Source organism: Xenopus tropicalis, chromosome 3 (assembly GCF_000004195.4).
Source record: "Xenopus tropicalis strain Nigerian chromosome 3, UCB_Xtro_10.0, whole genome shotgun sequence".
NCBI lineage: Eukaryota > Metazoa > Chordata > Amphibia > Anura > Pipidae > Xenopus > Xenopus tropicalis.
In genome coordinates this window covers 37,626,251-37,730,758 of record NC_030679.2, presented here as the reverse complement: position 1 = coordinate 37,730,758, position 104,508 = coordinate 37,626,251, and the positions used below count along the sequence as shown (strand labels likewise).

Genomic DNA, 104,508 nt, shown 5'->3' with positions numbered 1-104,508 from the left:
AAAAAGTAGCCGAAGTTGTTCCTCTGTGGCAGCATTTCACCAGACTATTATCGAGGCCAATGAACATCTGTGAGAGGCCCAGATGTGCATAACAGATTCTGAGCCAACTCTCAGGTCTCAAAACCGATTCCTACACTTTACCTGGGTCCCGAGAAAAATGGAAGAAAACCTGGCATTGGATCAAGTGAAGTTGGAGGGGCCAATATCACATGCTTTGCTAGCAATACAGAAAGAACTAAGCTAATGATAAATCTGACATTTAGGTAATGGAACACACGTTCTTGCTGGAAGAAAGATAATTGCAGCCAAAGAGCCATGGCACAGAAAGGTTGGCTCATAGCCTAAAGGCAAGATAGAAGGAGAGGATCAGCAAAGAGTACTGGGAAAGTCCACAGAGCACCAGGCCATGCAAGCTGGGAAGCACTTCCTATTCTCTGCCTTGCACTGGGCTGGGGAAAGCCGACTTAGCCCTGTTATGCACATTCCTTGGGGCAGATCATGAACAGAGACACTCCAGAATAAATCACATAGATCTCTCAAAGACACCAACCATTTGTACATGATCAACTACAACTACATATGTAAAAATTCACTTTGGCAAAATAAATCTGTATAAAATCAAAAGGTGTCCCGGTAATCAATTCTAAAAATAGAATCTGCTATGTAAGATAATTCAGCTACTAATATGCATATTAAAGTGAGCTCAGCTTTACCTTTAGGGTGGGGGGTTGGGCTATACAGGTAGGGGAACTCTCCTTTAACACTATGCAAGTGAGCAGCTAATTCATATTTTGGCACAACTTCCTTTGATGATAAGACAATAAGCACGCTGACACTGGGATACATTGGTTTGGAATCTCTGTGTGTATATAGATATGCATAGACAATAACAAGTAAACTGATTTATGTTATCAGGGAGTGGATCTATGTACAGTATTTCTTTGGGAAAACCAGAAACATTTGCTGTTCTGTCATCTCCTTGACTGCGAGATCCACCACCAACCAGGGATCGGTCTCTTCTCCAGTTGGCAGTCAGTTGGCCTCTAGACAGAGCTGCCTGGCAGTCAGCTGGAAAAATGCTACATCTGTCACATGTAAAATTTTCCTGATTGGTAAATAAAACCAAGGTATAGCAGTAAGCAATATAAATAAATGACACTGAGTAGCACTGCTTTACTGGACTAACAAGAATCTGGAGATAATACAGTACATTTGCAGTTGATAATAATTTTATACCTTTAACTAAAGTGTGTTTGCGGGTGGGCAGCTGAATGGTGATTAGAGAAAACACAATCTGTGCTACTATCAATAAAACAGCATTACCCAGTCAGAAGGCAATGGTCTACAAACAATATGCCCCAGCCCAGCAAAGCAGATACATGCCACATATGGATAAGGCACTGCAGGCAAGGTAATATAAGCCAATGTGGGAGAAACTTCCTTTGTATATGAACCCTTGCCCAGCAAGTTATTTATTTATACTGCAAGTGTTCTAGAATTTTCCTCATAGAAATGTAAACAGCTAATACTGAATCATTCTAACTGAAGGAATTACGGTTATTGTAAATTACAGAGTGAAGAACGTCTGTGACTGCAAAGCTTGAGGAAAAAACACATTTCCAGCCAGAAAGCAAAGGATTCAGCACTGTGTACTATTATGTGACATCACATTTTTCAGCCACTTGTGCAAATTCTTGTCAATCTCCTGCAAGTGTTAGGCCAAGGGCATACAGCATAACTCAGGGTGTTTTGCTGCCCAAGCAATTAATAGCTCTTAAAGTGTCAGCAAAATGCCCTGACTCAGGTAAGGTAGCACTGCCATTAAAATGCCAGCAATACTGTGATAGCAATTGTAGGCCAAGAGATACTCACAGTGGTTTCCATTGCTATTGGTGGGTAGTGACCCACAGGAATCCATCACACATTCTGTGTGGCGCACAGGCCATGGCCCTTACAGTAAGTATTAGAAAGCAAATCCTAGTAGAAGCACACAGTTTTTGCTTCACAAACACACAATAGCATCCTGTTAAAGAAGGACTAAACCCTAAAAATGAATATGGCTAAAAATGCAATTTTACATACCAAACTTACTGCAACAGCCAAAGGTTCAGCATCTCTATAGCAGTAATGATCCAGGCCTTGAAAGCTGTCACAGTAGCTCCCCATGTTGGATTTTGTTAGGAGTGTCAGTGACACTGCACATGCTCAGTGCGCTCTGGGCAGCTGTTGGGAAGCAAAGCTTAGGGGATGGTCACAAAATATCAAGCAGAATATGAGGCTGGCTTGTCATAGAAGCTGATGCTACAGGGCTGATTATTACATTCTAATGCTAACTGCACTCGTTTCTGAGCTGCCATGTAATTATTATTTGTGATAATTACTAATCAGCCTTATACTGTGACATTTATATTATGTATATACAGCATATTGAGAGTCAGTCCCTAAGCTCAGGTTAGTGACAGCAGCACAGAGCATGTGCATTGAATGAGCAGATCTTCCCTGCTAAAGGGCTGTGGTTGCCTTGGGCTGGTACAGAAGCCCAAAACATAATGTGCAGCATTTATACCTTACTTCTTTAGTCAAGCTTTAGTTCTCCTTTAAAACACAGTCTCATGTCATTTTAAATATATATATATTTTAATAAAAATGAGATAGACGATGAGATAGACGATAGATTAATCAATCATAGACATGATTCTGTGAACATCTTAAAACCCAGCCTCTTATATAAGGTATACAACTGTGAGAAACATTACTGGATTACTATCCAAGTGATTTTAATCCTTCCCTTCTTACAAAAACCCAGACGTAATATCAAACACATCCGTGTACACCAAATCCCCATAAACGTAGTGAATTTGATAATTTAAGATCATCCTTATCCCTTATCTCCATGGCTCCATACACTGTATTAACAGACACCATAAAACTAGAATTTGATAAAATATTAAACTAAGCCTGATATTATATATATTTTTTAGCATAATAAATGGCTTATCACAATGGTGCACTTTCAGGGGAAAGTATCACTGGAAGTGTTGTATCCAGGGTGAGGAAATAGGGCAACGAAGGAGCCAACTGGAATACTGCAGTGAAATTTAACAGCCATTGGACAAATCAATTAGCACAGTAAATAAAGAAGCAGCACTGGTAGAATACTATTTAGGGTGCTTGGGAGATTCACTTCCTTCCAGAAAGATGTGTTTTCTTCCCCCCTCTATAATGTGAAATGATATGGCCTCTTCATGCTTCAGTGATACTTTCTCTATAAGTGCTATAGAGCTTTGCCGTGCAGTGGCTAGGTTTGTATGTAATAATACTTCTGCATGGAATCTTCAGGAACAAACAATGCAGATAACAAAGTAAGGTTCCAAACATCCCAAGTATTTCATAATTACCACACATCTCTGATTCCAAACCAGCATACTTAGAAGCCGGTAAATTCTCTCCTACCCTTATGCACAATACTACTTTCTAGAAAACAGAATGTGCTGTCACCCGCAAACTGGCTCTATTTCTACAGCACTGGATCTGATATTCTCTTGCTTAGAAATCTTCTCTCTCTGTGAGACAACAACACTATAATCTATGTTTCCTTCTAATCATGTTAATATGGAGGCCATAAATAACATTTCTGCAGTCTAGAAGTAGTTTAAAAACAAAAAAAAAAAAAAAAACACATTTAAAGACATACCCTGTTCAACCCAAACATGTTTAGCATTTCATGCAAACTATGTATTCTAATGATTGTTAAATAGTGTTTCTTTTTTTTTTCTTTTAAATGTTCACGTGGTCTGAATTGCCCTGAATACCCTCGTCATAACACTTATATAGTTTCCATTTTATATAATTTGTATAATAACCTCTGTCATAGGATTTATTTAATATGTAGAAGAATACTTAATGGTTGTTCTGATTTTCTACTGAAAGAATTAAAGAATGCTGTTGTCCTGTGACAACACAGACTTTGAATGTTAGGTATACCAATGTTACCTACTGCTATGGGTTAAAAAGCACTGAGCTTTATACTCTAAGACGATAAAACTGAACAACAGAACGACCATAAACTATTAAAACAAGAAATGCATAAGTTGCTTCATAAAAGTACTTGGAAGTTTAAATCATTAGGAAACACCTTTAACAAAAAAAAAAAAAAAAAATTTAAAACGTAACCCCTTTCCCCCCTTGGGATGAGAGAAGTTACTGCTTACACATTAAGGTTGTGCAATCCTATGACTTGCATCAGCAATGGGAAAATGTACCGCCAGTCAGTGCATCGTTCGTTGCAGATCGAGATGCACCCAAGTACACCCCCCTGCATTGCTTAAGGTAATAATGAGTTCATTAAAATCTGCTTTGCGCTTCATAAAATAAATACGTTTTTAAAGATTTCTCATGCTTGATATCAGGAAAAGAATCCTTCTCTAGAGTGATGGAGAAAAATCATCTTCCATAATGCTGATGTGAAAATTCATTTTAAATAATCGTTTTAAATTAAAAAAATAAGAAAAAAAAAAGTGAAGATCGATGATGTCTTTTTGCAACACGTTTAAGGTTTCATTAAAAATAAAACAAAAAAGTGGATATGACCGAAATAAAGATGTTCCGGGCTCAGTGCCCTCGGTGATAGCCGGATTGGAGGGTTATGGCAGTCTTCTTCCTTCCTTCCCAACAGAACACAGTGTTGTGGAAAATATAAGAGGCAGCAAGAGAATGTTATGGTTCCAATTTATTCACCTTCCTAATGTTTCAATTTGGCATCCAGGCGTAACCAGTGCAGGCCTTGACGTGTGTAACGTACCAGTTCTGTCATAGTGCTTGAGTTAAAGATGAGAGGGCCCATTACTTTATCTAGCTCTGTAAAAAAATCTGCAAAAAAGAAATACACTGATTGGTTAGCTTTATTTATGGGAATAACTAAAAATAAGAGAACCCATTAACATGGATGTGTACTGGAAAACAGACAGGGTATGACACTTATTTAGCATTTCAGTGCACTAAGCAAAATCCCTTCAAATAATGATTAGCTAAATTTCCTCCTGGTTAGTGTGCCCTAGGAACAAGACTGGTGTACTCACCTACAAGCACTGAAAAAACATATATGAGAAACTAGAAAACATCTTACCATTTTGCTCTTTGCAGAGTTGTTCAGCTTGGTCCCAGATTTCGGTTGCATACAGAAAATTGGATGTAACTTGGACATAACTGGCTGCCATCTGGTGTATTCTCTGCGGGATAGTCACTGAAGACGTACTGCCTGAGGAACTGGACACACTGGAGGAGTAGTTGTTAGAATTTCCAGGAGACAGCTTTGGAGACACTGGGGAAGGCATACTCACAGATTTGCTGAGAAAATTATTAGAAAAAAAAACAATGAATACCCACCACTAAGCAGAGTATATATCTGCCCAAAAAGCAAAAGACAACCCTTTCCAATAATGACAATTTTGCAACTAGGTCCTCTACATAGCAGGGACTTATGTGTTTTCTTTTGTGTTTACAAAATAATTTTAAATAAAAAATTATTTATGCTGTGAAGCTGAACCCCTTAATGTGCTTCCTCCTAGAAAAGCTGTCATTATCCATGGCAATGTAGAGATACATGAATATAAATTACAGGAAGTTGTGGAGGTCTGATTCACACCAACATTTCTGCATACTAGAATTCCTTTCCGCTTAATCACAGCTTAACCTGCATTGGTAAACCTTTTAACACAAGGCATAAATAAAGACACAGTATGGTTGGTTTACAAAGGACAGCTTTTGTATGGCATTTCCCTGTCTAAGTGAATGTGAAAGCTACCAACCCCCCAGCACCCTTAGAATGAGCGCAGCTTTTTACAGATCTCCATCACTTACCTTCCCATTCCAGGAGATGGCGCTTGAGAATTACTATAGGAATTCTAGAAATAAAATAAACGCAGGATAAAGTGACATTTCAAAGAAACAGAAAAGGTAGATTTGTTCTGTTAAAATGATACGCCGCACAAAATCCTTCCTATTTCTGGCAAACAAATATGCAATTCATATGGACAAAACACCCAATGCCTAATAATACATTAATACTAAGTACTCTTAATATATATCTGTCATTTTGTGGTGTCACTATCATTTTAAACAAAGTATGGAATATTTTACAGCAACAAGGCCCCCGGAAACATCGCTAGAGGTGCAGATTTACTCTTTAAAAATCAGAAATTCAGGTTTGAAAGTTACCAGGTGACTTTTCATTGACACTTACTGCCGCTGCTGCCAAACTCATGTTACTTTTAAATCACTGAACAGATTTTTTTTTCTGCTTTAAAAACAATTTGATGCAAACTATGGTTCGGATTTAGTCTGGTATTTGGCTGAATTTTTGAGACTTGAGAGTAAGCAGTTCTGTTTGTGAGATTTCATATGCCATAGTATACACTGCATTTAAATGCTGCATTGCTCTTAGGAAGAACTGTGGCCACCAAAATGCCATGTCAAAGATGTTAAAGATCATGGGCACTTATGTATATTACTTCACCGCAGTACTGTAATCTTTTATACCTTTTATTTGTTACCATTCTTTCTTTTGTTTTTTTTTATGTATGTTATTTAAAAACAATAAAACATTACCTATTAAAAAAAAAAAAATAAAAAAGATCATGAGCACTGCTCCTCCTGAGGCAGACTCTAGGGTTGTATATGACAGGCATCTCTAAAAAGCATGATTCAGTGATTTACCAGTTAAAGTGGTGGTTTACCTTTAAGTTAACTTTTAGTATGTTATAGAATGGTCAATTCTGGTCTTTACTATTTATTTGTTAAAGTTTTTGAATTATTTGCCTTCTTCCAACTCTTTGCAGTTTATAAATGGGGGTCACTGACCCCTGAGCCAAAAAAACAGTAGAACTTACCTTTAGATGCTCAGTTAATGTCTTGGAATACTTCAGTGCACTCTCTTTCTTCAGTTTAAACAGTCTGAGGTACAAAAGAGACTGACAGCGAAGACTATAATGGAAAAAGAATAATAACATGTTAAACTGTAAAAAAATACTATTTTTTTGAAAACTCAGATTTAGGGATGCACCAAAACCACTTTTTTGGGTTCGGCCAAACCCCCAAACTCACTCCGACGGATTCAGCCGAATCCAAATTATGAAATGCTAATTAGGAAACGGAAGGGTTAAAAATTACAGCGCGAGATGCAAATTCAGTTCGGCCGGGACTGTGAATTTGGCCTAAACCGAATCCTTCAAAAAAAAAAAAAAAAAAAAGGCTGGATTCGTCCCGACTCCTCGGTGCAGATTCAGATTATTATATAGAGTAGAGTGGGAAAATTATCAAAATGCTAATCGTGCTCAGCCAGACGGAAACCAGAGTTCAAAGAACGCAGTTAAGTATATGCCCATGGTACAATAAGCAAATGACGCTGGAAATAACATACTGCAAGATATGTATATCTTAATGCAATAAAAGAATTGTTAAAAAAAAAAAAAAAAAAAGTATATGCCCATGGCACAGAAAAAAAATCTGTTAACAGGACCACTTATATCCCCCTCTCATCTACACAACAAATCAGTGCTTACCAGAGAACACCAAGTCTTTTATCAGCTGCAGTTGCATCTGGTGCAGCAGAGCTCTTTAATTTCATGGTATACCTGTAAAAGTAAATCCAGTGTGTCAATCAAGCAGATTTTCCAATGGCATGCTGGTACTTCATAATTATTAGAAACATTAAAAAACTACAACGAGTTAGGAGACTGAATAAATTCTGCATCAAACATCACAAATGGAATGTCCAGTAATAAAGGGATTCTGGCGAGAGGTGCTTAGTTATGCTGAGTCGGCACTGGCATTTCCCAATATATTGTCACCTAGTCTATGCTTATTAGGTATACTGGACACCCTCTACAATTGAGACCTCCAGCCAAATTGTGCTACTTACAATTGCTATACTATGCCAAAAAGGCATTGTTATTACACTGGAAATCCACAGGACCACCCTCGCTGAACTTCTGGAAAAAGCTCATTAATGACTCCTTACCAAAACAGAAGCTAGTGTATCAAGCCCGCGGATGCCCGGACAAATTTGAGGCCATATGGGGGGCATGGCTCCTGGCAAACGCACCACCTTAGCCGACTTTGAACACCCAGCAGAAAAGACACAAGGTCTCCTTCTTGGCTTTATACAAATGTAAACCTTAGATTTTACACCCCACCCCCAGCTCATTTCCCCATTTCTTCTTCTTCTCCTCCTGACTCTTCTTGATCTTCTTTCTTCTCTTCTTATTTTCATTAAAGGGATTGTTCCCTTATGTTGTTTAAATTTAAAAATGCAAAATAAAATCTTTAAAAAACAAACAAACAAAAAAAACCCATCACAAATGGAAGTAAAATAATAAAAAACAAACACACAGTACGTACTTAATCAATTCCACAGTTTCTGAATACATGGGAAATGGAGATTTGGACTCTTGCACACTCTTTTCTAATGCATTCCCACACTCGATGAAAGAGACCACAGCATCAAGGTAATAGACTGCTTTTTCAAACCGGTCAGACTGGAGAAAACAAAATGCATTAAATGCCTTGGAAAAATTATCCACAACACATCTTGAATCACAGTAAACAATGAATACAAATATATTATAGAACTATAGATATTAGAGGGGTCCACAATAATGTTTATATTGATCCTTTGTATTGTATTTAAAACACCCCTTTTTAAAGTTTCTATCTCTCCTTACAAGATGTCTCTTATTCTGGCAGAGTATGTCTTTTATTAAAGGACAAGACTATTCCTTATGATGGCCATACACGCACCAATTATATCGTACAAAACCCTGGTTGGTACGATATTCGGTGGGTGTATGGTGGATCGACGAGACAACCGTTATCGCAAAGGTTGTCTTGTCGATCAGCCGGGTTAAAAGATTTTGATTGGGCGCCATTGAAGGAATCAGCAGGTGGAGGTAGAATTCCTATTGTTTCTACCTCCACATCTGACGATTCAGCCATGAATGTCAGTGGGGAAAACCAACACTCTTTCCTGCGACCATCAGAATTGCTATGTGTATGGTCACCTTTAATCTCATGACACACACTTTTCCAATCTGCCCAATTCTCTCAAAACCCTGCTGTCTATTCACAGTCACTTCCTATGTACCAAATATGTTCTTAATGCAGACACTGCTGCTGGAAATATATGGGGGTACAGCAAGTCTAAGCTGAAGTAAGCACTAAGGCACATCTGCAGATAAAGAATATTCACAGCAGACAATACGATACATCATCCGCCTGAAAACAAATGGAATATTTGCTTCTGTATAAAAAATAAATAAAATCCTACCAAAGCATCTGCGTTGTGCTTTAGTTTCTTTGCTTCTTGCAGGTAATGATCAGCAGAATGGATTCTGAAAAAACATTTACAATAAAGAATCATTTGTAAAAGAGAACACTTTAAAAATTGGTTTATACACAAATAACACAGTTCTAACAGGGACCAATCAACAGGGCAAAATATGGACTCTCAGGTCTATAAGAGACTTCAAAGCTTAAAAATCATCCTGTCTTTATATTTATGTTTTACATACCCAGAACAGGCAGGATTACTTCACACATGTCAACCTGACCTATGGCTTACAACAGTCAAGACTGTTACACTTCTCCGTGTTATATCTGAGCACAAAGGGAGCTGCATAGAACAGGCCCTTTTATAAGGCAGGTACCATATTTTACGTTCATCAGGAGTCGACCAAGCATGCATTTCTAATTTTAAAAATATTCTTCTATTTCAGTAATCCCTCACCATCCCTGTTAATTATCAAATTAAAGATTAACCCTTAAAAAGAACGTTTAAGTGCAAATCTTACCTGTCCTCGAAAACCAGTTTTGCCCGTTGGGATTTGTTATCTATAGGTGGTATGAATGCAACAGCTGCTGTACTGTTTGCAGATTTCTCCTAAGGTGAAATAAACATAAGGATTTACATAAAGCATTCAAGGTAAACTTACCACTGTACAGTCACTTCATTAAACCTTAATCTCATTAGGAGAAAGTATGTGACACAAACAAAATTCATTATGGTAAAATGTGGATCACATAAACCCAGGGCCTGCTCCATGGAAGCTTTTTGGATTAAGAAATATCTCCAAATATAAATTACATTTATCTACCCATAAAAAGTCAAGGAAATCACTTGACATTTATTTGCAGTGTACATTTTTTTAGCACCCACAATAGTGGCCCTGAGGCATTTTAGTTTTCCTCCGGAAATATTGAAGGGTTACCATTCCAGGTCACCAGATATCTATACATTTAGAGAGTTACAGTGCCCTCCAACATGCTTGGGACAAAGACATGTTTTGTTTTTTATTTACCCTTCTGTAACATTTTAAACCAATTCAGATGTAATTAAAGTGCACATTCCATTTTGTATGCATTTCAGTTTCACCATGCAGAAATTACAACACATTTTATACTGCACAGCAGAGGGGTTAATAAAGGAAAAATGTGTCTTTGTCAGAAAATTATGGAGGGCACTGTACATGTGGGTAAATGGAAAAGCACAACTCAGTTATACAAAGGGATGACCTAAAGTACCATATGTGGGGTTTTTATAAAAACAATAGACTAAAGGTGGCCATACAAGCGCAGATTTAAGCTGCCAATTCAGGTCCCTCAGACTGATTTGGCAGCTTATCTGCTCGTGTATAGGGCCCTCCGACAGGCCTCCCTGACCAATATCTTGCCAAATATCAACCAGATGTCAATCGGACAGGCTTGATTTTCCAGTCAGATAGAGCAGTGTTTTTCAACCTTTTTTGGGCAAAGGCACACTTGTTTCATGAAAAAAATCACAAGGCACACCACCATTAGAAAATGTTAAAAAATTTAACTCTGTGCCCAGCAGCAGTGCCCCCCTAGTACATTGGTGCCCAGCAGCAGTGCCCCCTAGTACATTGGTGCCAAGAGCAGTGCCCCCCTAGTACATTGGTGCCCAGCAGCAGTGCCCCCCTAGTACATTGGTGCCAAGAGCAGTGCCCCCCTAGTACATTGGTGCCCTGCCTACGGCACACCAGGCAACATGAACAGTGGTTGAAAAACGCTGAGATAGAGGACCGCATTGGCTCAGTAATGCGGTCCTCGCTCCAACTTTTCGTATCCCCTTTATTGTAATGTGACTGTTTGGCCCTATTAACACAATTTCACCCACCCAAGGAGGGCATATTGGGGAAAGATTAGCTTGTTTGCCTTACTTTGCCAAAGAGCAAATCTTACAGTGTATGGTCACCTTAAGTTACTGGGCACAGAACCTTATAATGCAAAAGTTTATTTAATATAGGCAGCATCAGTAAATACTATTAGAAATACCTTTATTATGAGAAGGATTTAAAAGTAATAATAAATGGCCCAAAATAGCCTTTTCATTTTGTTTAAGAGCTTTAGTTTGTTTCCCTGATGGAATTATGAAAATAAGAGTTTTCATGTCTGTACCATGAGAGCCTTGTGCTATAGAAATAAAGGGGCAATACTGGTAAGCAGTTCAGGGTCAGATGAGCTGTGCTGCATTTGAATAGCCTTGCACATGCAGCATGCAAGGGGCTAATACACAACATTATTACCCAAGCATATTCTGTAAAGACAGTCTGCAATCTAACATCATAAGACAACAATCTCCAGATGAGTTTAATGATAGAATAAGAACAAATCAACTCCTGACATTGATGGATGTAAAGTCATCTTAACCAAGCCATAAAAATACTATCAAAGCACTATGTGTGGGATGCAGTTTTTCTGTTTGTTTTTTTTTAAACTCTGACACTAGGACCCACACTGCATATGTCTGGGGTTCCCAGCTGTTGTTGGTACCTGCAGGCTCTGTGATCCCCACAGATTTCTAAGTGACATACTCAAACTACACATTATTTGTTTAAAGGATTGTTTTGTTGGCTAGCTTAAAGTGCCACTATAACTTTTTAAAGAGCTTGCTTTAGAACAGGGGTCTCAAACTCGCGGCCCTCGGTACAATATTTTGTGGCCCGCACCAACGCCTTCTCAAAAGCAATGAATGGATCACGATTTTCATTGCGATTCAAGGGATAATGCAAGGCACAGCGGGCGGGAGCTGCTGATTGCGGAAATGACGTTATGCCATCATAACAGTTATTATGGGAAGACGTTCTGTGTGCACAATTAGCTGCTAAGGAGCTAATTGTGCACACAGAACGTCTTCCCATAATAACTGTTATGATGGCATAACGTCATTTCCGCAATCAGCAGCTCCCGCCTGCCGTGCCTTGCATTATCCCTTGAAAGCCAATTTTTTGTGAAATCCCTTATGCGGCCCAGCCTCATCCTGACTTTGCCTCCTGCGGCCCCCAGGTAAATTGAGTTTGAGCCCCCTGCTTTAGAATGATCAGCTTTGCTTACTCTACCTTCCGTAATAGAGTAAATGCCTCAGTCATAACCTTCCTCCCATAGCAGTCCAACAGCGTTAAAGAAGCAAGGAGAAACCATAGCCTGACATCATTTGGTGGTTTGGTGACTGAGTGACCAGTTAAATAAACAGTAACACCAAAAAAAATTAAAATGTATCAAAGCAATTAAAAAATAATGTACTGTTGCCCCTCACTGGTAAAAGTAAAACTTGTGCTTTTGCATCAGAAACCCTACTAAAGTTTATATAAACAAAGCTGCTGCGGGGCTAGTTATTCAAATTGAAATAAGGCCACAGTTACATAGCAGCTGTAAACCACTATTGTATTCTACAGATTTTATTTATTATATAACAAGTGCATATTCTCATTTTTTCAGCTTGAATGGCTTCCTCCTTGGCTACACAGCAGTTTATTTATATAACTACAGTAGTCTAGTGGCAGATATCTCTCTCACAGTGTGGATAGTGGGGAAAAAAGTTCATGTACCTTGGGCTCCTTTGCACTGCTTGTACTCTTGCCTTCAGTCTTCCTTTGTTTGGCTGAAGAGCTACTTTTACTGCTGCTCTCCTTGATGCTGCCACTGCTGCCAGATTTTAACGATGATGACTGACTAACCGTCCTTTTCCGAGGTATGTGGTCAGTCTTTGAATCTTTCTGTTGCACAGGCTGAGCAGGAGAGGGAAGTGGATCTTTTTCCTTTACTGGATTCTGCTTGGAGGACCTGTTAAAATGAAGTAAATACATTTCTTAAAACCCATTTAAATGATCATCATCAATAAGGAGATTTATACTTACCGTTACATCCTTTTCTCTTAGTCCTATAGGGGACATAGGCACCATGGGGTTAAATCCCCTCCCATCAGGAGGCAGGACACTGTATAATTTTGGTTTCTCTCCCCTATATAACCTCTTCCCCCACCCAGGTACCTCAGTTATGTAACAAGACCGAGCAAACAGTGCTCTTAACTTAATAACTATAAGCTATAACACAGCTGAGTGAGAAGGTATGCATGATGCCTAAGTTTCCAGGGAGGGTGGCCTGTGTCCCCTATAGGACTAAGAGAAAAGGATGTAACGGTAAGTATAAATCTCCTTTTCTCTTGCGTCCTGGGGGACACAGGCACCATGGGGACATACCAAAGCCGTCACCACTGGGAGGGAGGAAACTGAACTAGAATTTATTGCAGTCTAGCTTTGAACTACCGACTGCAGAACTTTACGCCCGAAGGCTGCCTCGGCCGAGGCAAAGGTATCGAATCGATAGAATTTTGCAAAGGTGTGCGCGGAAGACCAGGTTGCCGCTTTGCACAGCTGCTCCGCAGAAGCCCGGTTCCTGCATGCCCAGGATGCCCCTAGTGCTCTGGTGGAATGTGCTTTTATCCCGAAGGGGGGTGTTTTTCCCAGGGATATGTACACCCGGCGAACGGTTTCCCTGATCCAGCGAGCAATTGTGGCTTTAGAAGCTGAACAGCCCTTACGGCTGCCCGACGGAATCACAAAGAGATTCCTGGTTTTGCGGAAGTGAGCTGTCCTGTCTACATAGACTTTCATTGATCTAACTACATCTAGTTTGTGTAGTTTGGCTTCTTTGGGATTTTTGGGCGAGCTACAGAAGGAAGGGAGAACTATCTCCTCGTTTAGGTGAAAGGGTGATACCACTTTCGGCAGGAAGGAAGGAACTGTGCGCAGGACTGCTTTTTCCTCGTGGAAAATTAAGTGAGGAGAGTCGCACAACAGTGCACTTAGTTCCGAAACGCGTCTTGCTGAAGAAATGGCCGTGAGGAATACTACTTTCCAGGTAAGCCAGGGGAGCTCAATGGTGTGGATAGGTTCAAAGGGGGCCTCCAAGAGTGCCGACAAGACGAGATTGAGGTCCCAGGGTGGCACCGGGGGTCTCCAGGCCGGTGCCAGGTGAGCTACTCCCTGTAAGAATGTTCTTACGTCTCCTAGCCTTGCCAGTTTCTTCTGTAGTAAGATGGACAAGGCTGATACCTGGACTTTAAGGGACCCTAGGCTCAAGCCCTTGTCCAGGCCGTCTTGCAGGAATTGGAGGATCAGAGGAACGTTTGCACTCTGATAAACTACTTGCTTTTGTGCGCACCAGTGGATGAAGAGGTTCCAGATTCTATGGTATACCTTGGAGGATACCGCCTTCCTGGCCCTAATCATAGTCTGAGCCACTCCTGTCGAAAACCCTTTCCGGGTCAGAATAGCGGTCTCAAATGCCACGCCATCAAATGGAACATTTGAGGGTTGTGGTGGAGGATTGGGCCTTGGTGAAGCAAGTCTGCCCGAACGGGAAGTGCCATGGGCGGATCGATGGAGAGATTTACCAGGTCTGTGAACCACGACCTCCGTGGCCAATTTGGAGCGATTATGATGAACGTGCCGCTCTCCTTCCTCATCCTCTTGATGAGGCGTGGTAGCATGGCAAGGGGGGGAAAGGCGTAGGCCAGCGGGACCCCCCACGGTGCAGTCAGGGCATCCACCCCTGCTGCTAGATGGTCCCTGGTCTTGGAGATGAATAGTGGAACCTTTTTGTTGTGGCGAGACGCCATTAAGTCTAAGTCTGGTGTGCCCCATTGTTTCGCTATAATGTCGAAAACCTCGGAATTCAGCTCCCATTCCGTCGGGTCTAGTCTGTAGCGACTGAGATAGTCCGCTTCCCAGTTCAGAAGGCCGGGAATGTGGACTGCGGAGATCTGTGGGACGTTGTTCTCTGCCCAGCGAAGGATCTTGCTGATTTCGCCTGCTGCCGCCACACTCTTGGTTCCCCCTTGGCGATTGAGGTACGCCACGGCTGTGGCGTTGTCGGACTGGATTCTGATGGCTAGTCCTGTCAGTCGGGTTTCCCAGTGGGTCAGGGCTTTGAAAATGGCTCTGATCTCTAATATGTTTATCGGCAGTCTGGATTCCGCTGTTGTCCATAGGCCTTGTGCCGAAAGATTCTGGAAGGTGGCTCCCCAGCCCGACAGACTGGCATCGGTTGTGATGATTTGCCAGTCCGGGTCCGCAAAGGGTCTTCCTTGTGTTAGGTGAGGTAGGGTCAGCCACCAATTCAGAGAGTCGATCGTCTGAGTCGGTAGGGAGATCCTCTGGTTGAGAAGGTGATGTCGTCGCCATTCTGAGATAATGGTCCTTTGAAGGGGCCTCAGATGGAATTGTGCAAATGGGACCGCTTCTGTGGAAGCGACCATGACCCCCAAAACCTTCATGCAAAACCTGAGGGATGGTTTGGGGATAGATCTGAGTTGTCGGACCAGCAAGTGTGTCTTGTGGACCTTTTCCTCTGGTAGGAGAATTCTCCCTAGGTGGGTGTCGAGGAGAAGCCCGAGGAACTGAATTCGTTGTGATGGGAAAAGGCATGACTTGGTCATGTTGATCGTCCAGCCGAAGCTCTGAAGGACCCGGATGGACAGGTCCAGGTCCTCTTGTGCCTGGTGCAGTGAGGGCGCCTTGATCAAGAGGTCGTCCAAGTATGGAGTGATATACACCCCACGGACTCGGAGAAAGGCTGCCATGGTGGCCATTATTTTCGTGAAGATACGTGGGGCCGATGATAGGCCGAAGGGGAGGGCCGCAAACTGGTAGTGGTGATTGTGGTAAGCAAATCGCAGGAACCTTTGGTGAAGAGGATGGATTGGGACATGAAGGTATGCGTCCTTCATGTCCAGGGATGTCAGGAACTCCCGGGGTTCTAGTGCCCGGATTACCGATCTCAGTGATTCCATCTTGAATCGTCGGTAGTACACCCATTTGTTGAGAAGTTTGAGGTCCAAGATAGGACGGTATGAGCCGTCTTTCTTGGGGACCACGAAGAGGTTCGAGTAGAACCCTTGGAACCTTTGAGGTGGAGGAACCGGAGTTATTACTCCGGCCTGTGCCAGTTCCTGTACGATGGATAAGAAGGCGGTTTGTTTTTGGGGTTCTATGGGAACCCGAGACATGAAGAACCTCTGTGGAGGTGTTCTGTGGAATTCTATCCTGTAACCGGAAGATATTGTGTCTATGACCCAGGGATCGTCTATGAGTTCGGCCCAGGTGGTGGCGAAGTGTTTGAGACGTCCCCCGACCTGAATGTCTGGCCAAGTGTCGTGTGGCCAGTCATGCTGAGGAGCTCTTCTCGTTAGAGTTCTTGGTAAATGTCTTGCGAGACTGCCAGGTTGTTCTGCCTCTGGAGGTGGGCCCACCTCTGGCAGAAGAGGAGGATCTGGATGGAGGTGATCCTTTGGAGAAACGCGTACCTTGGCCTCGAAAAAAGCGCTGTCTCTTGTAAGATGTAGTAGAGGGTCTGCTCTTGGGTTTTTGCTGGGGCAACAGTGTACTTTTGCCCCCCGTTGCTTGTGAGATCATTTTTTCTAGTTCTTCACCGAAAAGGCGGGAACCTTTGAAGGGAAGAGAGGCAAGTGACTTTTTTGAGCTAAGGTCAGCCGACCATAGTCGAAGCCACAGGGAGCGGCGTGCGGCTACTGAGAGAGCAGATGTGCGGGCCAGCAGCTTCAGGGCGTCCAGTGAAGCCTCACTGAGGAAGGAACTCGCCTCTTGGATGTGTAGTGCGACGGACTCAACGTCCTCGATGGCGGTTTCGTTCTGTAGACCGGTGAGGATGGCGTCGGACCACACTTCCAGAGCCCGACTTACCCATGCCATGGCAAGAATGGGTCTAAAGGCTGTACCTGCAGAGGTACAGATAGCTTTAAGGAAGCCTTTCAGTTTCTTGTCGGTGGCGTCCTTAAAAGCAGATGCGTCTGGAACGGGTAAGGCGGTGGCTTTTGACAAACGCGATACCGGAGCATCCACTAGAGGTGGGGTGCTCCATTTTCCCAGATCCTCCTTTGGAAAGGGATAAAGTTTTGAGAATTTTCGGGTGACTTGGAACTTGTGTTCCGGGAGGTTCCATTCCTCCTGGATGATGGCTTGGAGTTGTTCATGGGCTGGGAAATTTATTTCGTGTGAGGCCGTTCTGCGGAATAGACCCTTAGAGGTCTTAGCCCAATTGTCAGCATCCTCAATGTTAAGGGCCTGAAGGACTGCCACAATCAGGTAATTTGGTGACCTGGCAGAGTCCTGGGCGGTTGAGGCAGAGTCGCCCTCTGATGCGGAGTGGGATAATTCCCCTTCGCTGAGCCCTTCCTGGTCCGAGTGGGACTCAGGTGAGGAGGGTGCAGTAGAGTCATTAGGTAATGGGCACTTGCGTTTAGTTGTGCTCTTAACTACATTAGGTGATGCTAGTTTGTCTAGGATTTTATCCAGAGATGATGCTAATAGTGGGATTCCCTGCAGATTAGCTAGGGAATTAGATAGTGAAACTGCCCAGGCTGGAGCCTCAGGGGCTTCTGTAGCCACATTGCCCGATGTTGCCGATAGTGCTGCCTGTACATTCTCCCCCTGGTCTGTTAATTGTGGCGTGGGTTGCTCTGCATCTGTGGTAGCAGTGGTGCAAGCTTTACAAACTGGGTCTTTTTGTGCCACCTTAAACTTTTCCTTGCATTGGGTACATGCAAAGAAAGTTACTTTGGACGCCTGTTTTCCCCCTCTGAGGAATAGTGCATCCCCTGACCCCTCAGCCATGTTGGCTTAGCGACCCTTTTACCGTATCTGCCTGGTAGAGGGAAGAGGAGAGATGGAGGGCGAGAGACCTGTGGCGTTCTGTCTGCGTTGGGAACAGGACTGCCGTGTAGCGTAGCTGCGAGCGCACGCTCTGTCGGATGCCGGAAGGGGAGGAGCCGAATGAGGGCGCGAATGTGGGGAGGTCACGTGAGCCGCGAGCACTTCCGGCGGTGCAGCCGGAAGTCTCGTTGCGGCTATTGAGGGTGCGGAAGGCGCGTACCATCCATTTACCCGCCGGGCTCACTCTGCCTCACTCTCTCGCCGGCTGCGCCATAGCAGGCGCGCCGTGTGAGAGTGTAGGGGTGGTTGCCGGAGGATACCCTGACCCTCCGCTTGCCAGATGTAGGTATGGGGGAGAGGTTGGGATCTCCCGTGTGTGAGGAGGGGCTGTAAACCCCTGTTCACTCTCACTACCTGTGATCGGTGCGGAGGGTTAGAGGAGACTAGAGGGGACCTCATGCTCCTCTGTATTCCCGGGTTTGTGCCGTGGGCCCCCGTTGTAGGGAGGGCCGTCGGGTACATTGCCTTTTCTAGGCAGCAGGCTCAAGGAGCCGTCCAGCGTATGGGCTGACACAGCGAGTGCAGCCTAGGCTGCCTCAGGTACCACCCCGGGTGTTAGGGCTAAGCCCTGAACCGTAGCAATCTTTTCAAGTTGTGTCTCCTAGAGACTCTTCTGTCCAACCTCCTGTTTGCGAGGACACTAAAAAAACTGAGGTACCTGGGTGGGGGAAGAGGTTATATAGGGGAGAGAAACCAAAATTATACAGTGTCCTGCCTCCTGATGGGAGGGGATTTAACCCCATGGTGCCTGTGTCCCCCAGGACGCAAGAGAAATATAATTATTTACTTTCATAAATTCTTTGTGTGCATGTGGACATATATACCTCTGTTAGAGAATCAGCAGGCACACATGCAAAGCTCTAGTTACAGCATAATATACAATCAGTCAATTAAATAGAATGCTTACTCTTTGTTAGATGATTTGTGACTTGATGCCTTTTCTTCTAGTTTTGGTTTCTTGCTATCATTACCTCTAGATTCATCATCATTCTGCAGATAAAGACAAATAGGAAAATATGACTATCACTAGGTAAGGCTGGCTTTATAAAACACAAGATAATAAAAGACAATAAAAGTTTGCTGACATGCTTTCATGTTTACTATCACTGCTCAGCATGTCTGTAGGTGCTTGGCAAGTCTGGGTTCTTGTTATGAAATATTTCCTATTAGTTGCTAGAACCAGCAGTAGGGCAGTTTATTGGGAAACTGCAGTTAGAAACTACAAGGAGTATGTCATGCTTCCCTGTCCATGAAGACAGAAACATGCTGCTTATAAATGGGCGTGTACCAAACATACATTGGAAGTTGCAAATAAGAGCAGACCTGCCATAGCAGCACAGACCATTATGAACATATGCTGAAAGAAACTCCTCCTTCTTTAACTGCTTGAAAGCTAACCCTTTAAAGCCAAGTAACCATGTGATCATTAGATCTGCATTTTGAGAGATAAATGTATTGCCTCCTGAGGTGTATATGATAAAGGCGACAACCTCTATGTGATTGTGAACCTTGAAAAAAGCTGAAATCACACAGGCTTTGTTTTTCTGTGTATTTTATCCTATTACAAACTATATTTGTTTAAGTTAGATATTAAAGAAAAAAATGGCATTAGAGGGTAAAAACTCCAATGTCTGTATCCAGGTGCTCGACTTTTTAAAGGTCAAACCATCAACACTAATCAGAATCACTAAAGGGAAACAACACTAATTTATTTTTGGCAAACACACTCTACGTTTCGAGGGATCCGCCCCTTTGTCAATAAGATACTTGAAGTAGTGCCATTGTTTTTTCATGCATTACTTCACACCAGTCTTGCTTTCACGTGATGAGGTCTCTTTCTATAAATTAACAATATAGCCCCTAAAAGGACAAAATCCACACAGATTATATGGAATCTGCTAACCAAAGTCCAATTACCAACCTTGTGTTTCCGCTTTCCCTTTGTGGAACTTTTATCAGTCTGTTTCTGGCTTTCTTTTGTGTGCTTTTCTGGAGCACTTTTTTCAACCTTGGGCTGCTCTACTTCTTTATAGGGTCTCCCTGGTATCCGGGACAACAAGCTCAAGTCAATCTTAACAATGAGTGGGTACCTTTCCTCTGGCTCACTGAGGGGTGAAAGAGGTTCCTTCTCTTCCATAGGAGAGAACAAACGCTGACGGAAAAAACTATCCTCCTCCTCAACGGAGGGTTTTGCAGGGGGAGTCCTATTGCTTTCAGAATATTTGGGGGTTTGGGATGAAGGCGGTAGGCTCTCATTTTCATCAGAGTCTGAAGATGAGGTATCTGTTTCAACAAACTCTCTAGATTTTTGAGATGGTTTACTTGGCTTGTATTTTTTCCTCTCCGTTGCAGGCCTAGGAGAGGACTTTGGCTCCTTCTTAATGTTGGGCTTACGGGAGCCTTTTGTGGCTGCTTTATGTCTGTTAGGAGGCAGATTGGTGGTTATTTCTGTAGTTGTAACACTTTCTATTTTAAGCCCTCCCCGAGGTGCCTCAACAGCAGATTTTTCAGTTTTCTTTGGCTGTTTTTTGCCAATTGTTTTTCGTTGCGTTGTGCTCTCACTTTGAGCTGGAGACTTTTGCCTTCCACGACTATTTTCAGAGCCCTTTTGTGCAGCCTTTGAGTCCCTGCCTGGCGTAGAAGTGTTTGACTCTTTTGGCCCACTTGGTTCTGCATAGCCTGTTCCTGCGCCTTGCTCCTGGCTATCCTTTTTGTAGCCTTGAGAAGAAGGGATATTGCTTTCTACCGAAGAAGCAGGAGACACTTTGTGTGGATTCCCTTTATTCAACCAGTTATCCAGCTGCCACTTATTTGATGGAGGTGGTTCAGGCTTATAAAAAAGAAAAAAAGAAAAAGGTGAAAATGTGCTGCACACAGAAGGTTAGACAATAGACATATATAGTTAGCATACTTCCAAAAAGTTTAAAAAAGTTTTAAAACCAATAGGTGACTACAAGACGTATTCTAAGAAAAAACAAAGCTCCAGCTCACCTCAGGGGAGGCACTACGTGATGGTTCATTTGCTTCACTATCGCTAGAACTGCTCTCACTCTCCGAGTCTGATCCTGAGCTACTTTCAGAGCCACTATGGCTGCTTGAGTCATCCCTGGAGTTCTCTGCACCTTCACTGTTGTTCTGCGAGGGTTCAGAACTGAGGAAACAGTAAATGCGACAATATAGATGATTAAATGACATGAACGCCAGTGAGAATGCTCAAGGGACTAAATGTTAAACCTTACATGCATTACATCTAGACCACAGAAAAGGGAAGGCAACAAAACAAAACTCTCTAATGAAATTACATTTTTTAACTGTTAATGAGTAATCAGCTTTTAGTACAAGGTACACAGTGACCAACTGCAGCAGGGAAACTATTTAATAGTTAAAATGTGCTGCTTTTGGTCTTTTCACCATATATATCATTCTAGTAAGATTATTAAACACAATTTACAAAATTATTAAACACTTAAATATTAGTAATCAGTCACTGCATACAGTTATCAGCTGCATAAAGTAAATAAATATTTTATTTGTGTAACTGGCAAACTTCCATCATACCTTCCTGGTGTATTTGTTGGCATTGTTTTATCACACTCCTGTGAAAAAAAGAAAAGCCTCAGTAAATATACTAAAAAAACAAGTGCAAATATTTTACTCTCAAGCACACATCTGCAGATTTCAGGCATTAGCTAGGTATATTTAATTAGCCTCTGAACTGTCACATCTATGGACGTCTGTTCCATGCATCCATCCTCTATTTAAAGTTTAACCAGTTTTGTACTGGGCTAACAAGATCTGCTCACCCTAAGTGTGACGGCACGTGCTTTTGTCAGTGTTTTGTCAGCCCTACTCGATTCCCTCCAGGGTGGGTGACAAAATTGCAGAAAACACTTTTGCACTGATTCGTATCAGTGTTAATCACTTGTTGTAAAGTATTTAAATTGTGTAAGCACTGGGAAATTGCCTTTTTTTAACCTCCAACAAAATATAGCTTGTGTCATCACCCAAATGGTGCAGGCATGCCCCTATCTGTACTTGGGTCCTCACAATAACACTAACAGACATGGCTTATATGTCTTTTACCTGATCTCCATCACTGTCTTCACTGCTGCTGAGTTTCAGGTCCTCTTTAAGGGAGCTGCAAGAAACAAAAGTAAGCTGAAACAAACCATTGAATCAGAAATTTCAGATCACACAAATAAATCTACATAAATAAAATGCAGCAATACCGGTAAAATGGGATTCATGCAAAGCAAAAATCATTTGGCAAAACAATAGTACATTTTACTATGGTCCTCATTAGGGCATGTAAACACAGACATTTGCACTGGTTGTCAACCCCAAAAACAAGTTTTTGCCTAATAAAAGAAAACATAATTCTAAGAAAATGGTTATTAAAACAAATTCTGTGCTTTAAAGGTTATTTGTAAATGTAATTGCTACTGCAAGCAGCATTTTCTGAACTCCTGTTTTTTCTTTTTAAACAATGCTGCAAATGCCAATCTTTTCCTGCAAGACAGGTCTGTCAATCTGCTGGCTTATGTAACATTGGTTCAAGAACAAGGGCCACCAGGGCACAGAATAGAAAAGGACAAACACTGGGTTGACCAGTCCTTAAAGCTTTTTTTTTTTAGCGCCTGCCATTTAAATTTGTTTCTGTTTCTTTGGACAGTTTTGGGGGTAATGTAATCATAAATGTAAACTGCAGGAGCAGATAACTTAAGTGGCGATACAAAGCCAACTTCTGGTTCGGTCCATCATTACAGATGTTTGGGGAGGGTTCATATTTCCCGTTATCGGGAGAAGATTCACCAAGCGAGTTGATTCTACCATGTATGGCCACCTTTACTTCACCTACTGGCCTGTTGGCCAAGTTATTAACCCGGCTAAATTGTCTCACCAACTAGACTGTCAAACAAGGACACCTATACATGTTTACCCAAATTTAGACTGTAGCTATCTGAACAGTAATGCCTGGGCCAATCTAGATACAGAAAAAAACAGCCTACAGTACATACAGACAAAAACAAAAAAGCATTGGTCTTTCCCATGATCTGGACATCTCTAATTTACTTACGATTTTGTTGGATGACCATTAGTGGTTTTAGTTGATGGGTTGTATCTCTCTGCAAATATGAAACAGGTTTAATGTTAAACAATAAGAAGAAAATAGGGAAAAGAAAAAAAAAACAGACACAAGGGCACTAAAGCCTTTAATGAACCTTGTACATTCTCTTGATAAATTAGAGGAAAACATACAAAAACAACTGCTAATTAGAACAAGAGGTAAAGGAGGCACTGCCTAAAAGAGCTTACAGTTTGAAATCTGTTATATGGGTATATAGTCATTTTATAAAGAATAACAATAACTGTATTGCAGCTTTATGCAGAAACTTCATACAACTAAAGCTGCCCATCCTAGCATACAAAGTCTCAGGCAAACCAGACACATCTACTGTAGCATTCTGCTGTTCTCATGTACAGACCAGCTGCCTAGAGGGAGGGGCTAGCACAAAAGGCAAAGGATCTAAAAGGTAAGGAGGTTAGTTGTTGTATACAGGAAAATATTTGCTCACACAAATAAAACCCTTTGCCAGGGACTTCTCCCCTCCTTGCACTTACAGTGGTGTGAAAAACTATTTGTCCCCCTCCTGATTTCTTATTCTTTTGCATGTTTGTCACACAAAATGTTTCTGATCATCAAACACATTTAACTATTAGTCAAAGATAACACAAGTAAACACAAAATGCAGTTTTTAAATGAGGGTTTTTATTATTTAGGGAGAAAAAAAATCCAAACCTACATGGCCCTGTGTGAAAAAGTAATTGCCCCCTGAACCTAATAACTGGTTGGGCCACCCTTAGCAGCAATAACTGCAATCAAGCGTTTGCGATAACTTGCAACGAGTCTTTTACAGCGCTCTGGAGGAATTTTGGCCCACTCATCTTTGCAGAATTGTTGTAATTCAGCTTTATTTGAGGGTTTTCTAGCATGAACCGCCTTTTTAAGGTCATGCCACAACGTCTCAATAGGATTCAGGTCAGGACTTTGACTAGGTCACTCCAAAGTCTTCATTTTGTTTTTCTTCAGCCATTCAGAGGTGGATTTGCTGGTGTGTTTTGGGTCATTGTCCTGCTGCAGCACCCAAGATCGCTTCAGCTTGAGTTGACGAACAGATGGCCGGACATTCTCCTTCAGGATTTTTTGGTAGACAGTAGAATTCATGGTTCCATCTATCACAGCAAAGCAAGCCTTCCAGGTCCTGAAGCAGCAAAACAACCCCAGATCATCACACTACCACCACCATATTTTACTGTTGGTATGATGTTCTTTTTCTGAAATGCTGTGTTACTTTTACGCCAGATGTAACGGGACACGCACCTTCCAAAAAGTTCAACTTTTGTCTCGTCGGTCCACAAGGTACTTTCCCAAAAGTCTTGGCAATCATTGAGATGTTTTTTAGCAAAATTGAGACGAGCCTTAATGTTCTTTTTGCTTAAAAGTGGTTTGCGCCTTGGAAATCTGCCATGCAGGCCGTTTTTGCCCAGTCTCTTTCTTATGGTGGAGTCGTGAACACTGACCTTAATTGAGGCAAGTGAGGTCTTTTGTGGCCTCTCGGATGAGTTGTCTCTGCGCTCTTGGGGTAATTTTGGTCGGCCGGCCACTCCTGGGAAGGTTCACCACTGTTCCATGTTTTTGCCATTTGTGGATAATGGCTCTCACTGTGGTTCGCTGGAGTCCCAAAGCTTTAGAAATGGCTTTATAACCTTTACCAGACTGATAGATCTCAATTACTTTTGTTCTCATTTGTTCCTCAATTTCTTTGGATCTTGGCATGATGTCTAGCTTTTGAGGTGCTTTTGGTCTACTTCTCTGTGTCAGGTAGCTCCCATTTAAGTGATTTCTTGATTGAAACAGGTGTGGCAGTAATCAGGCCTGGGGGTGACTACAGAAATTGAACTCAGGGGTGATAAACCACAGTTAAGTTATTTTTTAACAAGGGGGGCAATCACTTTTTCACACAGGGCCATGTAGATTTGGAGTTATTTTTCTCCCTTAATAACGTAAACCTTCATTTAAAAACTGCATTTTGTATTCAATTATGTTATCTTTGACTAATAGTTAACGGTTTTTGATGAGCAGAAACATTTAAGTGTGACAAACATGCAAAAGAATAAGAAATCAGGAAGGGGGCAAATAGCTTTTCACACCACTGTACATGTAAGGGACAGTTACCTTTAAAGCAAAGCACACATACACACGTGTCTTGGAACACTAGACTCTGAATACTCACTTTGCTCACAGCTGGGAAATGAAGACTGCTGTGTATCCTAAGGGATGACAAAGAAGTGCAATTTTAATAAAATATGCATGTCTGGAGCCCCCCCAAAAAATGCACACAATTCTTAAAAAATGTTTTAAGTAAAAAGTGGGCTTATGAAGCTGAGCTTTGGCTTAAGGGTAACTTAAAGAATAAGTCATCTGAGCAATGGTCCTAATAACGCTTCATACATGCACCCTTTAAAAACTAGATGCTTATTTGTTTGTTGAAACCAGTGAAAATGATCCATTAATTTCTTAATCTCCAAATAAATAATGGCATTTTAGCTTTTATTACATGCATTAGATATAACACCAGAGTAGAATCTGCCACATCACTTGCATTTACTGAACAAACTGCATACTGCATTTAACAAATAAAAAAAACAAAACAAAAAAAAAAACTCTTAGATAGAGGCCCTAAATACTGCTCTGAAGGGCTCAGGAAGCATAAGAAAACCAATACTGAAACTGTGCCTCCCATATTTAATTATAAAGCTTTTTTGCTGGGTGCATTACCCTGACATTTTTTTCCTTAAAAGACACACACTACATCATTACAGAAAGAAGGTAAGTACATCTGATAAACAACAGCTAAGAGGGAAGCAAAGAGAAATAAGTTCCAATCCCCATAAAGAAAGGTGCAAACAAAGGCTACTACTTGTCTTTGATCTTTATTAAAGAAAATTATATTTTGTTATTAGAGAACACATAAAAAAAAACTAAACTACAAACCTTTGTTGGGAAAGGGAATTTTGAAGGCTCAGTTTTGCATGGGGTGTGAATAGCAGTCAGTGGGGGAGGCCATGAGTGGGTCATCTCCTGCAAAACAGATAAGGAAAATGTCAAGGCACACACTGCATTAAATCATACATATCTTTAAAAAACAAGAATTTCCTGTCAATAATATAATGGCTATGGCACCAGGGGTTGCCTGAGAGGTAGATCAGTGAGCTGCCCACACACATGAAGATGCACTTGTTTCACAAGGCCACCAAATAAGCAGATCCTTGTCCGATATGCCCACCTTGTCCTGGGCAATTTCACCCTGATCCACTGATCCTTCACAGGCCGATAATTGGACTGCATTAATGAGCTGATACGGTCCTCACCCTGATGGGATTTTTAAATCTCTCGGATAGATTTCTACTGGCTAGCTTTAAATGTAGAATATGACTATGACTTCAAATAATTTCTCTTCCTTATGTACCAAGGAGTAAATCATGCTCCATTGCACACTTTGTTTATTGTTTCAAAGCACCTTATAACTAACCTCATTTATAAAAGCAGGGTAACAAGCTTACCCCAGTCTGACGCTTTCCCTAGAGTGAGTGCCACATAATGATCTATATACAGGCTGAACCTATTCACAAACTTAGTTGATCAAATACTGAAAAGGTGTGAATAGAAGGTCAGGTGGCAAGCAACATATACCCTACCACGTCTAGGCCCCGTGCAAACATGACTTCTGTATCCTTGTATCATAGTTTGTTATTTTACTGCAGGAGCTGGCAATGTGCATGAGAAGTATGTACTATAGTGTGCTGAGAGGGTGTGTATGCAAGATGTGTGTGGCAACGTCAACGCGTGGTGTCCTAATGCAATATTCAGGGGTGTGTAAAAAATATAATACAGGCTATTTTATTTCTCCTGTTCTGCCAGATTTTGTTTTCCCTTGGGCATTCTCTGTTCTGCCTGTGGTACCCACTGCTGTCTCCTGTTTGCCCACTGTTGCCCAGCACATCCTTTGTAAACTGTTACCACTGCTCTGCCCCAACTCTTGATAAACAAACAGTCGCTTATCTCCAACAATGTACTATGCTTTGGGCTGTTTGAAAACCCTTTAATCTTATACAGGTGCAAAATTAAACACTTTCACTAACCCAAAATTACCCAGTAATTTATATTCATTATGCTAACTGCACTAGACCAGTAAATGGTAGCCACTGAATTAATAAACCTGGCAGAGGCTTTGCACTGGGCTCTTTTTTTTTATACATGGGTGCAACTAAAAATTGTACAGTCAAGTACCAGTAACGCAACAGACATCACTTAGCATCACCTGTTCAAGTTCAACCCTTCCAAGTGAACCCAACAACACAAACCTATTCTGACCATTCACATACATAAACCTATTCTATACACTCACATACATAAACAATATATACCAACATCAATACTAACTGTAGATTTTAGTATCACAATAGCCTTGGATACTATGCTTGTTCAAGAACTCATCCAGGCCCCTCTTAAAGGCATTAACAGAATCTGCCATTACAACATCACTAGAAAGGTTATTCCCCAACCTCACTGCCCTCACCATGAAAAACCATCAACGTTGCTTCAAATGGAAGTTCCGTCCCTCTAATCTAATCTAAAGGGGGGGGCCCTCTGGTGCACTGATCGTTTTTATGGGAAAAAAAGAACATCCCCTATCTGCCTATAATCCTCTCTAATGTACTTGTACAGAGTAAAGTCCCCTCGCAAACGCCTTTTTTCCCCAGAGAAAACAACCCCAACCTCGACAGTCTAACCTCATAGCTTAAATCTTCCATCCCCTTTACCAGTTTAGTTGCAGTCTCTGCACTCTCTCCAGCTCTTTAATATCCTTCTTAAAGGAGAAGGAAAGCCCAAGTCACTTGGGGGTGCCAAAATATTAGGCACCCCCAAGTGACTTTAATCGCTTACCTTGTACCCCGGGCTGGTGCCCCTGTTAAGAGAGAACAGCACCAGCCCGGTGTAGCAGCGAGCGCTTTCTTCTTCCGCATTGGCGCGCTTGCGCTTTAGAGTGAAAAGTCGAACTTTAACAACACAGTCAGGTTTTCATTCTAATGCGCACGTGCTGGCCCAGGGATTTTGCCGGCAGAAGAAACGCGGAAGAAGGAAGCGCTTGCTACAGGTACCCCAGGCTGGTGCAGTTTTCTCCTAACAGGGGCAGCCCGGGGTACAAGGTACGCGATTAAAGTCACTTGGGGGTGCCTGACATTTTGGCACCCCCAAGTGACTTTGCCTTTCCTTCTCCTTTAACAACTGGAGCCCAAGACTGCACCGCATACTCAAGGTGAGGACTTCTCTTGAGTCAATGCCCTTTTTTATACAAGCCAGCACTTTATTTGCTTTAGTAGCCACAGAATGACACTGCCTGGAATTAGACAACTTGTTATCTACAAAAATCCCCAGATCCTTCTCAATTAAGGATCCCCCCAACACACTGCTGTTTAGTTTATAACTCACATTTATATTATTTATACCAAAATGCATAACTTTGCACTTTTCAACATTGAACCTCATTTTCCAGTTTGCTGCCCAGTTTTCAAATTTTGTCAAATAGCTCCGCAAAGTGTCAGCATCATGCATGGAACTTATAGTTTTGCACAATTTAGTATCATCAGCAAAAAGTGAAAAAGGTACTTTCCCCTCAAGGGCATTAATAAACAAGTTAAAAATCGAATGACCAAAGACTGACCCTTGCGGTACTCCACTAATAAGTCATTTAGGAGTTCCATGACCATACAAAGGTACAAGACAGAGTAGCTTTTATACAGCTTTTGGAACTCCAAGGTAACTTCCAACAGAAATGACATCACTAAGCAATATAATAATCAATGACATCACTCTGTTTTAAAGGGATAGTGTCATGATTTTTATGCTATACGTATTTCTAAATTACACTGTTTACATAGCAAATAATTCACTCTACCATTTACAATTTTATTCTTGAACCAACAAATGTATTTTATTTCTTATCTGTAATGTTGGTGTGTAGGCGCAATCTTAGTGCATTGTGCCTGAGTCTGAGCTTTCAGAAGCTACACATTAGAACTGCTTTTAGATAAACTATTGTTTCTCCTACACCCATGTAACATAATGAGTCCCAAGCCAGTCTTGGATTTCTTACTATTGAGTGCTATTCTGATATCTACCCGGAGCTGATATCTTGCTACCTTCCCATTGTTCTGCTGATCGGCTGCTGGAGGAAGGGGGGGAGGGGGGGGGGATATCACTCCAACTTGCAACGCAGCAGTAAAGTGTGACTGAAGTTTATCAGAGCACAGGTCACATGACTGTGGCACCATGGGAAATGAAGAATATGGCTAGCCCCATGTGAAATTTCAAAATTAAGTATAAAAAAAAAAAAATCTGTGTTTTTGAAAATGGATTTATTTGCAGGATTCGGCTGGAGAAGCTCTATTAACTGATTGGTTCTGAAAATAAACATGACAGTACTCCTTTAAGCTCAGTTTATAAGGATATAATTTACAAGATATTCATAGCTCTCATGTATTATATAAGGATAATGTTACAGGGGATTCTTTGCTGCATCCATGAAAAAAAGCTTCCAGCATGGGCACGAAATTGCTTAAAATATGGCTTTTCATTGTGATCAGTCCAAACAATCAAAGGTAGAACACCTTCAGTTTTACACAGTTTTACACAAAATGCGTAACTATGTCGTAAATAATCAGCTGTTTTGCCACTGGAGGGAGCCATTCACATTATAACATAGTAAATATGCTATTCATGGTGTGATAGAGGACTAAAGAATCAAAATCTCTCATATAAAATAGGACCTTTATGGCCAGGAAATAGTTTATTATTGGTGCTTGATCAACAACACTTCAAAACACTTTTTAAGGTTACTGAGGTTCAAGACTTTGGAATAAATCACTTGACAGTCCTTGTTGTGTGCGGTGTTGTGGTCCTGTAAATTTAATTTCATCTGCACCCAGGCAAGCTGAAACACTTATATTGGGAGTGCTCTTCCTGGTTACAAACAAAGACAAAACACCAGTGACTGCCTGCCATTCGCATCAACTGCATTGGCCTTGTCACAAGTGGTGAGTTATGGCCCAAAAATGCTAAAGTGTGCATTATCGGGTTGAAATTCACCTTGTGTGAGCAAGGACAGGGGGAAGCATTTAAAGCAAGAGACATTAGCAGTATCAGGCAGCCACTGGTGTGGAGAGTTAGCAAAAAGATACTGTTATAGCCAATCCCCTACATTTTTAATCATCTTGTGTATGAAAAAAAAGGTCACCCTTAAAGTAGCAACCATGTACTAATTAATCTACAATAGTCTTACTAAAAAAAAAATCCCATTCACATATGAGTAATGAAATAATCTGTATGTTACTCACTTTTAGAATCTCATCCACACAGCTCACATCACCGGATGCAGATGCCTGAAGAACAGAATCGGGGAACATAATTGGTACAAATTAAAAGATCAATTTAAATGGAACAGTTCAAAGCACTGAACGTGCAACACAAATACATTACAATTTCTTGTTTTAATACAAACTTTACAGCAAACTTTTACAGGTGCATTGGCCGAGTGAAAAAATGCTTTTAACTTTGGCCAGGGAGTAATATTTTTTTAATTTGTTTCTCCTTTAATACCATTGTAGTATTAGTTACAGAATTATCAGTCAGTCACACTAAGGCCAGTGGCATACAGCCATCTTTCTGTCAACGCTCTTGATTTTATACAATAGAAATGCTTTCTGGCTGATGAACAGAAGAGAGGTGACAGAGGGATGTCTGTGTCACCACCCCCTGCGTATCAGCCAGGGACCTTTCCATCATATATTAAGAAGGGTGATGGGCAGACAAAATCATTTTGTACACCACTGGCAGACAGAACACCCTGAATGCCACTAGCCTAAATATTAATTCACCCTACCCTGGCCTACGAGACAGTGGCTCTGATATGGAGCATGACTGAGCATGATATGGCTTCTGCTGCTTGCCACAAAGGAAATAGAAACAGTCATGCGTTCCAGGAAATAGATTCCCCCTTCACAAGCATAAAATTCCACAGCAGGAAAGATACGTATTTTTCACAGAACACTACTACTTTACAATATTACACATGGGGTAACTGTTTTTGCCAATTCTACTCCAACTTTTGACAGAAAAAAAAAAGCCACTGAGGGTGATTTATAAACACTGAACTTTAAATGCCATTTTTGGGCTCTCTCTTTTGTGAATTTCCCCAGAAGTTATGTGGCAGGTTGCAGACATTTTGTTGGTTTGGTTTTCAGGGGCCCTACACAGCTTGCATCAAACTAAGCAGCTGCATATAAAAATGAAATGATTAAAATGTGATGGTGGCAGCCCTATGACGAAAGTAGCTGCAAATGATTTCCAAATTATATCTACTTTAAGAGCTCACAGGATGCATGTCGGCCTACCCCACAGATAAATATCGTACCGCTGATCATGAGCTGCTAAAAAAAAAAAAAAAAAAAAAAAAGCTCTTTCTGTAAATGTTAAAATAACAGCAAAGCAAGCTGCTGGTTCATTCACTTATGATAAGGCACTGCAGGTTGGTTTTGATGTGACTGATAAGTAAGTTTGGAAGTTCCCTAGGCCACTTATAAAAGTCAAAGATCTTCTATAGCAGTGCTGTCCAACTTCTGCGGTGCCGAGGGCCGGAATTTCTCGCGCATACATGGTGGAGGGCCGCTAATGGAAGCCAGTTTTGACTACTCCCCCCTTTTAAACCACACCCACTTCAAACCACGCCCATTTTATCACAATGGTGGTAGTGCAGCAAAACCCCAAATGCTTGGTCCTCACTGCAGGGATATCAACCATCATTCATATGTGAAAGAATTATATTATGTCATATTAAGACATACCCTAAAACCCATATGCCTCCTCCTCCCCTGTGGATAGCACAGCAACCCCCAGCATATAATTACACACCATAGGGATTATTTAATGGCTATTTCCAACTGCTAACAAACTCTCAGAACAAACCCCTGCCAGGTTCACCTCTCACAGGCACCTACTTGTGTGTGCCATACTCTGCCTGCCCTATGATGCCTGTGTCTGCCATATGCTGCCTGTGTGTGTCATACTCTGCCTGCCCTATGATGCCTGTGTCTGCCATATCCTGCCTGTGTCTGCCATATGCTGCCTGTGTGTACCATACTCTGCCTGCCCTATGATGCCTGTGTCTGCCATATGCTGCCTGTGTGCCATACTCTGCCCTACCCTGCCTGTGTGTGCCATACTCTCCCTGCCCTATGCTGCCTGTGTGTTCAATACCCTCCCTGTTCTATGCTGCCTGTTTGTGCAATACCCTCCCTGCCCTATGCTGCCTATATGCCATACTCTGCCTACCCTATGCTGCCTACACAGACAGCATAGTCCAGGCACTACATACAATGTCTGAGGTGTGAATAGACAAACAATGTGGGTGATTACAGCCTGAGCCTGAGGTGTGAACACTGCAGGGGGTGAACAATGCATAGATTAAAAGGTGTGAACAACACAGGGGATTACATTTTTAAACAATACAGGAGGATTACAGCCTGAATCTGAAGTGTGAACCATGCAGGGGGGGCAGTTAATCTCAGTACTGAAACCATTTAAAGTTTACACAAGGGTAAACCATCAAAGCAGCCACACAGGTGGAGGGCCACGCAGAGGGGGGTTGTGGGCCGCATGCGGCCTGCGGGCCGCCAGTTGGACAGCACTGTTCTATAGAGTCTGTGTTACTATGCCAAACAGCTATACAACTCCAGTTTGAAAATAAAAGAGCGCAGAAATCCTCAAGTTTGTGCATGTCTAATTGAGAGATTTGGCCAAATTAATTCAACTACCTTTCCCCTCTACTTTGAAGGATTGAGTAAGAGGCTTTAATATTCCAAAATCCCTTTAAATCACAGTAAATCAAACACTATATGATCTTTGATCACTAAAGCTGACCATTTGATGACCACTGACAATACAGAGGTGTATGTGCCATCAAAACAAATGGATACAGAGAGGCAGGTTTGCAGCATATTTAAAGGCACAGTAACACCAAAAGCATCAGAAAGACACCTATAGTTATATAAATAAGCTGCTGTGTAGCCATGGAAGCAGCAATTTAAGTTGAAATAGGGGCTATGGGAAAGCCCGCCCCATGCCAAAAATGCTTTGGTTGTGCCTACACCCTGAGCCACTGCGTTGGCTTTTTTTTTTTTTTTAAGACAATACGATTAAATGCAAAGGGAGCGATGATTTATGAGAGCCAAAGTTCCATAAAAGAAAATGGTTGCATGCAAAGTCTAGATATAGGACAGACTACTAAGTGGCATAGTTATGGGGAACCTGTTTATTTCAGAAATGGTACATAAATTAACTGATTATATTAAGAAAGGTTTTTTCCATGACACAAAAGTATAATACATTTTTGTTTTCATTATAGTTCCCCTTTAAAGGAAACGACCTTCCTATGCAATCTTGTGCTTTAATAAGCTGCTGCTAAAGAATTATACAGGAAGATCAAAGTTCAAAAGGTACAAAAAAACACTCCATATTTCAAATGACTACTGTAGGATAGAACATAGTGTTCCAGTCACATACACTACATAGCCAGGAGACTGAGCAGTGCGAGACAAAGCAGGATGTGGTGAGGCCTAAATACATCCTAACTACTCAAATTTATCAAGCTTAGGATTTTTTAACATTACAGACTTAAGATGGCCATACATTATAACAGCATGCGGCCCGCGACCCCCCTTTGTGTGGCCCCCCACCTGTCTGGCTGCTTTGATGGCTTACTCTTGTGTAAGCTTTAAATGGTATCAGTACTGTGATTAACTGCCCCCCCTGCATGGTTATCACCTTAGATTCAGGCTGTAATCAGGCTGTATTGTTTAAATATGTAATTCCCTGTGTTATTCACACCTTTTAATCCCTGCATTGTTCACCCCCTGCAGTGTTCACACCTCAGGCTCAGGCTGTAATCACCCATATTGTTCCCCTGTTCACACCTCAGGAGCAGTAGAAACCCACAAATACACCCTGCACACTACAAAAAGAACATATACTGAGGTGGTACTGCAATTAAAAAGTTTTTTAATATATAGTTATTGTGCAGACTGTTGGAGCAGTGCCAGCATTGTGTCACTGTAGGCTGCCTGTGTGTGCCATACACACAGGCATCATAGGGCAAGCAGAGTATGGCACACACAGACAGTGTAGGGAAGGCAGAGTATGGCACACACAGGCCAAGTATGGCACAAACCAGCCAAGAATGGCAAACACAGTGAAAGTATGGCACATGCAGGCAGGGTAGGGAAGGCAGAGTATGGCACACACAGGCAGGGTAGGGAAGGCAGAGTATGGCACACACAGGCAGGGTAGGGAAGGCAGAGTATGGCACACACAGGCAGGGTAGGGAAGGCAGAGTATGGCATACACAGGCAGGGTAGGGAAGGCAGAGTATGGCATACACAGGTAGGATAGGGCAGGCAGAGTATGGCAGGTTTTTGCTGTACTACAACCATTAATATGGGTATGGCCATGTGATAACATGGGTGTGGTTTCAAGTAGGTGCGGTTTCAAAAAGGGGAGTGGTCAAAACTGGCTTCCATTATCGGCCCTCCACCACGTAGGTCGGAAAAATTCCGGCCCTCGGTACAACAGAAGTTGGACAGCACTGCATTATAAGATCCACTCCTGAGGTGAGCAATATCACGCTGATCTGTTTGTTTTGCCATCAGGGAATACAGGCTGTTGGGGCGAGGACTGCTTTAACAAGCAATACCGCCCTCAACCGATGGGGAAATTAAAACCTTGCCAAACAAAATCAGCCTGATTTTCTTCCAGATATTGGTTGGGTAGGGCTGTTGGAGGGCCCATAGACAGGCCGATAAGCTGCCGTTTCAACACGGTCTGAAGGTGCCGTATTGGCAGCTTAAACAAGCCTATATATGGCCGCCTTTAGATATGTTTTACAGTGTGAGGATCAGCGAGATCCAACTGAAATGACATATATAATAATATATAAAGGATGCACGGACTAGATCTTTCTCCAAATGGGCCCAGTCATTTTGGAATACTAAATCACTAAAATCACTGTTACCTATACATTAGCATGGGCACTTTTTTTCAAGAAGAGAGTCCTATTATGGTTTCGAGAAAGGAGCAACCACAAAAAAACAAAAAAAAAATAAGCTTTCACAGAAGCTATTTTGACAACATACAGAGAATGTATAGGTGATCCCGTATCCAGAAACCCATTATCCAGAAAGTTAATCTCCCATAGACTCCATTATAATTTTTAAAAATGATTTCCTTTTTCTTTGTAATAATAAAACAGTACATAGTAATTTATTCCAACTATGATATTAAGTTATGGAGTTCCAAATTACGGTAAGATCCCTTATCTGGAAAACCCCAGGTCCCGAGCATTCTGGATAACAGGTCCCATACCTGTATCACTAATGCTGGTCACAGAAGGGCAGATTCCGGTGTCCTGAAATATAAGAATGGGCCAACTGTGCTGTTCTGATTGGCTTGCCAGAATCCTGTGTGATTCTAAGGTTTGGCTCCTCACTTTACATTACAATGGAATGGAATTAGCTTACATCACCCAAATAAAATATAAAATAAAAATGATCATAAACCAGAAAAATTTGCTTTCCTGTAAATATACAGCCAGCTCAACACATTTGATCTATGAACCAATATGGCATTAAGTCACAAATATATACCGTATAGGCCAGCAAAACCCTCTAATCAATCATTGACACCCAACTGGTACATCAGCAATAGATGTCCTCCATCAATGAGGTATTAAGTGTAGACACAGTATGGCAGCATTTGGTCATAAAACAACAGTAATTCATCCAGTGGTAGGGCAGAGGCTCAGTTAGAAAATATACACAAACCAGACACTGAGAACAGAAGCAGACGTTACACTGGTATGCCAACTAGCTGGGACATAACCAAGGAACTACTTTATCCTTTTGCAACCAAATTACAGTATAAGCTTACTAAGCAAATCTAAAAGTAAGGGTACAAAAGCAAACTAAAATGTTATTACGGAGCACACATTTCTATTTTAAAATTATTTTTATATTCATTCTCCCTGACTGAAAAACTAAATAAATGCTAGGCGCATACAAGCAGACTTAAGTTAGATATCTATGCCTATCCTATTATTTGGTTTCCATTCTGACACATTTATATTTTCCATCCCTGGGGTGGGGGGGGGATACAATTATATACTGCTGTTTCAAAATCTACCAGATTCAAGACTCTATATCCTGTCTAGATGTTCTTCTAAGTCAATCCAGAAAAACATCCAGTAACTGAGGTTGAACTCACCCAGAAGTATGTGATGGTCCAAGTGCCCCAAGTGTCAGCACAGGGAGTGGGCAATCACACATTAACTCGCTAAGGGGGTCATAGTAGTTAAAGCCAGTCTAAGAAATACCTGTAAATAACCTTTTGCATAATAACACCTTTTAATTCCACTTCTCTCACAACTGCTTGTGGGAGAATATTCAACCAGCACCAAAACATACTGTAGTGTAGGTGAAGAAAAAATTCTATTATAGTGGTGACAGAGAATTACATCACGGTTATTGGCCAAGGTGGTGAAATCAGAAAGTTCAGTTATCAAACAATCCAATAGGTGCTTTATTTAGCAGTCTCCTAAAGATCACATGAGCCACATTTTGCTGGCAGCCTAAAAGATTCAAATATTAAATTACTCCGTATTTGCGTCACTACTCCATTAAATACACTGGATGAAAAGACAATGAATGCCAAGCACGAAGAACTGCAATCGGATACACAAAGAGGTAAATAGGGTTTACTTACATCCACAGGTTGTGAAGGTATCTTCAGCTTTGTTAGATGTGCTTTGCTGTTAGGTTTTAGTTCATTCATGCTACTGCCATGAGACTGGCTACTGTAGTGTTCAGAGGAAAGCTTTGGCTCCATAGATTCTGGCCCATCCATAGGCCTCACATAAGCTGTAGGTTTTTGCAGCATTGAATTAGACTTAGACATCAGAGATGGAGGAAATGCTTGGCTGGAGTGTTGCCCACTAGAGAATGAAGGTGCCCGAGATGGAGAGTCCCAGTTAGCATCAGGGTCCCTTGGGGACTTTGCGTGTGGACGTTCCTTGCTGTGATGATCATTACCATGGGCACGAGAGTGGCTAGAGTTTAATGCAGACTGCTTGCCAGGGCTAATCGAGCGAGATTTGGAGTGTTCTGAGCTATGTTGCCCTTTTTTACGACTGCTACTGTAGGAATCTCTGTCATGTCTCTGGCTGCTGCTGTTACTTCCGCTGCTCCTACTGTGCCCACCTTGAGAACTAGATGAGGAGCGCTTCTGGCTCTGTGAAGAAGTGCTGGGTGCTGGGCCAACCGGAGTCCATTTACTGCTCTGATGAGAGCTACCGTGCCTCTGATCTCCAAAGTACCCTTGTCCAGTTTTATCATCTGGTGCTGTTGGTGGAACTGCTGATTTGGGAATCCCAGCTAACTTTGGCAAAGAACGGTCAGTTATCATTTCATTCATTTCATTCATCTCATCATAGTTTCCCAGCATACTCTGTATACGATTGGATAACTTGTCTTCCTTGCTGGTCTAGAAGTGATAACATGAACACAATTTACTATCGAGATATGCATCATCATTCAGATCAATAGAAAAATGCATACATATGATGGTTCTGTATGAATATTAAAGCATTTAAATAGTAAAATACAATGGTGGTAATCTCAAAACAAATTATAAAACAAGGCTGAGTGCTATGGCAAGAAGCAACAAAAGGCAGAGGAACAGTGTTGTTCTTAATTGCAATAGAGCTCCAAGTGACACCTGAAATTGTGGTAAAAATAATGGGGTCAGGGGTCTTTCCCAACTCTTTATTTCATCAAAGAAAACATTCACATGGTAATCATTTGGCAATCAAAATACTTTGAGACTTAAAAGGCTAAACAGGGAAAATGAAGCTATTCCATGTTCCATTCTTTTAGGGTAGATAGTTTACCAGAGCACAGATTACCCCCTGCACAAAGGATTTATAGGACCAACATGGAGCAGTTTTAATTTCCAGGTACAGCTCGAAAAATAAAGAAACCCACAGATTTTTCAAAGCCAAAAATAATAGTCAAAAAGTATTTTCTGCACAAGCCCTATTCAATAAACTTATGCTGAACAAGGGGGGTATATTGGCAGGACAGTTTTAGAAGAAAACAATAATAAGAAATATTAGAATGCTACTATATCAAAGTAGCATGGCCCTAAGACCATTTTATTAGCATTTCTGTTTTGAAGGGCTTTATAAATATACTTCCTTTGAGTTGCTCTTATGAAAACAAAAAATTAAATATATTCCCTTTAAGGGATAAGACTGGGTTCCCATAAGTGGATTCCCATGTTGGTGGGTCAACATGATCCCCTACAAAAAGATTTCTTGCTACAACAGGAAATAGTAATTAAAACGAGGTACATAATAACAGAGGCATAACTGACTGTCAGAGCACTGACAATTTTCATGAATATACTGCACGTGCATTGCCTAATCATACTTCTGTGCATGTGAAAATGCCCAAGCAGAATCTAAACAAAGATACAAGAAGTGACATCCTCTGTCACTTCCTTTTAAAAGTCTTTCAGTAACTTCTGCAGCTAAAATTTTGATGAAGCATTTAAACTTGGTATTTATAGCAAATGGACAGGCTGATATACAAAACTTTTGGAGTTTCTATTCCCTTTAACTTTGTTTCTCCTGAGAAAAAGGCCCTTGCCCTCCTTTTTTTGTTTACTAGCTTTAATTAGAAGGCCAAAGCTGGCCATAAATACTCAGATACAATTGGACCAATTTAGAGAATACTCAGGGTGGCTTTCCTTATAGGGGCTTCACCTCCCAGCTTTATTATTTAATCAACTCCCTCCCTGAAGAACCATTCCCGAAACACGTATATATGCAGTACTGGGAGTTGGTTATAGAAAGAGAATTGACTCATCCCGATTAGACAATATGCAATATGGGAAAACGCATGTAAAATGGTAGTATGCACTCAACAAAAAGAGAGTGCCTACAAAGTCATGATGAGGTGATACCTGACTTCGAATAGACTTTCTAAAATATATCCCCAAAGCATGTGCTGGAGAGGCTGTCAACATAAAGGCCCTTTACATCATATTCTTTGAGCTTGCCCTAAAATTACATAATTCTAGTCAGAGGTTATTAACTTAATAGTAACAATCCTAAAAATACCTCTAACTATAGAAATGTCCCATCTGTTGCTGTCTCTTCCCCTTCCAAAACTTTCGGTAACAATCCAGCCCAAAAGTTAGTTAATCAAATACCTACTGCTGCCCGACTAGCAATATCTTCTAAGTGGAAAACCACAGTTACCCCCACTATATAAGAAGTCACTTCCAGCCCGAATAGGGCACCAACCTGTGACCCCTAGACCAACAACTAACTTTCTCCCAGTGGAATCAGAACTGCCAAAAGCCCTAACTGTTGTTTTTAAGTTCTGGACATGTGCCATATTTCTATTTTGTTTTTGTTCATATATGTTCGCCAAAAAAAAAAACTAAACAAAACTGTGCAACTCATGCAAATAAGTGTATACTGCGATACAAGTACTTTATTGCACAAACCAATAAAATGCAAGTAACAAAAATAAATTTGTTCACCGCCTGTGGCCAAGTTTTGCTTTTTTTGAATAGATTAGATGACTGCCATTAACAATTTCAGGTAAACATTCCCCTTTCTCTTTTTTAATTTTATTCTGCGGTGTTCTTGGTGACCCAAACTAAAATGCATGGGAAAACATTTTCCAACCAAGCACATCTATAGCAATGCCTAGACATAAGTTGGAATGTTACTTAAGGCAGTGATCCCCAACCAGAGGCTTGGGGGCAACTTGCTGCTCACCAACCCCTTGGATGCTGCTCTCAGTGCCCCCAAACCAGGTAGTTATTTTTTAACTCCTCACTTGGTGGCAAGTTTTGGTTGAATAAAAACAAGATTAACTACCAAATAAAGTCAGCATGCTGAGATATATCTAAAAGCTGTGGGTCAGCATGCAATATCTTGACACTGATAAAAGCACACGTATTTTACACAAACAGATTGTTTCTTAGAATGTGCACGTAAATGTGACACTGTGTGAAATAAACATTTTAAAGTTCTATGTAGCTTTGCTTGTGTAGTCATCTTCCTGAGTATTGCAAGTTTGTCCAGCTGAACAGGTTCTGCAGCACCAATTATTAGTCAGATTTAAATACTACACAGTTTCAGTGGATGCTGCACGTGTGAGAGCCACTGATATACCAAGTGATCTGCCATTATGACTACTAGATTCCCCCATCATTTTAAATTCAGTAGAACAGTTCAATAAACAAAATATTAACACATTTTGCATCGATTATAAAAGCAGGTACAATCTGGTGATCAGATTTTTACCTACTACAAGTTTCCAACTGGTTGTTTTGAGCAACTATACTGGTGTAGATTAGCACCTATGTTAGTAAATCTTGATTATAGTGGATTCTCTACGGATGATCTTCAGCTGACAGAGAAGAGGCCAAACCACGTAGCCTATCATTTATTTCAATGGAAAACGGACAATTCATTTTGTCTCAGAAATGCTCATATTTTCTGCCCAAATTTTGCTTCCAATTGCACTGTCACCAAAGTGCAGCCTCTAACCTGAAAAGCTATGGGACACAACAGACCCTTTACACTCTCTTGGGATTGCTAGTAAATATGCACCAGTTCCATAATTTTGGGATTTAGCCAAATACCAAATCATCCACAAAATATTTATTCTAATTAATACAATTAGGCAAAATGTATATTTAGCACAAGCCCTATCCAATGTTGAAAAATGGGGGGTATACTGTCCCTTGAATAACAGCCCTTATTTGCAATTTCAAATTAGAGCAAACTCCAGAAAATTACAATGGGGGGGGGGGGGGGGGGGGGGGGGGGGGATAAAAGGAACTGGGAGTTGCCCAATACTTTAGGGTCATATAAATGGTTGAACACTAAGGAACTACCAGACTCAGAATCCTGAAAAAAGGGGCAGTACTTCTGTCATAAATCTGACCCAAAGACTAGCATCTAGTCAGGCACAACTAAATAAGTGAAAGTTCAAAATCCGGCAATTAAAAAGAAGTCTAGTAGTCAAATTTGTTTTGAGAAAAGTATTTAAGGAGGCAGAGTTGCAATAGTATATAAAGGAATTCCTATCAATCTTAGAAAAGCACACTTACTACTTTATATGGTTCAGCAAAAAGAGGAGAGTCAGATGGAAAGGCTTCTTCGCCCTGTTGGATTTCTTGATTGCGCCTTTCCCTTTCTTTCAAACGCAGCAAGTTCCGTTCTTCACGGTTCATATTGCTAAAAGAGAGAGAAGACTGAAGTCTAACCACAAACAACTCAGAATCAAAGGGCACCACATATACAGAGACCTCAAGCAAAATGTACAGTGCCTTGCAAAAGTATTCAGACCCATTTTCTTACAAAGTCACTTTTTTGTTTGAAATATATTTCTTTTAAAGGAACACTAGCAACAAAAAATAAAAGTGTAAGTAGCAGCAGCTTGTTTATATAAACTACCGTGTTGATTCTGAAGCAAAGAGATCAATTGTTCCAATGCAGGGCAGCAGGGTTTTGTATAACCACCTTTTACCAGCTACAACAGCATTATGTCTCTTGTGGTAAATATTTGCACATTGTTTGGGAGTGATTTTGGCCCACTCTTCCAGGCAAATTTAGTCCAGGTTGTTCAGATCATGCTACAGACTCTTAATTGGATTTAATCAAGGCTTTGACTGGGATGTTAAGGGACATTCACAGTTTAGTTCTTGACCCACTCCAGTGCTGCTTAAAGCTTGTGTTTAGGATCACTGTACTGCTGACAGTGCAGTGACATTTCTCACAATATTCAGTTTATTAATAGCCTTAAACATGTTCTCATGTGGTTTCTCCCTGTATCCTTCACTGCCCATTCTTAACTTTGACTATGTTACCAAGATGCTCTGCCCCGCTGATAAAAAGCTGTCCATGTGCATGACGCTATCACTACCTTATATCACTGTAGGTATCACAGTTTTTAAAGTAAGGTGATGGCGTTTGAACCAAAAAGTTTGGTCTTGGTCCACCTGACCACAAAACCCCTTCTTGAATCACAGCTGGGTCAATCATGAATTTTGGAAAACACCGGATACACTATCACATATAGTGTATTGAGCAATAACTTATATTTTGCCATTGCTCCAGGTTCTGCTGCCAAACTGTAGCTCCTCATATATAGTTTTGAGGGACTTTTTGTAGGTAGCATCTGAATAGTTTGATGTAGTTTCCACATACACATAAATAATACATCAGTGCCCCACTTTATTGCTATTACTTTATTTTTTTTTTTTTTTACTACTTTATAGGAGTCATTTTCATTCCAGGGATGCCCTAGTGCAGTGATCCTCAACCCGTGGCTCGTAAGTAACATGTTGCTCACCAACCCCTTGCATGTTTCTCCCAGTGGCCTCAAAGCAGGTGCTTATTTTTGAATTCTTGGTTTTGAGGAAATTTTTGGTTGCTTAAAAACCAGGTGTACTGCCAAACAGCGCCTCCTGTAGGCTGCCAGTCCATACAGAAAATACCAATTAACCAATAGCAGCCCTAATTTTGCACCCCAGGAACTTTATGTTTGTGTTGCTCTGCAACTCTTTTTACACAAGTGTAACTCACAGGTTAAAAAAAAAAAAGGTTGAGGATCCCTGCCCTAGTGATTCACTATGGGTCACTTGATTGCAATTCACTACAGGCCAGTTGAAAGCAGTGTAAAGACCTCAGGATACCTATAAGCACTGCCATACAATCTCGGGCCTGGGAGTCTTCATACATGATAACAGGTATTAAAAAGATTAAACCTAACAGACTTACATGCTAACTCGCTTCTGTCATAGAAAAAGGCTGTAGAGGTTATATGATTCTCCTACTTCTAAGGGCAATGGCACAAAGGGAGATTTGTTGCCCATGGTAAATCTGTGCTACTGTGTCCCAGATGCCCAGCCCCTCACAGCAAGTAAAAACCTTTTTAGACTTTGAAATAAGGAGCGGCACATTATATAGAGGGCGTTTCTGTGAGCTGGTTATTAATTAAACCAGGAAGTACTGAAGTGAGAGTGATTTATTTAAAGCAAAAAACTAAATATTTCTTAATTATAGCAACAATATAGCATAACTTAAACCTGCAAGGTTTTATCTTTATATCAGTAACCATCCAGACTTGCAAGGAATGGATATCATTCATATGAAACATGTCAAATATGGACAATGTTAAAGAGCAGTCTGTCAGCCAGAAGCGGGACCCCCAAAGTTTCTCTTTCTTGATGATGTAAACAGTACATTATTATCTACTAAGCAGCAATCCATGACTGAATTGCTAGACTGGTTGCTCAGTGAGAAACAGCTAAGCATTACTTCACAACGGAATAATGTCTGAAGCGTATGTTTCGCACAGCATTACACTACTGAAGGGGCTTTGAAAGTTTTTTCTTTTTTGATCCCAAAGTTATTAACCCTTGCACCAAACAATGATGGCAATGATAGACTAGAAGGGTGAATAGAAGAAAGAGTAAATAAAAAGGAACGTAATAAAAAAATAAGTTGTTGTATTAATGAGCAACGGGCTCCCATGGATACTGGTATGATGGAAAGAGCACCCTTAGCTGACCAGCTAGCATTGAGTATGACTTTTGCTTTACACTGTTGAGAAGCCTAGATTTTCAACAGCAGGGAATATTGCTCAGCTGCAGTTTGGGAGGTAAGGCAGCTGGTGTTACGTGGACCATTGGTTACACCATGCAATAAGTTCTTAGGAAGGAGGAGTGGAAGGAGTGATTCGTTAATTGTGTTATGATACCCAATGATCTCTACTCCAACTCAGACTTTACACCTGAAAGCTGAATAGCACTCCTCCATAAGCAAGAATAATAAAAATTAAGGTAGGCTCAGCCTCCCCAAAAACAGATCAACCACTATTTATTCTTATATAATTTGAAGTTCTTTAATTAAAACTATTCCATTAACTGCACCCTGCCCCCGCATTCATCTTCAGTGTATAATCTATGGCTACAGTCATACAGGGCTGTTTCTCGGCCTGTGTATAAAGCCATACATCATTGTCCCGCCCCCTTCATGTCACTGATCTGCCTCCCTCAGGATCCTACCGCTGTTAGTGTGGCCTAGAATTTTCATAACAGAAATTTGGCCTCCTTATTCTCTGCCTCCAATTACAAGAAGGAATGAGAAACAGCCACATGCAAGTGTAGCCATAAAGTGGTTTAAATGCTGCTAAAGTAAATCAGATAGAGGTACTCAGCTCCATTACCACCACATTTCCTTCTGTTGCTAATTATACCTTCATACTTTAGGGTATGAGATGATTTGATTCTGGTTCTAAAGAGCCAAAAGCACACAGAAGGTGGGGGGTTAAAAGTGAAAAATGTTGGAGACAACATATTATGTAGCTAAGAAAACCAGTCACATGGTACTTAATCCACTTGCTAAACAAGTTTATAAGCCACAGATACCCTTCTCCCCCTCACTTGTTCCCACCCCCCCCTTTTTAATAAACATCCAATTCCCATAAAACACAAACATTTTAAATGTACAATAAACTCAGGATTCTTTTAAACAACTCCAAGGGTTTTTACTTCTGCAAAATTGGACCCATTCTGTCCCTCTGCTAAGTCACTATATTAATCTCTACATATACACTGCTATTGTCAACACCGGGGTTAATATTAAAAACAAACAAGGCCATCATTTGGAATTACTGACTTATGTAACTCACAATTGTTTTTAGTCTACTTCAATGGAAAAAAACAGTGTATGAAGGGCCCCTTGATGCAATGAACTAGCAACATGAACAAAATATAAAGAATCTGTATGCATTTCAGTAATGTAAAGACACCCTGCACTGATAAAAATGAGCTTTCAGAGTGTGTGAGAGGAAAAAGTCATTTACAGCTCTCTGCACACTTGCCTGGCAGTGATTACTGGGCGTGGATCAGAATGGATTTCGTGACATAGGCTAAAGTAATAATAAAAATTAGCTGAGGCAGCGTAAATATTAAAATTCTCCATGTGTTATTACGCTAAGGCTATTGCCACATTGGGGCAGATTCTTGGCTGGATAAACGCAGGCCAAACTCTGCCCTATACACTTTAAAAATCTGAAAGTTGTGCCTGTACCTAGAGCATTGCTTCAGCCCTGGTGCAGGCATATGATATATTTAAGCCCGACACTGCATACTCTAGCAGTTTCTAGCTAAAATACACTGTCTCTCTGCACCTGGGCCAAAGCAATGCTTCCAGGTTCAAGCACAACTTTCAGATTATTCAAGCACAGTGGGTGGATTCTCAGTTTATCCACAGGCCGAGAATTCACCCCGTGTGGCAGATCTCACTCCCCGAGGGCAACAAAAGGCAGTAAATTATGCTGTTGTAGTGCTATATTGAATACACAGCACTGCAATCAAGCTTTTGCAAGCTCATGCAGAAAGGAGCATTTTGACATGACAACACAACTGCAATCACAACTATGTGCTGTTTCAAGTGTCTGACTACGGAGATGATTTTTGGGCATATTGTCATGGCACGCAGTAAGATTTGTCGCCCAAGGTTAAAGCTGAGCATCCACAAGTGACAAATCTCCTGAAAATGGCTTGCCATCGTCTAACATTGCAATCACTGCAAGTAAGACATAGTACTTGTGGCCATCTGGCTTAATTACTAGAAATTGCCTCCCTCTGCATTTTCCCACAATTAAGCCACATCGCAGCAAGTTACATGCAATCACAATGTTAGCCAATTTCAAGGCATTTGTGGGAGACTCGTCACCCCTGGTAATTATATCCTGCCACATTGCTGGTCTGGTAGATTAAAATCCCTAGTGACAAAATCAGATTGGTAATACATTCTAAAGAAAACACTAATATAGAGAGAATGAATGTGCTTCATAATCAGTTTAAAATCCTTACCATGTCTAGTCAAAGGGGAAGTTTGAAAAAAAATGGCCACTGAGTAAAAGCTGTTTTTAAAAAAAAAAAAAAAAAAAAAAAACTCGTTATGGCGCTGGAGAACAGATGGCATATATGCAGTACAAACGTTGCGGTTGCAGTGGGGGAGATGTACCCAGCATATATAAATAATTGGAGAATGTAAGGTTAAGGGCTCTGGCACACGGGGAGATTAGTTGCCCGCGACAAAACTCCCTGTTCGTGGGCGACTAATCTCCCCTGATTGCCATCCCACCGGCGAAAATGTAAATCGCCGGTGGGATGGCATACGCGGCGGCGCGATTTCACCAGTGGGATGGCAATCCGGGGAGATTAGTCACCCGCGAACAGGGAGTTTTGTCGCGGGCGACTAATCTCCCCGTGTGCCAGAGCCCTTAAAGTCCTCTGCTTTTCATGTGGGGCAATGCATAAACTCTCTGGAAAGCAGAATAACTCCCAGAATCCATCACATGGAACAAGGGAGGGTAGTTGGTAAATGACTTCGCAAGCGTAAGGGAAAAATGTGGAATAGACAGCAGGGTCTGTGCCTCAGGCACCACATGCCTGAATGCCACCCACTCCTTCAATAGCTCCACGATGACATCTTTGGAATCGGAGTGGATCAAGGGGGGCCACTATGGCACTCTCCGAACTAGAAGAGGTGAATTTTCATTTCTATTTCCACCAGCGATTCCGTTTGTTGCCAGTAGAAAGGCATTTCAGAGAGACTAGCCCGCCGCAGTAGCAGAGAATTTTCATGGGCAACTAATCTCTCCATGAGACATTAGCCTAATAGTTCATGGCTGGGGCCTCTTAATGCCCCTTTTTAAAAAAAAAAAAAAAAAAGTCCTGCAGCCAAAGGATTTAACAAATTGAAAGAAAACAAACAAATGTGTAAAATAATCCCTTGCTGTGAGAACCACCATATATGTATGAATGCCAGCATTTCAAAAACTATTGCAGCACTGCATGAGTTTCCCTAAGTTGTTAATCACAACTACAAACACAGCAGAGCTGTTATGGTTATTATGTATGTATGGGAATCCCACAGTAAATAAATGAAGAAGAGATTGAGAAAGACGTTGGTTGCTATTCACGTTGCTGCATTCCATTCAGTCACATGTAGGAGGATAGGTTATTTGCCTAAGCAGAGTCCCATCCCATTCAATGTTTGCTTGCTTATCCTAGCTGAAGCAGGAAGTCAGTCACATGCTCAGGTCATGCCAACAAAGCTATTATTGCAAGGATCCACACAGAATACACGAGAAAGGGAATGAGAAAAATAGATAGAGGCTCATAAAAATCACTCTTTCGGCCTGGAGCAACTAGTAGCAGCTACTTTTTCACGGCTACTAAACGCCAGAAAACACCCTGCCATAGACAATACTGAGAATTGCCTCTGCTAAAACACATGTAAAGACAAGTACCAGTAACTGATCAGCATTGCCTATTTTAGTAGCCGTGAAAAGTAGCTGCTTCTAGTAAAGCTCTGTGTGTCTTCACCCTAAGGGCTCTGGCACACGGGGAGATTAGTCGCCAGCGAAATCGCCTGCGCAGCGTGTGCCATCCCACCAGCGACTTACATTTTCGCCGGTGGGATGGTAGTTCGGGGAGATTAGTTGCCCGTGACAAGGGAGATTTGTTGCGGGCGACTAATCTCCCCGTGTGCCAGAGCCCTAAGGGCAGTGGTAAGCAGGGGAGATTAGTCGCATCGCGACAAATCTTCGTTGTCACTGGAGACTAATCTCCCCGCAATGCCATCCCACTGGCTAGAATGTAGATCACCAGTGGGATGGCATACACGTCGCTGCTATGTCCCGCAGTTGCCAGAAGTTTTTCTCTGAAGACAACTTTGGGCGACTGCAGGACATCGCAGAGACACGTAAGCCATCCCCCACTGGCAATTTACATTCTAGCCGGTGGGATGGCATTGCGGTGAGATTATTCGCCTGCGACAATGAAGCACTGCTTTGTATATATTACAGTAAATTTGTACCAGATACTTATAGAAAAGTATACATTGCATAGGTCACTAAAACTAAGCAACTTGAAGATCTCCTTTGTATGTATCTGTGCCACTTTCCTGTGCTGATGCAGCCTATGCATCGAAGGACAAGAAAACATATTTATATAAGGCCCCACCATAGGCCTCCCTCGAATTCCAAACCATACCAATACTGCCCCCTATTTGCCATATATGTTTCTAAAAAGCAACACAGCGTGGTAATTGGTCGTTAGTCTTGTCACTGGCCACTTGATCTATTCCACAGCTCTTTGGCAGCAATAAGGAGGCAGCAGTTAAAGCTTGCTGCTGGATGGTGATCCCAGCTAGAGAACTAGGGAAAGTACAGTAACTTTTCCTGCTGTGCTACTTTAGAGACAGGTATTGGGGGTAAACTGTGCTGTATTTTGGGAAGGGGATAGGGAGGCCTCTTGAGTGGGTCTACCTTATTAAATGGGTTTCCTTGCCCCTAAGGATTCATACAGGTTGACATATCAACTATGCACCTAATCAGTCTGGGTCCAACAAAAAACTACAAGGAGTTAACAATGCGGTTATTTTTGAGGGTTACCATAACACAGATGAATTCTGTGTATTAAATGACAGCGCTATTTACACATGTATTATGTCTGTAATATCAAATGGAACTTGTTGAAATTGAAAAAAATCTTGAACCACTGGTGAGTTTTTTTCTGCCAAAAATAGAAAATGCAAATACATACTTCAAATAAAATAAAATGCTCAGTGTTCTTCCACACATTACACTACACAGGAAAGCTGCAATTCATAGACATCAGTGCACTACAGCCTCACCTTTCTTTGCATTATTGCCTGCGGTCAATATGTTGTTCTGGGCAGCTCTAATGTTCAAACTCATTTATCTCTAAAACAGCTTGCAAAGCCAACCCATTAGTGTGTTCAGGTAATACAGGAAATTGTAAAGAAGGCAATAGCTCAGCACTTTCCCCTTTTAAATTCACAAACTTTTCTGGCACACCCAGGTGTGTACAACTGTAATGTTCAAGCTTTTAGATAGATTTTGAAAGGTCAAAAAAGTGAAATGGCCACACGTGATGATGGCAACAACAACTGGAGGTCTGCACATTTTATAATCTAAAGTATACTAAGTCCTATTGTCAATAAAAATGCAAGAAAAAGATTTTGTATCCATGCTATAATATATGGTGAATAATGTACCCCCTACTGTAAAATATAAGGATATAATACAGGTCAGGGAACACTAAGATGATTCCATTTCAACAGTGGTACTTTATTATAATACACAAGTTCCAGTGAGTTCCAAAAACATAAAACTACAGATCAGCATTCCAGCATAAGCAACAATATCATTATATAATTGGCAAAACAACAATTAGCAATCACACTATCACCCAACTTTCCTATGTATTACATGTGTGGGTTGTTGGTATCAAAGTGATTATGTCATCCATGCATATAGCTGGGAGGGCCATATCTGTTTTCTCTGGTGCACTGAAGGGATGTGTCAAAGTATGGGGGGCAGAATACACTGTAGCACACAGTGTAAGAGTGCAGTGCACAATGTTTGTGTACATATTACACACATTGATCAATGCCTGGACCAGCCAATGGTGTCAAGGACAAACAGAAGTGGCTCAAAGGTAAATATAGCCACAGATGCATTCTCATGTAACTAAAACAAATGGACAATCAAAAGCTTCTACAAGTCATTGCATCATAATGGAATCTTTATGAGACAGTCAAATTGTGTATGTACTTTTGACTCGTATAAAACCAGATATGATAAAAAAAAAAGAGCTGAAATAAATGTGCTTAAGCTATTACTTTGTTAAGTGACATTGGGTATCTGCTTCATTTATTTACATTTTACAGACTGTATCGTAACATATGGTAAGAGTGAAATTGAAAAACTTTGAGTTTGAATATATTTAGCATAGGTGTAAATAGATGTAGATACATGTAAATTCAGGTTTCAATAATAAATATTATATTTATATTGTGCTAGTCAATATAAAATACATTATACCCAGGCTAATAAGACTTGGAGATGTACTGCCCCATTTTTTTTTAAAAAAAAATTGCTTTGGAATAGCTGTAATTGACAACACACTTCCCTCATATTCTCACTCTTCCTGACCTTCTCTATTTGCCCCCCCCCTTCACATTACTTTACCTACTCCCCCCCACATCCCATTGTTTCCTTATTCTTCCACTTTCTATTAAAGAAGCATTACAACAACACAGAATAACCAGAACAACAAAACTGTAATGTTTTATTTGTCAACACTGTATTTATGCCTTCCTGATTACTATTGTTTCCTTTCTCTTCGTATTGTTAAAATTCAATACAAATTTACATTTAATAAAAAAACAAAAAAAAATGCTTTGTTTTCCTTCTGCACTATTCAGACTAGAGAAATATGGGTAACCTTCTCCAGCTTGTACATGATCAATTCTGCTTGCTCCGACCACACCCAAAAGAATGTGCAGTTTATAAAATCCAATCTGCACACATAATTACATTGTATAAGCAAAACATATACTACTCATCCATTATATAATAAAAAAAAAAAAAATTATATATATATATATACACACACACACAGGGGGAGGGATACAATTGTGCTTGGGCTGTGAAGTCTTCTTCTGTAAGGGGGCCTGGTTGCATTGCGGAAGTTATGCTAAGCTTTACGTCACTTCTGCAAAAACTGCTTAGAAAATGTAACTTGCCTAGAAACTCAAGTAATTCGTGCATCAAGCAAAAGCCAATGCAGAGAAACTTTGCAGGGACAAACTTCACTAACCCCCAATGAATTAAAAAACTTAGAGTAAATTCCACTGCCTCCAATGAACCGACTGACATTAATTCATGACAAAATCGCATTCCTACAAAATAAATCTGCTAACTTCCAAAAGATCTGGTCTATTTGGGTGTTCAGGGGCTTTGCCAACTAGATGTTCAGCAAAATGTAGAACTACTTCTTTGATTTCGACACACCCTAGCTACAAGCTTCTTTCTACTGGCTAACATGAACCTCTAACACTATCAAGGCTGACAGTTATTGTTTCTTTACCCCAATCAAGCTTTCCAGGTTTTTCATACCTTTCTCAACCAACCTTACTCCTTTCCCTTCCTTTTCTCTCCTTTCCCATCTCCATATCACCCTTACTAAAACCATACTTTTTATTAAAACTCAGACAATGTGCCTAAACATAGAATGCATATCATGTCGACCACGTTCTAACCAATGTTTCAAATGGTTCTCTACCAGAAGGTAGCTTGAATTGTTAACCCTTTTTCCACTTTTTTCCTTTCTGTACCCCCCAAACTCTTTTCTTTCAATAAAATGTTACAAAAAAACCCAAAAACCATTAATTATTCATTTGAACTGCTTATTATAAAATAACATCAACTGTTTATATTGGGATCTATTTATTATTCTACATGAACTTTGCAACATATAAAACTCCACTGACCCCCCCCAGTTAAAATATTGATTTATTACCACATTCATTATTTTTACTGTTTTTATGAACTACTGTTGAATATTTATTGGGCCCCACAGCAATGACTGGGCCCCTATACTTACGCTATTAATGTAACTTATGCAAAAACTCAAATAACTTCTATATCAAGCAATGACAGCACAGAGCAGGTTAAATTTAGGGCAAACTCCGCTGATCCCCAATAAACTGAATGACTTATTAGCACATTAATTAATAGAACTCCTTATATGAATGGCTTACTATAGAGTAATATCAGCTGTTTATATTGCAAGCACAATAAATTTAATTTATTTTTTTATTATTATTTATAAAGCAAATGAAATCATACCAGTTATCACCACCTCTCCAGTTCTTTGCAGAATGGAAACCTCTGCTTCAAACATGCTTCTTTCTGGCAAGTTTAGCCTTACAAGCTTCACCTACTGGGGACAAAAGGAGAACAAAAATCACATTGGTTTCAATATAATAGCAAAACAGCATAAACACACACAAAACTCAGAAATATTGTGACAGCTATCCAGTGGATTGAAGATGGAAGTTCACAAGCATGTTTTCCACCAGTTCAGCTGTATTCAAATTAGGTTCATAAAACACAACCACATTTTCCCCAGTTATGTTCTACTTTTTTTTTTTTTTTTGACGTTTTTTCCAAAAATTTAGAGCAGTTCCTTTCTATCAAGTGTTGGGCGAGGTGCAAGTAGAATTTGCTTTCAGGGGAGCACCCTGCCTAAAAGCACACAAAATCAAAATCTGGCAAGCACACACAACCGATATCTGCCAACAAACGCAAGACTCTGCGTTTGTTGGCAGATATTGGCTGTGTGTGCCTGCACCTGGGTGGATTCAATGCTTCTGGCTGCAGGCACAACGAGAAGAATCCGCCCTGTGTGACCTTGCCTTAGGTTAGGCTCAACACACTGGAACCATTTCTGGTGTTTCTTAGCTGGCAGAGAAGCGATTAAAGCACCCCTGCCCCCTAAAAATGACCGTAGTGCAAACAAATTCAAATTGCTATTCTGATTTTACTTTGCATGAAATATGCCAGTGAAGAAATAAGACTTTAGCAATGGGAGTTAAATTTACATTTATGGAAGATAGTGAAGAAGGCTTAAAAAAAAAAAACTGTATTTATTACTTAGAGGGGCGGTATATCCTTTTTTTTCAAACCTAAAATGTCACATTTTACTTCCTGCTTATTTTTGGCCCTAGCTACACCGAGCAGAGGATGAGTGTGGATCTGCTTTCCTCCACCTTTCTACAATACGCAGGAGAAGAGAATCGGACAGTACACATATAATGGAGGCCTTAAACTTAAAATGAAGGCTTTCACAAGTAATATTGACAACTATATGAGGAAGGGAAAGAGCATTAGTGCAAGAGAAGGAGTCTGTCTGGCACCAGCTTGTGCTGTAAATAGTTGATAACAAAATACAATAGTTTGCTGGAAGGAGATAATAAAGTTACATATAATCTCAAATGTCTAGGCTAACAGTACACAATGTGTTATCTCCAGATCTATCACGTGTATAGTGCCAGGAATGGATGCAATCTGCCCGTCACTGTACACACAGGGGAGACTTTGTAGAGAAAATGCAAACGCAAGTCCATTGGCCGCTAAAATGTAGTGCACAGAGGGCTTACAAAGCATTTTTAAAAGAAACAGTTCAGTTTAAAATGTGTTTTTCTTTTTTAGTCTAAAAGCAATTTGCAATATCTACAGTTGCGCAGATATTTCAATTCTAGGGCTGGAAAAACTAGTGCCACTTTTTATACTTGCATGGCATAGGAGAATGCATTTACGCTAATGCCATGTGGGTAAAAACGCAGGCTGATCATCAGCCCCTGTGCTGGCACCAGCTTGCTACCTTGCCTGCACCTAGAAGCATTGTCTCAGCCCAGCTGTAGGTAGGCGCAGCAAATATTGCATTTTTTCACAGCCAGGTGTGGCACTAGCCTTACCAATATTCCAATTAAGTTAAAATAGTCGGGGTTGGGTGGGAGAGTCAAGAACAACATTACCCAGATAGTCCCTGGCTTGTGGCTTATAATGAAAATCTTGTTCTATTAGCAACTGAACCAACACCAACATTGATATTATACAATGGTTCCTGTGCTAAATACACATACAAAGTAATGATTAAAATTTATGTTGCATGAGTACATATTTATATAGATACAGGGAAGACACATTTAACAATATAACCACCTTGAGGTCAAACAACATTTCAGTTCCTAATTGGAACTTTCGTCAAGGACACCAACACCACACACACACCTATAAACAGGACCAGCACACCATTTCACAGCAATTCTTCATTTCATACATTCAGCACCCATCTATAGATTAATTACTGCAGTACTGAAAATCAGAGTCAGGCAAGCGAAGGATCGGCAACAGAAAGTCGTAAGGTAAATCAGGCAGGCTTAGTTTCCCAGGCAAGGCCGCAGACAACATAGCACAGGAGGAGGCGTTTGATAGCTTTAAATACCCCCCACGCATGCGCAGAACCGGCACCGTCAGCGCCTCACGGACGTGCACGCTTTGACATGTACATGCACTTTGCCGCGCGTGCGCAACGTCCTGCGGACAACGGGACGCGCGCACGAGACCGGGACGCACGGGTGAGTACCCTGACACCCCGGTATTGTGGTATCTGAAAAATGAATATAGTTTTAAAAAAAAAAAATCACCGGTATTCGGTATTAAACGGTATATCGCCCAGCCCTAATATATATAGATTTATTTATTTATTTATTTTTTACTCGTTAGCCAGTAAGTTTGGGATGGGATGGCCAGCTTCCATAGACTCCATTGAAGTGTGGGACAGGTATGGAATCTACTTGGAAAATAGATGAGACATGGGGTTTTCCTGTGGTTTACCGTAGAAAACATTTAAACATTAAAAAGAACAAATTTATTGTTTTTTCCACTAATATGGATTTATGCAGCTCAGTTACCATCAGGAAAGGTTACTGTTTTATTACTAAGGAAAACATTAAAACATATTATCAAAAAAGGCCTTTCTGGATAATGAGTATCCAAATAATATATCCCATACAAGACAATGTCTTGGTCAAAACTACTGACTACAGAACTCCATGGTTCATTTTCCACTGGCAGCAATGGGTAGACATTACAGTAACCCTCATCATTTGCTGCCATGTGCCACCATGTTTTCAAGCCAGAAATGAAAGTTTTTCTCGTGATGAGCAAATTTATAATACTTTCCATGTGCAATATCCCAAAAGGCTTTAAACCAACACCAGTTTTAGTGCTATCCAATCTACTTGACCAAATATTCCTATCAGAAGCAATGACAGATGGACAGGGGTTGTTTTCCGCCTGAGGGCAGCAGTGGGCAAAACACCCCGCGTTCCATAGGATTTTAATCATTAACCAAACCAACAGCCTGCACCTCTATATACTAGGGCACAATACACCAAAAACACTGACTTTCAGCTTTTATTTTAAGCAAAAAGAATTCCAATAAGTATGTTATAGAAAGGCCAATTCTAAGCAACTTATTTCTACTATCAGATCTTCTCCTATTCATATATCAGTCTTACATTCAAACCACACCCTGGCTGCTAAGGTAATTTGAATCCTAGCAACCAAGTAGCTGCTGAAACTCCAAGCTGGAGAGCTGCTGAATAAAAACTGAAATAAAAAAAAAAAAAAAAAAAAAAAACTACAAATACTAAAAAATGAAGACCAATTGTAAGTTATGTCAGAATATTTACTCTCTACATCATACTAAAAGTTAACTCAAAGGTGGACAACTCCAAAAACCAAAATATGTTTTGGTGCATATATTTTGTTCCTATTATTCCAGTAACCAGTTAAATGAGCACAATTTAAAGCTTTAGCCCTCAGTGGCTGTGCAAGATGAGACTTTAGTACATTTTCGAAGGGGGCAGTGCTGGGCAAGCTGCCTAGAATAAGCCTCATGAACATTCCTGGGTTTCCTTCAGCAGACAGGATGGAGTAAGGCCTGCACATCCATTGGCCCATAGCTTGTATCAACACTGACTTCTGAACTCTGCGGAAAAGTTCTTATTTTACCAATTTCCTAGCAGAAAGTGCAAGAATACATTTATTGTTTGATAAGCATATACTTAATAATGGCCTGTAATTAAGAAAATTTTCTAAAACATTATGCAAATATTTTGCCTATAAACAATACTAATAAAGTCTAACTTTACGACTGCGATAAAAAGTGTGTGCACCAAAATACATGCTTGCAGTCACCTTATGTACCATTTCCCTAACATTCACTACAGCCCGGGAAAGCTGAAAAAGTTACAAATGTTGTACAAATTTGTTTGCCTTATCAAAATTGTCATTTATCATTGCTGTTTAACTGTAGGTCTCTAACTAAATGATCCAGTTTCCTTAAAACTGTTCTAAAAATTCATTACAATATTCCTTCACTTTCTCACTCTTTCCTTTACTGTTTCTGGCTGCAGTACAACCCCATTGCAAATTACTGACTTATTATTGGTTGAGGCTGAGCCAGGATCACACAACTGTAAGAAAGTAGACAGGCCCAACATGTAAAAAAAAAAAAAAAAAAAGGAAATATTCTCCCTTTTGCAAGCGGTTTTATTTTATAATTTCCCCAAAATAATATTAATTACCGTAGTAAACATTATGCACTGGTTTCGAATAACAGAGTATGAACAAGCTGAATAAGATTCTTCACCCATTTATAGCTGACCTCTTTAACTTAAAAGTAATTTCAGTTCCAGCATTGGTGCACACACTATGGGGCCTATTCATTAAAGCACGAATTGTTCGCCAATTAAAAGCACGATTGGAAAAAATTTGGAGTAATTAATTTCCGATGTGTGATGTTTTCACATCCGAACGATCATAAACGGTGCAAAAACCTTTCTGGCTTTGAAACTTCAATGCATGATTTTGAAAGCCTTCCATAAGACTCAATGGCGCTCTACAGCTCCAACCTGGCTAAAGCCTGATACTAAAGCCTGAATGAACTCTGAAATTGTCGTAGTCTTTACGAAAAATATGACTTTTTTTGTGAAATTTAACAAAAAACCACGAAAAAATTGTACTATTGTAACAATATTATTGTGGTCAATACAAAAAGTTCCAACAATTAGAAAAAATACAACTTTTTCTCATTCGTGGTCGATCATGCTTTAATGAATGGGACCTATGGTTCATGAACAGATCAGTCTAGCACTTTGCAGCACAGCAAAATACTTCACAAAAGGCCAAACAAAAGACCAATGACAACATCAGAGTAAGAAATTCACATAAGATAACATAACATAAGATAACAGAAAGCCTTCCAAAGTGTGACCGTAGCCTAAGAGCAGGGGTCCCAACCAGCGAGTCCATATGGACTGGCAGACCACAGCAGCCTGTTTGGCATTAAAAAAAGACCACCCCATATTCAACTCCACATTATTCCTTAATCTCCATGTAAACCTACATAAAGCAATTGTGAGGAGTTTGAAATGGGGCAGTTAATTCTGTATTTAATGTGTTTCTATAGGCTGTTTCAGCCAATACGGTTTTACATCAATAGAAGTATGCCATAGGCGTGACATCATCACCAACGACCAGTGATTGTAAGGTAGGTGATTACAATCACTGGGGGTGCCTAATATTTTGGCACCCCCCAGTTATTGTACCTTTCCTTCTCCTTTAAAAATACCACACAATATAGTCCTATTGCTCTCTTGTAGCTGAAAGCATTGGGATATTTGAGTAGGGGTTCACTGCATTGAGGACTGTGGGAGATCCTTCTCATCCCGGAATAGAGAAGAAAGGCATTATTTATTTTTTATCCTGTGATTTTGGATCTATTTGGCAGTAAACATGGTCTTTATACTAGCAAGCCCAAAATGTAAACATGGGCCCTTACATGAGCAACATCAAAGAGGTTGGTGAGCAGCATGTTGATTCTGAGGCACTGACTGGGGATCACTGCCTAAGGGCTCTGGCACACGGGGAGATTAGTCGCCCGCAGCAAAACTCTCTGTTCGCGGGCGACTAATCTCCCCGAGTTGCCTTCCCCTGCTATCCCACCGGCGAACATGTAAGTCGCCGGTGGGATGGCAGACGCGGCGGGGGCGATTTCGGGAAATAGCCGAAAAAAATCGAGAGTCTTTTTCGGCGATTTGTGCGAAATCGCGCCGCTGCGTCTGCCATCCCGCCGGCGACTTACATGTTCGCCGGTGGGATGGCAGGGGGAAGGCAACTCGGGGAGATTAGTCACCCGCGAACAGGGAGTTTTGCCGCAGGCGACTAATCTCCCCGTGTGCCAGAGCCCTAAAAGGACTTGAGTATTATTCTTCATCAGATTACCCAGTTGAAGTGTTTTACCAGGGGTAATTTTTATTGTTCCAGATGCAAAGATATTTTCAGTATAATTAGTCACCAGCAGGTAGCCCAGATTTCCCTAAGGTGATAAACCCCCTGTGCCATGACCCTACAACTAAAGACAACAAAATTCTGACTGATCTGATGGCTCTGGAGTAGTAATACATGACAATTTTGCTCCACTCTAAATTCTCCCTGCAAAAATAAAGAAACCTTAAATTCTGAGGAAATACAAAGGTTGCACTATGCTGAAAAGTGTAAACCAGTAACACCTGGGGAAACAAGGATCAAATTGTTGCATTACAGAATAGCAGTACTTATTCAGAGTGAGAATGTTTTTTAAATCACATTAATTTTCTGTTTGCTGCTTTATCAAGATATTGCCAGTTTTATACTGCTAAAGTCTTGCTTTTTACTCAGCAGTGCTGATCTGTTATGCTGGCAATATGGCCATTAGTGGGTTAAACAAGCGATGAAGGTGGTGTCTTTCATGCTTCTCTGAATAGTTCTCTCCCTCTCTTGTTAAGATTTAAAAGTCAGCTTTAGAACAGGTGCATTTCAGCTGCACCTGCCCTTCAATAAATGAGATCAAGAAATAGCAGAGATGTTTGCCAAGAGGCACTGTAGAATGGTGGGCTAATAACTGGGGATCCTGGGGGGGAGGGTCCCGCTAATTGTATAGTATAGATGCCCCATGGTTACTGATGGTAGTTATTACACAGGGACAGCACATTAACTGCTGTTTGTGCATGGTGTCACAATTACAGGTATTACAGTCCATAAGGACAAGAAATGATAAGCAGATTCCACACAACATTAATGTTTAGAATACACGATAGTCTTAAATATCCTATAAATTATACCTTTATAATACATGTTTAGGGATATCATCAGTTCTATTTAGTTTGTATTGGTGCACACTGGGGGATTTCTACTGTGCATTTAAGGAGGCCACACACATTCAGATTTTAGTTTTTTTCTGACAAAAGTTTGTACCTTAAAATGCAACAATCTAAAATGAACATGAACTTAACATGAAAAAGTTGGCAGGCACTAATCGTACGAAAGTGGCGTCCATTGTGCTCAGATTTTATCATTGTAGACAACGAATGATCACCATGGTACGAAAATTACCAGGACGATAATTCTGAGCCCATGTCCAAAAACCATACGAAACCAGGTTTTGTACGATTTTGTCGGGTGCGTGCACCCAGCTTAACTTGTAGCATGGGAGGGGGACAAAATGCTAGAAACAGACATGAGACAAGAATGCATTGCTCAAAAAAACAAGATCCTACATTTTCAATCAATACACCCACTTGACCGGACAAGGCACATAAAGAAGATTTCAATTAACTTAATTGTTAGTGGTGATTCCATGTGCTCTACCCTCCTCATCGTTGAGTGAATATATATGCTGGGGTAAAAAAAAAACTTTCCAAAGTGCAATTTCCTAAAGGGGTGGTTTACCTTTAAGTTAACTTTTAGTATGTTATAAAATGACCAATTTTAAACAACTTTTCAACTGGTCTTCATTATTTATTATAAGGGATGCACAGAACCCAGTTTTTCGGGTTCGGCTTAACCCCAGAATACATTATAAGTGATTCGGCTGAATACTGAATCCTAATTAGCATATGCTAATTAAGATATGGAAGGGTAAATGTAAATAAAACATTTAACCAGTTTGGCCAGGACTGTGGATTCGGCTGAATCCGAACCCTGCTGAAAAAGGCTAAATCCTGGCCGAATACCGAACTGAATCCTGGATTCGGTGCATCCCTATTTATTATAGATGGTTTTTTTTATTTGCCTTCTTCTGACTCTCTCCAGCTTTCAACTGGGGGTCACTGACACTAGTAGCCACAAAATGATTGCTCTGCGAGGCTACGATTTTATTGTTACTTTTTATAATTTATTTTTCTATTCAGGTCCTCTACTATTCATATGCTTGTCTCATTCAAACCACTCCCTGCTTGCTAAGGTAATTTGAACCCTAGCACCAGATAACTGCTGAAATTCCAAATTGGAAAGTTCCTGAAAAAAAATAGAAAAAAAAAAAATTAAGACCAATTGCAAATTGTCTTAAAATATTACTCTCTACAACATACTAAAAGTTAACTTAAAGGTGAACAACCCTTTCAATTGCTGCCCACCTCTTTCTTTGTTGCAGGCTACTATCACATACATGCTTGCTTATTATATTGTTATGTCTGAGTAGCTCGAGGGTAATAACAATGTGAAGTTACACTTGTGGGCAAAAGACAAGATGAAGAGAAATAACTTTTCACTTACTCTGCTATATCCTGCCAGTGCTTTAGCACTACATATAGTTTAGGTTAAAAAACAAAATGGTATCTTCCAAAGATTCCATTTTAATTAACTAACGCAAAAGTTTCAAACATATTTCCTTTTCCTCTCTAATAACAAAACAGTACCTTGTACTTGATCCTTACTACGATATAATTCATTCTTATTGGAGGCAACAGTCCTATTGGGTTTATTTAATGTTTAAATGATCTTTAGTAGACTTAAAGGAGAAGGAAAGGCAAAAAATAAGTAAGCCTTATCAGAAAGGTCTATGTAAATACAGCCATAAGCACTCACAGAAACGTTGCACTGAGTTCCCTGTCAAAAGATTAGTTGTGTCTGTTTTCTTCTGCCAGAGACACACAGCTCTTTCCTTCTCTCCCCTCCCTCAAGAATAATAAGAACTCACACCCCCCTTAGGAATGTGGATTTGAGCCAATCAGCAGGAAGCTGACTCAAGAGTCTTACACACTGAGCATGTTCACTTGGTCTGCGTGTCTGTGCAGGAGTGAGGCATTATGGGAACTTTCTTTACACAGCTCAGCGTTTTTTCTTCCTGTTTGGCTTCTGATCATCTGAACAGGAGAAATATGGGGAGACTTAATGGCACTATTAAGACAACGGAAGGTATGCCTGCAGCTTGAGATACGCAAAAGTTGTAAACTTCAGAAAAAAGTATGAACTTATTGTAATTGGACCTGTCGTACTTTAAAGGAGAATGCAAGTCAAAATTTAAAAAGCATACTGCCCAATAGTCCTCCTATTATTTAGTAAAAATGCCACTTTTGGCTCACCTAATCAAATATTTACTCAGTCACACTTACTTCACATTATCTGTTTTCTTGAACAGGCAGCCATCTTTAAAAAGGTATTCTCCCTTCCTTTCCCTCCGTCATACTGCACGTGTTTCATTCCCTCACCCCTCTGGCAGATCCGCTTCTGATTGGCATGTGTAGCTCAGAACAGCAGACAGGATCAAGTTACACACATGCTCAGAGATAAGGAAGGCTGCCGCTGGCAGCCTACAGGAAGAACAGAGATTTCAGTGATGTCACTATAGTCTTCACACTGCTGTAGGCTGCCAGCACCATATCTCAGAGAAGCAAGCAGGGATCTGGGAATTTAGATGTGCAGTAAGTACTTAAAAAAAGAATGCCTTTAGACTTACTTTTAATTTATATTAACCTTTCCTTGTCCTTTAATGAATGTGCCCCTTAAGGTATGGTAATCCAAATTAGGAGATGATCCCTTATCCAGAAAACACAAGATACTAAGCATTTTGGATAATAGATCCTATAACTGTACTTAAAATTTAGCAATAAGCAAAGGGAGGGAAAAACACTCTATGAGCCATTAACCTAATACACACTAAAGGCAACTTCAAAGGCAAATTATTACACTAATAAGGGCTATTTGAGCAAAAAGGAGTTGTTGCAGCAACAAAAATGGACTTCTTGTCCATGGCAGAATTTAGCTAAGTCAATAATGCAGGGATCATGAAGAAAATCTGGCCTCAGTCCAACACCATCAAAGAAACTAAGGAAACAATACAACAGGAAACCATTCTAGACTAAACAATACATGTACACAAATATATAAAAAATAAGAAACTGTGTCATGGCTTTTACAAGATTTTTAGGTGATTTCACAGAAGCCAACCTTGGTTCGCCTATTTGACAAAAACAGCATAGCAGTCATTTCCGATATGACTAGATGGACTGAACCTAAGTAGCTGGCAGCTACAATTTCTAATTCACCTATTCCTGATGCATGAAGCCACATACCCATCCAAAGAATTTAAAAGAAGAGTAAGCACCTCCACAACTGTAAGGTCAAATGCAAGAGTTGCGCCTGCGGAACTCAGGGGTGACTTCTAAATAGATTTTAAAACTGAAAAATGTTTAAAATAACATTTATGACAAATGCTTCATTCACTAATGAACTCTTTATGATACCGTACTATAGTGGCTATGTTGTAAAAGCAGAAATATACTTTGCCGATTGACATTTTTTTCATGCTTGTTGCCCTTTTCCTGTAATTTCTCCAAACACTTTCCCTTGGAACAGGGATTGGCAGTACATTACACAAATGTTCATACTTTTACTCCTCCTCTGCCTCTTATAAACGTTTATCTGGCTCCCAATGTCTGCATTCTATTGTCTAGCCCTGCAGAGAGCCTACTTTATTATGAGTTCCAAGAAAGAAAAATACCGTCATTTCTCAGTTTATATAAAAAAATGCAAAAACATAAAAGCCAAGCACAGTGGGGTTCTGTTGCTGAAATAATGCACAAGTACGGTATATCAGACAACTTCTATAAGTGATAAAACCGGCTATGCACAAGCCTAACATTTCACGTCATTCTGTCATGCCTTGCAAAGATTGTGGGTCCTTGGTTTAATTCTGACCTGAAAAGGGTTTAGAGGTTCTTCCTGTGCTTATGTGAGTTTTCTCTCCAAATACAGTGTATGTGTTTAAGATATAGGCACACAGATATGTTTGGCCTTCTACGTGTGAAAGTATAGTGTAAACATTCAACTAACTCTCCTGCAGGTGATCAGTCACATAATCCAAGGGCCAGCCAATGTAGAAGTCACCTATTTTTAAATTGTTTACAATCAGGTTTCAAACTAGTGGCTGGCTGTTAGGGCAGTGACACACAGGGAAATTAGTCGCAGGTGACTAAAGCAATACCATCCCACCGGCTAGGGTTTGCCTAAGTCATATGCCATACCACAGGTACATTCTAGCTGGTGGGATGGCATTGCAGGATGATTAGTCGCCCGAAGCAACGGAGATTTGTCGCGCAGCGACTAATCTCCCGTGTACCCCTGCCCTTAGAAGTTAACAGCCTGAAACAAAATGGAAGATGTAACTGTGACAACGGAAAGGCATTTTCAGCTGTTGGCTGAATAGAAAGGCTAAAAATAAAAGAAAAAAAATTAAAGCGAACTGAAAAGTTGCTTGCAGTAGGTCTTAGACTATTTACTACATTTATTAAAATTCTGATTTTCGTGGATCAAAAATCCAAATTAGGAGAGCAAAAAAAAAAAAAAAAAGGATGTCAAAAAAAACAACAACACTGCTGGGTTTTTTTTCCACGACAAAAATTGGATTTTGGCATAAAAAACCCTAAACTAAAAAAAGATTGAGCATTAGTAATTACCTTCCTAGAAATTAATTTAAAAAAAAATCAAACATTCAAAAGAACTGTAATTAAAGAAAAAAAACTGAATGCTATGTGAACTTCATCTACCACTGCTAGGAAAAAAAACAGAGGGCTCTGCACTGTAACTTATTCTTCCAATAGCTCTGAACATATTGGGAATTTGTGGTGATTAGTTTAAACAAATGGATGGCCTAATATCTGATAAGCACAAGCAGGCACAAGGGGCTTAAAGCATTGTACGTTTCTGGGAAGATTAAACCAACCTGGTTCAACCAATGCCTGCGCATAGACCCAAAACAAGACAATTATGATCATAATTTGTACAGAACAAGACAGAATCCAAACACTAATGAGAGCAAATCTGTTCAAAGATGATAACATCAGCACATGAAAACAGCCATCTGCCAAACATGCTGGCTTGGTGGCACCCTAGTGATAAGGTCTTTCAATGACTGAACCCATTTGTGTGGCAAAAGGGGCAACAGGTTAACATCTCTGGATGAGAACAGTCGCAAACCAGTTTCTGCAGAAGGCTACAAAAATGTTTGTGCCAGTGGGTCTCCCATCTGCTACAGTCACATAGGTGAGTGTCGGTTGAGACATTTTTTATCAGTGATAGGATTAATGGATGCTAATTTCCATTGCTGGTCATGAAGAGGTAACACAGGGTTAACCAGAAACAGAACACCATAAAATGGAACCCTCATTGATACAAACATGCACTGGAACTCAATTGGACACTTAAAAATTAATTAACACAAAGTGGTTTTATTATACTACTGGACAAATTAATGGCTTATTCATGTGCTTACTCAACCTAACCTTTTTTTTCCTATTGCAACAAGTCCAATACCAGCCAGTTAGAGCCAGAGAAATCTGTCAGAACTTGTGCATTGAGCCTTAAGCTGGCCTCCCCAACTGATTTCTGGCCTGATCAGGCAGGTTTGATTTTTCTGTCAGATCAGGGACCGCATCAGCTCATTGATGCAGTCCCCAAACCAACAGCGCCTATGCCTGCTATTTTAATTTGATTGTTTGGCCCTGGGGCCAAATGATCAAATTAGCCGATATCGCCCACCCGTAGGTGGGCATACCGGGAGAAGATCTGCTCACTTGCAACCTCACCAAACAAGCAGATCTTATAGTGTATAGACATTTACCTTTAATATAGGTCATGGGATTGTTCTGGACATTGAGAGCAGTGGGGGTTTTCTTTTTAAAGAAGCCTAAAAACACAGAACAAAAGCACCCCAAAAATGCCCTCCACAGAGGTGTACTTAAACCACTTACACAAGCCATTTGCAAGCCAAGGAAATATATGGGGGTTTAAATGCTTCAGCACCACATTTTTGTTGCCACTAGTTGTATAGTAATTAGCTACACCATTAAAGGGGGTGGTTCACCTTCAAGTTAACTTTTAGTATATTAGAAAATGGCCAGTTCTTAGCAACTTTTCAGTTGGTCTTTCATTTTTGAATTGTTTGCTTTCCTCTTCTCTTTTCAGCTTTCAAAAGGGGGTCACTGACCCTGGCATTCTGAAAAACTATTGCTCTTTGAGGCCAAAATGTTGTGGTATGTCAAACTGGTTGTTGAATATAAAGCTAATTAAATTAAAAAAATACAAGTAAAAAAAATGAAGACTAACTGCAAATTCAGAAGGGCACTGTCTCAAACAAACTAAATGTTCATTTGAAAGGTGAACAAACCCGTTAAAGGTGGCCATACACAGTCTGATTTCAGCTGCCAAAATCAGTCCTTTTAAAATCAGGCAGGTTTGATTTTTCCATGGGATTGGGAACCATGTTGGCTCATTGATGCAATTCCTGAACCAATGGCGCCTATGCCCCCCCTATGTACAGTGTATGGCCACCTTAAGCATCATACTGCAGTCAAATGTTGCCTCGTTAACAGTACCTCTAGCAAATTTTACATGGTAAAGAAAGCTTGCAGCATTCCCTGTTTAGAGTACTGGCACACATGGAGATTAGTTGCCTGTGATAAATCTCTGCTGCTGCGGACTAATCGCCTGTGAATACTTTCCCACCGGCAATAAAGTAAATTGCGGGTAGGAAAACATGTTTCCCACCAGCGATTCACTTTATTGCAGGTAGGAAAGCATTGCGGAGAGATTAATCACCTATGGCAGCAAAGCTTTGTTGCGGTTAATCACCCCATGGGCCAGTATCCTTACTAAGACACTCCCCAAACTGGGAGATACAATGTACAATATACAAAAATGTTGAAAAGGCTTAAAGCTGGCCATACACGTGGCGATCTAACGATGTTTCGTGCGACCATCGGTCGCACGAAACATCGTCAGATCCACCACACACAGTCAGGGCTGAAACAGCCGATTCAGCCCTGATGGCAGATTTTGGTCAGGCGCCTTCTATGGCGCCCAATCAAAATTTTCTAACCTGGCCGATCGGCGAGTCATCCGATATCAGCAGCTTCCTGCGATATCGGTCGACTCGCCAACATGCCATACACGCACCGAATATCGTACGAAACGAGGTTTCATACGATAGTATCGGTGCGTGTATGGCCAGCTTTAGGCTTGATAAAGGGCTGGATTGAAACCCGAAACGTTGCCACTCGAAACGTTGCCACTCGAGTAAAGATTCACATTTTTCAAAACAACCGGAGTGCTGCTGTTTTTCATCATTTTTGGATTTATTTGCCCGGGCAGTGGGTACAGCGTGCACCTGGGGCTACAAGAAGCTTTTTTCACTGTGTAAGCACAGGTTAACTGATTTTATAATGTACAATATACATTATTTATAAAATGCCATCACCCCACAACAGTGCTTTACAGAGAATAGGGACGGTAGACGGGACGGTAGGAAGAGGCCTCCTCAAAAGAGCTTATAGTCTAAAAAGAAAACTATGGGCAAAATACTGAGAACACCATGCCCTAGCCATATCACAAACAGGGACAATGTAGTGACACATTTGGGTGTTTTTAGAGCAGCTGTCAAAACACTGCTGAAATGTTGGGCTTCTAATTGGATTGGATTCCTGCATAGGAAAAGAACCCCTAAACTGCTCTCCTTGCAGTGACTTTTGATCTCTGCAGGAGGTGAAACAGAAAGAGGCCTCTATTTAAAAATGGTTCAGATTTAAAAGAAAAAAAAAAAAAAAAAAAAAGATATTGTAAAGTGCTCAGGGGAGAACTTTCTATATTATGGCTTTAAATTGTTTTCTTCATCTTTTAACTCCCCTTAACATGTGCTTCAAGGGCAGCAGACATTAGGATTATGCTTTACATTGTTCTCATCTGTAACTATTGCATGCATCATAAGAAACACAAAGAGAACAGGTCTGTCAGTCTAATGGCTGTACCAGTGTTTATGCTGCAACTATATGTCACAATGAATAGTATATGCCCCCGTTCTGCAATGCGTGTAAGGCACAATGTAATGCCCCACTGAATGACTGATTTCAAAATGACCATGAGCACAAGCTCATAAACATAGAAAACATTTCATAAAAGACTAAAAAATACACACGCTGAAAGATGCCACTCCACCAGCAACTGATAACCATGCATTCTTTCAGTTCAAAAAATAAATATTCTATAAAAAACAAAGCTCAATAATGAGCAGCTAAATAAACAATACACAACAAGCTATGATACAATTTATATACACATATATAAATAGATGTATTTTTTGCATGTAAATGTGTCTTATTACTCTAGCGTCTCGCCACAGCATCCTCCATCACTGATGTCTCAGACATGCTCACTGGCTTAAAGTGAAGGAACAAAGCCCTGACGTCAATTACTGGAGATTCAGCCTGTGACAAGCCTCTTCATCACAACAGAGACACACGCACTGCCTGGGAGCTTCAGGACCCCACAAAATGACACAAAATAACAGAAATTAAACTACAGGACAGACTTGAACATAATCATAGTAAAACAAAGATTTTCCATTATTTTGGGGAACTAAAGGTTAACCTAAGGGGTCATCTCTTAACAGGGGTTTTAAATTCCAATTCACCAGCTCACAAATATACAGAAGCCTGGGCACCCTGGAAGTACAGGTTTTCAATTAATGTCAGCCATCTGTAGCCATAGGATATCAGTGCATCCTGGGAACTGCAGTTCAACAAATGCTGGAGGGACATATACCCTTGATAAACTCTCCAATGATCCACAACAAAAGCAGGATCACACCTAGATGCCGGAACTAATCATTCAATTTACAAATCACATTAGGAGAAAAAAAAACAAAAAACTTAGTGATTTGAGTCAACTTGCCACTGAGGGATTGGTCAGGTCATGGTCAATGCAATGCGTGCAGTCACCTCCCCCTCAGGCGTGAAACACACTTTAGGCAAGAGGGTAAGAGATTGTTATAAATAGTGGCGTGGGGGAGGTGCACTCACCGCATATCCTGATGGGGCAAAGATAATCCTAACTAAGGATTAAGACTACTGCTCCCAGGCAGACAACCACACATTGATTCTTAATTAGCAAACAATTATAAATTGGATCCCCGAGAAGAGCTTTTATCAGCCTGTACAGATGGGAGTTGTAGGAATGATGGAGGAAGGGACAGATTTACAAGCAGAGGAGTGATTAGGAGGCCATAAACTTTCCCTGACATGACAGATAACAGTGATGTGTATACATATAACACAGTTACATGCGCACCTACGCCAAATGGGCAATTTCTGTACACTGACAGATCATTTACTACAAATCAGGTGAAAAGGAACCAGTGTTTCTGGTTCCTCACAGACAGGGCCATGCTAGGCTCACACACAAGACTGTTGTAAAGCAAAAACCTGATGGTGGAACTTGACCAAACAGTATCAAATCCATTCATGAGCGTAGCAATAAGGCACTACTACTGTGACTGGTCAGATCGGACTCTGATTATAGTGAACTGGAAAACTTTCCGTGTGGCAATTTCCTGTTATGTTACATGTTGGGATTTTGATGGAAGCAAGAATCTGGTGATAGGTGACATGCCAACACAGCCCTAGCACACCCCAGATAGTGCCAAAGTAAGGTGGAAGCATGGAGTGCAAATAAACACTGACTGCCAGTTAGGCACTTCCAGAATTAGACACCCACTGTCTCGAAACAGACAGCTAATGGACAGCCTAACAGCTGGGTATACATAACACGCAGGCATACAAGAGGTTAAAGCTTCTGCTAATGAACCACACAGTTCCCAACACCCCTCTAGCTGCAAAGCATGCTGGTAGATGTAGTTCTTAGGTAGGTTGAAACACCCCGGCACAGACAAGGAGGAGGCGCAGCGAATACCCCGGTCTAGTGGCGGCCTAGACAGGTCTCTACCGTTTCTTACCTCCAGCTCCTCCTCTAAGGCCTGTGGCCCGGACGCCGCTTTCACAAGAAAGACACCTCCTCCCCCACCTTGTGTACAGGGGGATTAAGCCACTGCCTGTCGCCTCAGCACTTCCACTGCTCCTCCGGCGTCCGGCACCCTCGGACCTCCATCATTTACCCAGTTTCTCGCGATGAACCTTAAACGTATTGAGCCCACTTTCGCGTTCTTAGCCTCTACCTCCGGTACTCCACATACCCGGTCCCTCCTCCCACTAGCTCTGTATCCCTCTCCCTCTCGGTCACCGCTGGGAGGGGCCTCTCTATCACCCACGTGACAGTAAAGAGGCGGGGCGCAGGGTGGTTCCGTATGGAAGCCTTGGCGCGATCTCGTACGAAGGCAGCCAATGAGCGCTAGAATGCAGACGACGCATTAGCGTAGATTTCCTAAGACTCTGTCAGCCATGGTATTGGTGGGCTAACATTGTTTGTGTCGGTAACCTATTACACGTCACAGCTCTGGCGTGATGTCGTCAGTCTTACATCCAGCTGGCTGCGTGAGAGCCGCCCGTACGCCGCTTTACAATAGGAGCAACGCTCGTTGCCTGCACTATAACGTAATGTAGAAGTCAGCGAGTGATGAGTTCCATAATCAGGGCCCCCAGAGGCCTAAAAACCAAAACACATATAGGTGGCCAGGAGTACCGTGTAACCAACAAGAGACGTGAAATGACAGCAGTGCTAATGGTTATGGCACAAGGAGAGACTGGGAGAACTCTATGCTACATGGGCACAAATGTCAAGAAAATACCTCTCCCTTCTTACACATTTTTCAGCAATGATGCTGGATTGCTGTAAGTAAAGTGATGTGAATATTAGTGAAGGGAGTGGTACTTTCAAAAGATCTGTCTTCCACCTAGTGCAGATTTTCCATGGGCAACAAATTTCATCAGCCGATTGCCCTTAAAGCTGGCCATACACGTGGTGTTTCGTGCAACCGTCAGATCCGCCACACACCATTCAGGGCTGAATTGGCAGGTAAGGAGGTAGAAACAATAGGATTTCTACCTCCTTCTGCCGATTCAGTGCTGAAGGGAGATTTTGGTCAGGCGCCTTCTATGGCGCCCGATCAAAATTTTCCAACTGGTCCGATCGGCGAGTCGGCCGATATCAGCAGCTTCCTGCGATATCGGTCGACTCGCCGACATACCATACACGCACCGAATATCGTACGAAACGAGGTTTCGTACGATATTATCGGTGCGTGTATGGCCACCTTAAGGCAAGAGACTCAAACTGCTTTTGCTGAAATGCTCTTCCTCCTTCCACATGGCACAATATTGTAAGATGATAAAAAATGTACCCTTATACTGCTGTGCTACCGCTGCCTTGTTGTGTATACAAGTAACATAGGGCTGAGATATAGAATAAATTGTGCAGGTGCAAAATTCTGCTCACTTTCTCTTGTTTTTACTGTTCTCTGATTTCTATTTTCTAATGTTTTCTGTCTTGCTTTTTCCCACTGTCTTTTCTTCTTCCAGCATTTCAGCTCCTATGTACTAGTTTTCTTGTCTCTTAAACCTTCCTTTGTCCATATTTCACCCACACTCTCACCTCTTCCCACCTTTCCTCACTTCTTTGGTTTTCTCTATATACATGGCTCTCCCAGGTTGGGGGCAGGCTGGGCCAATCAGGTTGGTAAAAGGCAGGGACAATTGAGTTGGGGGTGGACTGGGCAAATCTGGCTTGGGGTGGGCTGGGCCACTCAGGAATGGGGCGGCCAGCGCAGTGAGAGTAATGTAAAAGCTCTCAGCTTTAGGTGCTGACACAGGCCCCCCTTAAGACAAAAATCACCAGGCCCTATGGTGGCCCTATTCATATTTTGCAGGTTCATTCAGGGCTTTTTTGTATTAGAAGGATTTAGTTATTTAGTTGATAAGTTATTCATGCAATATAAATTTATTAAAACAAAACAGCAGAGAAAAACGCATTAAACGCAACAAAACCTGCACAAAACAGGCATTTGTTTATTTTCCCCTTCTTGGTAAAATCCCAAAATGTTTATGCACAGGTAGAACATTTTATTCAAGCAGGCAGGTGCAAAAATAAGTTGTAGGTCAGTCGGTCATAACCTGTCAGCAACATCATTCCAGCAAGTGGAATTGTGCTCTAATGTGAATTGGGCTCAGTTGAACTCAAAATTGTCAGAATATGGGTATTTCCAAAATGACCTTTGTTTATTATACTTTAGATCAGGGGTCCCTAACCTTTCTTACTGGTAAGCCACAGTCAAATGTAAAAAGACTTGGAGAGCAACACAGCAACATCAAATGTTAATGGAGGTGACAAATAAGGGCTAAGATTGGCTATTAGGCAGCCTCTATGCACACTATCAGCTTACAGGAGGCTTTATTTGGTAGGAAATCTTGTTTTTATTTAAACAAAACTTGCCACCAAGTCAGGAATTCAAAAATAACTACCTGGTTTGGGGGCACTGAGAGCAACATCCAAGGGGTTGGTGAGCAACATGATGCTCACAAGCCACTGGTTGGGGTTTACTGCTTTAGATGGTAGTGTGCTGTATGTACTGGTTCAGGCCATGGCAGTAGTTCCAGGGTTCCTGTGTCCATAGGCGCACTTGCGCACAATTCATGAAGACTACACTGGTGTAATTGTGCTTGACATAAAAAAGAGGTGTGTTTATATGAAGGTTCATTTAATGGATAGCACTAATGTCCACAATGATTGTATCTGTTCTTGTGCCAGTGCAATTGAACCTGTAGTCAAACATGAGCCCTGTATTAAAGTTGTCGATTAACCCCTGTAGTCTTAAAGAGCTGGACTGGCCTGCCATAGTACCTCTGATACCCAGGCAGGCCCCTGCATAGGGTAATTTTCCTCAGCCCTTCCTAATTCCGGTAGATAATGCACCGTGTGCATTTACTTGTCGTGAGGGTTGGCCCTGGAAGATGCAGTCCAAAACTGTAGCAATGCCAGGTGGGTAGGTATGGTTCTTTAAAGGGCTCTGCCTACTTCGGTTGTCGTGGATGCTGGGTCTGATGCTTAAACACCCGTACCCGTGCCTTAGCACCTGCAGCAGTCTCTCAGTTTTTCTTTTCTGCAGCCACTTCTTTGTGAGGTCAGTGCTTTGGGCCCTTCTTAGAATAGAAGAATTTGGGCTCAACACTGCTAGAGGGTGGAGATTGACCCAGAACGGTGATCTAGATAATCTAGTTGTGAAGAGCTGCTTTAAGCTACCATAGTCCAGTGCGTCATGTTGGGCCTGTATAGGGTTATTATGGCTATGCTGTTTCAGAAATACCCTTGGCTGACCCCAACTGATTAAGACTGTGGGGGAAATGCTGCTGATCCATCTAACCTACTGACTTTTGACATAAACTAACATGTGGGATTGGATAGTCAACAAATAGTGTATCAAATAGTGAAATAAATAGCGTTTTAGCAGAATTCTGCTTTATGGTGCTCTCCTCTATATCTGGAATGTGGGATTGGATATTGAACTGTTATTATTAAATCAGTAATGTGTAGTTGATCCTGATTTGTCTTGTGGGATCTCATTGACAGTGTGTGTAAAAAATGTAAAATCCCCACAATACAGCAAGACAGCACTGGACTGGAAATCCACAAATTATGGAAAATGCCAGAGGAGCTGCTGTAAGATGACATAGACAGTCACTATTTATTGGGGCTGTTAGGGCCTCTTTACTTGAAATGGCAGGGCTTATTTTGTATGTGACAGGACTTAAAAAGAAAAAAAAATGGGTACCAGAAAATTGATTTGCTTTATGTGTGCATAAAAAATCATAATCTCCTTTTATAAGTAAATTTTTTTTTTTTGGGTCAAAAAAAAAAAACTACACCATTTTAGGAAAATAGAAAACACTTTTTTCTGTTTAGTGTATTCCTTAAAGGAGAAAGAAAGGCTAAGTCACTTGGGGGTGCCAAAATGTTAGGCACCCCCAAGTGACTTAGATCGCTTACCTTTTACCCCGGGGTGGTGCCCCTGTTAGGAGAGAACAGCACCAGCCCGGGGTAGCAGCGAGCGCTTCCTACTCGCTTGCGCGCGCATGCGCAGTACAGTGAAAAGCCGAACTTAAACAACAAAGTCGGCTTTTTACTCTACTGTGCATGCGCCAGCCCACGGATTTCGCGCAGGCACCCTGGGCTGGTGCTTTTTTTCTCCTAACAGGGGCACCAGCCCAGGGTACAAGGTAAGCGATCAAAGTCACTTGTGGGTGCCTAACATTTTGGCACCCCCAAGTGACAGCCTTTCCTTCTCCTTTAATGCTGAAAGTATGGTGTTAGGCATTGGACACTGCAAACTATTTTATACTGGAATATGGAAAGTTGTATAGCGTTCAGTAAGATATAAGTAATAACAATATAACACAGGGATGATAGTGGGCTGTGCTATGTTCTGTGGCGATGCTGGGGGCGGTCATGTATATTAGGGTGCTCTTCTGTATACTATAGACTCTATAGTATACAGAAGAGCACCCCACTTTACTACAGGATACAGTAACCACAAAGATATTAAAAGCATATAAGATATATAAGGTAATATTACTGTACAGACACTTATTAGTGGCTCTATACCAAAATATACAATTCTGTATAATAAAAGCAAATTTAATTCCAAGGAGCTTTCCAATATACAGTAAAATCATTGAAAATGATTTAATTAAAGAAAAACGGTTAGTATTTCAAGAAGTATCTGATGACCATTTGCACTGTTGGTTCTAACTACATGTAGCACTGAAGCAATGTAGCAGTAGTCAGCATTCATTACATGCTTATGTAATTGTACTTTAAACATGACAAAAATATTTTAATTATCTTTAGGAAAAAATATAAATCACACACAATTTCCGTTATAGGGCTTTGTAAAGATAAAAGATGATGCAATAGTTTGTCAGATTGCTTAAGTCTGGACCAAAGCTGTAGAATGCTGCAGCTCATTCCTTCTGACCTGTGGATACATGGTGTGACCAGATTTCATATATTTCGTTACACATAATGGGTTAAAATCCTATCCAACCAAACTGGATTCTAATGTATAGTGTGAATAAGACCTTGGAGACTGGAAACTAACATCAAAATTCCTAACCTCAAGCAATCAGAGAATAAATATTACCCTAGGTCAGCTTGTCTAGACTTGTATCTTGACGGTTTCCAGGCACATCCATGCCTTTAAGTTCTCTCTGTACCATTTAAAGTAATGTGGGATGGAAGTATGACATTTTCTGCTGCCCCTCTTGAGCTGAGCCTTGGCCCTTTCTTTACACAAACTCTGAATGTGTTTTGAAAGAACCTGACACAAAATAATTAGACTTGCATACATACATCACCTCTTACACATTTATTAAACAATGGTCTTTGCTTTTTATTGTCTAGAAAGACAATTTTGACACACCAGATAAAATGTTTAAATGTGCCCAAAGGGATAACTAAATACAGCTCACTATAGTAAGTACATTAGTTATCCCTTACATCTAAAATAGCACACACATGTGGAGCTGAAGAGTTGCACCCTGCTACCATTAACAGACTCTCCAACCACAGTTTTAATATTCCTCCCATTTATTATCTAGATCCATTCTGAGCCAACACTACTCACATGAGAGTGAACTCCTCTGATAGTCACACGCATTTTGTACAATTGACCAAAGTTGGCTTAATGTAGAGGTAAATGTTGTCTTCTGGTTAAAGTGTCCATTGTGATACTTTATATACTGGTTCCATACTTTATTCACATTACTCTAGCTTGTTAAAAAAAATAGGATTTCTATACAAATATAAGTATGAATACGCCAGCTGAAATGTCTCTAATGTCTTAAAAAGCTCGTTACAGGATCAAGCTTGTGTGCATCCAATACTTTGCCTACCTGTGCACAAAAGATCTTTTACACGATAATAAAACAAACTGTGGCTAATAATAATAATAATAAACATAGCTTGTTCAGCAGAAACTGCCATTTTGACACCAGGAATTACATGCTTAGTAATATATGTTTTTTTCAGATTGCAGAGGTTTGCCAATAAAAATACAGTATTTATTTCTATGGCATACCTGTTCTTTAGAGACAGTTCACCACCACAAAAATTAGCATGTTAAAAATAGTACCCCACAAATTTATTTTCTTTTATTTAGTTTTAAACTTTTTCTCAATTGTACATTTTAAAAATTCAATTTGTTGTGCACCTCTCATGTTTGCCAGCAGCAGCTCAGTAAGCCAGATTGTGGTTACAATTTGATACATTAGTTAAAACTTTGCTCAGGAGCAGCAGCTAAGTTTTAGCTCATATTGAACATGTTCCGTGAGCTTTAAAAGGAGTGGTTCACCTTTTAGTATGTTATAGTATGGCCAGTTCTTAGCAATTTTTCAACTTGTCTTCATTATTTATATATTTTTAGTTTCTTAAATTTTTTGCCTTTTTTTCTAACTCTTTTTAGCTTAGAAATAGGGGTTACTGACCCCAAAAAAACTATTGCTCTGTGAGGCTATAGTTTTAGTTATTGTTACTTTTTATTAATTATTTTTCTATTCAGGTCCTCTCCTATTCATATATCAGTCTCTCATTCAAACCACTCCCTGGTTGCTAAAGTAATTTGGAACCGAGCAACCACATGGCTGCTGAAACTCCAAAAATGTAGAGCTGCTAAATGAAAGCTGAAATAATTAAAAAAAAAACCAAAAAAAAAATACCTACAAATAAAAAATGATGACCAATTGCACTTTGTCTCAGAATATTACTCTCTACATCATACTAAAGGTTAAGTCAAAGGTAAAAAACTCTATCACACAGAAAATCTTACATTTGTCACTGGCATTATTGAGAGGCCAAAAATGTACAAATGAACAGTTTAGGTTGGCAACCTTGCTTTCAGAACTAATAAGATGAAGGGAAATTAACAAGTTCATTTTTAAACTGCTACAAATGGTAAGCAAATGAAAAAAGGAATTATTTGAGCCATAATTTACTATCTGACAATGATAAGTTTTGTAAAGGTGAACTGCTCTTCCATGTTACCATTGTAGATTGTTGTGTTCAACATTTAAAAATCCCTAACAATCTCAAAGCAGGCTACCTCTGGCATAGCTGTATTATTTCCAGCATCTCAGCTGATATTTGCAGTTCTATAACAGTTGAGCAAACAAAAATATTTCTTTTCCCATAACAGACATTAGTACAGAACCAAAAATAAGGATATTTAAAGAACAATATAAAAAATCAGCTTGTTGCTGTTAGAACTTTAGAATCCAATCATAGAGTCACGTTTGATAACAAACTGAAGAAATCCATACATAGCTTAGAATTTAAGACTAGATTTTTGTCACTTTAAAAAAAATAATAAAAAGGCACACATTGTCAGTAACCCAAAACATAACACAAGGTGACTGTATCAAGTTTCAAACTAGCAGAGTCTGCCACCCAGGGTGTGGTCAAATGACTATGTCTGAAGTCATGGCACCTGGCAGAACACTGAAATGCTATTTACAATCTCGCAGCACAACGAACATAACAAATGAACTTCAACAGTTCAAGTCTGTGGTTTCTTCCTCTCCACAAAATATAACAAGCTGGACTACAATACAGTCCAACACTTACCCTATTATTATTACATATATTTCTCTCTCTCTCTCTCTCTCTCTCTCTCTCTAGTTTAGCCCTCGAAAAATATATTCTCACAGACATTGTCTTCATGAGTACAGTCAGCACTTTCAAGTGAAGGAAAAAATATTTAACATTTGTTCCTAGTTTGCACCCTGTTTATATTTTAAAATGTAAGAGAAGTGGATTGATTGTTTCACAGTTTGTACAAAGAACCTATTTACATACTAAAATAAGCCTCCATAGCTAATACACCAATTTACAGTGGCCCTTTAAATTCTCTGGTGATCTTTGTGTAACTTGGAAGTATCATGGCATTTTTGGTCTTTCAGAGACGGAAGAAACTAGGATCTGCCACTTGAGATCCGGAAAAGCAATCAACCAGAGCTGGGGATTTGTCAAGTAAAACTGTATTAAATGTACGCTAGCCAATTGCTGTAACAAAAGGTTTTTGATAATCGAATAAAGTAGAATCTTTATAAGGACGCCATGAGAAAGCTTTGAAGTAGGTCTCTTCATGAATTCTATTTCTTTCTTTTCTTTCTCAAAGGCTCATCCTCCGAGCTACTGTCTTCTTCACTGCTGGTACTGCTGCTTGCGCTGGTGCTGCTGGCACTTGTGTCAGAGTCACACTCAGATGAGGAGGATGAACTTTGTGAGGACAAGGAAGTTGAAGAGCTTGAGGTGCTCTTGTCACTGTCCTCTGAAGATGATGAAGAACTGGAGGTGTCTTCACTGTCTGAAGAAGAGTCTGTATCAGAGCTGCTGCTGCTGCTCCCACTGCTACTACCGCTGGAGCTTGTGACACTTCTAGACCTGGAGGGGGAAAAATGCATGTTGGCACAACAAAAAAGGCAAAAACTTATATATTTTAAAAACCTGATAATAGTACAGTACACTTCATTCAGAAATGTGCTATATACAGTATTAATAGTGTTCAGATCTGTAGCTCTTTTTATGCTATTTATAAAATATTTATATGTATTTATAAAATATTGTAACATTAACAAATATGCATGTAAAGGATTCAATATTTTTTTCAAACTGAACCTGCATAAAATGCTATACATTTACATTTCCTTGCCAAGAACTTACTATGTGATTGCATAGCAGGAATGCTTTTAATCTAAACAGATTCCCCTAGTCTTTAACAATATATAGAAACTAAAACATATTCCTAAGCAGCTTTTGTTTTAGTGTTACTGTCTCTTAAATGTAATTATGTTAATACCACCAATAAATAAAGATCCCGCTAATGATTTCCTGGTGGTTCACTGTGAATGTCCTAAGTATCTCTAAAAGAGTGCTTTGCTCAATGATTAAAAGGGACACTTTAACAACATTGTCTTTGCATGCTATTTATAATTTTGCCTTAAAATATTTGCTAAATGCTTTTACATTAGCTATGTGATCCCCCATGTTCCTCTTTGAGGGGGGCTGCCATATTTGTGCAGCAGTAGTCCGTTAGCATTAAAAGCTGTAACTGACAGGATAAGCAGAACAGTCAGGTTTAGGAACTTCAAGTAACAGTTACTTACAAAAGAAGCCCAATTAATAAAAAGCAATCATCAACATGGTAGAATTTATCTAGAGAATTCATTCCTCAACTGTGTGGCTGGCCCTCTGTGGGGCAGAGACGGCAGAGGTATGAATGGGGAGTCCAGGCTGAATTGAGATTTTTGGATGATGCCTATTCCTCAATATTTATGGAAGCTCAACTGAAATGTCTTTATGATGATCACCTATTTTTTGTCTTAAATATTCATGCAATAGTGTTTTCAGGTGTCTTTAACCTTGATATACACTAAGGGGGCCCTGACATAATTGTGGTCTCCACCAAAAAAGTTAAACATCTCCTCTTCGGCATCCTATAATGCCATTTTCACCAGAAAGTGTTTCTCCTTCTGTAAAATGGAAGATATGCTGGGAAAGCCACATACATTTCAGTTTTGATATAACTTTTTTTTTTTTTTTTTTAAATAAAAATTCAAAGCATTATGAAACTCAGGGGATGCACTTCTCTTAGTGTACTGGGCTGCTGCACATGGTGTACAGTTTAATAACACAGCTAATATTAGCATCTCTTTAAAGTCCCTGGTGCTATAGAGCTTTAAACAAGTTTAAATTTACCTTTTCTTCTTCATCTTTGTTTCAGCAACACTGTTGCCACTGCTACAAAAAGAAAACACAATTTTACATTAGCTGAACATAAATTTGAATTTGTGCAGGCAAATAAAAGCCAAATATAGGGAAAAATATTGTTTTTATCATTATATCTGCCTACTCTCTCTGCAGACTACCTAAACATTCCCTGACATTTTGAATGTGCCTAGAGCTCTGGTTTATTTAAAGTAGAAGAGGAGGAAAATAGACACTAGTATCCTGACAGTGTCTTGCTAAATTTAGAGCTTCATCTAATGCTGAAAAAGCACTAAAATGCAGGTGAATGGAAAAAGCATAGAACTCAGTTCGGCACTTGGCAGCACACCAACTGCCTTAGCTAGCATATATTCTGGAAATCATAATCAATATCTTTCCAATCACGGTCAGCCTATTCCCAAGCAAACATAACTGTCAATATAATGAAACTGTGCAGCAGTTTTACCAGGAATCAGACATCATAATATTCTCTACCTAACGTACATCACATCATCTGCAGGAAGTTTCTTTTTGCAGGAAACTTTGTGCGACTTTGGAAAAATTAAGAGACGTGTATGCCTTTCCACCGGCAAAACACCTTTTTGCCAATGGAAAAACATTTGAGAGCGGAGAGATTAGTCACCCACTATAATCTCTGCTACCACAAAATGCCTTTCCACTGGCAACAAAGTGAATCGCTGATGGAAAGGGAAACTTTGGTTAACTTCGGAGGACAAAGCGGCGCGCATGCCTTTCCACCGGCGATTCACTTTGTTGCTGCTGAAGATTGGCAAGTCATTTTGGCATTTTACTGCCAATAGATTTGCCACATTAGTGCCACCTAGAACACTATATTTATTCTGCAGAAACCATTACCATACCTGAGTAAACAGCTTTAGAAGTTTTCTCCCCTTGCTTAAGACAGCAGCTGCCATTTTAAGTAGCTTCCTTCCTGCAGTCTAGCTGTTATAGCTCAGATCACACATTCCTAAGGGAGGGGGGAGGGAGTTCTTAGCATTCTAGTGGGAGGGGGAGCGAGAAGAGAACTGAGCAGACTCTGGCCACAGAGTCTTTTGATAGAGGACTCTATTACTGTAAGTGCTTATGGCTGTATTTACATAGACCTTTCTGATAAAGCTTACTTAGTTTTTACCTTTCCTTCTCCTTTAATTAAGTGCCTTTTGTTGGCACAAAAAGCATCAGGTTATATATGTATGTATGTATAACTTTATTTATAAATATGTTTGAGATGCTTTTTCTTTAAATAATAAAATATGTTTTTACTATACCACATTCATTTTCAATAGTCCAGGTCTTTGTGCCAGCCTTTTTCATTATGTAGTGATTTATTTGAAATTATGTCCCTTGAAGCTGAAGGTTTGAGCCATGTGCACCTGGGCCAACAACGTTCAAGTCGTCTTTGCTGGATTATTTTTCATGAAGTTACCTTTTTTTTAAATAAATGACCAAATAAATTGGTGATATAAATGTTTCACCTTATTTACAGAGTTTAATTTTACAACCTCCTAGCATTACCTACACATACAGTTGTTCAGCAACTGACAAACTTGATAAACTTACGTTTGTCCCAGCAATAAACAGGCTTCTTTTTCTTTTAATGCCCTTTTTAGTTCAGTGGTTCTGGTAGGCCTGTATAGATATTTTCTCTTTCCTGTACATTCATAGCTCCAGTGACCCATCTCTAGGCACTTCTGACAACGGACATTTTGCTTATTAGCTTCACTGTTGCAAAACATGGAGAGAAAAAAAAAAAAAAAAAAGAGTGAATGATACCATAAGGTTACAGCATACTAATACTTTTAAAAACTAAAAAGTTTTTATCATTCAAGATCTGTTAGCTGGAAATTCATTATTCAGAAAACTCCGAATTACAGGAGGGCCATGTTGCATAGACTCCATTTTAATCGAATAATTCAAAATTTTAGAACATTTGCCTTTTTTCTCTGGAATTATAAAACAGTATCCTGTAATTGTTCCCTACTAAGTTATAATGAAACCAGTTGGAAGCAAAACATGATATACAGAAACAAGTAGTGATAAGTATAAACCAAAAGGACGTGCTGGGTAATCTTACAATCTCTTCAACATTTCACATAAGCTTTTTCAGTTCAAATGATTGGAAGAGATTTAGCCCAAAAGAAATGGCCTCCTGCATGCCTCTTTTAAAACAATTTCTCTTTTCAGTTAACAAAAGGCAAATTGGTTTCATTTAAAAAGTCTCTCACTTCGATTTGGTGTATATAGAATATTGAGTCTTGTTCTGAGGAGTTACTCCCCATGTTGTGCTATTTGCTTAAAGGGCTTGTTCACCTCTGAGTTAACGTTTAGTACAGAGCATTCTGGATAACAGGTCCCATAACTGTATGATGCAATGATGATGAGTGTAATGATGAGGGTAATATTCTGAGGCTATTTGCATTTGCTCTTCATTTTTTATTAGCTGATTTTTAATTATTTCTGTTTTGTTTTGCAACTCTCCAGTTTGAACCAGCTACCTGGTTGCTAGGGTCAAAATTACCTTAGCAACCAGAAAGTGATTTTAACTAGAATCTGGTATATTAATAGGAGAGGACCTGAATAGACAAATAAATAATAAATTGTAACTATAACAATAAAACTGTAGCCCCACAGAGCAATAGTTTTTTGGTTGCTGGGGTCGGTGACCCCCCCATTTGAAAGCTGCAAAGAGTTAGCCAAAGAAGGCAAATAATTTAAAAACTGTAAAAAATAAATAATGATAACTGAAAAGTTGCTTAGAATTGGCCATTTTAGAACAAACCACCCCTTTAATGAGCGGTTGTTTAACCTCCCCAGTGTATAGATTTGTGCTCTCTTCACTACACTGGACAGCATGTAGCACACTGATTTGGATCTTTGGCTTAGTTAGCTCTCAACCGTTCAGTAAGCAAATGGACCAACATAGGAGGGCTCCTTTGAGGACAACAAGGTCCATTTTTTTAAACCAAGAAAGCAAATGGTTTAAAAAGTGGACAAAGAAGCTATATTTGTCAAGATGGGTCAATCATTCCTAAACAAGATTGCAGTGACACCTCCTGTCAGCAACATACAATGCTGCTTTAAAAGGGTAGTTCATCGTACATATGTATGCAGTCTACATGAGCACTTTTTAAATAGTTTTTGATTGAGTTATTTTTTTTTTTTTTTTAAAAATAAGTCTTTGGAAATTGCATCAAGTAAACTTACTTATGCCCCCCTTCCTTGCAAGCTAGGTCTGTGACCCTGCAAACTGTTAATAAGTGTTTAAGTAGGAAGCCCAGTATGCTGCAAAAGTAAGGGCACTGGCACATTTTATATGCCTCAGATCTTAATGCGCTTGTGCCAAAAATGCCAGCACTTGCTACAAAGATGCCAGTGCATGCGCATTGATGTCTAAGGCATTTTGCAACTGTGCCTTTGTATTTGGCAGCACAGACAGTCATATCGGAGCACCTTTTAACAGATTGTGATGTCCCCAACCTAGCATGGGAGCAACACAATTAAAGTTAACTGGATGCAAATTTTGTTAAAGTAATTTATTTAAAAATCAGCCTAACAAAAAGCTTTAGGGTAAGTGTTCTTATTCATATGCATTGGATTTTTTCTACTATAAGTAAACAACCCATTAAGCAAACTTTACCCTGCTGTTTCACAGCAATGCACACATCTAGTCTGTACCATGAAAAATTAAAACCTGCCTCAATGTGCTTTATGGCACCATTGTAACTGGATCATAATTTAACAACTGAATGAGTTTCAGCTAACGCCTGCCTGAATAAGTTCAATGGAACAATTGTGATTGGATTATGCTGACTGCGTTACCCTTAAGGATTTAAAACGTCAGGGAATTTCCTATCATTCAGATGAACTAAAGAAGCCACTTGGATGAGCAACTATACATTTTTAGGATTTTTCTGCAAGTTCAGTTGCTTTAGACTTATCGCTACTAGATACTGTAACCTTGTTATTGGCTAATAGGGGCCCTAAGGTCAGACCTCAAAAGAGCTAACTAGAACTAGAAACTAAAAGGTCCACTGGTACACAATGATTTTGATCCACACTCATGGTGATCCTTTACTGTTAACAGCCACTTTCTATTCATTTAAATTGCAAATATGCTGTTACAGGGTGTGCCTTAGTGCCCTTAAGGAAGTGTTGCTTAGGAATGCTGACTTCCTGATACTGGTATGTTAATGTGTACCTTGACTATTGCAATTTTGCAAGACTAACTAAAACTTGCTCCTGCAAATTTACACTAAGAAGATGCTTTTCCAACTTAACAAAAATTATTTTAAAGTACCAGAGTAAGGCCTATTGCCCAAGTTTGCTGCCACACAAAGTTGTTTCTCAGTCTGGTTTTAAATGCAGGCAGAGAAACAGTCAATCCTGTAATTCCTGTATCTGCACTGACAGGCATTGCATCAAAATGTGCAGATACATTGAGCGGATTTTAGCGAAAAAATGCACAAAGTCTGCACTTCGGACAATGCAGGTAGAGATACAACCTTCTGTGGCAGTAGCCTAATATACACAGCACACAGGTAATACTTCATCTTGAGAACAAGGCTATAATAGGCTATTAATAGGCTGATTTACGTTAATATGCAAAGTTTTGAGATTTCAGAATGTCAAATTTGTATTCATGTAGCTTAAAAATATTGTCACATCACATACAATGTACAATTTCAGTGCAACAAAGACAGATTCCTATAGTACTAGCTTATTTCCTGAGATTACTTAAATAAAAACCAATTTCATTTAATACTTAAACACCCTAGGGCTTAAAAATATATCTATTCATATAGATATAACGTGGCCCGTTTGTCAGAACAACCTGGTGTATTTATGTGCTGAATAAACACACAATACTAACTATAAGGGTTACCAACCCTGGATCAAACCAGCAAAGATCACGCAATTAAAATAATAAAAGGCAATATTTACTTGCCAGCACTTGAGAGAAACTAACAGCATTAAAATAATTTAAAAACAGGACACCAATTAAAAGGGAGGGGCCCCTCCCTAAAACCTTCCAATCTGCAGATACATAAATCAACTATACTTTTCTGATGTTATGATGCAAAAGCATTCAGTTTGTAAAATTATTAAATAGTAATAATCAAATAAGCACAAGAATCATATCCTAATGACTATAATGCTGAGCCGATACTGAAAAGAAGGGAGAACCATCCTAATGTTCCCAATGAAAACAAATTCCTTATAGAGAAAATGCGAGTCGGTAGGTCCTATACTAAAAGCATCACATATCCATAAAGACAAAAAAAAAAAGTGTCACCATATCTGTGTTGATGAGATGCGGTATATAACAACTGTTCCACTCTCCCAAAGTATGATTGGGAGGTATCTTCAATTTTTGGGTTAATAAAGGTATTCAATATACTATAAGTACAGATGCCAGATGTAATAAAAACAAACAATTATGTCTTCCAAAGCTTTCAGCTGAGCTCCTAAGCTGTGTGAGGGTGACAAAATTCTCTTTAAGGGCCACATCTGACCTAAAGACATCCAGTTGGACAGCCCTGCTCTTAAAATAAGTGGTTGCACTTAGAATTTAAGTGGCCATACACTGCTGGTTGAAGAATCAGATTCAGCCCAGTCAGATTGGTGATTACCATGGGAACCCGAAAAATATAGAGATTTCAGTTGGATGGCTCCTATTACACTGGTATACGAGACAAGGAAAATGACACCCCTAAACCCCCCCTTATAACGCTATTATTCCACCCAAGGAGAAATATTCTGTATTGTTTTCAAATGAACTTCCTGACTTCTTCAACATAATTATTCCGTATCTGAAATGTAATATTTTATACAGATCAGAGGCACAATGACCTTTAGCTGTATTTGCATATTACCATAGCTGAGTCATTTGTTTTATTTGCTTTCTTAATATTGCATAGGCAATGTTTTTCTTCTGTGGAATGACACTCCGGATCAACTTCAATCATTTTGGACCAGTCAGAATCTTCTGGACACTCCCATTAGGTGTACTTTACAGTACACTTTTAAAAGATGTTAAATTGCTAGATATATATGTAGGGATCTCCAAAATTGGGCTCCCTAGGATGGTTCCCCTAGCACAGGCTCCCAAGGGAGGTTTGGGAGGTAATTAGTTAACAGGGAGTATCCCTGCAGTTTCAGTTAGCAGCCACTGGGCGGTGCATTGGACTATATAAGGAAGTGCGGCCATGTGCTGTTAGGTTTTCTAGCCCGGGACCTCCCTCTGTTCAGAGGATTACAACGGGTTAGCCTTTAGGTAGTAGCACGGAGGTAATAGCTCACTCTAGAAGTGGGAGGCAGGTTAATTAGTGGGCAAACATCACCCCTACAGGAGATAGAGGGATTAAGATCCCCCAGCACTCATAGCTGGAGTCAGGGACAACAGTGTTAAATTCAGGAGATTGCCTAATCCAGTGGGTGCTCGGGCGTGAGTACCAGGGTGAGGTCTCAAGGGGGTGTCCGCTTGGCGGGAGTACCAGGGAGAGCCCTATAGAGGGTCTTCTGGCGTGAGTACCGGAGGGAACCCCAAAGGAGGATCACTTGGCGGGAGTACCCGAGTAGCCCCAGGGAGAGAGGGTCTCCAAAGGGAAGTGAGAGTGTAACCTGACATTTAAAAATACTCCTGTGTAACCTGCCTGTCTGCTCTATCTGCAATAAATAAGTTCCACTGGTTAAGCATTCCAGTGTCCTGGTCTCTTCATCCAAAGAGGATCCTCACTGCCTGGTAAGCAGCTACCCCAAAGGGAAGGAGCAAGGTACCGGGAGTGCTGGGAGTCCTGACCAGAGAGTACAGTACAGTATCAAGTTCTCAGGGAGGGGAGTTACGGTCCAATCTGTCCCTACTCTGGGTGGAGGCACGCCGGATAAGGGATCTTTCCATAATTTGGATCTCCATGCCCTATTAAAAAATCATTTAAACCCAGTAGGATTGTTTTGCCTCCAATAAGGAGTCATTATATATTAGTTATGATCAAGTACAGGGTACTGTTTTATTAATACAGGAATAAAGGAAATCATTTTTAAAAATTGGAATTATTTTCTTGTAATTGAGTCTATGGGAGACAGCCTTTCCGTAATTCAGAACTTTCTGGATAATGGGTTTCCGGCTAAGGGATCCCATACCTGTATATATAAATATATATGTAGCCCACTTTTGCTATGTGCCTTTTCTCCTTTGAATGGCTGCCTCCATGGCTACATAGCAGCTTATTTATATAAATTATAGTAGACTTTCTGAAGTAAACACCCAACTTTTACCAGTGCAGGGCAGCAGCACATTATATTTTAGCTACTTTTATACACTTTCATTTTTTGGTGTTACTGTTCCTTTAAGGGCCTCCTTCTGGGATCATAGGATTCACAGTGCACACTAACAAGCCAAGGCACACATACACATGCTAGGCCCCATCAGCCAATTAAAGGACAGAGTTCTGCCTTTTGCTTCAACACCTCTTCCTGTTAAGCCGGCCATACACACACTAATATTATTGTACAAAACCTTGTTTCGTACGATATCTGGTACATGTATGGCGGCTCAAAGAGGCGACCGATATTGGAGAAGGCTGCGACTCGTTGAAAGGTTAAAAGATTTAATGGCGGCCGAGCAAAATCTACTTTTAGAGCTGAATCGCCAGGTGGAGGTAGAATTCCTATTGTTTCTACCTCCATATCGGACGATTCAGCCCTGAACATCAGTGGAGGGTGGAACGCACTTGTGTGTAACCAATGGTCACATGAAAGATTGGAATTGCTACGTGTATGGTCACCTTTACAGTTAGAGCTGCATTATTTCTCTGTGATCTCTGAGGGAGCGCATAGCCCATCACTAAATGGTGGCTCAAGGGAAAGGAAGCAAATGGGGCAATATTTACTGATATATATATTCCAGTTTGGTAAAATTTTTTACTAGGTCACTTAACACAATATAAACTGCTGTGTTGGTTTAGTATTTATTCTTGGGGTATAGTTTCCTTTGCCAAAAATTCCAAACTACATTATCACCTATGAGTTTTAGACCTTCCCTTTACAATCTTTACATTTAGTTCTACCTATTGTAAAAGCAATGGACGTTTGCGTCTGTGAATATTTGTGCTATTATTCTTCAAATTCACGTGGCAGTTCACCAAAGCGCCCAAATGACCCAAGTATCACGATTCCACCGCCCCCAACTATGCCCCTCTTCTAGCCATATACGGCTATGTATACCTCTAGCACGGGCAGTACATATGCTCCTCCCACCTAAAGAGCCTCCAATCTCCAACTGAAGAAGCCAATAAATCCTGACACAATCTAGGCATAACATTGCCCCGCCCCCTTTATGCACGTCTTAAAGTTTCAATACCCCCGTCCGTACCAAAGCCTTATTTAGGTATATTCATAATATATGTACCCTGAGCCCGTCGGGGCCCATCGCTTTACTTACGCCTGTCTACGAGCGATCAGCCGGTGCATGGGGGTAGCCATGTCGAATAAGGCCAATAGACAACCCACTGCATGCCGGGAAACTGCGCGCTGCAAGAAATGACTGACTCTGTGACGGAAAGGCGTTATTTGCGTGCGGGCGATCGGCGCCATGATTGATGAGGGCATATTCCACACATAATGCAAAATAGTACAAAGAGGATGGAACATATTTTTATGTTTGCATTTTGTGTATATTTTGCAGGGTACCATGACATTTTCATTCTTTCTTATTTTGTTGCTCTGTGAGATAGTGAAAATGCTTTGCTTTATATTATAAGTAAGAACTTAATAGGTATGTTTTTGCACACATGCACCCTTCACTTTTCTAAATTGCCACAGGTCTCTGTGTACCACATGGCAGACTACACTGTTAGAGCTGTCATCCCTGGGAGATGTCTCTCTGGAAATTGTTATGGCATGTGCAGTGTGCCACCAATCTGGTGTGGGTGTGTGCCATTATTGCACATGCGCACAATGCACATGATGTCACTGAATGATCACTGCGCATGTGGGCGATATCGGGCGAATTTAGGCAAATTTGGTAATTTGGCCCTGGGGCCAAACGATCAAATTAGAACAATGGTAATAGCCACAGTTAGTTCAGGGACAGCATCAACAAGCCGATGTAGTGCCCGATCCAACTCAATTTTTCAACCTGCCCGATTCTGCTTAGATGTCAGTCGGGCAGGCCCGTTGTTATTGCCCCTACATGGGCCGATAAGCTGCTGAATCGGTCTAAGGGACCTATATCGGCAGCTAGAATCAGCCCATGTATGGCCACCATAACTCTCCCTACTCTTCAGCATACTCCCAACAGCTTTCTAAACCTACTCACATAATCTCTACCCAATCCAGTTGGTCTGCTCAGCCCTGCCCTTTTTGTGCATAGCTCCTCCCCTCTTAGCTCTGCCCTCACCACCACTGCACAGACCCTTATCTGTAAAGGCCAGTGTTGTCGACTGCAAAAGGTGGCAACCCTATCTGGCAGCAATGGAGGCTGGCTGTAAGCACAGGTCTACCTTGTGTCTGCCAGCACTGCACCTAGAGCCTGATCTCCAATCTAGTACTAAATGCAGAGAGTAACCAGACCCTGGAGACAAGTACTTTTTAAATGAGCACTAATGGGAGCACTTTTGAACCCTGTGCTCTACTTGTGCATCTAAAAACACACAACGAAATATGAATGCAATGAAATGCAACTCTGAAATCAGTTAGCTGATGTGCTCAAACCTGCGTGTCAAATGCAGAAAAAATACCTGTGTGTAAGAGCCCACTGGTAGCCTAATTAGTCAAGCCTATTTTGTTTCAGAAGTGCTTATGGTTGCCTCCTCCCCCCCTTTAAGACTGAACAAATATTGCTTGAATCCTGTGTGAATAATTAACTGATCTTTCAGATGTATACTGGGAAACTGTACAGAAACCAGTTTAGCCTGCAGTTTGCCGGAAAGTCTAGGATAAGCTTCTGTTATTCTCTGATAACGCATTGGCCTTGCCACAAATCTAGTCCTTAGCTCTGCTGAAAGTTACCTGTAGGCTGAAGAGAGGGAAGAGAAGGGAAGGTGCAGTCTGCAGGTCAAAAAAGGAGTGTGGCTTGCAAGGGCCTATCACATGGGGGCCCAGGTGATTTGTGGGCTAATAATTGGTGCCCCATGGGGGAATGGCCCTGCCTACTTAGTAGTATGTAACCCCATGGTTACTGATGTCAGCCCTGTACCAACGTTTAAAATTAAAGCAGAGTTTTTCTTGTATGAGTTTTATTAAAATGCAAAAGAAGGTACAAGTAATGCCTGACAATATAGAATAGCAGTAACACTTTGCCACAACACAAAAAAGCAGATGGAGAAAAGACCATCTGTGATATCATGCAGAAATGTAGGATAAGACTGCAGGAGAGAAAAGGGAAATATGCAGCTTCCATATGAATATAAACAGATCTTCCTGGAGAAGGAACTGAAAAGAAAGTAACAGAGAATGGAAAACAAAGCCCACAAAGGGGAACAGTGTGCATTGTTCATGATGCCAAAGGAATGCAAGCAGTCTGGCAACTTAAGAAAATGTCCAGGGGCAAAAAAGCAAAAGAACCTTAACAATAAAATAGCTGGACAAAGAACTTGATGAATACATATCCAAGAAAATGCATGAATGACCTTGATGCAGAGCTGGAAAACTCGGGCAAGACCTCAACCAGGATTGATCAAGGGCAGTTAGGAGCCTAACACTGACCAAGGACATGTGGACAATAACAAGTCCAGAACAAATGGCAAATAAACTTTTATTTTAGTGCAGGGATCCCCAACCTTTTTTACAAGCAAATATAAAAAGTATTTTTTTTGTGTGAGCCACACAAGCATGAAAAATTATCTTTGGGGATGCCAAATAAGGACTGTGATTGGGTATTTGGTAGCCCCATTTGGACTGCTAGCCTGCAGGAGGCTTTACTTGGAGTAAAACTACGCCTCCATGCTTCCAAAACTTACCTCTAAGCTAGAAATGAAAAATAGGCACCTACTTTGAGGCTACTTGGAGCAACATCAAAGGGGTTGGTGAGCAGCATGTTGCTCACGAGCCACTGGTTAGGGATTACTGGTTTAGTGCATACAGAGAACTTGCTTTATCCTTTACTATTTTGTGTTTGTTGAGGTTAATGCTTTTAAGTTTTGTTTATATTCCTGTAACATTAATGTTTGTGGAAGGAGTGAAAGGAGTAACAGGGCCATGCATCAGTAAAACAATACCCAAAGACACAAAGGTTTTGTGTTTGTGTAAAGGTGGCCATACATTGTAAGAGCCGCTTACCGGCCCACCTAGGGCCAAAAAATCTCATTTAAACAGTGGGCACAGGTGCTTTCGGTTCGGGTACCGCATCAACAACCCGATGCAGTCAATGGAGAAATTAAACCTGCCCAATCGAGATCTGGGCAATTTCATTCCAGATGTTGGCCAGGGAGGCCTGTCGGTGGAGGCCATACACGGGCAGATAAGGCGCCGAATCGACCTTAATCGTCCCGTGTATGGCCACCTTAAAACTGGTCATACACGTAAAGATTTGCACATAAAGATTCACTTGTTTGGCACAATATTTCCTCAATATGCCCATATTGAGCTGGGCAATATTACTGAGCACTAAGCACTTCAGAGTTTCATAACCTGGAACTCCTTGGTGACTTGTAATATCCTTGGATTTTACAATAGGGGGTACATTATTCACTACATAATACACTAGTCATAAATATCCTGTAAATTATACAGGCATAGTACCTGTTATCCAGAATCCATCGGTCGCACGAAACATCGTCAGATCCGCCACACACCCTTCAGGGCTGAATCGGCAGGTAAGGAGGTAGAAACAATGGGATTTCTACCTCCTTCTGCCGATTCAGCGCTGAAGGGAGATTTTGGTCAGGCGCCTTCTATGGTGCCCGATCAAAATTTTTTAAACTGGTTCCGATCGGCGAGTCGGTCGATATCAGCAGCTTCCTGCGATATCGGTCGACTCGCCGACATACCATACACGCACCGAATATCGTACGAAACGAGGTTTCATACGATATTATCGGTGCGTGTATGGCCACCTTTAGTCTACTAAAAAAATGTTTAAACATTAAATAAAGCCAAAAGTACTGTTTTGCCACCAATAAGGATTAATTATGTCTTAATTGGGGTCAAGTACAAGCTACTGTTTTAGTATTACAGAGAAAAATTTCATAACTTTTTTAAAATTAGAAATATTTACTTATAACTTATTTACTTATAACAGAGTTTATGGAAGATGATCTTCCTTTAATTCGGAACTTGCTGGATAATAGGTTTCCGGATTATGGATCCCATACCTGTATCCTTATAAATCAGGGATTCCCAACCTTTTATACCCGTGAGCCACATTTAAATGGAAAAAAGTGTTGAGGAGCAACACAAGCATGAAAAAGGTTCCTTGGGGTGCCAATAAGAACTATAATTGGCTACTTAATAGCCCATATGTGGACTGACAGTTTACAGAAGGCTCTGTTTGGCATTATACTTGGCTTTTATGCAACCAAACTTGCCTCCAAGCCAGGAATTAAAAAATAAGCACCTGCTTTGGGGCCACAGGGAGCAACATCTAAGGGGTTGGGGAGCAACATGTTGCTCACGAACCACTGGTTGGGGATCATTGTTATAAATGATGCATGGTGATGTCATCAGTTATAATTGGTGATTGGTGGTGATATTCCTGTCACATGACTTTCTGAAACTTGTTTATTGTAATAAATTATGTACCCCCTGTTGGAAATTATGAGGATATTAGAAGTCACTTCAGAATGACATGACCTATATGGTCATGGAACTCTTTGGTGACTTTTAATATTCTTATATTTAACAATAGGGTGTACATAATTCACTATATAATTTACAGGACATTCATTGGTTTTGTGTGTTAAAACTTATTTACATGCTAGGGATGCACCAAATTTATAATTTTTTTGTATTTTTTTTTTAATTTTCAGGCAAATACTAAATCCTTTTTGTATATTCAAATTTAGCTGAATACTAAATCCAAACACATACTGAATCTAACTATTGCATATTCAAATGTGAACAAAATCCAAACATTAAGGGTTTGGAATCTGTATGGCCAGGTAGTCAGGATTTGGCTGAATTTTTGCAAAAAGTACTGGGATTTCACCAAACCACAAACCAATTCCAGTATGTAGTACACGCCTACCCCTCTCCCACCTGTGATTCTAAAAATTTTTAAATAAGTTAACATGTCTAGTAAACTGTATTAGTAAGCTGCACAATTAATGAATTAAATTATGCAATTTCTGTATAATCTAAGCCAACAACTGTGTTTATGAAAGCACGCAAAAGCTACATTTTAATATAATAATAATATAATTCTAATATTATAATAATATAATAATACAACAGCCTTACATGCATTTCTGGAATACTAGCAAGCCTCTGCTTAACTCTGTGGGCTAGGCCAGAACTCTCCAACAGTGTAACATATAAAGTTACCCTTCTTCCATAGTTTGAAGAACAAATTTCTGTTTGAGACCCCAGTTTCTATTAAATACACTGTCCCATTGGATTTTATCAATAGTTCAGCACTGGCCTATGACAGTATCAGTTGCTTCCTCCTTTAGCAGAGGAGTATTGTTACCCTTCTCAATTTGCTGTAGGTCTTGGGGGTTACTCAGTTATTTTCAAGTTTTTAAATTTCACAAAAAAGTTGCCTGTCTGGTTCCAGCAAAAGTGAAACAATAATTATTCATAGCTAACACCTCTGTGAGCAAATGTGTTAAATGCTGTTGATTATTTGTCATTATATTGTACAGGTAATTACAGGTTCTGTAGAACTCAGGAATTATTACCACCCATAAATAAAGCAATCTCCATTTGGGGTGTTAATAAACATATGTCCCAAAAAGTATTATCATTTTAAATATTTGCAAACAACTGTAACCCCTTCTTGGCTGTAACCAAGCCAACAGCACGACTAGTGTAGGTTTAAAGCATGGGGTACACGTGATCAATCCTTCAGGATGGGTCTTCGTTATGTGGAAGTGACCAAATTGAGCTATGGTGTAGTGCAACTACAACTCATTGTAGCTATGTGCAGTGCAAAGTAACAAATGGGCACCAGAAGGTTCTTGCAGTTGAGCAATATAATTGGTTTATTGTCAGAGACAATCAATATGCAGGGTTAGTGCAATATACTCACATACAGCAGTTTAGAATAGCAATACTCTGAGGACAGCACAGAGAGGGTGCACACCTGTTCCACCCAACTCCTCTTGAGTCTGGGAACAGACAGTCAGGTTGGATACCACACTCCTCAGGTTGAATACCTCTAGCCTTCAGGGTCCCACAGCAACTCTGGATCAGGGTTCAGATACTGCCTGCCTTCTATGTCTTAACCGTGGCTCTACACTAAGAAAAACAGTGCCTGTCTGTAAGGGTACTTCCAACTACTTTCCTTGGTGGAGCCAAAACTGCTCTTGCTTCCTTCTTTCCCTCTCTATCTCACTTTCCTAGAAAGTGCTCGACACAACTTACTATTTAACTGGTCCTCGTTCACAGGGTCCCTGTCCCCGACTTCTCTAGAGTAGATGAAGACTTTAGGATGAAAGGCTTTACTGGGGCCCTGTTGATCCCAGGCTCAGTGGAACTTCCACCTGGGTCAGCGGATGCAACCAAAGAGGAAGACCCACCCCTTTGCCAAACACTATATTGGAGTGCAAAGGGTGGAGTTAACCTATAAACGAATAAGGTATATCTAAACTGATACACGGGCTGTAACGTTGAAGTTAGGTAGGAACCAGTGTGCGACCGCTGGATACAAAGTCTGACTCTTACAGTATAGCAGGAACTCCCAGCCCTTCCCGGTCTTCACCGACGCCCTTTTGGGGCAACGGAACTTTCTGCTGCGGTCCAAGCTGGGGTCCTGCAAACTTTCAGAGTTCAGACGAAAATACGAGGTACCGGCAAGGCAAAGGCTAATCGTAGTCGGGGTACAGGCATAGGTCGAGGCAGGTAGCAAGAATCGTAGTCGGGGTACAGGCAAAGGTCGAGGCAGGTAGCAAGAATCGTAATCAGGGTGCAGGCAAAGGTCAAACCGGAAATAACAATCAAAACGCTTGAGCAGGTACCGATAAATAACCAGAAGCCAGCTTGAGCAAGGAGAGAATGAGAAATCAGTTTAAATAGCCGGGTTTTGGCACCAAAAACAGCAAGGAAATGAGGAAATAGCAAAATCAAAAAAACCTTTACAAAGATGGCGTCAACCGGCTTCATGTGTGCAACCGCGCATGCGCAGCTGCGCGTCGGCACGAAACTGGAAGAACAGACGGCCGTAGGCGAGGGGGGTGAGTAACGCGCGTCTGCCGGCCGGCACGACCCAGAACAGGGGATCGGCCCGGACCGGCAGAGCGCCTCACATGGGCCTTTGCCCAGTAACAGCAAGACTAAGGAAGTGGTAGGATTTAAAGCCATAGGGGCAGGTTAACCTTATGGATCCCTACACAACCCTAAAGGAATAGTTTAGTGTAAAAATTATGTTTTCAATATAGTTAGTTAGCTGAAAATGTAATCTATAAAGGCTGGAGTGGGCAGATGTCTAACATAATAGCCAGAACACTACTTCCTCCTTTACAGCTCTCTAAGCTGTTAGCAGTCAGAAACCAATCAATGACTTAAGGGGGGGGTCATATGGCCATATGCTTTTGAAACTGACCTGCTTGTTTGCAAACGAACTGAACAGTTATATATGCCATGTGTAAGTCATTGACTAACTAAGAGGTTAGAGAACTGAAAGCAGGAAGTAGAGTTCTGGCTAATATTTTAGACATGTGCTCACTCCAGCCTATATAAGTTACATTTTTGCCTAACTATATTAGAAATATTTTTTATTTTGTGCAGTCTCTTATAGTCTATTTTACCCAGTTTCATTTATACACTGAACTGTTCCTTTAAGCCTTAAGGCTAAAGGCAGTTGGAATTCTTTTTTTAAGGGCATTTGAGGGGGAGGTTCAGCTTTGCGCATGTTACATTCAATATAGAAAATGGGATATGTTTCCCCTATAGTTAAGCCAGTGTACAACAGAATTGATAGTTTACCATTAATTGCCATTTTTCTATAGTTTACTAATGAAATATTTCTTAGTGATATAGTCAGGACAAATCAGCTACAATATGATTGCATTATCTCATCCAACCAACTGGCAGTGTTTGAGCCACTCCATTTACAAATGCCTCAGACTGGATGCTGAATTAAAGCATATGTTGTAGCACCCATGTTTAAAATCCATGAACCATAAAACACTCAGACATGCAACACCAACAATATTGAACATTCCTAAGGAGCTATGTAACTCTTTGTAAAACCAAAGTTCAGGCACAGAGCTATTTCGTTACATAGGCTTTGTGATATCATAAAAATATCAGCATATTTCCATTTCTGAGTAATGAAGACAGGCTCAAACTTTTATTAGCTGCCTGGCTTTCTATTGGATACGTTGAAGTCCAATATTTATCTGTGTAATGTTTCCATAGCAGCAGCTTTTACTATTGTAACACACTGAACCTCAGCCAGCAGGGAACGTTCCCATCCTTGGATTGTTTAAACTGTGCTATTTTAGGCAAGTGAGCTCAGACTCCTAGTGACACATCAGTACTAGTCACTGGACTAAGTATCATCTGAGGAGGGGCAACATTATACTCTTATCCAAGTTAAAACTGTAGTAGTTCCCAATAAACTATAAGCCATCTGACTGATTTTTTTGCACATAAAGGCAAGCTACTCCCAATTTACAAGCAGAGTTTATACAGTACATCCTATGTCACGAGAGATGCAGTACAAGTTTTGGTAAAAAAAACTCCTGTAACTGCCTCTTAAACAAGCCTTGAGAGTCATATTTTATTAGTGAGCATCTTTTATTGACTTCACTGGGTACAGAATGTATCCAGAATGCTAGGGACCTGGGGTTTTCCAGATAAGGGGTCTTTCTGTAGTTTGGGTTTCCATACATTAAGGCTACTAAAAATAATTTAAATATTAATTAAATCCAATAGGATTGTTTTGCTTTTAATAAGGATTCATTACATCATGCTTACGATCAAGTACAATGTACTGCTTTATTATTACAAAGGAAAACATTTTTAATCATTTGAATTATTTAATTAAAATTGAGTCTATGGGAGATGGCCTTCCCAGTTCTGCTGTATTCTGCATGATTTTTTCCTTTGCATTTTTGGAATTTCTGTCACATAGAGGTGGATGGTGTGTGCTTTAAAACAACTAAAAAAAAATCTTGCTGTCCACTCTGACTTTGAACTGTCAAATGACTTCCTGTATGTTTATCTATCTATATAGATAAATATACAGACATTGTCCCTTTGGAAAATGATTCATTGTTGTATTTGCACAGCGAGAACCTCCATGTTGTTTTCCTGTCAGCTATATGTTCACATACTGCAATGATAGCATCACCATCTAGTGGTCATAAATACCAAAATTGCAAGGAGGTTTAATCTATTTAGTGTATGTTTTGGTGCTGAAGACTGAAAACTTTTCCAGCGTCTTGCCCACACATAAAAATTCTGAACCAGTGGTAAAAATTCTAGCACAGCCCCCCTCATAATGACCCATATGATATAGACCCTGTAATGCACTTTTTTCTATATTATTTTCATTGAGGATAGCAACGTAAGAAGCACCTTGCTTCTTATATATCAGGTGTTAAATTTTTAAGTAAGGAATTTAATCCCTATTATGTGTTCTTTTAAAAAGCTGGGCTTCCTGTGGGGAATTAAATTGCATTATTCAGTCCGATCTAACTAATTGCATGCTGATGTTTTCATGCAACAAATGCATCAAACCCTCAGCATGCAGGAGGTTTTAATTTCCTCAGTTGGTATCTATATAAGAAATGTAAAATAAAAGTGAGGTGCCATAAGTAATAGGACTGGAGTTTGTTTTGAAGTAATAGGGCTGGCATTGTTCTAAAATAATAGGACTTTGTTTTGAAGACATCTGTTTCATATATCAGTTTACACATGGTTGGTGATGGTAGCACTATACCTTATAATGCAGTCGATTTAAGGATTTAGTTTTAAACATTAAATAGCATTTATAAAAAAAAAACTAATAATCCCAGCTGCATTGATATGTGCAATAATTATATTAGCGACTTGCTTTTGTATGGAACCTTGCCAAGGAACATCTGCTGTGTGTGTGTGTGTGAATATTCCAAAATAACATCATGACTCGTGAATTGTGCTTTTCATGATCCAGTCTTCTATTTATAGCAAATAAGAGATTCTGGCTGACACATTTCACATTTGAATCTGTGTTTCTTTTTTAATTATTAAGATTGATCATGCATGTGAAGTATACATGTATACCTATACATATCAGCCTTCAGAGAGCATTGAATTGTACGTTAGTAGCAAATAGCCAGTTATGTGTGTACAAGGAGTTTGAATAATGTGTTTTTTGTGATTAAGAATCTTTGGAATTTTTTAACCACGTTTTCTGTGTGGAGAAAAAGAAACACATTGAAAGTAATTCAGTTGGGGCCTAGCGTGGCCATTTCTCAAATTTTTTAAACATAATGGCGCTCCTAACAAAATATCAGAGAAACTACCTAATAATGGATGTTCTGTGATTTCCTGACTAGTACTGAATGGAAATTCAAGAAGTGTTATGCCTTATTTAGACCTAACCTCTAATATTCAGCAATAACAACATCTTAATATTGTGTAAAGGGAATACTGTTATGATTTTATGATGTACTGTAATTTTCATTTCTGAGTTACACTGTTTACATAGCAAATAATTCACTCTACCTTTTAAAATTTTGTTCTTGAACCAACAAATGTCCCAAGTTAGACTTTCTTAGATTTCTTACTATTGAGTGCTATTCTGATATCTACTGGGAGCTGCTATCTTGCTACCTTCCCATTGTTATGCTGATCATCTGCTGGGGGGAAGCAGAGTCAGACTGGGTGGTGCATAGCCAACCAGGGCTACTGCTTCAGGGGCCCTTGCACCCCCCAATGGGCCCCCCACAGTGGCCATCACATCCCCCACAGGGGCCACCACCACCCGTCCGACCTCCTCACCCAATCACGTGTAAGTGAAACTTACCTTCACTGCATCAGGGGTGGTAGACCGGCAGATCAGGGGCGTGCACTGCGGGGATCGGGGGAGCGCCCAGTCAGACCCTGGGGTAAAGGTAGAGGGTTATATAATTCCAACTTGCAGCTCAGTAGTAAACACCCAGGGAAATACCCTGGAAAAGATTATCGCTAGCCCCATGTGAAATTTCAAAATGAAATATTAAACAAATCTGCTTGCGAGTTATGTAGGTAAGCTTACATCTTTTGTTTTTTTTCCCTGGTCAAATGTTTCCAAATGTGTCCAAATGTCCTGAATCAGGATGGAATTATTATTATAAATATGAATTATCACACAGTAATTGAGTAATTGATCATGGAACCCTTCCAAGGGCAGCAAAAACACCAAGGTAAACCATATCATTCTCATTGTAGTATTAGCATATAAGTGGCAAATAAATGAGTGTCCCCATTAAAGGACAAATATACTAAACCCCTCCATACTAACCTATCTGACATGAGTTCAAGGGGAAGGGGAATTCAAGTACCAGAATCCAGTGTCGAGTGTGAGGTTGCATTACACTGCAAGGTTAAGGGGTTGGGGGCCTGGTCCTTGCAAGCACAGACATACTATTATAGATTTTCATTACAATCTGTGGTATCAGGTATGTCTGTGTAAAAAAAAAAAAACATTTAACTTCAGATACTGTTTCTGCACATTTCGCCTATAATCTGACAACTGAAGGAGCTCATGTCAAAAGAAAGGGTGGGATACATTTTTTAATGTTGTTACTATCAACAGACCTCTTAATTCTAATACTTAAAAAAAGAAATACTTTGATCTTGTTTCCTAAAGTTCTGAACTGATTCAAACAGTTACACAAAGTGAGTCCATTTGTTGTAACTCCTACAACATTTCTTTGTAAAACTGGCAGTTCTAAAACACATGGAATTGCTGTGAACTGCGGCCAATTATATTCAGTGAGTAAGGTTGCAATTTTCCCTAGTGCTATCATAATTGGAAAATGTGGAGAGATGTGCTTTCAAAAGATAACAGCATCTACATTCTGTACCAACTAGGTTTCCCATTGACTATAACGGGAAGTGATGTGTAGTGATTCCCCACGCTGTTGTTGTCAGTTTTCTTTTATATAATTGTGACAGCTGGCAGAATCTGTTTGCATTACCCAAAGAGGCCATTAGGGTGTAACTGTAGCAACAAGATTTCAACATTTAAACTGTACTAGTATATTTAAAAAGAAGACTGTTATATGCATATACCCAATTTGTAGTGGATGTTTCATAAATCTTTTTTCTTGTCTTAGCTTAATAGTGTGCTTCCTCACTTTTTCTTTCAGCTGCAGACAGTTCAGTCATGCTGTTTGGCAGTTAGGCATTGTAGATTGCTAGTTCATAAAAAAAAAAAAAAAAAAAATGTGCCTAATGAAAGAAACTATAATTCTAAGCAATTTTCCAACATACGCTAATCAAACCATTAAAATAATCTTGAAGTTATTTAGTAATGTAAAAGCAATTAAAAGCAGTATACATGACCTATTTGGCAAAACATTTGGCCTAGACTTTAACTGGTCCAGATCACCCATCCTGACCCTAAATCAATCATCTGCAACACTGTTAGTCCCTACCCAACACCTTCAGCAGTTTAAATACCTAGGAATACAGGTACACCCAGATATAACCAAGTACCTTGAGTGAAATATAACACCCTTGATGGAAGACATACAGCACAAGTTGGCCATATGGACCAACCTTCCCCTTAACTTACTGGGTAGAATTAATATGGTAAAAATGATTCTTTTGCATAAACTGTTATATCTATTTCACAATGCACCTGTTGGTATACTGGCAGCACTGTTCTCTAGGCTGGACTCAATGATGACATCCTCTCTATGGGCAAATAAGTAACCAATAATCAAACTCTTGTTATTGATGGCCCTCAAGGACAGGGGTGGCACGGCCATGCCACATTTTTTCCTATGCTCTTTGGCCTCCCAACCCCCATGTAGCGGGTCCATCAATAGAGAACACCACCACCATAACCGCAGCCGTGGCAGCTGGTTCACTTGAGTCCATGGCCAACCTCCTTTTTCACTGCACTACACAGAGTGTCTGGCCCTCGCCACATACAAGGCAGCCACCCTGGCCTGGAAAAAAGCCTTGCTACTAGCTATGCCTTACAAACAATTTCACCCAATACCCCCTGTGGTTTAATCCTGCTATGAAACAATTACTCAGAGTGCCAGACCCACAAATCTGGGCAAGGTACCAAATTAAATACCTCGGCCAACTATACAATGCAGGTACTCTTAAAATATTTGAGGTCCTGTCCCAGGAGTTTCAACTACCCCAGGTAATACTGGTTTCTTCAAATACGACATGCCCTCAATACGCAATATCGAAATATGCCAATAATAGGAATCCCCAGCCCTGGAGAAAGTGCTTAAGGTAGCTGACAAAAATAAACTTGTCTTTTGTCTATAATCTATGGTCTGCCTAATACACAAACGGGTAACTCATACCAGAAATGTTATAATGAATGGGTTCTGGACATTCCTACAATAGATACAGAAGACTGGGGCAATATCAGTGATACTTTTATACCACCTGTGATCAGTATTGCAGACATTTTTATCCAATTTCTTCAAACCTATTTTGCCTTTCCTAACATCAATATACCTACTGGGACACGCAGATCATATAATTCCACACCAATATAAACAAAACTTTTTCACCTCTTACTATTCTATGCAAGGAAAGCAATTACTCTTAAATGGAAACTACAGGAGCCTCCCACAATACCGCTTTGGAAAAAAATGATAAATAATGCTTTCCCTATGTATAAACTGACTTATCAGAGCAGAGGCTGACTTACCAAATTTGGTAAAATATGGGATGCACGGACCACCTACAGAGAAAGAACCATGGACCAGGACTCCCCATAACTTTGGACACTAACCTCAGGGCCAAATATCTTCCCCCCTCCCTCCTCACAGCCTATTCCCTCCCTATACTACTTTCAATGGCTTGTTCGCTCTATGTTACCTTATATTTTTAATTCTAGGCTGATGTCAGATGTGGCGTATGCCGTATATTTTGGCAAGCGGAAAAATTCTTGCCGAAAATACCGCCATACGCCTCCTACCTGTGCCTGCACCCTTATGAATGACAGACGCTCGGTGCAGGCACATGTAGCTGAAATACGTATAAAAACGCGAGACTTTGCATACAACTCATTTTAAGAGGAAATAAATGTGGTCAAAAGCCACAGTAATCTGTTAATCAGAGAGTTAATTGACTGCTGTAGGAAATATCTCTAGACTTTTTTTATGCTTTTTTTGTTAAGTTCTGCTCAGTTCTCTCACTCCAACTCCAGCTGTCAAGTTTAAACAAGTTGATGATGAGCGAATGAACTGTGCAGAGAAGCATCAGGAACTGCTCACTGTATCAATCACTAAACCCTCTGGCAACTGAAATTCAGGCAATTACACTTTAACTTAAAACTTTTCTGTGCAAGAAAAAAGGAACACGAATTTCTGTTCTTCACCATAAACTTATTCTGTTTATATGGGACTCATTTGTGCTTTTTCTTTTAGTGAAACAAATGGGGGAGGAGGTAAAAGGTATAAAATAGAACTGAGATATCTTGTTGCCAGTGAGATTTATGCAAAGCAATGTTTATCAGAGTACTTATAATAGTATGAACTTACAATAAACTTAGTTCCATCTGTTTAACAGCACAAAATGGGTACTGACTCCTTTTTCTTGGACACATCATCTCCTTGTTATCTTTCTATCATTATGCATGTGAAGCTAACATTATACATATGTAGAACATTACTTTGCAAAAGCCAGTAGTGAAACCCAGGAATCTACAGAAATACATATTTACACAAAATTTCATAGATCTGGTCATACACGTGCCACAAGTCAACACCTTATTGGCCTACTATTGCATGGCCTCCCTGACTGAAATCTGATTGAACCTGAACAAAATATTTATTGTAATTGAGTATCAATGCAAGTATGGCATTGGGCCCTCTCCTGGAAAGACACAAGATTGAACCAGCCCAACTGGCCCTGAATGGTAGCTATAGCAACTATACCAAATGTGCAGATCTTCCATTCCGAAACCCTTACCTCTACTAAGCTCATAAAGCAATTTTAAAGGAGAAGAAAAGTTATCTGGTAACCAAAGACTCCTACTGTAGGCTCCCCCACCCAACCTTATGGACCAGACTCCTGAAAACAAGCCTGTTCCTCCAAACCTGACTACAGAAGGCAAGGATTTTCAGTTGGCATATACCACATCTGGCTGTGTCACTTATGGTCCCTGTTGTTGATTGCTGACCAACAGCATACACACTGGAAGCCAGAAGCAAATTGGTTTTCATGCTCATGCCTGTTTGGTGATCAGTGCCAAGAAATCTATATGACCAGGGAGTTGGGGCATGCGCAAGAATCCAATGACTGCCAAATTATTTTGTTTATGGGACCTTTTCCTCTCTTTTTTCCTCCCCCTTGACCAAACTTTTCTGAAAAATACATCTGTGTTTCTCTGCTTCTAGATGGTAGCTGGCCTATAATTTGATTGCAGAGAGGTAATTCAGTTGTAGGCACAAATAGGATGGACAGCTTTTGTTCCTGAGGCTTAATCAATGCCAACCCCAATCCAAAGCAATCTGGGAACATTTCTGCCACACCTGCCATGCCACATGGCTCTGCCCCACCCCCACCTGCCATGCACACTGCTCCACTGCTTTGGGCAATACCATAGGGCTTTAGGCAATAATTCTATGCATTTAAGACAGTACTGCTGTGTGAAAAGATAGAATTCCATAACACATTTTTGTGTATGAACACTTCCATCTTTTCACCCATCTACAAGTTCTTTCAGTAGTAATGCTGGTCATTAACATTAAAATTTTTATCTTTTCCAAGATAAAAGGGCATGGGAATGATTGTTTTTTCCCAGGCATGGTAATAGTTACTTACAGAGTACAATATACCAGATGTGAAGGTAGAATCAAAAGACACCTTCAACTATTATATAAAAAATAAACCTGATATTATCACAAATTAAAGGAGAACTTAAAAATGGCTTTTTAAAATCTTAGGCCCTCTTCAGGGGTTCCCATGAAACACTGCTGCAGACACCAATTGTGTCCCATTTGGTGTACCTATTTATAAAAACCCCTACCCAACCTGCTGCTGGACACTAGTCTATGGCTTTAAAACCTTTAGCATTAAGCTAACCCAACTGAAATTTTCAATCCTGCCCGAATGACACACTGCTACCACGATACAAGATGTCTGTCAAAATAATCTGCCCAGCGTAAAAAATCATAGAAAAAACATTTATTAGTATGATTATGGCCCGTTTAAAAGTGAAGGAATGTACTATTTGCTGGGGGGGAATATTAGGCACCTCTCCAGTGAACAAAATCACAGGGTTTGTTCCCTGGGTCGGCGCTCCAGTAAGGAAAAAACTGAACCAGACTGGGAAATGGAATTTGCAGTGCCATCATACTTGCTCTTGCTTACCCAAAATTAGAGTAATTAGAATTTTAAGAAATTAGATTTGCCAAGTAATAAAGTAAGAAGTTCCCAGTGTGGTGCAGTTTTCTACTAACATAAGCTCCACGAGCCCAGAGAATAAACTTAGCAATTCCATTCACCGTGGTTACCTAACATTTGCCACTTCTCAGTGACCAGGGCTTTACTTGACCTTTAAATCAGAGAACTTGACTTCAAATCACGTGACCCTGAAGAAAAGACTGGAACACGAACCCTGAAATTGTTGTAAAATACAGAGAGTACTCAAGTTTGCCTGTAAATCAGTACCCTGCATTCCCCTAATATCTGAAGGAACAGTAACACTAAAATATACAATTATTTTAAAGTAATGAAACTATAATGTAGTTTACCTGCACTGGTGAAACGGGTATTTTTGCTTCAGTTAGGGCTCTGGCACACGGGGAGATTAGTCGCCCGCGACAAAACTCCCTGTTCGCGGGCGAGACGTGTGCCATCCCGCCGGCGACTTACATGTTCGCCGGTGGGATGGCAGGTGAAGGCAACTCAGGGAGATTAGTCGCCCGCGAACAGGGAGTTTTGTCGCGGGCGACTAATCTCCCCGTGTGTCAGAGCCCTTATACTACTATAGTTTAGGTAAACAAGCTGCTGTGTAGTCATGGGGGCAGCTATTCAATCTGAAAAAAGCAAGCACATAAGTTTTACCAGTGCAGGTACAAGTACATTATATTTCATTACTTTAAAACACTTTTCATTTTTTGGTGTTACTTTTCCTTTAATGTTAGACAATATTAAGGAAAAGTAGCATATACCTTTCCAAAAAACATGAATATCGTAACAATTGTTTTAAAATAAGTTAAATACATATTCAATATTTCCATTTCATATAATTTGAAATTCAGTCTGAATTGATACCATGCAGGAGGCGACTGCCCCGTAAAATGGGAGCGACTACACATCAAACTTTAATATATAACAGATCGAAGCTATATAAAGCGACATAAATATTGACTTTAAAAATGCAATAACATTCGAGCAATTCCTTTTCTCTATTCCAATTGCACCATCACTGCTTATTTTTAGGGCACATTGCGTCACTGCCCACTGGAACCCCCCATCCTTGCTGTATCCGTAGCAACTGCCTCAACGTGCTTCTGACGTATCGAACACAGGCCTCTGCTCCGCCCCCTCCCCTTGAAAA

General features: G+C 40.4%; 2 protein-coding genes across 4 annotated transcripts; both read right to left on the bottom strand.

Annotated features, from left to right (window-relative positions):
• Positions 1 to 3,349: 3,349 nt before the first annotated feature.
• Positions 3,350 to 69,340, bottom strand: aff4 (AF4/FMR2 family member 4). 2 transcript variants are annotated; one of them, XM_002935271.5, is made up of 22 exons: positions 68,902 to 69,339; positions 52,074 to 52,167; positions 41,443 to 41,569; positions 37,015 to 37,791; positions 30,543 to 30,587; positions 26,140 to 26,226; positions 25,379 to 25,415; positions 23,161 to 23,209; positions 22,167 to 22,221; positions 21,642 to 21,679; positions 21,075 to 21,234; positions 20,005 to 20,913; positions 18,991 to 19,073; positions 12,900 to 13,134; positions 9,846 to 9,934; positions 9,323 to 9,386; positions 8,398 to 8,534; positions 7,560 to 7,631; positions 6,888 to 6,981; positions 5,860 to 5,903; positions 5,126 to 5,346; positions 3,350 to 4,869 (listed from the first exon to the last, which is right to left on the bottom strand). In XM_002935271.5, the coding sequence occupies exons 3-22, from the start codon at positions 41,563 to 41,565 to the stop codon at positions 4,742 to 4,744; spliced, it is 3,447 nt and encodes a 1,148-aa protein (XP_002935317.3). In that variant the 5' UTR covers positions 41,566 to 41,569; positions 52,074 to 52,167; positions 68,902 to 69,339; the 3' UTR covers positions 3,350 to 4,741. The 2 variants fall into 2 exon arrangements, with proteins under 2 accessions (XP_002935317.3, XP_031754669.1); XM_031898809.1 differs by lacking the exon at positions 41,443 to 41,569 and having other exon boundaries at positions 68,902 to 69,340.
• Positions 69,341 to 73,561: 4,221 nt separating this feature from the next.
• Positions 73,562 to 88,760, bottom strand: zcchc10 (zinc finger CCHC-type containing 10). 2 transcript variants are annotated; one of them, NM_001079166.1, is given in 4 exon segments: positions 73,562 to 77,330; positions 78,645 to 78,686; positions 80,235 to 80,396; positions 87,115 to 87,171. In NM_001079166.1, coding segments are annotated over 4 exon segments (537 nt in total). In that variant the 5' UTR covers positions 87,156 to 87,171; the 3' UTR covers positions 73,562 to 77,038.
• Between the last annotated feature and the right edge of the window lie 15,748 nt (positions 88,761 to 104,508).

What these genes read in the sequence shown, in the direction of transcription:
- aff4 (XM_002935271.5), bottom strand. Translation starts at nt 41,565, where the DNA reads ATGAACCGTGAAGAACGGAACTTGCTGCGTTTGAAAGAAAGGGAAAGG. An exon ending in TACCTTCACAACCTGTGGAT is followed by an intron (nt 30,588 to 37,014) that starts GTAAGTAAACCC and finishes TCTGTTCTTCAG; the next exon opens with GCATCTGCATCCGGTGATGT. An exon ending in AAACTGGTTTTCGAGGACAG is followed by an intron (nt 9,387 to 9,845) that starts GTAAGATTTGCA and finishes ATGTTTTTTCAG; the next exon opens with AATCCATTCTGCTGATCATT.
- zcchc10 (XM_031898074.1), bottom strand. Translation starts at nt 80,353, where the DNA reads ATGGGTCACTGGAGCTATGAATGTACAGGAAAGAGAAAATATCTATAC. An exon ending in TGTTTATTGCTGGGACAAAC is followed by an intron (nt 78,687 to 80,234) that starts GTAAGTTTATCA and finishes TTCTTTTTGTAG; the next exon opens with CAGTGGCAACAGTGTTGCTG. An exon ending in ACAAAGATGAAGAAGAAAAG is followed by an intron (nt 77,331 to 78,644) that starts GTAAATTTAAAC and finishes TTCCCCCTCCAG; the next exon opens with GTCTAGAAGTGTCACAAGCT.